A 128,232-nucleotide genomic window follows, 5' to 3' on the forward strand; every position below is an offset into this window, starting at 1 on the left:
GGTAAGTGAGTGTAGAGAGTTTAGAAACCCAGGGCAGAGAGGATTAACAACAGTCAAGACTTGGTGGTAGTTTGATTTGAACTTGGGTTCTTCTCATACAGTATGATCAGTGGCTGAGCCACCAGTTATCCTATGTATATCTTGTGTTGAAACTTCTTGATTTCTGTAAATATTTGATTGCATGATCTAATTATTTGAATGTATTCTTGTTTTTTTTTACTCATCTTATAGCTTTGTCATCTTATAGCCTTACTGTAAATACAATCACGTGTGTATTAGTAGATTTTTTTCCACTTGCCTGTAGGTGGCAGTGTTGGCTTTATTCCTTTGATTATTAGGCTGTTGTAAAGATAAAATATCACTGTGCTTTGTACCTACCTTTAGTGGAACTGATTCTCTTTCTCAAAAATAATTCTCTACAATCTGTTAGCTCACTAGATATGCTCTGATGTTTTGCTCATTTTCCTGTTTCATTTATCATCATGATCATTTACTAAACAATCTACTGGACTCATTTATGTTCCTTTTCCACTGCATGGTACTGGCTGGACACATCTATTCGCATTACTTTGCCTTCCACTGCAGATGAGACTCCCTCAGTGTAATCATCAAAGTGACGCGAAACAATGCTAAAGCTTATGCCAGCACTAATGCTGTCTGGAAACGTTGTCCATTTCACTGTACAGTCCGACAAACAGTTTCTGATCACATTTTAGGTGAGAAACAGGCCATGGTTGCTCAATATTGATTAATTTGGCTAGTTTAAGAGTATTCAGGAGCTTCCATGGAGTGTAGGGGAGTCCGTCTAAGATGTAATCACACTAGTGATGATTATTTTACTAATCAGTAGTCTGCAGTGTTTTCATGTCATCTTTTGGTATCGCCTGAGCTCACTTGGAACCTTGACTGAGGTCATACCAAAACAACTACCAGGTACTAGGTACTTTTCCCTAATAAAAAATCAAAAAAGGTGAGCCAGTAATATGGAGTGGAAAAGCTAAAGAACCGTGGCAGTGCTGGGGCAATGTTCTATGCTGGCAATGTTAACACTTAAACCATGCATTGACTGTCGACCATATTCATACTCGTAGAAAAATGGCAACCGTGTGAATATGTTAAACATGCAGAGTGCTCTAGCTCGACTTTGAAAAATAAACAATCTACCCCTTCTTCCTGGTGTGCTTGTGTCAGATCAAGACTGGAGTAAGACATAATTTAGAAGATGTGGTTCGTGCACTAGAAGTTCACAGGTTTGATCCCGACAACATCCTTGTATCCTGTTAAGAAAATTAGTCCCTAGCTGCTTTCATGCTTTGTCATTACATTGCTGTACGTAAGTGTGTCATCATCCTTGTGTAGCTTAAGTTAAATTCCCCATTAACCTAAAATGCCCCATTTTCAGTTCCCTACCTGCCCATGTCACTGCACCATTCAATTGGTGCACCATTTAAATAGCTCTATCTGATGTTGTTTGTTCAGTAACGGGTCTCTCCAGCTCTTTAGTAAACAGAAAATATATTTTCAGGTCAATATACCAATTTGATCTAATCAGGGGGGTGAACTCATACAGGATGAGCAAAAACATGACTTGCATGCCCATTCAATGTGTGTGGATTGTTGGGCTCGCTAGAAGCAGGGCTCCAATGTAGGCCAGTCCCTATATTAGTCTGTCTGTCCAACGCCTAGTCCCAAACAAACGTCTTCAAATGGCTAGATTGCCATGGAATTTGCTGAGCACCATTGTGCTCTCCAGAGAATCGACCATACTAATTGTGGCATTTCCTCTTTTAACCACCCTTGCATCATAATTTCCACTGGTTTTAAATGCTCTTTAAATTTTCATTTTATGATAATATGGCCCCTGTACCCATAACCCCCAAATCTGGTTTAAATATTTATATTTTCACCACTTTGGTCCAACTCGGTGTAAAGAATAGTCACAGCCTCCAAGGGCCGGCTAGTGAGGCTTTTAGATTTGTGTTTGCATTTCCACTAGTTAAAGAACAGCAGTCTCAATGTCTGACAACCTGCCAGTTCAAGATCACATTTACAGGCCTTTATGTAACATTTTGGGGTGTGATTTTCAGAGCTGAATGATGAATTGTAAAACAGTCCGTCAGTAAAAGTCCATATCCTTAACCTTTTGCAAGAAAAACATTACACAAGAGGGCTTTAATTGGCTGGTGATAGCATACCTTACAAAGCCCTTTTGATCTGTCTGTGATTGGAGAGCATGAAAGGGCTGTGTAACACTAATAACATGAACTCTAGTTGAACCTCTAGCACTCCACTGAGGCTTGCAGTTGGTACATTAATGTGGAATGGAAAAAAAGGAACCCTATATTCAATCTTATCGGTGCTCTTGGCTTTTGTCTTGTTAGAAAACCCATTTGAGATAAGGCCGATAAGAGGTTAGGGTTCACAAACCGCTTGTTGGAATCAACCTCCTGCCAATTTATGCGCTAGGAGAAAGCCACACCCGTTAACTTAAGACAAACACTGGGAAAGATAAACTCTATCCTGTTAAAAGGCTATGTGTTTTGTGTCTTCTAAACCCACTAATAGTGAATAAGTAATCTTGGTGAAAAATCATTCACCACACATAGGCCTATGCTTAATTTGTTGATGACTATCCAGCACAATTAGCTCCAGAGGGCACTTTTTTCTTGAGTAAATGAATGCATAGTTTTCTTACCACTGGGACACATAATAGGATTTTTATTCTAATTATGTGGTTGCTACCTACTAGTAAATAAAATATTGAAGTGACATGGGGATTAGCTGACTCATACACCAGCAGCAAGACACTGAACGCTCAAGTGCTGCCTCAGAACTGTTGAACTCGGTAACCTCCACAGAGACGCTCAGCTGCTGTTTGCTTCAACTCTTAAAGTCTCTTTTAAAATATGATGGCTATGCATTTTTGCTCTGTTTCACAGCTCAGTGGCGAGAGAAAGGGGATGACTTGCAATGCCAGATCATGAACATTTTAACAAATGACTGGACTGTATTAACTTCGTTAAAAATAAATTAATAAAAAGAACTAGCATCATTTGTATTGTTGACCTATTTCTACCATATAGAGCAGGTTTCGTTCAATTTCGACACCTCTGTCACATGGTACTATTTTTTGTGTCATATATTTTGTGAGTGAGTAGGCTGCCGCGGCGCAGTGATTCTGGACACAAACAATAGTACCATGTGACAGAGGGGTCGAAATTGAACGAAACCTGCTCTATATGGTAGAAATAGGTCAACAATACAAATGATGCTAGTTTTTTTTATTCATTTATTTTTAATGAGCGGCCCCCACCAAATCTACTAATCTACCGGAACTACTTCATATTCATCAGAACCGGACCAGAACTCGGACCACGGGACTCTGGCAATCAATTAATACCTTTGCAACCACTACATTAATGGTAAGTATTTCCTACAGAAAATACTTTAAAAATCTGAACTAACCCTTTAACGCTCAGGACTAATGAGTCTTGTAAGAGTGCTGTACTAGAAAGTGTGTCTCCTCTGAGATATTTCCTCAATTTCCTTTTAGATACTGATTAACTCAAACTGTCCCTGACCCTATTAACCTCCACAACAGAGCTGAATAGCCATTTGTATCACTGATATACACTCCTTTATTCACTTTTGTGTGTCTAGTTTGCAGACAACATTTCTTTTTTAATTTCCAAAGCATAAATCACCAAAGGACACAGTACATTATCATCTGGGCAGGGTATCCAACTGACAGCTGGCAACGATGTAGCATTGCTCAGGGTTATTTGTTTATCACATACCTTATTTATCCACAAAGAATAAAATAAGACTTGATACAAACTTTGAATAGAATATTTAATACTTCTTTGTTATACTCTTTGTTATACTATTCTTTGTCAATTGTTTTTCTTTTGAAAACCCTAATAAAAATTGTATAACAAAAAGAGGCAAAGTAAAAAATAAAAATAAAGTTAAAGTGACTGTCAATGAACTGCCCCAGTGAATGAAATGATAGGCCCACTGGGATTTCCCAACAGTGTGGGTGGGGAGTGACCTTGCTGAAAACACAGCCAGACTTACAAAGCTATTCTGTGTACCAATCGAAGGTCACTGCTTTCCGCTCTGTTTTGGTTCCTTAGTGCTTATACAATTTCAAACCACAATTTTAACTACCTCATCATGACTATAATCGTTTGATGATGAAAAGATGTTACTTTTTCAAATGGCGGCTGTGTCCTCTCTAGACACCCCAATCCCCACTCCCTCCAAGTTGTCTGCATGTGTGTGTTGAGATCAGAATGAGGATGCCTACTACTAATGTTCTCATGTGGGATGTTTTGGTGAGTCATTATTAGACTGTTGAGTAAACGTCAGTGGTGAGATTACTGTACTGGGACCTGTGCTGTGTGACATTAGCCTGGCATGGCCAGACTAATATCACTGCGAAGATATTGGTCTGGAACCTGCATTTCCAAGGGACGGATAAAAAAAAATGCCTCAGGTGATAAACCCGCCCCATATTTGCATACCGGGCCTTGATTGGTCCCTCACTACTTCGGAGGGAGTGAAATCCAATCACAACTGAGTGGTGCCAGACCAAATCTGCTGAGGGCATTTTTTTTTTGCAATGGCACATTCGTCTGGTTTCCAGGATTGTGTGACATTCCCTCCTCTGTGCCTTCCTACATGAATCCATAGGAAATGGCATAAAAAATGTAAACAAATAAAATGTCCTTATGTACGCCTAGCACAGTGGGAATCATCTGATTCATTGCAGATGCCTTCCCTAGGCCGACTGGACTCCTTTGTGGTATTGTAAACGTCTACAGTAATTGTCACAATGAGAAATTGACCTTCCCTTTAATCTAGACAGAGGCCCCCATAACAAGTTAAACTAGCACAAACCCAATTAGGGAATTGATTGCTTGCTTTCATTTACCTCATTTGCATCAGGGTCATATTGGGGAAGATAAATGAATGTCTGGTCTTTTGTCCACACTGTCATTTCTGTTTGTGGAATATCTATTGCTGAACAATTGGCAGGGAATGGGAACAAAGTCTTTTGTCTCCCCCTGAAGAACAAGAGTGTATTATTCTATGCTCAAAATACAGAAATCTGCTGAGAATTTGAAGGCAAAGATCATTTATTATTGTCCTTCTACATGGCTACATTCAATTTGTTTCTTTTTTTAGCTCATTTGACAGATTATTTCAGTGTGCTCATTTTCAAGGCTTTATTAAGCCCGATTCATACTTCAGTGTGTGACACTCCTGTACGATAAGCATTAACCCATATGCCAAGTTCAGACATTCCGTGCTACTGAATCTGGCAGTCCTGTTTTTAATGATGTTTTTATGTTCTGTCTGATTTCTCTTGCTTTATATATACATAGAGTAGGCCATACTGTTTGATAACAAATAATACATATAATTGATTGATTAAAGATGTGTGTCTGTGTACACAGTGAAATCCTGTGTTAATGTATCCATTGTTAAAATGTACAAATCTAACCAAATGGACCTGTAATTGTGCAAATCTAACCAAATGGACCTGTAATTAACATTACTGCATGTATGGGTATTTGTATGACTGTATGCGCCCGTGTTAATGTGTGTTATTTGTGCAGGTCTGTAGCATACAAGCACCTGTTTGTGTTAAGGAGCACGGTAGGGTGCATTAATTTGCTGCAGGGTGATGGCAGTAGGCGGAGGAGAATGACATTGACTGTCTTTGTTGTCTTCCCTGATAAATGATGGGTTAAAAGTTGAATCCTGCGTCTCTTTCATCTCCCTCATACTTTCTGCGAGGCACAGTTTCTGAGCGCTGTCAAAACACACCGTCTCTGGAGTGTGATAGATTGAGAGATGCATGGGAAGCATGTCATTTACATGATTAGGAGATGGTAAACAAAAGGCCTTTGGGGTTAAGAACTACCTCATGCACACAACGTGATGTAAAGCTGGGCATGCTTCAACTTGCTAGAGTATTTATGTGACTCTATGGGGAAGAAATATGTGGCCGGCTTGGATTGTAATCATTAAAGTCTGTAGTCGGGTTGTATTTCATCTGGCTATCGACCTACATTCCCAGAGGCAACATGTTCAAGGGCACCAAAAATGTTAGAGCTTATAAATCCTCCCATTGTTGCCCTAAGCAGTTTGACTTCCAATAATTGATGCCCGTTTCTATGTGTCAGTAATCTTCATTTCCTCTTTATGAAGAATCTCTCACACATTCTTGCAGCCCCTTATCAGCCCTTGTTCCTTCTGGTGTCGTTCATTTTACAAAAAGCATAGATTAACCTTTTGCGGAACTGGGCAAAAAATGTCACCATTAATCTCCAGCTTTATGCTGTCGACAATGATTTACAACAGGAGACACTTGTAATAAAACTATGCCCTCCAGGCAGCACCAACCAAACTGCTCACTTCCTGTAGGAATGGAACCTGCTTCCTTTGAAACTTCTTGTGGCCAATCAATGATGGGATGTCAGGTGTGGTAGTCATCTTATCAAAAACTTGTATAATTTAGCAAAGACTGCTGTATATGGATAAAAGAGGGCATGTTTCACTAGAGTTAGGCAATTAGACTCAAACATATTATAAACCAAATGTCAATATTCAAAATGTTTACATTCAAATTTTACTTCATGACAGTTATGAGCTATTTGCCTTAACACTCTTATTGGATACACTTAGTGCCCATTTTCATATCATGTTCTGATATTGAATATAAAGAATACATTTTAATCATATTTGAGAATATGATCAAATACCCAGCCTTATCATTCATTTCTTTAGAGCAGATTACACTGTTTCAGTTTCACGTTTCTTCATTACTTACCAATTAGCAGCATGCCATGTGATGTGTTGTTTAGGGACTGTGTACAAATAAGGCGGTGCAAATGAGACAGTTCGCATTGTGATGTTTACTGCCCGTTGGAGAGGTACGGGCTGTTTATCTCTGCTTGTTAGAGCGGCAGTATAGCAACCAAGATGATGTCTGAGGATTACAGGCCTCCCTTCTGCTCTCTCCTTCGCTTTTCCATGTTGGAAAAAAGGCTGCATAGGATCCATCCATTTCTGCTGTTGTAATGAACCTCCCAGGGGCCCCACGTACACCACACGAAGACGCCTTTGTACCAGAGCGATTCATTACCTCGGAAATGTGAGCTTTTGTTCTGTTTTCAGCAGAGCCCCATTAATCTTGGGCTGCCTCCTGGCATGCAGTCCAGGTACAGCTTAGGTAATTACAGTTAATCATCATTCAGACCGTGCACATGGACTGCGGGCTCCTGAGCAGCTCCCGTACCACGTATGGGCACATCTACTCCTATAAAGCCACTCTAGCCAAATCCCTTCTAACCAGAGTCCCAGTTGTCCATAATGAAGTTTTTTTTTGTGTTAGCAGTATACCTGGCAACCAAACTCAATGGTCACATTTTTAATAAATTGTTTATCGCAAGACTTGCCTCCGGTTCTAGGAATATAATCCCAAACCAGCCTTACACCCGACACATCCACTCCCAAGCATTTACACTATCCAGATGTCACTGCCTCACTGTCACACAGTTATTGGAGCCTACTGCTCACCTGCTGTATATTATTGTGATTAATGGACGGATTATGCAGAGGATGATTTCCGTGAGCAACAAGCAGAAAGAGGCCATCTGTATCTCATCCCCTTAGTGGAGGAACATGTTGGGGGAGAGAACTTCATCAGCCTTGTATGGTCCCTACAGTACAGACATAATATCTTGGAAGGTGGTGGGAATCTGTTTTTTTTTTTTTTTTTCCAGGTCTGGAGAAGTTGAATGAATAGGATGGGAATGGGAAAAGTATTGCACGTTAATATTTGTATATATTTTTTGATAAATGTGTTATTTTATCAGGCTTAGGTGGAAGTAGGGCTGGGCAATTAAATGAAAATAATATGTATAACCTCTAACCGACTTAATCTTGCTCATGCAGGTTAATCTAGTAATCAGGAAGCAGTTTTATTCATTTATATATATATATATATATATATTTTTCTTATGCGTTAATATGTATATCAACAAAGTGGCACAAATAATTCTAATAATTTTTCATAATGATTTGTCTGATTAACCACTTCAACCCTGTATTATACTTGTGTTGTACAATGGTGCCATGCAAAAAGAGCAAGCATGTAATATTTACAGTACATACCTTTTCAGAGATCTATGAAGGCTGTTAAAAAGTGTATAAAATAATCGTGTAATAAAATAGGCAAAAGAGTGAAATAATCGTGATATTGATTTGAAGTCATATCTCCCAGCCCTAGGTGGAAGATCACAAGCCTGATCCCTGTAACAGTCAATAAGTACATTAACAGAGGTGTCCTGTTGAAATATTATTGGACAAACACTGGAACTCTCAGTCTACCTGTTCATTTGTTTTCAATCCCTCTGAATGAGAGCTTATCTTCATGCCTTAATGTGAAAATATTTGTTGTAGAAATACTGCAATAATGTTATTCAGTATTGACGGGGAAGAAATCTAGTTGCCACGCTTTCGCAGAACAGCAACCACAGGGGAAACCTGTAGGTGTATTGAGTAACATTTTAGATTTGAGCAAAGACGTGTCTGCTTGTTTTTTCTTTTCTTTTCTATTACAGCACAGTGCCTTTGGGTGCTTTGTTCTCCCCAGTTTGAATGAAGATAAAACCCTGATGCTCCTGGGCGACAACAACAAATGAGTTACCCATCTTCGGTTTGTCTTTCCTCAAGGATAACGAAACAGCTTAAACAAGATCCAAGTCTTGTATACTTTTTAGTAAAATAAGATGTGATCACAATAACGGTAAAAGAATGTTGGGAGATGTTTGGGTCCCGTCTGTTGAGACTGGAAAAAAATGGATGAGGACACATGACCTCCTAACATCTGATGTTATGAAAGAGATGAAAGCTGTCTGAAATTGTCTCCCTCCTGCTGGGATTGGTGTTGCATGACATGTCGCTGTCGGGCAGAAACCTTGTCCAAAACCGTTACTTTTCAGGAAATGGAAAGAAGAACCGGTGTTCCAGTGGATCCAATGTAGTTATTATTTAGTCACAAGCTCTTACTCAATCATTTTTTTATTGGTTGAATATTTATAAAACCCAGAGACAGACTTAACCACTTTCAACCTGGAGTCCCATTTTTTGGGCATGTCAGTCAAGTTGAAGAGATCCAGTGGGGGGAAATGGGCAGACCTAACGGTGTCAACATCTTGTGATGCACACACACTGATTGTTCATGTGATTCATGATTATGTAATTGTTATTTCTTTGCAAAGAAAAAATACCCCCCTCCCCCATAATGTTTATGTGCATGGAATGAAGAGTTTGGTTCTAAAATGATATAGTAGGCTATGCTTTTGACCTTTTTTCAGTCACATATTACACTGCTCTGCACAGTGTGTTAATTTATCTCAAGTGTACAAATGGACCGAATGTGCAAAGCCAAATAGGAAATGTGAAAGAAGTGAAACATGAGCGTATCCCGAAAATAAAAACAAAAATTTCTTTTGGAAAAAAAGGATCATGTTTACTTTTGAGAGTTTAATGGTACACTTTTGTGGCTAAGCTTTCTAAACCCAAGCCATGGCTGTTGACCTTTTAAAGCACACAAAAAAGTAGTTAGTGCTGTTTGCCTTTGTAAGGCTGAATGGGCGGAAGCCATTGAAAGGCACACTGTTATCAGCAGGTCCTCTCAGCTCTACATTCTATGCCTTGTACTTCCCTGTCCTTCACATATAAACCACAAGACACCTGTCCCTTTGTGTGACACTTTCCACCCGCACCACTTTTGAAAAATCTCTGAGGGTTTCTTCCCCAGTCATCTGCTACATTTTGATGTTGAATAAAAAAAACAAGACCAGATGAGAGACAGCGCGAGAGAGAAAGAGAGAAGGGAAGGGAGAGGAACCAATCTAGCCTTTCCAGTCCAGTGAAAGGCATTCTTTGTTGAGTGCTCCTGAGAAGCACCCCCCTCCCCTCCACCACCATCCTCCCACTGCCCTCTCTCCCTCTTCCTCCTCCTTGTCCTCCCTGAAGCCCGGATGGATTTTTCATTAAATGCTATCAGAAATGTGACTGGTCCTATTCATGGGCAGATGGAGGGCCGGCTGAGCGGCTGCCTTGGAGAGCAAGAGACCGTGCCTTCACTGGAGAATGGCAGGAATCTGGGGCCTCTGCGCCGTGTGGATAGACGGGAGGGAGAGGCAGAGGTCTCTTGGGAACACAAAAGTGAAAGCTTCACTGGTTATTATGTTATTTCTCACATCAAACTATTCAGCTGGAGATGTAGGTGTTCATCCTCTATGCCAGTGGTTTTCAAACTTTTCCCCCCCAAAGCACACCGATGGGCAAGTCACAATCTCTAGGCACACCTGTATTGGAAGAAAGAATAGCAGATCTATTTACGCTATTTTTGAAAATGTATGGAAAATAAATTCATTTAATTGAAATGAGTACTGATATTTACATTTGAAAACAATGAACTATCTGTAAAATCTGTATAGTTGTTGTAACAATGCAGTTGTCACAAAATTCCAAGGCACACCTGGTCTCACAGCACACCAGTGTGCCTCGGCACACCATTTAGGAACCATGCACTGCTCTATATGCTCTATATATCTTAGAGTCCAAGTATGATACCTACTGTAGTAATCCCCATCTCCTATTTCACTTATTCAAGTGGAGTTTAATAGCTTCTTATAAAAAATGCCCAGAGACGACTTTGTTTACTCACTTTTCTAGTACAATAATTTCGAGCTGGGTTTTCAGACTCGCCTTCCCAATTATATCGCTGAAAATCTTGCTCGTGTGTTCACTGCAAGCTTGACATTTTCTTTCTTTGCCCCAAGGTTCCAAGATGGCTGTATACAAATGTAAAGTCATTAACTGCTCAGCAAAGAAGCTCTCCTAGCCTTAAACTATTTAACAATATAAACAATATATAAATAAATATACAATTTAAAAAGGTGGTGGTGGTGGCATGGAGGGTCTTTTTGGCTGGGAGGAGCCAAACCCTACAGATGAGATAGTCGGTGAGCGATGACCTTGCTTGGAAACAGAGTTTGGACCAAAGTTACCGGATTGGTTCATTTACAAAGGACTAAGTTAAAGGATTGGTTAAACTGCTTGGCTTAGCAACAGAGTAGACTAGACAAGCATAGAGCACTCGTCCCTCCAGTCTGTGTTACTCTTCTTCTTCGCCCCTCCAGGCTATGGGATTGTAGGTGTAATTAGATTTCGCCCCAAACGTGAAACTTCTCTGATTTCTGGAGAAAAATAGTTACAACGCTCTTTGATACTCACATTTATGTGGCCGTTTCTGAGTAACCTCGCATCACCAGTCTTTCCACCTCGGAGGAAAGCCTGGTGTCTGTTACTAAAGACCCATATGATCCTGTCTAGGCCACGCCTACTGAAAAAGAAAAAAGAAAAAAGAATCCTCTTTCCGGATTGTCGCGATCCGGTTTTGCGGTGCCGCTTTGTTTTGGTTCCCCAATCCCTATTTAAATGGAATAGAATTTCCCCGTGGGATAATACGGATAATACAGACGCTAAGTAGTCTCCGGAAAGTACACTCACATTTATATTTAAAAAATAAGCTAAACTACGCGCATCAAGGATTTTATAGGACGGACCTATTTTGGGGTGAGACGTCTTTCCGGTTTGTCGCGATCCGGTCGCTGATGACGCGGATGACGTAAAGCTCCCGACCGGATCATATACCCGAAAAGGAATGGTGCCCAGGCTAGTTTCTGAGTAGTTCCGTTGTGACCTGGCCTTCTGTTTATCCATATGCCTTAGGTTGACCTACGTCTTGAATTTCTTCTCGCCCTCACGTTTTTTTCGGGCCCACTTCTCAGTCATTTAATGCGTACACGCCCAGATCTAGGAGTTGCCTACTGACGTCTCTTCTGTCCTACACAACATGCATACAATGTAAGACCAGCCTTAATGCTTATACTGGGGTTTTAACCCTAAACCCAGTCTTGTTTCTTCTCTTCTTGTTATTCACAAATACAGGTACATTAGGTGTAGGAGCCTCAAAGGGCTCAAATAACAAAGAACTATTCTATCATTTACACATTTTCTTTCCTAAGATTTTTCTCAAATACGTTTTTAAATGATAGTGCTCCGTAATACCCCCTTGTCCCCCATTCTAAATGGTTACGGGACTAAAGGAAACCAAGAACAAAAAAACATTCTGCCGCTGTTTCCTTGAACAAATATAAGGTGACCAAATGTATTTGTTTTCCACTTGTTTCCACAAGACGAGATAAACATCTCTGCTCGTTTTGTTAGAGAGCAATCGATTATGGACAAGGTTGAGCAAACAATGGCGGGGCAGTGGGCTGGAATAAAAATACAAACAACGATTTCCGCAACACCAATTTAATCCACTGGTGTTAATACGTTACACAAAGTGGACAAAGGCAAGGAGGTTGGCACACACAAAAAAAACTCTAGAGATTAAGTAAAAAAAAGGAGAATCCTTTGTCTCGAGGCCCTTTATCTCCTTTTGAAGTCGGTGAGACCTGCCAGCCGTCCTCAGCCTCGCCTTAACCAGCCTCCACGTCCCACGGCAACCCGCTACTTCCCCTTTCATCTGCCCGTCATCTTAGGGGGCAATTAATGCCATTCAGTTCTGCACTGACTGCCCACCACACACACACACACACACACACACACAGTGGTTGGAAGAAAGCTTGTCTAATGGAAAACAGTCTAGTGCCATTTGGTGGTCAGTGACATCTCATGATCTAACAGAAATTCCTGTGTTCTTTTCATTCTCATTGCATTTTCTTTTTTCTCCCTTTGATATCTGTTTACGTAGTAGGAGAGGCAGTATGTGAAAAAACAACAGGCAGGCAGTTGCTTAATGAATATTTCACTGCCTTCACACAATAAGCCTCCCATCATAGCCCTTGTGAATTGCAGGTCTGCTCAGAGCAGCAATTTCACTGTGCTGCAATAACTCAGCGCTCACTCGTACTTTATAAACCAGCGTGTGAGGTGCAGCCCAGGGTTTATCACTGACCTTTTCCCTCCACCGTGGTTACTTCATACTCTGGGGAATCCCACTGTTTCTTCTCGACTGCTATAATACAGTGCCCTGCCTGGGCCCAGCGCCTGCGAATAGACAGAGGGGGAATAAAGCCACCATTTGCATTACGTAATTTCATGCATTATTCAAGACTTTGAGCGAATCATTTCACCTAGACAACTCCTCTGAGGGCAGCGACGAGATAACTGTTAGTGACAGGGCCTGGCTCATGAAATGCAGAGTGACTTAAACACCCAATCTGCAGATATTACCCCCTGACTGACGATTTGAAATAGACACGTATACTCTTCTACCTCCACACAGAGCACACAGACACACTCCTGCAAAGTATACGCATTCAACTGATATTTTCATCTTCACGCCAAGAAGGGAAAGACTGTGTGTGTGTGTGTGTGTGTGTGTGTGTGTGGGGGGGGGGGGGGGGTGATAAGCCCTATCAGAGAGAAAGTCTCCTTTCTATACCCGTTTTATTACAGCTCATTGTTGCAACTACGATTTTGATGACAGTGGGGAATAATCGCAAGGGTGGGTAGTTATCTACGGGAAATAGTGTAGGTTATAGTTCCTGTTTATTTGTTTGATACAGGCTATAATGAAGAAAAGACATGTGATGTTCCATTGCCATATTTGAGACGGAGACATGTAATTATAATAATAAGATTTTATGTAGTGGTGTTTCGGTTGTGCTTGCCTAGTCTTTCTTTATGGGCAGCTTTGCTTTTGAAGAAAAACTGGTTGCTGCTGCATTTTCCATTATGAGAAAGCTTGTGCACATGCACAGAGAGAGAGAGAGAGAGAGAGAGGCCAATTAGTGCAATCAAACTGTCACTGGTACACATTTAGCTGTAGCTGCGCCTAGCCGTTCACAAATAGACAGGGCATTGTTGCTTTTATTGTCCATGGCTTCGCACTAGAATGGAGCTTGAAAAGTGCTCACAGCTTCACGGAACATTTGTTATCATGGCCCTGGAACATCCTAGCACACAAGACCGCTGAGAAATAAAGCATTCTCTCCATAATCATAGACAATGGAGTGTATTTCATTAAGCCTGATAATGGTGTGTGCATTTCATTACCATAGATAACTAGGGATATTTAGATGAGGGATGAGGTGCTCATAAAGCGCCCGTTGGTAGCCATGGTAACCGACCTTGGCAAACAAAAGAGTCTGAGAGAATGTTTGCAAGCGGATAGAAAGGAACGGGAAAGAGAGAAATGCAGGAAGGGAATTACGCTGTGTGGCTTTGAACGCTTCGGAGGACTCAGGTGATCGAGGGACCCCCCTCCTTTTGTTCTCACAGAGAAATTTGCCTCCTCTCCATAGGACACCAGACATAATCACATGCTAATGTAGCCTTGGGCTAAATAATAAACTTAATCACCCAAATGTGGAAATCAATGTGCGGTAGGGAAACCTATCCAGTCATCTCTAAACTCCTGCTCTTATGAATATTACAGCCCCCTCACCGCCCACCCATGCTGTCAATCAACCCTGAGTTTGTGTTGTGTGAATTTCAATTTCAAATTTGTTTGATAATAAGAAGCAGCCTTGTGCCCCAAATCAGCCCAATAGAATGACCTTGACCTTGGTAGATGCTTCTATCAGTTGACGTGAATATATGCCATCCATGATAGCAATGGAAATTCTTAATCTTTGGGGAATGTGTGGCATTTAGCTGTGTTACAGACTGAAAACCAGCCCAATCAACTTTACTGTCAAGTTTACAGGTGTAAAACAGTGGGTGAAATTAGTTTTTGCACAAACACCCAAGGTTTTGCAGTTTCCAAGTAAAGAGTTATAAGGGTTTAGAATAGAGAAAGAAACAAGGGAACCAAAGTCAGATAACAAGGCACAGGGTCAAATATACATAAGGTGCATTGTCAAAATAAAAGCCACATTACTATGACTGGCTACTGCTAATATTTGATATTTGTTTCTGCCAAATACATATTAGATAGATGGTATGTACAACAACAGATGCCAATGAAAACTGAAAATAGCTGTGAATGACCTGGACCTGGAGTTCAGCCATTAAGTGAAAGCAGATAGCACTCCATATGGGCAGCTCTGACCAGAAAACAACATTACTGCTGATACCCGTGGTGCCCCAGAATTTCAGGAATGTAACTGCTCATTAGACAAAAACGTGTATCTCCAGAAGAACACTTTTTAAGTCTTAAGTATCCAGGAAGTCCAGAAACCTTTTGCTGAGAATGTATGCTCGTTTTATACACGCATGCGCGCGTGTGCGAACAAAACGCACACACACACACACACACACACACACACACACACACACACACACACACACACACACACACACACACACACACACACACACACACACACACACACACACACTCATACAGCTTCACATACATACAGGTACACATTCCCACATGGGAGCTGTCCAGTACAACCACAGCCTTCTACTGTAGGAAGGTCGAGCAGCAACAGGAATTTGAGCGGGCACCTTAGAAAAACTTCTCTGGGATTGATCAAAGCTGCCTGCATTTCCCTCTGACATTGATTTTATACAGACAGTCACAGACAGACAGACAGACAGACAGATATCTCCATATACGTTGTCATTCATAAGGGTTTTGATAATAAAATGAACAATATCAAAGTTGACGTTGTGAGCAGCAAACGCCAGCAGGTTGCATACTGAATTTTCTCTCATGCTGGGAGACGGATTTTACACTGTATGGCTTAAATAAGATCTCAGACTGTTCATTTCTTTTACACTACACAAAACAGATTTTTTTCATTTGTTGCTGTCTAAACACAACCACGGAGAGCCTTATTTTTTCAGCTCTTGACAGTGATGAAACCATCTGATCTGCGGCACACGGGTGAAAGAAAGCAACACAAAGAAAAAATCTAATTGAGTTGCTTTTTTTTCCTGAGCCAGCAGTGGAATCTCAGGCTAGAGACTCAGGCATGATAATGTGGACTCTCTCGACACTGTGTGTGTGTGTGTGTGTGTGTGTGTGTGTGTGCGTGTGCGTGTGCGTGTGCGTGTGCGTGTGCGTGTGTGTGTGTGTGTGTGTGTGTGTGTGTGTGCGTGCGTGCGTGCGTGCGTGCGTGCGTGCGTGCGTGCGTGCGTGCGTGCGTGCGTGAGTGCGCGGGCGTGTGCGTGTCTGCCATTGGCCTAGACTCCTGGTCTTGGCCAATGGTAATAAGATCATCCTCCGAGGGCCTGTGACAGCCTGAGCGCCTCTCTCTGTCTCTCTCAGGGGTGGCCCATCTGGCCAGAGCCCAGGCTCCATGCAGCCTTTGACTCTGCTGTGCAGAGTGGAGGAAGACCCATCTGTGGTCCTGTGTGTTCTGTGAGGTATCGACCATTATACCGCCAAGCCTGTCCCGACTTGCACATGGGTCCACTGGGCTCAGTCTGCTGTGTGTGTGTGTGTGTGTGTGTGTGTGTGTGTGTGTGTGTGTGTGTGTGTGTGTGTGTGTGTGTGTGTGTGTGTGTGTGTGTGTGTGTGTGTGAGTGAGTGAGTGTAGTTGCATATGGTCTTGAGTGCAGGCCTTGGTCAGATAATTATTGTGAATAATTGTGAGGGGTTTTAGTGCTTTAGGACATTATCTATTGCAGTGATTCTCAAACATTTTCATTAAGAGAAGACTTGTGCTGTTAAAATGTTTCCAAATTAACTAGTTCATACCGCCGACCCGACTGATATGTCTGAGTCAGTGTCGGGGGCTTTGTCAGAGTACTCATTGTACCCGTTTGTCTGTCTCCCTTTTATGCCCATATATAGTAGGAGCTCCCCGATGTCATCAGTATATGCCCGTATATTGGCATGCCCATATATGGACATATCGGTTTGATCGGCAACAACTGGATATCTATATGCAAAGTATCCAAAATATAAAATAGGGTTAAAGTGGTTGAACTGATTTTGATGCTATGTTAACACGTGTAGCTGGGGACCCGCTGGAACCCACTCAGACCCCTGACCTGGTGATCCCCTCCCCAGAACCACTGATCTATTTATGATGCCAGGTGAGTTGTCAATCAGAGTTTTATTATATAAAGAATAATGTCTTGATAACTTTCTGCCACTGATTACATTTTACTTTATGAGAAACCACTCTGACATCTAAGTAGGCTAAAGTAACCCATGCCTGTGCATGTCACTGGCCTATTTGGTTTAACAACAGCATTAACCAAATAACCCTATATACTTTGCTGACCCCCAGGGCTCTACACTTGTCCCCTTAATTTTTTCCTCTACACCAAGTCTCTTTGCTGAAAATAGCCAATCTACAGTACAAGCTGATCTACTAAATCACAATGCATTGCAATGCGTTATTTCCGTCAAATGTTTGCCTATTAAGACAGGTCCATGTGGTTAACAACTGACAGTGGGCTCTTAAATTATTTTTGATTAGAACATTTATACATTTTTATCTCTTTTAATCTCTCTGGTACAAACTGAAAATGCCACTGTCACAACAGCTTATTATTCCCATGGTGAGTAGAAAACTCATCAAAGTATGATTTAACAGTTGCCCAGCGTACAGTTTCCCTTTAATTCAGTTTCTGAGTGCATGTGAGCTCGAGATGAGAGAATGTTGTGAAGATGGCAGCTGCACAGCTGAAAGATCACAGGAGACAGCCAGGCATGAGCTAATATGAGACGAGGTACTCACATCTGCTTCAGAGAGCCTCTGCTCAGTGGTAGAATTACACCAAGCCCAGACCAAAAGCACAGACCCACATGAGAGAAGTGAAGAGAATGCAAAGTACAACGGAAATACATGACGGATACAATAAATGTGCAGGTCTTTGTCTACGTAATGATGGCGCAAAAAGAGACGTGTTTGAATTTTCTACATGCTGACACAGAACGAGGACCGTAGGACCTCACACAGTGGGACCTGGAAGAAGAGATACGATGGACAGTAGACACATCATCATTATCAACAAATATTGATATACTATATGTTGACGTGTATGTCAATAGATGTATCCATGTAATTGCTTTTCTTTTCCTTTTTTCCTCCCAATTTAGTCGCCATGCCAATTCTCCCCACACACGTAATCTCTGTCACTGCTAACCCCTACAGTTGGTCTTTGGGAAGGTGTAGACAACCACGTGTCTCCTCCAACACACATGAAGTCGCCAGCCGCTTCTTTTCACCTGACAGTGAGTATAGTTTCACCTGGAGGGCGTAACGCATTTGGAGGAGCACGCTATGCCTAGTTTCTCACCCCGTTGAACAGGTGCCCGACCAACGTGTAGGAGTCGCTAACACAGCGCCGTCCCCACCCGCCTGACCAAGCTGGATGCACCATGGAAGATGCGAACCCCTTGTCTCCATGGTGGTGGACAGTATCCACATCATTTCTGATTATTATTTCTGTGTCCTGTGGGCTATAATGCTTGAGGAGACCTGCCAAAACTCCTGTTATCCACTTGCCTAGGTGCACATTTTAAAAGCTGAACATGGTGTGTGGGACAATGGCCCTCCTCGGAAGCACAGTGGTAATCGGGGCCAAAGGAATTTTCCCTGCATCATTAAAAAGGGATTGGTCCGTTCACTCCACTCATGGGAAGTGCCGTTAGTTAACCCAACAAAAGGCTGCTCTTGCTGTGGACCCCCAGAGATGAAGGGCATTGCAGGGGCTCATAGAATCCCGCCCCCATTCCCCTTTAATCCCCTCTGCCTCATTGTACCAATACACTCTGAAGCCTTTGACCGCATCCTGTTTTAATCCCCCTCAGATCTTGGGGACGTTAAACAAGTTTCAGACCCCTGTGCTTAAGATCATTCTCCTCCTCCCTGAACTCCTCTTTTCGCCACCTCACTGTGACGATCAATTCTGTTCTGTGCACTGTCACACGCACACACCATAAAACTGCTATTCATATTTACTTGAATATTTGGAGAGGGGGAATGGTTCACTTTCCACCGTGGATGTGTTCAGCCTATAAAAAGCGTTCTTGCTCAGATTTGGTTTTCATGTCCAGCCTATCTGGGCCAAATAGATATGCAAAGATTATGTACAGTTTTACTTCTGCCCGAGTCCCAGTGGGTGAGGTTTGTTACATGGAATCCAGAAAGTTTAGACAATCTCAAGCAAATATTTAAAAGTCAATATACTGTACTTTTCTGTGAATGACAACTTATACCACTGACACTATCTGAACATTCTTCATGTGATTAAACCCCACCCTTCTGGTGCAGCTTACACAAACACCAGTAATTCTTCACACTTTCACTTTGGCCTAGGACTGATACTGATCGCACAACATAGTAGATTGTGACGTATTTAAAAAATCATATTACAACCGAAATATTGTACAAGACAGTTTATTTTCTGTGTAGGATACATCAACATACCAGTTTGTGCAAGCTGAAAGACTAAGCATGCAGGTTGGCACGAGAAAATAGGAGCCACAAAAGCAGTGTGAAGCCTTCGTACAAGGTTGTTTCCTTATATTCAAGGGGGCTTGTGAAGGGGGCCATAATGCATACTTCATCGTATGGCCGTGTGACTTACCAAAAGTAACAGATTTTCACTGAGCAACGTGGTCATTCAATAGAACGAACTATAAATACAAGTCTGCTGGAGGGCTCACTTGTTGGAGCTAATCATGGAGTGTTCAAGTTCTATGAGCATTGCATTCTTTTCCAACTAACATCTTAGAGAGTCTTTGTGTGTGTGTGTGTGTGTGTGTGTGTGTGTGCGTGCGTGCGTGCGTGCGTGCGTGCGTGCGTGCGTGCGTGCGTGCGTGCGTGCGTGCGTGCGTGCGTGCATGCCCGCATGCCCATATGTGAGAGAGCCTGGTTTTGCAGGCTTTCCAGAGAAGTAATTGCGGATGGCATTCAGGGCAGTGTGGTCATGACAGAGCTCTTGACAGGCCCAACAGACACCCCTTAATTTCAGCTTGACCTTGGATTGTTTAGCATTCTTCACTGCTGCTGGTGACAATGACACGTGTCTGGGTTGACTCTGGGTGCTTGGGGGTGGGGTTGTGTTTGTGTGTGAGTGCGTGTGTGTGTGCGTGCATGCGTGGTTGGGTGTATGTGTCTTTGTGACCATGTGAATGATTGAATAAAAAAATGTTTGCGTCCATATATATGCGTGTGTGTGCCTGTATATGCGATGTTGGAGGTGGGCTGGGGGTTGGAAGAGAGGATAGTACAGATGGAGTGACCGTTAGGGATGCGGTCCTACTCCCAGGAGAGCATGGTTGGAGGTCGGGGATCAAACCCCCAACTGACACTACCCACACCCCCTCCAGCTCTGTATCTGGGGGGAGCAGTGATCCAGAATGAACAGGCGGGGCTCCTCCGACCAGCCACATTATGCAGTTTATGCAATTAATGCAGCAATGGAGATGGCAGTGGTCTTTGCTGAAGAGAGGGGGGGCAAGGGTTGTGTGGAGGTGTTGGGTTGTTCTTGTTCTGCCAGGCTGTTGTAGATAGCACAGCTGGCACGTGCTGCTACACACACACACGCGCACGTGCGCGCGCACATGCATGGACAGTTGACACACACACACACACACACACACACACACACACACACACACACACACACACACACACACACACACACACACACACACACACACACACACACACACACACACACACACACACACACACACGAGTATGGAGAGGTCTTTTAATTAAGGGATTTGTTCATTTTCCATTGAACTTGACAATGATGAATGGGGAGAGCATTGTCTGACCATCTCAGCCTGAGCTGTTGTGCAATTAGGCAAAGACAAAAACATAGTTGTAACATTATAAAGATGCAGGATAATATAATAATAATGTTTGTTATTTACGTTGGTGTTGTAGCCTCCTTACACCTACCAATTGGTGAAGCCTGATTTATACTTTGTTGCCTACGGTGTCACTCGCCAAAAAAAGCTGATCTACAAGCTCACAGCATGTTGCAGTGCAAGGTGTTGTGAGCTTGTGGATCTGCTATTTTCAGCACACAAATCCGGACACAACAATGTATAAATCATGTTGTAATGTTATGTAGCCTAGTTGAGCTTATTCTACTGTTGCGCTTACTGTTGTTACTCTAGCCTAGATAAGGGTGTTTGCTAAATGCCAAAAATTGTCTTTTTAATTTTCAATGTCCATAGTTTTATTTATTTTTTGGCTAGTGAAATATATGTTGTATGAGAGCAATACATGCAAAGCAGTTACCAAGGAGCCACATGTCATATTGCCCCCTGTGAAATTTATCTATTGTGATATAGCAGCCATTCATCTTTTAAATGCTCTCTCATGATTTCCTTTGTGCATGCAAAGCCAGAGGTGACCTTGAAATTGGCCATGTGGCGTGTTCTGGTGATAATGTATTCTCACACACAAGATACTGTCCCCTATATGCTTTTATTCATGCTTTGACTTTACTATCTTTACTATATCATCAGCAAGGCAGCAACTCTTATAACTTTGACTCATGTGTAGCTCTGTTTGGATGTCCAATTCAAACTCTATCCATTGAAATGTAGAATACACATTTAGGCAGATTCTTGAACATGTAGATATGGAAACAACATTGTTAAGTATAAAGCATCATAAATACAAGCCTGTTTGACTTCATGTTTACAAAAATATAAGCGTAAAAGAAACATACATAATAGTTATGCACATTACATAATGTGCATAACATTTTATTTTAGCTATCACATAGGCTACACTTAAAATACATTGGACGTGTAATATGGAATCATATGGTAAACAAACCCTGCAGTGTGTTTCAACAGAGGACCCTACAATTATAATTGTTGCTTCAAGCTATACTTTTATTAATTTAATTTCATAACATGAAATCCTGAAAACATTTCTAATGCAGATGGTGATACTTTTACTAAAGATTACGAAAAATATTACTTACAAAGCACCAAAGCACATACAGTAGGCAGTAGCCTATATTAACAATAAAGAATAATTTCTGGGATTCTATGTCAATGAGTATGAGATAGATAACATACAATTCTTCTCATTACAGTAACTCTTGTTGGTAATAATATCCTAGTAATGTGTTGTGATTGTTGTGCCAGGCAGGCCTAATAGCCTATCTTTCTCTCGCACATGAACTCACACGCACACACAGCGCGCACACTCGCGCACGTGCCTGTTTTATTGGGCCTTGACTTACACACACATCCATGCACACCACACACACACACACAGGGCACACTCCGTTTTAATGCATATTAATGAAGTTAAACGTCTCGCTGTGGCGTGGAGACAATGGAACGGAGGACAGGCTGGTTCTGAACACAAAGCCCCTGCGGGCCCGAGGGACGGAGAACAGGTGCAAAGAGGACATGTCATATCTATGCCAAACGGCTCGCTATAGGTCTATTAATATAGAAAAGTGATGCCTTCAACATAAAATAAAAAAAAATGCCTTCCATTGAAAAACCACACTACCACAAGCATCAAATAGAAATCTTACTGCAAATGAGTGTCATTGCTGTAATAGTACAGCAGATTAATGGCAATTTTTGTTTACTTTGTGTTGTGAGTGACGCAAGCATGAGATTTGGCACAAATACTCTGTCACTCTTACGGAAAAAGGCAATGGCCACTCAAAAATCCAAGATGGCGACCATTTTTTGAAGATGGCTTCCAGGAGTTGATTAATGTTGGTGTTAACTATTTTACGGGTGTCACATTTCATTATTATGTGTCAGGACTGTAATGTGAAATAATTTAGCAAAGATAGCAAAGTGGTAAGATTGCGGCTGGAAACCTAGTTGCGATGATGATCTATAGCATAGAAATAAAGTTTTTGTGTCTACTGTTGTTCGGGTTGCATATTTCAATAGACGTATTCATTTTCTTGTCGGAGCACAATTTAGTAGGTGGAGGAAAGCTTATTATAATAGAGTGAATGTCATTGCACAACCAGGGCACAATGGTGACATCACAGCTGTGTAACTCAGCATGGGGTTCATTGTCAGCTGATCTAGTTTTACTAATACTGTAGTAATAATATTACTTATCAGTGTCCCAAATGCTTTCTAACAGCCCCGATCAATAAGCTAGTAATAGTTAGTAGATGTAGTTAGATAGCCGTGCCTGAATTGACAGAGTGTGCCAGCGCGGGAGAGCCGAGCCTAAGGTATAGCGGGGCTATTCATGACTTGTTCATGTATACTTACCCGGAACGTGTACAGATCACACAGGACTTAAATGGCACTGAATGAATGATCGGGCTAGCTGAAGGTCAACCGAACCTAGTTGTATCCCATACCTGAATGTGCGGTATCAATTTGATTAAATTGGTAAAAGGATAGCCCCTCGGCCTTAATCAGAAATCAATTGCCCCAAAAATGGCAAACGCAAATCCAGTGTTTGTCAACAGGTAAACTGATTGGAAGAATTGTTGTCTTTGTCAGAAAGACAAAAATAATGATGCCCTAGTATCACCTCCAACCTATCTTGTTCCTCAACATGATGGCTACACCATGCTTGCTACCAATGTTCCACTCTTTCATGAGATCAATCAAATGCCAATGATCCTGGACACAGCAAGGCTGGATGAGGGTGGCGGTATAGAAGCTACTTTGAGAAGAAACCAGGCCAAGTATCAACACCAAATTAGATTGTGCAAGAAAGCAACAGTCAGATGCTCAAGATGCTTGTATGACCAACCAAATGCTGACATAACTTAACTGGTCCTCTAAGGTGGCGGCCATCTTGGAAAATGGTCGCCATCTTGAAAATCAAAGTGTCTGAGAGCGCTTTCTTATCAAGTGACTCAGGAACACTGCTCCAGCCATTTTGCATGCTTGTATCACGACCTGAAAGATTATAAGGTGGCGGCCATCTTGATAAAATGGTCGTCATCTTGGATTTTTGAGTGGCCAGGGCCTTTTTCCATAAGAGTGGCCCTTACAGAGTATTTGTGCCACATTTTGTCTTTGTATCACAACCTGAAAGATTATATCACTATCTGCTCCGCTAAGGTGGTGGCCATCTTGAAAAAATGGTCACCATCTTGGATTTTTGAGTGGCCAGCACTTTTTTCTATAAGAGTGTCCCTTACAGAGTATTTGTGCCAAATGTCATCCTTGTATCACAACCTCAAATATTATATCACTATCTGCTCTGCTAAGGTGGCAGACATCTTGAAAAATGTGGTCGCGACGACGACGCCATCTTGGATTTTTGAACGGCCAGCACCTTTTTCCATAAGAGTGGCCCTTAGAGAGTATTTGTGCCAAATTTCATACTTGCATCACAAAGTGAACGATTATGTCATTAATCTGCATGCACTAAAACCTCATAAAACTCCTTTCATCAATGAGACGTATTTTTGGAGGGGCAAAATAATTTCCCCAGCTCAATAATTCCCTGCACTGGATGGATCTCTCACTGGATAATCAACTGGAACCAAGCCACGCCCCCTCCCCTTTTATCCTAGGAACCTCTCAGCCTCAGTCTGTTGAGCTGCTCTGCACACTGGAGAGAGAGCATCACTTTCTCACCCATGCTTCAAACCCACGTTGTGCAAAACACCACTTCACCTTTGTGTACAATAGCCTGTCCAGCAGTGTGGAAGAATGGATTATTTAGATCACGGGTACTTGGAAGCGCGCTCCCCATACGATTACACGTTCAACTTTTGGAACGATTACCTTGGTCTATCGACCCTCGTTGCTAAAAACAAGATCAGCAACTCGTCGCTCGGTCCCAACTCCATAACGGAGTCCCTCAAAGCGACTCTCGGTTTGGACGATTCTCCGATCTGCTCCTGCGTAATCGGGCACGGCGGGGACGGCGATGGACACTTGGACTGTCCAAACTCTCCCCCGATGTCCATCCTCGATCTGAAGGAACGACTGTCGCTTCTCAGACCGTTTGAACACCTTTCAAGTGACGCGCCGCTGACGGACAGGGGGGACCCCGCCGCCTACGGAGGGAGCTTCGGTGGTGGGCTCGACCTGCTCGCCATGGACAGAAGGCGCAAACAGACTCAGAGGAGTAAGCCGGAGCCGAAGATCTGCGTGTTCTGTCGGAATAACGGGGCGCCAGAAGAGGTGTACGGTTCTCACATTTTAAAGACGGTCGATGGCAGAGTCCTGTGCCCCATTCTGCGGGCATACACGTGCCCTCTCTGCAGTGCCAACGGAGACAACGCGCACACGATCAAGTACTGCCCTCTGTCAAAGGAGCAGCCCAGTCAGCGAGTCATGGCGAAGGGGGGCAGAGCGATTGGCAAAAGGATGAAAATATTCTAAAGCAACGACGTTTATTACGTTTAGTTTTTTTTTTACTTGATTTTAGATTGCACTCTCTGAAATTACTTATTGTTGTATTTTTGCAGTAATTTTGCCCCAATTCATGCACATGACAAGTCTGGAGAAGAGTCTTAAAGATGTTAAGAACATAGCATTTTAATGCGTTGTTTTTTGTATGTTTCACTAGACTATTTTATTTTTTAATTGTATAATGTTTTGTTATCTCTTCTTATTGGCACATTACACTTGGACGCTCTGCGTGCAACAGGATTCCCCATGGCATAGCACACTCTTAAGAACTCGATGATCACAAATGCTGTTCCATTTCTTTATGAATGAACCAAAGTACTGTAGGCTATTAGATCGACATGTGAATGATGACGACTTTTCATACTGTAATAATCAAACGTCGTGGCGTTCAGTTCAAAACAGGCCAGGCTGTGCATGTCAGTAGACTGGTTTGTGAGATGCATTGCCAACGCGAATGAATATGCATTCCCAATATGAAATATGAATGTTTGTCCCATAGTTCATTGGCTTTGATACACTAAGTTTGATAGGCCATGCAAGATTTCAGCACATTTTTTTCTGAGACAAATGTTTTCTACCAAAGGAGTTCATTTTTGTATTGAAAAGCTTAGCTTAAAAGTAATTTCTGTATTGTTTGTGTGTTGGATGTATATGTTCAATGTCTTTTCCTTCACAATAGTATTTTACAGAAATGTACAGATTTCATCTGAATGTAAAAGATTGTGAAAGATGGTTGGCCTACCTTGCTTTTTTAAATGTAGGTCCAGACTATACTTGCAGAGAATGTTCTGAATTGTATTTGTATTTACCGTAAATACTTCAATAACACAGTTGCCTACCTAAATAAAACCAGTTGATTCTCAACATGCTTACATTTTCATGTCGCCATGTGTAGCCTAAATAGGCTGCAATTTCTTATGTAGGCTAAAGGGGTGAATCATTTTAGCTAGGCTTTATGAAAAACCTGACATTCCAAAGTCGTACAATTTGTCATAATTGTTTTCTGTAATATTTTTCTATGTATCATTTGAAAATATATTTAGCCTAGTCTCTAAATAAACATTTTACTTGCATTCTATTTCACTGTATAGGACAACAAAACACGTTTTATTTTACTGTCTGAGAACATTTTCAATCAGCGAGCTGAGCTACAGTAACTTTAGGCTGGCTATACTGTAGACTGCATTGGCACTTGCCGTGGCTACTAATGTAGCCTACACATTCCATCCAGGTATACCGATATAGGTAACTTACAAGAACACAACATGAAGATGCATTGTTAACCAGTGGTGGAAAAAGTACTCCATTTAAGTAAAAGTATCAATACTGCAATATAGAAATATTCAGTTACAAGTGAAAGTCTAGAATTGATCATTTACTTGAGTAAAAGTAAAGTAAAGTATTGGTATCAAAATGGACTTAAAAAAGTAGAAAGTACTGATTGTGCAGAATGTCCCATTTCACAAGTTTTGAAATGTATAACATTATTTTAAAAATAGCAGATCGCATTGTGAGCTTAGATGGCTATTTTCAAATGGCCGAAATGTATATAGGGCTTAAGTGGTTAATGTGTGTTTTGTGATAGTAATCAAAATCTGCAAGATAACTAACTAAAGTTTTCAAATAATTGTGGTGGCGTAAAAGTACAATATTTGCCTCTGAGATGTAATAGTGGAGTAGACGTAAAAGTATTGCAAATTGTAAATACTCCAGTTAAGTAAAAGTACCTCAAAATTGTACTCAAGTACAATACTTGAGTAAATGTACTCAGTTACTTTCCACCACTGTTGTTAACGCCGAACTAGTTTGAGCAATTTCACGTGGAAATTGATCAAATATCAATTCTGGTGCGATGCAATGGCGCCACCCCGTGCACAAATCTCTTCATGACAATGTGAGCTATATTCAATGGGAATGTAGGCTATACTCAATGCGGGTTCTTTGACCGATTATTGTATTCACCTGGGTTGAGCCTGATTTGTACTTCCTCGTACAGTCGTTGTGAGCTTGTTGATCTATTTTCAGTGCGCGTGCGCGGCACCGTCGTACGACGGGGAAGGTATCTATACATCAACCATTGACAATCCAAACTCTCAACAAATCACACTGTTAGACATTTGTACATGCTATTTGCTTACATTTGATTTTTTTTTGGGGGGGGGGGCATGTTTATTGTAGCATGTTCTGGGGAGATGGGTGTGGTCTTTCATTAATGGACAATACAATACAATAAATGAGAAGTCTAGTAGGCTACTGTGATTGACAGTAAAAGGACCCCAATTGAAACAAAGCCATTGGCTTTCTTGGGCTTTCTAATCCTATTTAGTTGACCTTGTATTTGAACTGTACTTTCATGTGTTTTTATTCAATCAATCAATCAATTAATCAATCAGTTCAGCTGACACAATTTTTAAATCATCCTCATCGGGACAGCTACCATCTGGTAGGCAAGCAGGATAAAGCACATGATGTCAGTGACCTAGCAGTTCAAAAGACTGGTCTTTTAAGTATGAATATCCATCAGCAGCCACATTCCATCAAAGCCTCATAGAGCAAGACACTGACTACCTGCTCCTGTTGAGCAGATTGGTGCATTGCATTGGTTTCCTCTGCCATCGGTGTGTGAATGTAATGCACATTGTAAAGCGCCTTGGATAAAAGGCGCTATATAAATACATGACGCTAGTGGGATTTAACACTCTAACACAAGGCCACTGAGCTGCTAGTGTTGGAACACTAAGTACATTTACTTATTAGAGGTATACTTTTACTTTGCTTGAGTATTACATTTTTTTATACTTAATACTTCTACTACACTATTTCAGAGGCAAATAGTGTACTTTTTACTCTACAATTATTTGACAGATTTATAGTTATTTTGAAGAATTGTATTATTAGCCCAATACTACAAATTAAACATACATTAACTCTCTGGTGTCCACATTTAGTTAAAACAAAATTACTATCCTTTTAGTCAGGGCTGGTATGGTAGACTGTAATGGTTTAACTGATCGATTATGATTGTATTATATGATAAGCAATGCAGCAGTAGGCCTACATCAAGTAATTAAATCAGCCCCACCTTTACCAGCAGCTACATGAACACATTAAGGCATTACAAATGACAATCCAATAATATGATTGTGAAGTACTTCATTATGAGTAGCCTACTTTTACACTTGTTACTGTAAGTAGGCCTATAGCTATTTTTTATGCAGTTACGTTTTGCATGCAGCCCTTTTTACGGGTAACAGAGTATTTCTACATTGTATTTCTACATAACTTCTTAAACCTTATATACTTAGTTGACTGGAGTCCCACAGGGGTCTATACTAGGCGCCCTCCTTTTTTTTCTCACACCAAATATCTGCTATTTTCACTGAATGTTCACCCCAGAATAGGGATGCTATAGTTCAATTGGTTGAGTATTTTTTCTAAATGAGTGAAAATAGCAGAAATACAAGCTCACATTGAAATGGGACTTAAATGATGAATTAAGAATGAATTTGGGTTGTGTTTGGGTCCTGGGGAGTGAGACACACCAACATGTCTCTTTTTGGTCTCAAGATGAAAACATTTGGGGTTCAGGGTGAGTGTCTCCCACTCACTGCCAGCGCAGCTGAAGAAGAACATCTGTGACTCATCACTTTGTGATTTAAATAGAAACAATCACGGTTATGTAGTGCACTGTAGGCATGTGGATCTATCAAGGGACCTCAAGTTGCAGTTAAGATAGGAGATCATGCAAAATGAGGTCCTCAAAGGGGGAATTGATGTACATACCGTATTGGGGAAAACATAAGAATGTCTACCTGTAAGGGTCCAATTCATTACAGTCACAAATGGATAAATGAACACTGAGGATTTTACTGTATAGTAAAAGATAAAAGTACTGGCACACAAGCATGTATCTGGGTCAGAAAGAAATATTTTGTACAACACGTCCGTATCAAAACCTTAAAACAAAACCATTATTGTCAACTCAATACATGCGTTACTTCATAGCTTGTTTAAACTATTAACCTCGTCTTAAGTGACCGCGTACTGTATATACAGTATATTGCTACCTCTCTCTCTTTTCCTTGCATCCTTCATCAATTTGTCTCATTGGGTTGTGAAGAAATACCTTGTTTCAAGTCACCTGTCACCAGCTTTGGCTTTTTTCTCACTCTCATCATGGGAATGGTGATTTAAAAAAAGTAAATAAATCAGGGCTTATTCGACTATCATATCCAAACACATATAGTGGATTGTAGGCTCTTAGACATGTACATCATAATTGTAAGAGTTATTTGTTGTATTGTTTTCCAGAGCAATTTGATTTTATTCTTTTCTTCTTTTTTTTTTGCCCTACTGCATGCACTATGCTGGCGATGTTGGACAGTTTGTCTTAAAACTAACCATTCCTCACTACACTGCAGCAGTGTGTGCTATTGGCTTAGCACATGCTGACAGCACTGATGCTACTCTCTGGCTGAGGACAGGGATGGCTGGAAAATGCTTGGCTTATACTCCGTCGTATGGCAGTGTTGCGCGCTGAAAATAGACGATATACAAGCTCACAGTGCAACGTATCTGCAACGAGTTGTGAGCTTGTAGACAGGTTATTTCAGGCTAAAGGAGGAGGAGAGGAGGGGAAGGGAGGAGGAGGAGGAGGAGGAGGGGAGGGAGGCATCCTGACTCTATAAAAGGCAAGGTTCTGCAGTATCACCGAGCTGGTGCAGTGCAAAAACGCCGCTCACCCTCACCGATGGTGTGCAGAACAAGGGGGACTTTAAAAAAAAACAAAAAAAACTTCTGAAACAAAACACATTCATTACATTTCCTTAAACCAACCCGAACAAAATCCATCAACGGTAAAAGAAAACAAACTTCCATCATGAGCTACGATTCCTACATCTACCGGCGTCCCTGGGACGGCTACAGAGGCTCCCGCGGTCCCAGTGGGAAATCCTCCTCCATCATGTCTTCATCCGTCTTCTCCTCTTCCCGAGCCCCGCCGACAAAGAGGCATATCACAAGGTTTGCCTCTTCTTCTCCCTCTTCTCTCAGCTTCCTGCCGGACGGGTCAGAGCGGATGGACATGGCCCAGGTCAGCTCCCTGAACACGGAGTTGCTGGGCCTGCGGTGTCAGGAGAGGGAGCAGCTGGTGGACCTCAACGATCGCTTCGCCACCTACATAGAGAAGGTCAGACACCTGGAGCTGCAGAACCGGGCCCTGCTCGCCGAGCTGGATGCGTTGAGGAGGAGGCAGAATGACCCGTCCCGGCTCCAATCTCTCTACGAGGATGAGGCCCGGACCCTGAGGACCGCAATCGACCAGGAGAGCGGGGAGAAGGCTCGCATGGAGTCTGAGAGGGACTACCTGCGTGACGGGTACGAGCAGATGAAGGAGAGGTACGATGAGGAGGCCAGGATGCGAGCGGATGCTGAGGATGCCCTGCAGAGGGCCAGGGATGAGGCCGCCAGGGCTGTGCTCTCCAACTGTGATGCGGAGGCCAATGTGGTCTCGCTCGCTGAGGAGATCACATTCTTGAAGAAGGTGTATTCGGAGGAGCAGTTGGAGCTGCAGGGCCAGTTGCAGATGGCGAACATCAGCGTGGATGCAGTGGAGGTGTCCCGCCCGGACCTGTCCTCGGCCCTCCGTGACATCCGGGCGCAGTACGAGAGGTTGGCCAACAAGAACATGCAGTCCGCTGAGGACTGGTACAGGAACAAGTTTGCAAGCGTGGCGGAGATGGCCACCAAGAACAACGAGGCGGTGCACGCCATCCGCGAGGAGACGGTGGAGTACCGCCGGCAGCTCCAGTCCCGCTCCTCAGAGATCGAGACCCTCCGGAGTGTCATCGACTCCCTGCACAAACAACTGGAGGAGCTGGAGGAGAACCAGGGGAATGATGTGGAAAAGTATCAGGTGAAGATTAAGTGTTTGGATCCTAGGCTTTTCTACTGTGTCACAGTCAATTTAACCCGTGACAGTATACATTGCAGAGTTAAATTTGCACTCAGGGTTTTACAGTGTACCTGCAGGGGAATTAGTATAGATTGGAGTCTTTGGTGCCTTTAAAGTGGCATTGCACAAAATGTCACCTTTTGAAATACTAGTTGCTCATCAGATAAGTCTACTGCCACACAAGAGGAGTGGTTGGAAATTTGTAGAGCAGAATAGCACTGCTATATAATGTACATCAGTAATATTCAAAATGCTCAAAATGCTGTTATGAGTTCAAGGCACACAATATAGTGTAGTTTTCCCATCTCTATAATCTTTGCCTTCTGGGTAAAGCCCCAAACAGTAAGAAAAAACATTGTGTTCAATTATCGCCGGACAGGTAACTGACTGTCCATTATGCGATTTGTTCTCAGCCCGGAAATCCTATTCTTTTTTTTATTGTCTTCTTTATTTTTTTTACAGTGTTTCTGCTTTAGATATTTTACTATAAAAATATGATATAACAATAAGTGACCTGAAGAACATGACATCACAAGTGAAGGACATTTGAGTCAGTCTCCTGGGCCACGAGACGACATGTTCTTCTTAATGATGTCATTGCTATGTCAGTGTATAAACTTTAGTAACAAGACCATTCCCTGCTATTACATTCAAGCTTGGGGAAGAGGGAAGTGATGTGCTGGTGAGATAGTGCATGTCATTGTGGTTATCAAGTGGAGGCATTAGCCAAGGTGCCTTTTTTGCTGTGACATGACAGGCATAATATCCAACACAGCTGCAGCCCCCCCCTGCACCTGTGTGTGTGTGTGTGTGTGTGTGTGTGTGTGTGTGTGTGTGTGCACACACACACACACACACACACACACACACACATACACACACACACACGCACGCACGCACGCACGCACGCACGCACGCACGCACGCACACGCGCACGCGCACGCGCGCGCACACACACACACACACACACACACACACACACACACACACACACACACACACACACACACACACACACACGAACACTCTCAACAAAGCAGGACGAGGAGGGAGGCTCATAGAACAGAATGACAAGGTGACCGTCTGGGCAAGAACTGAAAACCACAGCTACAATGACACAGCTACAAAAATGAAGGAGTTCATTTCTGAAATGCTATCCATTTTTGGGAGGAAAAAGCTTCTCAACATTTTTTATATAGCATTGAGCCTGTCAAATTGTTCTTATTTTATCAACCAAGGTCTTAAGTTTTCATTTCAGCCTTTAATTATACCATAATTTGAATGTAATCAAATGTAATGTAATTTCACACTGTCCAATATGTTGTAAATGGGATGCTTTTTTCAAATGATAGATTTGAACAACACTTTAAATACGAAAATATAAATCTATTTTAAGGCTGCAGAGGGCTCTGAGTGACCCTCACAGTTTTACACAACAACAACTGATACGGTATAATGCCAGTAACTGTTATACATGCAAAATAATCATGCTTCTTTTTTCATAGATACGAATACATGATTTGGAAAGGGATATTGGTGATGCCAAGCAGGAGATGGCACGATATCTGAGAGAGTACCAAGACCTACTAAATGTGAAGATGGCCCTTGACATTGAGATAGCCGCATACAGGTAAGACTAGACACACTTCTCAATATAATGTATCCAAAGGGGGTGCCCGCTGGCCTAGCGGTACAGGCGCATACCACATACGCTGGTAATCCAGTTTGACAGCATGTCGCGAGTTCGACTCCTTATCCCGACGACCTTTGCTGTGTGGCACCCCCCCATCTCTCTCCCCATTTCCTGTCAGCCTACTGTCCTGTCAAATAAAAGTCCCAAAAATATATTTTAAAAAAATAATAATAATAATAATGTATCCAAAGTGATATACCGGTATATCCCTTTTATCAGGGGATAGAAGATTTCTGGTAGCAAAGAAATGAATGGGCTGATGAGTGAATTCACCTCTATCATACCAGCAATCAGTACCTGGGTTTACATTTCTCTAAAATGGATGCCTCATTTTGTGATGAAATCCTGCCATGACCTCCAGCATATAACTTGATCTCTACTTGTCTTTGCTCTACAGGAAACTCCTGGAGGGAGAGGAGATCCGTTTGTCCTACCCTGCTCTGCCTGGGTACAACTAACTTTTCGAATCGGACGCCACAACTAAGGCATCGACCCAATTAATTCATCCCCTCCGTCCTTGAACTGACATTAACTCCTTCCTCATCCCTCCTCCCCCTTTTTACAGTCATCCTCAACTTACCTCATCTCATCTCATCCCATACAGTACCTTGGTACTTTCCAGAAACCCCCCCCCCCCCCTCCACCGAACAAAACCGACTCATACCAGCTCATTCGTCCCAAGACAGATGTGCCCTTGTTCTATACAAGAGGTCCTCCCTGGAAGTCCCCCTTCTTCTACACACGTTCTGATAAACCTGTAGACTTACAGAGAGGCTGCACCACTTTAGTCACATAGCAAAATGCCAGACAACAATACTTCTGTTGGTAGAGTTCCTCCCCAATTACGTTCAAGCACTGGGGTTTGCTATTCCACTCTATCTAAACCTTCCCATTGTGCAAACATTTAAGCAAGTGTTTGTAAAGAAGGAATACAATTACCCTTAATCTTTGGATGCTTGGGCTTTAGTTAGGCAAGAAACTTGTAGCATTATTGATCAGGAACTATACCAATTGATTATGTATTGCCCTGCACCCCTGGTTCTATAGTGATAGTAAGAGAACCAGTAACCTTAAATGTTTTATTTCCTTTCTCTTAGAAAGCCATTTTGTTATCTATGTTTGCATTTTCTTCCTTGGTATTTGCATACACACACAACACAATGTTCAGTTTGTTTAAAATTGAGAGCTTGTGTTGGTATTTCTGTCTTCTGGCTGGTTATTCATTCATCTAAATCTCTAATCAACCAGTTTGTTACTTGCAAAACCTCCTGGGTATGGACATACCATGGAAGACTAATTGTTACTGGTTTATCCTTAAACATGCAACGTATCTGTCAGCCTGTCCGCATTAGACTTTTGTTTTCTGTTCTGTAAGCCCATTCAGCCTACAAGCTAAAAGCAGTGAAACTCAACAGTAACTGAAGCTAGCCTGTCTGGTGCCAGAAGCTTTTTGTGGTTTTTATGCTTATCTTAGATTGAAATGGTGCTTTTAAACCTATGAAACTATACAAAGTCTGCACCTCTACGCTTGGTGTACCTGTAAGAGCCAGCAACATGCTGAATAAAACACATAACTGAACTGCAAATCAAGTTCAAGTCTATTCCTTTTGTTGACTCATTATTGGATGGTATATAATGATTTATAATGTTAAATTGATTCAGAAGTGATGATAATATATAATCTGTTTCTTTAAACGTTTACCTTTTAAAAGTGCATTACAAATGGTCTAATACGCTTCAACTCATACTGCAGTGCTAGTGTTTGCTGCTCCACTATCTGCCATCACTGTACAATAATCATAATAATAATGATAATTTGTCTATTGGAGTGAATGGAGTGGTTGCAACACTCTCTTTACATGGCTCTGGTGTAAGGCACCTAACCCCAAGTCACTAAAGTAATAGTGTGGTTTCAGTACCCAGCAATAGAAGATTGAAGTTGAAGCCTCCAAGACATCATGCAGGTGCGAATGTGTGTAAATGTGTGACTGTAAGACAAGGGGGAAAAGAACCAGTGTGCTCTGCAAACGTATCCTGCATTAAAAATCATTATAACCTGACAGGCTATCTCATACCTTCGATTTACGGTCACTTATTGACTTTTTGACTGATTTGCTAGATTTTAACAAATTGCGTGCATAGAAATATGCCACTTCCCTTATTCCACCAGTGTATTATTAAAAACACAGGCATGTAATCATGTGATCTCACAAGGGGAATAAAATAAACCATCCCTGAATTATACATGTATGCACACTCTTACAAGTTTAGAATCTCTAGTGTTAGTCCTCATTGTCAGAGGCATTGAATTCAATCCTGCAGTCTTACACTGACACAAAATAAAAAAAAACACCATTAACATACATGATTATACAGTCATTGAGAAAGAACATACACATAAGAAAGAAATAAGAATATAACATGTTTTTGCAGAAACCAATAAAAAGCCTGTCTAATATGCAAAATAGGCAAAGCAGCCCCGATCCATGATTAAATAAATGTCAAATGGCACGTTAAAATATTCCATGATTTTCTGTAAAAGAAAAGTTTGCAGGCAAGAGCTTGTATATATTGTGTACGTTTGCGTAGTGTATCTTCGACACTGGAACATTCTAAAATCTCTCGAGCTCCCAAAGTCAGATGAACGACACAGAGCAGCATTGCACCATATCCCACAATTCCTTCCTGCTGGCAAGCTGGCTGAAAATGTAATGTGTTTGTGTCTTGCCTCAGCATGGTTGTATTGAGTCTGAGAACTGAAGCCACACATCCCACTGAACACTACACTCACCCTGAAGTGAATACATGTAGGCTGCAGTGCAGACCATGAGTGTGTAAGTGTGATGTGTAAGCGATATTTTAGAACATGCTGAGAACAAAATTCGATATTGGGTTATAGAGCATGACGCGTGTGTGTGTGTGTGTGTGTGTGTGTGTGTGTGTGTGTGTGTGTGTGTGTGTGTGTGTGTGTGTGTGTGTGTGTGCGTGCGTGCGTGTGTGCGTGCGTGCGTGCGTGCGTGCGTGCGTGCGTGGTGCGTGCGTGCGTGCGTGCGTGCGTGCGTGCGTGCGTGTGTGTGTGTTTGTGTGTAGAATTTGAGAAATAGACATTGTGAGGACAATTTCCTCATAAGGGAGATGTTTGCTGTTATGGTTATAACAGTTTAACAGACTAATATTTAGAGTTAGGCTACAATTAGGAAAAGATTCAGGTTGGGGTTAGGGTTATAATTAAGCATTTAGAGGTCAAGTTTAGAGGTTAGGGTTATAATTAGGCATTTAGAGGTTAGGTTCATAATACCTCAAGAAAGACCATTGACCAACTCAACTCCCATCAGGAGAGAGTTCTGTACCTCCTGTACGAACCAGGGTATTTGGCCGTACAACCCAAATATTTCTGCATTGCATTGTGCAATGTGCATGCTTCATAGCCCTACTCCATTCCTTGGCTTGATTCACTAGACTAGTGAGACAAAGAGAAAGAGGGTGAGAGGGTGAGGCGGTAGAGGGATTAATCATGCGTATGCAATACTCTCCTGTAACGATAGATGGCGACAATCACTGAACTAGAAGTCAGTTGAAACATTTCCTTCCCTTCGGTCAAAGGGCACAAATATGGCCGCGGCCGTCTAGCGATCTTATAACTCTGTAGCGATCGCATGATTCCAAACTACGACCGTGAGTTCGCCTCTTTGTCAACTCCTGTTTCTCAACAACCATGTTGAGCGTGTTTTGTGGGAGAAGTGTCCCCGCGGTGCGTGTCCTCGCCCCCCGGTGCAGCGTGCTGCTGGAGACGGTCCGCGGCAGAAAGAGCCGTAATGATCCCAAGGCCAAGTCAAAAGAAGGACGTATAAAGTACCCTCCACCCATCGACCCCGTGGAGATGCTGGTCATCAAGGAACGATACACGGAGTATGACTTGATCATGAAGGCGCTGCGGTATGTCAATCAACATTCAACATTCAAGTCAATCTGTCAACGTGAATGCCTTGATGATCGGACACAGAATCGTTGATATGAATTAAAAGCTACAATTTGTAAGGTTTAGGCCAATGGTTCTCAAACTTTTAAATGTGAAGGACTCCCCTTAAAGGTAGGGTATGTGATATTTTTTGTTAAAAAGGTTAAAGTACTATATTCTGATTGTAATCATTGCTACAGAGCTAGCTGTAGAATACGACCTAACGTCAGAATCATAAATACGTCTACGAGAGTTGTATTCTACAGCTACTACAGAGCGTCTGTTCGGGTCACAGAGGTCTCTCCAGCTCTTTAGTAAACAGAATATAGTACATTTTCAGGTAGGTGACCAAATTTAAGCCAATCAGGAGAGGGCACTGAAAATGCATATTTTCTGTTTAATAAAGAACTGGAGAGACATGTATGGGAGACTCCCTTTTACTGAACAAACACTATAGCAATGAGTACTATCAGAATATGGAGCTATTTAACACTTATTTTAACCAAAGTAAATCACTTTCCCTATCTTTAACTCTGACATTATACAAAGGGTCCATTTGGTTCCATTTGGATAATGTCAGAGTTAGAGACCTGTTCAGATCCATTTAGAACCCCCTCAAGGAACCATGAGACTCTCAGTCCCTGGACTACACTGTGTGTTTGAGAACCACTGGTTTAGTCTATGTGTGCCTAAAATGCAAGTTATACCCTAGACTCTCGATTTGTAAATATATAAAACACAACTTAATTTGTAGTGACATAAAAACAGGTAGGTAGTTTGACATAGAGAAAGTACACATAGCCTAAATGGAAGAAAAACAAATTATTTTAGAATATCAATATATATAGAACCACTGCTTACAATACTGTGCGTTTCTCAGTCTGGAGTTCAAGGAGGAGATGCTCAGAAAGAGGTACGAGGAAGAGACGGGCTCCATGGCGGAGGAGAGGGCTAGACAGGACGATGAGGATCACCGTGCACTGATGGCCTTCAATGATGCAGAGAACCAGCGCATGCTCAAATTGAGGTGAGATGAAATGTCCCCAAACTGTAAACACCACATTAACCACTTAAACCCCAAATGGGTAACCGCCGGAGTCCCTCTGGGCTCAATCTTTTGTGTTATTGTGCGGTAAGCTTTAGCTGAAAATAGCCGATCGACTGCGTCGCATTGTGAGTTTGTCGATCTGCTGTTTTCAGCTAAAGCCTTCCCCACAATACCGATGCTGGGGTTAAAGTGGTTACGTTATTTCGATTACACAGCAGTTTCTGCAATAAGAGAAAATAGTTTTCTTTAAATTTCAATATATTAGCAGATTCAATGTCAATGCAAATATTTAGAATAGCTATATCAGCCAAATGATCTCGTTTTGCAAAAGTACATACTACCCTTGCTGTACTCTCTTTTGTTTTTTGTGTGTATTTTAGACAAGAGAGGGTCCAAAAGGAAAGGGAAGCAGAAGGAGTCCAGAAGGAAGAGGCAGCCATTTGTCGGGAACAAGAATTGCAAGACTTCATCAAAGAAAAAGAAAAGGAAATCTTGCAGTTGCAGGTATGTTTTCAGAAGAGTCATATTTAGTTTTCTTCTATGTAATCTCATATGGTTATTTATTTATAAAGTAAAACTGACACTCTAGTAGTGCTAGTCTCTCACACATACATTTATGCCAGTTGGTGTTAGTACAATGATACATTCTTAGGATTTTTTATATTTGACAGTCAAATATGTTGAAGTGGGAATGGTTAACATCATGACAAGCTAACTAGTAGAAACATGAGAAAGTTGGATGATGTAAAAATATGAGAAAGTAGGGAAGCTACCCTGCTAGCATGTTTTACTGCTTAGGTCCACCTGTGTGTCTTTATGAAGGATTCTTAGATGCCAGTGATTTTACAGCTGGATCACTGATCCTCTCACAAGTGTTTGAAAAATAAATTATATATATAGAGCCTGACTGATATATTGGCCATTATTTGACTTTTTTAATCACTCATCCTGTTGTCCCTATTTTGGGCATTTCATTAAATGGCCTATAGGTTGAACATTTTGAAAAGTTTCAAGAATAGCAGATCCACAAGTCCACAATGAGTGACATCGCAATGGGTCGTGAGCTTATAGATCGTCTATGTTTGAAAATGTTTTAATATGACTTAAAGGGATATTTCACTTTCAAATAAAATAAACATTAAAAATAAATATTTTTAAAAAATGAAAAAAGTTATGGCAAAATCACGGCCCCCTCACACATTAGTAGGACACTCTAATGCGTGAGGGGGCCGTGATTTTTCCATTACTTTTTTCATTTATTTTTAATATATTTTTTAAATGTTTATTTTATTTGAAAGTGAAATATCCCTTTAAGTGGTTTACTTTTTTTGAAATATATACTTAATTTCTTCTTATTTATGAAAAAAGTTGTTTATTTTTTTTTTTGCTTCTAAGTTATTCTCAAATAGAAACTTTAATCAACTAAGTTTTTCAAATTGATTTCAAGATTTTGCATTTTTATTGGTCAACTATCGGTAATTGGTAGTGTAGGACTATCAAGAATCGGAATCGGCATCGAACCTAAAAATATGTCAATGATCGGTCCACATTTACAACCTTTTAAAATATATTACAGGAGGCGGCTAAGAGCTTCATCACCCTGGAGAACTTGGATCAGCGCATTGAAGAGGCCCTGGACAATCCTAAGAATTATAATTTTGCCATTGACAAAGAGGGCAGAGTAGTCAAGCAGACGGTACTGAAGTGATGCCTCATCAAACGGACTATTTCCTGAACTTTCTTTAGTTTTTTATGCTTTCACCCATCCATTCTGTTTGACTTATGGAACATGTTTTTTCTTTTTTTCTAATGACATGTAACAGTATGTAAAATAAATAATGTATATTATTTGTCTAAGTATGTACAATGGATTTCAATTTACTAAGGAGGCTTTTAGACTCAAATACTATGACATTTCTTAGAATGTGCAGTTCCACTTTTTGTGTGAATTGTTTTACCATTTTGGATGATCAATAACACTGTGGAAATTCTAATAGTTATAGTGCATAACAATGTGAGACTCCTGTTTAAAAATCTAGTTGCAAACTTCCAAGATTGGTAAATGCAGTGAAAAATCTATAGAAAAAGTGGAACATTGATTGATTGTTCCTAGTCTATCCTCTTGGGGGCGCCAAGTGTACTGTGTCACACTTTTGACATTCCATTTACCATGCATGGGTATTTATTTAGTGTCATGTATGACAGCATGCTGCACTACTGCTAATCCGTCTCTGTGAAGATGGGCATTCTGCCAGCCAGGCGATATGTTGAGGAGATCAGCAATGCTGAGGTGAATAGGTCAATGAAGAAGATCTACCAGGTAGGTGGAGGATGGCACAATTCTAGAACTCATGAACTTAAAGTTGTTTTAAAACCATATCAATGCTGGTTTGAGAATAACTTTGTTTCATAGGTTGATAAAAGTGATTGAAGTAAACTGACATCCTCCCAATCCTGGTCAGTGTCAACAGAAAACCAATAAAACTGTTCAAATGGTTCAACTTGGTGGCAGACTAGGCACTATTGAAGCACACTTCCATTAATGAAATGTTTTGTCCAGAAAACCACACAATACTATACTGTCTGTGATGTCTGCATTACATTTTTGTGGAATACAGTTTGGAGCGTTCTGTAAATGTGATGTGCGGGGTAAATGCTTAATGGGATTGTTTAACTGTAGCAGGAAAAGGATTATCACTAAGACCTGAGCAATTAAAGATTATGTGCTCTCAGCACTGTCTGTAGGTCAACAACAGACCAATAGCAAAAGGCCTTCACTCTAGTCTAAACACTTTGTTGGCCTTTTGTAATTGATACGATCCCAATCCACAGACTAATATAGTGTTGTTTAATAAGTGAGATCCAGCAAGTGTCTCATGCCCAACCTGTGATTTTATGTGAAAGGTAAGTACCATAGGTCTATGTGCTGCTGTCGGCACCAAGGGATGAACAGTTATCCATGGGTACTCACTGTTTGTGCCAACTTAGTGGACAATAACTTGCTCTAGAAAATTCAGTTTGTTTTGTGAGATAGTAAAGGGTGGAGATGATAAAACATGGTTCACATGACCCTCGTCGGACAGACTGTTCATGACTTTGTGACATGGAGGACCAGTGAATTCTAACAAAAATATTTATAGCCATGGTGAATGATTGTTGTTGATTAGATCATTCTGGGAACCCATTTGGTAAAAAAGGGGGAAAAAAGAAATGTTTCGATTATTGATTTTTCAGTACGAGTACTTATTTAAAACAGTCTACATGTTTATCCATGTATTGCACTTATTACTTCAAGTTCATCATTAGTTTTGTCCACAAAGCCTGTCCTTTGATTGGCTTTGTTTGGTGGTAGATTGTTCCATAATGAAATCCCTGTATAAAAAAAGGAATTTCTAGCCATTTTACTCATGTGATGTAATGTCAATGTACAGAGGTCAGTGTGCTTGGTTAGCTCTGTTGGAAGAGCTCTTGACTTCAGACCATAAGGTCATGGGATCAAATCCCAGCACAGAATTCTTGGCATCTGAGCAATCTGGCTCCTACGGGTCTACTATCTTTTTTCGCCTTTATCATAAAGGTTGCTGGACAATATATAGAGGATGAAATGCATAATTTATTCCCTGCCACTGACGTAATAAACGTAATTATTCCCGTTTACCAATGCTGCCACTGACGTAAACAACGTATTTTTATTTTTTATTTTCAAATTTGACCCAAAGACCAAGGAGATATGATTTTTCGAAGATCTAGACTCCCATACACTTCCTTGTTAACTTAAAACTTAAAAATTCTGTATCTCGGCTCCTGAGTACTTTTTTTTTTCGATGAAAATGTTCTGGCAGTGGGCAAACGCGGCCAGCAATAATTGTGGCAGTGAATGAGTTAAATAATATAAAGGTAATATCAAATACATTGTAGAAAATGAGAGACATGACGCTTTATTAGCAAGACAGTCTTTTATTATATTATTCCTCATTTTGCTGGTTTCCCCTGAAACCCCTTTACTGTTACAGAGTACAACTGCCTTAGAATCACTGTTGATGGTGTGGCCATAGCTGAATGGTTAGAGAGCCTGCCTGTCAAGCCATAAATCCCAGGTTCGATTCCAGGCTTCAGCAATGTGTCAAAGTGTCCCTGAACAAGACACTTAAAAGAATAGTTCACCCAAGAATAAGAAAGCCTTGAATTCATGGAGATTTTTTTGTTTTTGACACATTCCTGAGCACAGACTCAGACATATTGGTTGGATGCATGGTGCATATAATAGGCTATCGCATTGTAGATTAGTAGGCGATAATTCCAATATTCACTATACATTCCTCATGTTTAAGCCTAACTGAATTATATATTTATGAACTTGCATATAAATTGTATATATTTTTGAACGACTTGTGCATTTAATTTGTCGGCAATACTTTGCCACGCTTTCTCCCTGGATCCATTTATTGCGGCCATGTTTCCTTTCTAGCTTATTATACATTTTACTTCCTCCTATGATTCCGGGGAGACATCAAATTTCTCTTTTGGGTCTTGAGTCGAACCAATTACTCCCACGGAGACATCAAATTTCTCTTTTGGGCCTTGAGTCCCAAGACTCAAAGCCCAAAAGAGAAATTTGATGTCTCCGCGGGAGTAATTGGTTCGACTCAAGACTCTTTTGGGTCTTGAGTCTTGGGACTCAAATCCTGGAAATCAAATCCTGGAAATGGCAAATCAGCACGCGTCTGTCTCCCTGGGGTCTAGTACTGTAATAGGGATAGACTCCTGTGTTATTGGCTGTTGCTGACAATAAGCCCACTTGTAAAGTGCATGAGCGAAATGCCTTTAATTAATTTGGTGGAATGACCCATCACGTTCATGTAATGTCAATGTACAGAGGTCAGTGTGCTTGGTTAGCTCTGTTGGAAGAGCTCTTGACTTCAAGGTCACCACAAGGTCATGGGATCAAATCTCAGCACAGGATTCTTGGCATCTGAGCAATCTGCTCCCATGGGTCTACTATCTTTTTTCGCCTTTATCATAAAGGTTGCTGGACAATATGTAGAGGATGAAATGCATAATTTATTAAATAATATAAAGGTAATATCAAATACATTGTAAAAAATTTGAGACATTATGCTTTATTAGCAAGACAGTCTTTTATTATATTATTCCTAATTTTGCTGGTTTCCCCTGAAACCCCTTTACAGTTACAGAGTAGAACTGGTTAGAATCTCTGCTGATGATGTGGTCATAGCTGAATGGTTAGAGAGCCTGAAGCCATAAATCCCAGGCCTCAGCAATGTGTCAAAGTGTCCCCGAACAAGACACTTAAAAGAATAGTTCACCCCAAAATTACTTATTTTCTATCAATTACACACTCCATGAAGCCTTGAATTCATGGAGATTTTTTTGTTTTTGACACATTCCTGAGCACAGACTCAGACATATTGGTTGGATCGGCAGTGCCACGTAGGTGTGAGGGTAGCGTAGCACGCACACACACACACACGCACGCACGCACGCACGCACGCACGCACGCACGCACGCACGCACGCACGCACGCACGCACACACGCACACGCACACGCGCACACGCACACACACGTTTTCTGGGGTTGGAATTGAACCTGTGTCCTCAGTCGTCGTGAGGTATTTGCCAAAGACCACAGAGTTGTCCATCAACTATCCACTGCCCTATGGCACCTCCACACATTTACACTTGTTTCTTTTAGTGCTTTAAGTGTCATTTCTGAAAAACATGCTTCACAGGAAAGAAGCAGGAGGATTTGAACCCACAATCTTTGGCTCATATAGACAGTGTCTTAACACAGTAACCTACCATGCTGCCTGCACCCAAACTCGTTTTCCTCCTGTTTTAACTAACAACAAACAACAACAATACAAACAAAATATAGATATGCAGTTGAATTTATTTTTGTTTTTAGATATATTGTTGTTTGTTGTGCACAGAAAGCCAGACGGCGACCAGGGCCACATGTTCAATTCCCTTCTCTGCAAGCAAGGCGCACAGGGTTGTCCAGCCTCAAGGCACCGAAGCCAATAGTCATCGATGTACTCAGTACAGTGGGGGTGGTGGAGCAGTGTTGCTCCCTGCTGTTTCCAGACAGTAAAGTTGGGGGGTTATGGCACACAAAAAAACACCCACCTGAACTTTCATGTAACAAACCACACACACACACACACACAAACACACCTTTGAACAGCGTGGGCGTGACGTCACATGTAGTTCCTTACGTTAATTGAAAGCAGCAGACTGGGATCAATTCACTGCAGGTTGATTGATACGGAAACTGTGTGTGTGTGTGTGTGTGTGTGTGTGTGTGTGTGTGTGTGTGTGTGTGTGTGTGTGTGTGTGTGTGTGTGTGTGTGTGTGTGTGTGTGTGTGTGTGTGTGTGTGAGAGAGAGAGAGAGAGAGAGGGGGGGGTTGAAAGGGATAGAGATAGTACCTAAAATGAGTGGCCCGAATCCTATCATTACACATCCTTCAAAAGTCAAAATGTCAACATATATAACAATAGATTCCCCTCAGTCAACTGGTCCTGATGCTCAACAGACCCTCCTAACACTACTAATAATTAGGACATTGACATTATATCTTGACAAGTCCAACCCAACCAAATTATCAATAAACAAAAACAAATGACCAACCAAATGAAACCAACACAAAAAGTACATTTTAACTAACCTGATACATGCCTTTAAAATACGTTTTTTTAAATGACTCAATCACTGAGCCATTTATATTTACAAATTGAGGACAGAACCTTCTTTGAAACTAGACAATCCTGAAGAGTGCAAACTATTCCATAATGGTTTTATGAACATGAAGACTGTAACCAGCAAAAATCAAAATTTGTTGATCTTATACAGTGCGAGGATGGTACTGAGTGAATTAACATTTTTACAATTGTTGCTGACTGGTAAGTCAAACTTTGTCTTGTGTCCAAATGTGTTGTTTGTTGTTGCAACTAACCGGTGTAGATTGTGGATGTTCAACCTTACTCGTGTTGTAGGCTTCTTAGAATTATATTGATTAAAGTATTGTTGAACTATTGTCAAATTAAAAGTGGGGTGGACACTGGCTAATAGGCCAAATTTTGTCCTACTTTGGCCACATTTTATAACTTGACAGAAGTTCATATAAAACTCTTTCCTATGTAACAAGTCTTTTAGACACATCATACCCATTCTTTCTTTGACCGTTTTATTTGGTGGCACGGATTTAATTAATTTGGCATAAATATAGCATTTGTAATGTTTTATTATTGCCCAATAATTCCTTATTTCCTTCCCCAAATGGAGTGTTAATAAGGATAGGGACTACACTACAGATGGTTTAAGATAGTCTTCAAAACACAAAACTTACTGACACAATAATGCTACTGTGCAAACACCATCTTCGGTGTGGGTATTATCCTTAGCACCTTGACATTGGCAATAAATACATTCAAACATACATACATGTGAGTGGAGGTCAAATTAGGTCAAAACCATCAGCATGAACAAGATGGTAGACAAAAAATCTATCTCTGCGAAACACTGAATGCATTCTCTTGAGTTGCATGGTCATGTGCATTTTAGGCTTCTAAACTCCAGAGTGAACTGTTGGGGGTTGTGTATTCATAAAAGTCACAGGTGACAGGACGGACACATTGCTTTTGATTAAGTATTGTAGTCAAGTCACTTAAAGTCCAAGTCAAATTTCCAGTTCCCAAGTCCACCTCACCAGTCACCATAGACCTCAAGTCAAAGTTGAGTCCAAAGTCTCCAGCCCTCAAGACTGAGTCCAAGTCACCCAATTGCTAGTCCAAACTCTTGGTTGAGTCCAAGTCACCCAATTGCTAGTCCAAACTCTTGGTTGAGTCCAAGTCACCTAATTGCTAGTCCAAACTCTTGGTTGAGTCCAAGTCAACCAATTGCTAGTCCAAACAATAGTTTAGGGTAGATGAGAAAAAGCAATCATGCATCATTCCAAACAACAAATGCATATGGCATTTCCCCTTCGCTCGTGCCCAATTCATACCATTAGCTTAAGTGAACTATAGTAGTAGCCTACACAATACTAAAAGTATACACTAGATACTTTTTTTTCTTACAATTTATGAATGTATAATGTATCTATCACAGATAGTTCAGTCCATGTCAAGTCACAAGTCATGGTTCACATCCTGGACCTTGACTGTTGGGGGATCAAACATGGCATTTAATTCACAGGACAGCCCTAAGTCTATGATGCCACACATAATGCCCAGTATGAACTTTCATACAGCTGGATCAGAAGACAATGGTTGTTCCCATTAATGCCACAGATTTCTCATAGTTTATGTAATAGAAACTATTGTACAGATCAGGAAGGTCTAACCCTGGCTGCTCCCAAGTAGAAATTAATAGGTTATAAAAAAATACTTCATTCACAACAATAAAAGTCTGCACATAAGACAGCAGTCATACAAAAAGACACGTATGACATAATTTTCATTCTCCTGTAACACAATAGTGTATGCTTGCTTACATTTGACAGTACTGACAGGAAAACAAGTATAAAAACTTGCATACAACATCTTCACCATAATGACGATGATAATAATACTGGGACGCCTGTGATAGCTGATTGGCTCTTTCCATGGAAATTGTTACCAACGCAGAACATCAAATGAGTTGCATCAGATGTGATAGGTGGGGATGTAGATCGGTAAAGGCAAGTGTCTCAAGTTAGAGACGTTTTTGTTTACACATAATGATGACCCCAACTTCTTTGTTGTCATTGTTGGTGTGACAGGACTGGATGCAGATGCGGCCATTAGGAGATCTGGTTATTAAGCTGTCCAGGGTATTTCTCAAACCTCTTCTCTGCCTCCTCACTGAGGGCATCACCTACAATGGAGGAAGGAAAGTATAGTTAGGGAAGGGATTCTTTAACCTTCTTATTCTGCTTTGACACCCTGATTTTCCCCCTTGGAAGATTACTAAAGTGTAAAGGTGAGAACAGAGACACTAAGTACGCAGTAAACACACAGATCTGACGAGGAAGGGCGTTATTCGTTCATTCATACAAGCAGAAATGGAGGCTGTGTTCAAACCTAAGTGAGAAACAACCTTGCATTTGCGTTTAGCTGCTTACCAGTGTGGCAGTTGTGAAGCCATATGCGATGACCATCATACTTGCAGTTGCATTTCATGGCGTTGTTGGTGAAATCACTCTCAGCCACTTCAAAATTAGGATTTATCACAACCTGAAGGGGCAGGACAGACAAAAGTCACAAAATACAGTTAAGTTGTAATCTCTAATCGGACTGATTTCAATTTGATTGAAGAATAGTGTACCGTGGTGGTACCAGAATTAGCTTGTGTGTCATTACTGTCATAGTTTGTATTTGGCATAATTATAGTTCTACACATCTGTCCAGAATGTTACATAAAGAGGCTGAAAGTGCTGGTGCCATGCTTTAACAGTGATTCTCAAAGTGGGGTCCTGGGAGGACCCCCCTTGTGGGGGTTCCATGGGGTCCCCAGTAAAATGAGGAACAGTTTAAACACGTAAGCCCTGTTTTATATTTCGGCTACCGCTTACCTGTAGAATGTAATTTCCAGGCTTAATGTCTGTGATGTCTATCCACTGACAGTCAATGTCGTGACGGTACAGATCCCAGCAGCCCACAGTGATGCCTTGCTCACCAAAGTTGGCACACTCGTACCGCTTAGAAACACCTGGAAAAATGTTTGGTTACCAGAATTTAAGGCAAACTCACAAAACAATCAAGAGTAGCCTAATTACTGTTACATTCACAAACTACGGTGAAATATACATCATTCCGTGTGTTTGTTTTACCCTGCTTGGAGTGCCAGGTGTTTGCCCAGTCAAGGAATTTGACTGGGCACATTCCTCCATTGTTGGACACAACAGTCACGCACAAGTGTGTTATATCCACTATACCATATACATGTTCATGGGACCAGTACATAGTAATACACACTAGTTACACATTTGCAATTACAGTGCCTGTGTGCAGGTGCTAATTTTATAAATGTTGCCATGGTTGTCTAAACTTCGTAGCACTTCTTGGATGTTTATTGGATGTCTCATGGTAAAGTAGAATAGTCCGTCAGAATCACCTTCAAAGCATTCTGAATCCTCCAGACAGAAACTAGCTTTATGTCCCTCAGCCACCTTGCTTCCGTTGGTATTCAGCAGATCATAGTGGGTGAAAATATCCATGCTGTGATAATGCCTGTAATAAAAAATATTTCAAGTCAGCTCAAATGTGTTTGAGCTGACTCAAACACTCAAAAATATGGATTAGATGTAGGTTCAGGAGCACTGAGTAGATTTAGCACACTGGTAGCCAAGGTAAAGGAAACATCTCAATAAATGGGGGATTAAATATCTACTAAAAGCAGGGCTTTTATGGGTCTCTAAAATGTGAAGTGCACTGTCATGGCATATTTAGGTCAAACCATCCTCTCTAGAGCTTAATGTTCTCTGTAACGCAAAATGATTCTTAGTGACATGACACTGGTACCTGTGCATGAAATGAAGGGAAATGTGGTTGAATGCTGGAATACGAGGACATTACTGTATTCTAATAAAGTATCCTGTTCCTCAGAATCAGAATCAGAATCAGAATCAGTTTTATTGTCACATCACAGGTTTACAAGGTAAAAAAGTGGGTGAAATTCTTTTTTGTACATCGTTCCCATCGCAACGTTAGTTTCCATAGAAAGAAGAGGGGGGGGGGGGAGAAGAAGAGGGTGGGGGGCAGGTGGGAAGGAGATCAAAACAAGAGAGCAACAGAAGGCCAGACAAGTTATCTACATATTTACAAATTACCTGAGATAATAAAAAAAACTAAAAAAACTAAACTAAGGTGCCTGAGCATAGCAGCAATGTATTGTATACTGTGCATGTTATACTTATACTGTGCATGATAGACAATGGACGTTAAGGTGCTTAGAGGAAAAGGAGCACAATAAAAAAAGACCAAAAAAAAGTCAGTGCGTTATACAAGGGATTAAGGTGCAAAAGGTCAGTGCGTGTCCACCTAGAGTGGACTGACCCTAGTATAATCCGCAAGTAGCTCCATGAGGGAGTGCAACAAAAGTCATTTTGTCCTGCTGGGGTCACTGAGGACAGAGCAGTTATCCTCAGTTATCCTCCAGATCTGTCACTCATCATATCCTACATTACAAGCTCCCAAAACCCTATCTTAAAACTTACTTTTTTCAGACTGGTACAAGTTCTAATTAAACTCTGAGAGTGTAAAAATGTATCCATAAGGGGTTTTACTATGTAGTACTATAAAATAGTCTTTCAGATTCTAGCTTCAGATACTAGCTTCCCTCAAAAAGGCTTATTCGGTGAATGTGGTGGCTCAACCAGGTCTTGAATCTGGCCCATCACATTGGTTAGGTTAGGTTAGGTACCACTTATTATTTCTAGCCCCTCTCTACTGTAATGTCTAATGAAACAGACAAGAAAGGGAACATATTCTTAAAAGGCAAGAAACAGATCTTAATTAAGCAAGCTCCTGTTACCCATGGCATGCGTGCCAGACCCAAGAGTGGCGGCCGGCCTTGGGTCTGAAGTCGGCTCGTCCGATGTTGTGTATCTGAGAGGAGAAGCGGAGCAGGCGTCTGTGGCCATAAGGCCAGTTGGCCTTGGCAGCCGACTTGCTCAGGCAGTCCTCCTCGGCGGCACAGTAGAGCATGTGCAGAGGCCGGTCCTCAATGTAAACAGACGACTGGACCAGGGGGGCATTCAGAACCAGGTCAGACGCCGCTGTGCATAGAATCAGAGTTGGAGTAATTACTTATTTACATGTAGAGACTTTTATAGAGTGACTTATAAGTGCAACCATAGCATAGGCTAATCTCTAATTTATACTTGGTTGTGTCTGGTGTCGCGCACCGGAAAGATATCTATAACGTGACAGAGATCTGGATCTGATTTCTTCTACAGTATGTGACAGATCTGGAAGAGATTTCTTCTATGTGACAGATGTTGATATTTGTGTAAAACCACACAACCAAATATCTGCTCTCAGCCACTTTTTTTCTTTTTCTTTTTCTTTTAGACAGTAGGGAAGCTGAGATGGAGACAGAGCAAACGGGAAGCATGAGAAAAAAATCCAGATCTGACATGAGTCAGTCTTAGAATAGGAGTTTGTAGTGTGAACTCCGCCATCCACTTGAGTTAGAATGATTTTTAAAAACAACATATTTATACAGTAGCTGTTGTTATAGTTATCGTTCTTGGTTTGGACGGCCCTTTAGTGTTGTTATCACGTACTTTCAGAGCAGATGACTCCAGCCGCGAACTTGGCTGCAGCTTTCTGACAGCTCACGGTTTTGCTCCGCTGACAATGGTTCAGAGTCATCTCACTGCCAGTACATTTCACCCCACTCATCACCATCTCTGTCACATTGCTGCTGTCCCAGTACCACGTTTCCTTAGAGACAGACACAAACAAAAAACCAAACAAACATACAAACAAACAAACAAATAAAACAATGCATCTATTAGGGATTTGAGTCATTTTCAGTACACAACACACTAAAATCCTCAATCTGAGATCAGAGTGTACAAACCAAATGGGCCATTTGTTACCTTTGTACACTCTCTGAGTTACAAATTGACTGTGCATGTATGTTACATTTAGCTGGTACTGCTTTACTCAGTGTCACAAATCACAATACAGAATATGCAACTGATGTGCTTCAATACTGTTGTTATTACATGCTAATGTAAGTGGGGAATGCACCTTTAAAATCACAGGGACAAAAGGCCATTGAAAGATGTTCTGTGGAGATTATTATTAGCAAATGCAGCTTCAAGGAGTTCCATGTTTTCTTTTCTTTTCTTTTCTTTTAACCTCCATTCAAATAAACCAGATGTGTGTGAGTCATTTTGGCCCGTCATTGAGAACACAATGTGTTCACTGGAGGGCATTCAACTTGTTCACTAAGTGGGCCGTTTGTGTTTCATGCTAAACCGCTCAGAACAGTTCACTATTGCGTACTGTTACCATGCTTTTTAATTTCACCAACATGAGATTTCCACATTTGAAGAAACACTGAGTGGAAATGTTAACACAATAAAATAAATGTTATTATAAAATATTTTATTATAAACATTTTATTGAGTACTTGATGTTAATTGAACTCAAACGAGCGTACAAATGGAGCCTCACTCTTCTGAGTTAAATTAACATTGAGGATTTGACTGTGAATCATTGCATTTCACAAACATTTGATTGGTGAAGTGAATGATTTGCCCTAATGTACTTACAGTGATGGCATGCATGGAGTATCCCAGCCCTAGCTGCCTGCACACCACCATGGCTTCCTTGGTGGTCCAGTTTGTACTGCACACTGTGCCCCACCTGGACCCCACCTGAACCTCAACCCGGCCCTCATACGTGGTCCGACCTCCCACTATCCGGACCTGCACAGAGGCCCCTGCTGGAGGTCAGTAGAGGGACAGGGGCTTCCTGTTCTGTCTGTGAGCCCTGGCTGCCTGGGGCTCATGTACTGTCTGGAGACTTTGTTGTTAGTCTATCTATGTTATATTCTGTGCTGTTTGATTGTATCTTGCCTTGTTTTTATTAATCGCATGACTTGATGCCACAGGCACATTTCTGTTTTTGGATTATGTTTCTATTCTATTATTTATTGTATAGTTCAGTGGGGCAGGTAGCAGTTTATTACTGAAGCAGCGGTGAGGTTAGTTATTATTAGAAAAGTAGTTTTTATGGTTTCCAAACCAATGTGAAGTCACTCTTAGGCTTGGGTTTGAGTGGCTCAGCAAAGAGGTTTATTAGCTGGTTGGAGATTCTTCACATTAAGGCTGGAATGAGAATTTGTTATGGATGTTGTCCCTGTTGTAGTGGTGTCAAGTCAGCCCTTGTTTGTGGGTTTTTTACTTTGACTTTGAAGTCAAGGTTGTAGTGAAATGCTAGTTAGGGAAATCAATCTTTAAATTGCCATCAAAATGAGAATATCACTTGGTGAGGAGAATGGAGAGGTGGTGATTGGAAAGTACATGGGAAGTGTGTGGTACCAATTAAGGAAAGCAAACTACGGTGGAGAACAATTGAAATATCCAAATAGGGAGTGCTGTGGTTGGAGGATGAAAGTGGATTTTCGTGATCTGGGGTGACTTAAATAGCACACCACTAAAGTAGGGTAGTAGATCAGAAGGATATACTGTAAGAATCTTCTCCAAGATTTGCGTCACAAACTCCAAATATATGGTTACATGACTTTGCAGACTAAATTAGAATCTGGGCCTTCCTTGTGGGAAACCAAACATCTACCATACAGCCAAGAAGGAATCCCTCTGAACAACAGGGGGATGATCCTGCTTGCAGTAAAGGTCCAGGCTACTCTGGTAGACAACTCTGAACAAATGTCCATTTTAATAAGTCGGTTAATCTTCGATTCAGTCTTAAAATCTTATTTTTCTTTAATGAAAAGTGGATAAATGGCAGAAACTGGAGGAGGATAATTATAACATTTATTTACGATGCACCTTATTTGAGCTTGTTTGAAAATAATTCTTGAAACACGTCTCAATCTCATGAAATGTGGTGGGTCACCTGCTTCAAGAGAATGCCACTTGAATCAACAAAGACATTCTTGCGGGCTACATTACATTGGAAATAAACAAAATGACCCTCACCCAATTAGAAGATTCTTCCACTTATTTTCATTAAAGCAGCTTTTAAAAACTGAATTCAAGTTGGAAAGGGCCATGACTAAGCTTAAACTCGCTCTTTATTTTGCAGCATAGCGCGGGTTAATAACCTACTTTCAAGCCGTGGTTAGCATAGCCCAAGCCCAGCTGCCTGCAGGCCACCATGGCCTCTTTGGTAGTCCAGCTCTCTCCACAGATCAGACCCCAGCCCACGGTCCCATTTGAGTCTTTCTCCATCACTTCCACACGGCCCTCGTACCGCGTGCGTCCTCCAGTGAGACGTATCTGTGTGAGCCAAAAGGGTTAAGCACAAAGCACGCGAAGCCAAAATACTGTACACATGGGTACTGGCAGCAGTACAGCTAACTTGCTAGCATTGGTAGAAGCCAGCTTGTTATTGTTAGAAAGGTTTTAATTCCTCCGTTTTTATTGTCTGTCCGCAACAGAGACAGACGGTTATCTGAAAGGTGACACAAGCTGGGAAAAATACAATATAGAAAAATACAATATAAAAAACACCAATTAAAAACGAATGCTTGTATGACAGATGGAACAATAATATTGTATCACATTATGATGTGGCAACAGTCTGTTAAAGGCATACCACTGTTGTTGGACAAACAACACATTTGCAAAGACTTGCAAAGAAAACCATGCTGGCTCAATGATAACCATGTATGGCTAAACTTTTACAATAGAATTAACAAGGATGCTAGGACCCTAGGATAGGTCCTGAGATTCACCCAATGTATGGAACCTCGTAAATGACAGTGTTTGTTCTACAACATCAGTGATATGAAGCTGTTTGCTTTGCTTGGGAGGTACTGTGAAGATGACAGTGAAGATGTAAAATTGCACAACTTATTGTACAATGATACTTGTTAGCTCTTCATCTCTCATCTCACTACAACCCAGTTTCATGAAGTAAAAGGATCAACAGGTGAAGTATGGATATGTAATGCACTGAATACAACACAAAACAATAAAGTCCTTTCGGTGCCTACATTTATAAGCTGTTTTCAATACCAAAAAATGTAGTTACTGTACCAAAACTATTCAGCCATATTCTCATAAATAAAAATAAATCAATAGTTAAACGGCGTTGTATTAAAAACTGTTACATTCCTCAGTTTATCTACAATACCTCACAAAACTGCTTTTTTTAACTTCTATTTTACTATTATTAAATCAAACCAGAAACACAAATTCATAAATTAAATGAAAACACGTTTAGCAAGCGAGGTGGAGTTAGATGAATATTAAGGAATAAGGTGAAGCTCTGACCGTGTTCTCCAGTCCCAAGTAAGGTATGTTGCAGCGGACCGCAGCGTCCTCCATATGGCCACAGTCCTCTGATGTGACGTTCTTAAAGGGACAGTTCCAAATGGTCTTCTCCTGCCCAAGACACTTCACTTCATTCATGTGAATGGGTCCCATTCCTATACAGACAAACAGAAGGAAGGAAAGACAGAGGCACATGGGGAGAGGCAGTCAGACAGATGAACTGAGGGTCAGACTAGAAAAGTGCGCTCCTTGGAGCGCCAGTCTCCGCCAAGCCGGGTTGCCTACCCAGGGCCTTCATGAAGGCAAAATTTATAGGAGTAGTAGCATCAACTATGTTTTGAAGAAAATGCGAAACGGGGGAAACTTTAGTCTGGCACGAATGGCTGGGGCCTATATGGGGAGTTTTGTCATGATTGAAGGACTCCAGGGAAAAAGTATTTTGATTGTACAACTTGAGGTTGAAGAGTTATAGGCCAAAACGTAAGTGGGCTGTTATGGCACCACCAAGATGATTTGAAAATGTTGGAGTAGAGGTTCTTCAATTGCCTACTGGGATTGGGCGTGTAAAGTTTCACGCCAATCGGACGCTGCGTTAATGAATTGTGGAATTTCGTGCAAAACAGGCCCCTGTATTTTGTGCAGGTCGATCAGTCAAATGGTGCCAGAGATTGTCTGTTAACAGACGGACGGACAGACGGACGGACGGACGGACGGACGGACGGACGGACGGACGGACGGACGGACGGACGGACGGACGGACGGACGGACGGACGGACGGACGGACGGACGGACGGACGGACGGACGGACGGACGGACGGACGGACGGACGGACGGACGGACGGACGGACGGACGGACGGACGGACGGACGGACGGACGGACGGACGGATGGACAGATGGCAGGGGCAAAAACATAGTCTGCGGCCAAACAGACAGACAGACAGACAGACAGACAGACAGACAGACAGACAGACAGACAGACAGACAGACAGACAGACAGACAGACAGACAGACAGACAGACAGACAGACAGACAGACAGACAGACAGACAGACAGACAGACAGACAGACAGACAGACAGACAGACAGACGGAGGTAGCCTAAAGTTTAGAGATGTAGGTAGCCTAAAGTTTAGAGATGTAGGTTTGAGACTGGGAGCTTGCTAGTGCAAATCCCTAGACAGTCTGGCATTGGAGTGTATAATCTTCAATTGTTGACTTAAAGCAAACTGAATTTTGCTGAATACTTTAGCCTAATTCCATAAAAACATTCCTCTTATGATGCACATTTCCAGAGTCAGTGACGTGCAGGAATGTTTCCGAGCCTTAAAATGTGTACAAATGCAGAGAGAGGTGTGGTGATGATGATCAAGCATCCGTTTGAGGGGCACAGCAGGTATGCTGTTCCCTCAAAGACATTCACTGATGAGCCCCCTCACTTCCTCTGTGGTAACACACAGACTCTGTACACACACACACACACACGCACGCACGCAAGCACACACGCACGCACGCACACACACATTTATGGACTAGCCCTTAGTCCAGTTCCTGAGTACATCTCCATGTTCGTGAGACGAAACGTAATGAAGGTCACATTTTTGCACAGACATTTATGCACAGACATTTATGCACAGACATTTATGCAAGTGTTAAACATTAACACACACACACACACACACACACACACACACACACACACACACACACACACACACACACACACACACACACACACACACACACACACACACACACACACACACACACACACACATCACACATCACACACACACCAATCTGGGAAATCTCAGTTGGCTCTGGGAGGAAGAAAACGTAGCACCCGTGCGCAAGGAAACCGGGGTTTTGGTCTGCCTTCAGCGCATCACTTCCGGTGGTGCGACTATGTTTTCATTCCCACTAACAATATTTCTACACCGAACACTAACACCACTTCTCCCAGAGAACATGGATCGTTTTGGTTATAAGCCCACTTGTTTCTATGATGAAAGAGCAAGTTAAAATGTGAATATCTTTCCGTGGTTTTGTCTGCTCCACGGACGCTATTGTTAAATGAATGTCGGTTTGTTTCGAGTGGGGAAGGATCGACGGACACGTGAATCCCGCCCACTACATTTGATTGGGTAAAGCGCGGCCTGCTTCCTGATCTGAAGGCACGCCCACTTGTAGGCTACTGCGTACATGTTATGACGAACCTCCCCGACAGATTCAAACGCAGAGCAGAATCTGTTCTTGAGAGATTACACACACACACACACACACACACACACACACACACACACACACACACACACACACACACACACACACACACACACACACACACACACACACACACACACACACACACACACACACACACACACACACACACACACACACACACACACACACACACACACACACATTCATTCAGCTTTAGGTTCCTTTCCTGGTTAGTTTTCGCTGCTCAGTCTGCAAGTCGATAATTTGAACCTTACACTATTAACTTAAAATCTACATTTCTCAACCACTAAATGATTTGACTTCCTGCTGAAATGGAATACATGCAGAGGCCTGTGTGACTGCACATAACATCAGATAGACGATAAAAGAAGAATTCAATTTTATCTTCAAACTAAATACCTGTGACTTGTGTGGGAGCCAGATGGCTCTTTGATGCTACTGCATGAAACACAGTGTACCATTTTCAGATGAAATGATCCATATCTTAACCTGAATAACACAGATGGCGCTCCAGCAGGCCTGACTGGTGCTCAGTCAGTTACACAGTAAAATCCTCAGTCCTTTGGTAACTCAAGTGGTCCCTTACGTGTCCATTTGGTTAGATTTTTCACTCTCTGAGGTACAAATGAACACTGGGGATACTATATATTTCCTTGATCTGCTATTTTTGCTAAATGTTTGCCTATTATGACATGCTCAGTCAGAATAGGGATGCAAGGGTTCATGTGGTCGAGGCGTTTAACTGATGCTGTGTTACTCAGTGTCACAATACAATAAATGCATTCTCTATGTGTTTTTCTGTGTAATGTGTACTTGGAGATCAAAGGACAATTATCTCCCTGTCTAATGAGTGCAAACCCAGCTAGACTAAGTTATGTATACATGCATGACTGCATGAAAACTTGTAACAAAGAGCGGCTGTCCATCACTGCATTCCAATTTGACTTAAAACATGCTACAAAGGGGGGAACCCTTCCTGGAATGTCTCCTTTGCTTGAGATCACATCATCAGGGCTGAGCTGGAGATGACCTGTGAGATTGGCCTGCTAGCGTTATATAGACAGCTGATGACTGATAACGGTGCTTTTAAAATACACTCTGTCTCAGTCTCTCCTTGCTTTTAACCACTTACTCTATATCTATATATATACTATATATACTTCCTTGACCAGGGTCTACAAGTTATCAATGGCAGAGTAGGGTGACCATCTCCAAAAACTGTAGATGCGCTAGTTACGTATATTGTATTAACATATTCTATCATACACATTGGTTAAAATAAAAATGTATTAATTAAAATAAATGTTGGATTGCAACTTTAAAACTTGTACTGTGTACTAGTGTTCTACTCTTGACAAAGATACCGCCACCCCTGATGCTCCAGCAGCTAAAAGTTCACAGGGTGAATATACTGAACATTCCAGACCTTGCCCCAAACGTGCTCCAGTGAGGGCCTCCTTGGCGCTGCCAAAGCCCAGCTCCCTGCAGACCACACTGGCTGACTGGAGGGTCCAGCGGTCATCACACACTGTCCCCCACTCGTTGTTCTTCAGGACCTCCACGCGGCCCTCCCCCAGCTTGGCACCTCCCTTCAGCCTGACGTTGTTCTAAATGACATGGATAAACATGCATTTATTATCAGCATCTTAATTTCTGGCCTTCTGAGAGTCAACTTAGATGTTACCTTAATGTAAAGCTGCAATCCATAACTTTCATGTCCTACCTGGGACTCAAACCCAGGTCCCAAAATTTCTACCACTGAGCTAAAACTGAAAGCTTGTTTGGGCGAAGGATATATTGCAACCAGTAGTGGTCCTACCCAACAACAGGATTGACACAAGCAGGTAGACCAACTACAACCACCACAGTTGTGCTAGTTATATTGCATTAAATACTCAACTGTACAAATTGGATCTTCATTAACTCTGAGTTAAATCAATACTGACCATGTATAAACTCCCATTTACATTCTAGCTAACCCAGTACAACCACTTTTCTACTGTGGTAAAAATAAATAGAATTAGTTGAGAATTAAATGCCTTGCTAAAAGGTATTTGTTTACAGAACATGAAAGCATTGTTCATTCACTTCCAGCCAACATTCAAACCTTTAGGCTACAGTTATACCACAAGTCACTAGGTGTTGACCTGGGTGGGGGTCAGACTGTGAATTCTTTACTAATTGTCAGGATTAACCCCTTCATCTCTGTATACTTCATTGGATAACGAATAGAGACAATAGCCAATCTACAACCTTCTGCATCTGCTATTTCACTATTTCTGAGAAAATCGGACTATTTGACAATATGACATGCCCAAAATAGTGACGCCAGGTTGAAAGCGGATAAGATTAGCAATGAGGCCAGGGATACCAACTCCTAGTCAATGCTCAAAGGCAACTCAGAAATACCATTAGGCCAACTTAAGAAAGGGAAAAAGTTGTAGAAAGCCAACCCCCTTATTGGTGCTGTGAGGTGACATAACGTAGTGGTTCTCAAACTTTTTCTTCTAAAAGACCCCCAGATTAATACGTCTTTGGCTGAAATTTCTTAATGCATGATATTATACAGTATGTCCGAAACTGTGACAGAAAATTATGGTATGATCTTTTTAAAGTGAAAGCCCATTTTGCTATTTCCTTGGTTACTTAGATAGACGCTTTTACCGAAGTCTTCATCTTTTTCTTCAAGCCGATGTTTTGGGTGAACTGTGGCCCTGGCACGCAGCTAACGACGGCTGGCATGCCGCCATCACAGGTTGTAGTTGTGTTGGGTTTGGTGAACTCCAGTGGGCAGGCTGCCAGGTGGACCTCTGTTCCCGTGCAGGCCACTGAGTGGATGTGGTAGAGGTTTTTCTGACGCTCTAGGTACAGCCTGTAGGGGAGAGGAGCAAAGACAATAGTGAATAAACAAACAAAAAATGTCAATGAATGAATTCACAAGAAATATTTTATTTTAAAATATACATTTTCATTGGACTGGCTCAGAATGAATGGATGAATGAATTCTTTAATGTATACAACAACAATGGGCTGAAATGCAAAAGATAAAGATGAAAAGGACACATTTAAATATTAGTCTGCCTATGAATGAATTAATAAAGTGAGTTTGAATGAATGAATTAGCCACACCAAAAATCCTACAAAGGAAACTGAAAATGGCCCCTAGCTTATAAAAATACTTTTTGAGCTTGTTTTAGTAGTTTATCACAATACAGACCGATCAGTTCACATTATTAAATGAGTGTCACCTCAGTTCAACCACATTATCACAACGTTTTACAAAGGTTCCATAATCATATCTGGGGCACCAAAACCACTGTCCTGGATACCACCTATATAAACATTGAATTACCCTTGTCGGTAACACTTTACTTAAAGGTTGGGTCTATTAGGCATTATAATTGCATTTATAATGCTTTCTAATGCACTTAGAATGTGTCTATAAAGTGTCTTTTAAGACTTTATAACTGACTACGTATGGTAGTTACAATGTGCTGTTCCGCTGAACTTATAATGCACTATGACCAGCACTTATACTTCATAAACCTTGTTAGAAGTTGTTACTGTATGCATAATTATAAACATTTATAACAAGTGTTCTGAAGCCTTATGAGTGCATTATAATGCAATATAAATGTGATTATAATGCATTATAGACCTGACCTTTAAGTTAAGTGTTACCAAATTGTCTAGCAATAATAATGTCTCTTAGCAAATCAATCAGTATGCTGGTATCTTGTTTTCACCAAAAGCAGAATACTGTATATCCATTTAAAAATAATTATATCCAACTGTAAATGACAGCATTTCACTAATACTTACTGCATAGTAATAATCGATACAGATGCCGGTTTTATTGAATGGACAAAGGGTTTGATCTCCCTTGAAATACTCCTGAAATTTGGATAACAATATGTATGCCAAAATGAAGGGACGAAGGATCCTAACAGGAGCTACAACATGTGCAGGACAGCCATTTGACTATGGAAAGAATTAAGGGCTGAAGGAAATGCCTTTTTGTTTCTGCCAACAACCTTTTTGGCTCATCCATTACAGTTGTCAGCTGTTTGTGAAGCCCATGTAGCATGTGTGTGATCCTTCTCAGACCTATTTTAGCCATATGAATGTACCCATGAAGTAGTTCTTCCTTGGTTTACCTTTTGCCAGAGTCGTTCTGTTTAGACTTAGAGTTAGCTTTAGCTTTGGGTGCCTGCCTGCAATGTAAACAGTGGTTAGATGCGGTTAGGGGAGGATGATCTGACAGACATTATTGCCTTAGTGACAATGGTTATGTGATGTACAATCAAAGACAATGGAAAACTGTAGCTTCATGTGCATCATGAGCAACGCATCATTTTCAGCACTTTGGTGGGTCTAGTTAAGGACACCATAATGGTTTTACTTTTCAATGCAACATACGTGATGTTGCGTGACAAAATATATGTTAGCAATTACAAGTTATATTAATGAGTTTGCGTCGTTATTACTGTATTTTGTTACACCAATATGTTACAGTGGATGTTACAAAATAAGCACAAATATTATGTGTTTAGATACAGTACAAAAATGTGCTGAAAGTGACACTTTTTTAAAGAATGCCAAGAACACAAACACGTCTGAGAATCACGTTACATGATATGAATGACTTATTTAGTCTTGAGTTATCAACAGAGCATCATATGCAGCGTACAAACACCAATATTTTGATTAGTAATTATCATAAATAATTAAATTCCTACTGTACTGTTATATGCAAGCCAGTCAATGTGTTATCACATTGACTTTATTCCCTTATGGCATTTCATTTTGTGGGGGGTTAGGATGAAGACATTGACCGTTTTCGTATGGTGGCCATTTTGCTCTTCATACTCAGGGGTGGGAAACCCCTATAAGAGCAAAATGGTCTCTGTGTGATTATGGTCAACAGAGATGTCAGATCCCTATGTATGTAGACCTAATGAAGGCATAATGTGAAGTTGCACAAAATGTCAAGCTGTATAACATGAATCGAGATTCTTAAACATTTGCAAATACAGGTCCCAAATAAGAAATGTATTAGATTAAAAAAGAAAAAACTCAGCAGAAGTAAGGGTCTGTAACTCATTTCAGTTTAAGAACCATGGTTGTTAAATTATTGGTGTACTCCAAATAGAATGCCATAGTGAGGAATACATTTTCCAGTTGTAAACCCGTGGAAAATGAAACTGCGGTCACTCAAACACAGCACAGATTGACGCCATTTGCCACATCAAGGCAGCATTAGCAAAAGAGCCACATCATTTGAGCACCAAATATATTTAATCTGCCTTGTTAAACCATGGTGCCAAAGTCAAATACCTGATGTATTATACTTAGTAATTGTATTGATTGAGATTGGCTTGTGCAGCATGAATGCTTAGCTAAAGCCTTAGAAAATATATGCTGATAGTTTGCTGACCATCAATTGTGCAAGTGTGTATAATCTGTGCCATGTCTATACAATAAAATCTTCTGTGTTAATTTATCCAATATAACACTTACGGTCCATTTGGTTACATTTGTACGGAGTAAAATTAACACTCAGGATTTTACAGTGTGAAAAGGGCATAAAGCAACAAAACAAACACATATCCCAGAGAAACCCTGGACATACTGTATCAGTTATAATTTATAACTGGACAAAGGACAAAAATACACTCACAGACAAACTATTCACATGCTGGACAAACACCAACACTCCAATGAGAAAGACAGAACACTTGCTTACAGACAGCAGCTACATGGTTATTTACTACTGGTACAGGAAACCCACGTCATTAACAGCATACACAGTATGGTCAGCAGGCTGACGGTGGGTTGTCCCTCTACAATAATACCTTCCAGCAGCTGAAACTAGAACCTTTGGTTTGGTGACTTTCTCCGCTGCTCTTTTTTTCAGACGTCTGCAATAGTGAAACAACCCAGCGCCATCATATGCAGTGTACAGACTGTGATGTACATGTTAAATATGGATGTGTACAATGTACATGTAAATTATGGACTTGTATAATGTCCATGCTGGCATCCACATGCATGTTTGATTGCATATTTCCTCTCTCGTTGACACACACAAATGCATGCTCGCTCTCTCTCTCGCTCGCTCGCTCGCTCGCTCGCTCGCTCGCTCGCTCGCTCGCACGCACGCACGCACGCACGCACGCACGCACGCACGCACGCACACACACACACACACACACACACACACACACACACACACACACACACACACACACACACACACACACACACACACACACACACACACACACACACACACACACACACAGAGAGAGAGAGAGAGAGAGTAGGTTCAGGAGGGCTTCAGTGAAAAACATTTCAAGAATTCCTGGAGTGCCAGAAATCATATTACATACTGTAGGTGCTTAAGGTAGCCCTTGCATGAGTTATATCACAATTCATATTTTAGCTGTCCAAAACCAAATACCATGTTAGGAACTAGCCAACCATTCTCATTAAAGAGCTATCATGCGACACAGCTCACTGCACCTGTAATTGCAAAGGTACGTGGATCTAATCAGCAAAATACTATGAGGGATTGATCAGAAGTAAGCACTTATATACTGCAATCTGCATCTGAATTTGTGGGGAAAAAATCCCTTCAAAATATATATAAAGACGCAAAAATGTGGTTGGATTAAAGTAAATTCAATGGCCAAACAAACTCAACGAATCAAACAAAAGAATGCAAATATGGACTTTTAAAATACTGCAGTCACTGCAGTTTCTCCTCTGTGACTCAAACTAGCATGAATGGTGTAGCAGACAGGAAGGCAGACAGCTAAGCAAACAGAATTATAGAAAACATACAGTATATTCTATATACAGTACTACTTCACACTGGCCTGACAAGCTGTCTCTGTGTCTGCGAGAACTTTGCTATAGTCTGGAATAGTCATGTAACACTGCAACTCTTGAGCCTTTCTGATAAAGTGGTCTGAAGGGCGGTGGGTGTCAAGCCTTCATTTTTCTTTTCTTTTGAACATAGTAGCAACAAGCATGTTAATTTTCATCATACAATATTATGAAAATGTTTTTTTTAGGCAAGGCTGGAAAAATATCAAATCAATATACAGGATACAATCACCACAGGCAATCTTTTATCCATAAAACCAAATTGGAGTACTTTTTTTTATAAGAATGCTACTTTAAATTGATTGATGTTGGTCTTGAGAAACGTATGAATATGTAAACAATGACATGTTTTACATTTGTCTGCGTGGTCTTGTGTAGTTTGTCAGCACTCAAGTAAAATTATAGCTACATTCGGAGTTAAGAGGGCAGCAATAAATTGTGAAATGGCTTAAGCAGCTCCCCATCTGCAAGTATTAATCTTCCTTAATCTGCACATAAATCCACACTGGTAGTATAGTAAAATAAAAAAAAGTTTTTTTCATATAATGGTGAACCCCCATATTGATACATATTAGGCCACTGGCCCCCATTTTAATTGATTTTGTGACAGGGACCCCCATAAGAGAACATTCTTGTTAGATTAACTCAATTTAGTACAGAATTCTACAGTATACTGTAGGTGGAGAGATAAGTAGTGAACCTATAGTAGTAAACCTATAATTGAATAGTCATTCTCATACACATTCACTCTAGTTGGTGAGATAATACTGAAATTAAACTGTCCCTAATTCTACTGGGGACGCCCTGAATCGGTTTATTCTACAGTATGTTACAGCACATGAGTTAACACTGAACAATTTACTGATGCTTACAGTTTGGTAATACACTCCTGTCACTATAAGGAAACCCTGCCCCCCACCCCCCCACCCCCCACCGCTCCTCCCCCTGAACCCGCTGTTCCTCAGTGACCTGCGCCTTCACACACGTTTGAGAGAAAACACACATTTCCCCTCGTACTACTGTGAACCATCTGCACGAGATGAAGTGTGCTTGTGTGTTGTGTGTGTGTGTGTGAGTTGGAGGAAGGCCTGGAATGTGTGATGTGTGCTGTCATATTGGCTGGCTGATTTAAGAGAGGAAACCTGTTATAGAACCCCAATGATAGAATCACTTTCACTCTACAGCAGTGATTCTTAACCTTTTTTCATTTCATGGAGCCCTAGTTTGATATGCATTAGGCCACAGATCCCCATTGGATATGATTTTTTAAATCTCAGTAACGCCAATTTACACAGTAAATCCTCAGTGCTAATTTAACTCTAACAATGAGGGACAGAAAGGTTCCATTGGGTTCCATTTGTACACTCTCTGGACCCACTGTCTGGACCCATTTGCATTCTAACTATCAATCATTTAGCTGGGGACCCCTGGAACCCCCTCAAACATCCCTGGGAGACCCTGAACCCCACGTTGAGAACCAGTGATCTGCAGTATACCATAGCAAAGTCATATTTCATAACATGCTTTTACAGTACCAGTCCATAAAATCCTGAGTGTTAATTTAACTTTGAGAGTGTACAAATGGACCCCCATTTGGAAAGAATATATATTCTCTCTCTCTCTTGCTCTCTCTCTCGCACACACACACACTAGGGAGATAATCTATCTCCCTAGCTGTCACACAGGCACACGCACGCATGCAGTTTTCCATCACTGCAGACAGTTAACAAAATGCTCCTCAGTCTCCTCTACAAAGTAACAAACAAGAACACAAAACGTTACTTGATTGGGAAACAGAAACCCCCCATCTCTTTTCTGTCCCTAGAAAAACACAAACATCCTCCCAAGTTGAATAAACTAAGACAAACAAACAGAGGCTCGTCTTCTTCTTTTGTCACGTGTGCTGGACAGCCCCGCTGCTGTTGGCAGACAGTGAGGAATGTCTGCTTAGCCTGTCCCTATCATGTCCATAGTAAGTAACACTGGTCTTTATCTGACAAAGCCTGAGAAGTCTGCTTGTGGTTTGGTCAAAGCACCGTTACTTCCCCTCGCCAGGTTAAGGAAATGTCATCGTTCCATGGGAAAGGTTCACTTACTTGTAGAAGTTCTTGTTGACCTTCCTCTCGTGCGGGAACCCCAGCATGCCGCAGACCACGCGGCTGCTTTTGGGTGTCCATCCCACATCGCAGATCTGAGCCCAGCCATCCTTGTACTTCACCTCCACCACACCCTCAGTGGTGAGCTTCTTCTTCTTGGCCATGGCGACCACTGGCCTCAGCCGCACTTCCTCTATCTTGTTCTCATCAACATGCGCCTGTTGGGAATCAAACAGGTTTGAGGAGGTCAGGTAATTTTGGGTTCATTCGATTCAGGGATTTAATTCTTCCCTTCAAATATCTTCAAACATTTGTTGTGAAATGTTGCTGAAATCAGCCATATTGATTGATTGATAATCCACCAAAAGAGTATTTCACTTGATTGGATTGAAAGAAACCCCAACTTTGTAGTGGACTCTGAGCTACAGTCACACTTACACAAACGAACATCAAATAGACACAAACGCACATGCATGCATGCATGCATGCATGTGCATGAGCAGTGCCAACACATGCAGGGAGAGATATAATAGACATGTAGTCTTCTATGAAGATGCTATAATGAATAAAGGTTTAAAGTTAAGCATACCTCTTGACTGATTCACTGAGTACATATCATTGTCTGTAATGGTTGTGACTCCCCGCCCAGAGTCATAATAACAATTACAGACTATAATCTTGGATTGAGGCTTCTTATCTCCTCACTAACGTCTTGTAAATGGTTCATGTGAGTCACACTCACAGCCATTACACACCATAATCTTGGATGGGGGGTTCCAATCTCCTCCTCGCTAACACCTTGTAAATGGTTAAAGTGATGTGGTGGCGCTGCTTGCCAGCTTTTCACTGAGTCACTGCGATGTTGAGTAAGTGGAAAAGAAGCTGGCTGCACTCCTAAATTGTTGTCTGGACGCCACAGTTGACAGAGTCTGACTCATAACAACAGGATGGACGTAAAGAAGGAAGCAAAAACTCGGCTTTTGAGAAAGCAATATCTGTTAGGAAAACCATCTTCTTTTTTAAATACTGCACATCAGAGTGCCTTGGCAAGGGATGCCATGTCAAATCAAAAGGCAGTGATTCAAGCCATTTCAATGGATCTGCTGTCCAGTTAGAATGCAGAGTTCCTGCTGTTTCCAGGGAACCGTGGTGACGAGCTCCCCAGTCTAACCTTGTTCACCTCAGACCTTTCGTTCATGAACATGGACTGCAAAAAAGAGGCAAGCAGACAGCTGGAAATGAATATGCTGGTGTTGAAGCAAATGGTGCTTAATTGTAGCCCTCAATTTATTATCCTGTTATCCTATTTTATCTATGGAGAGGTTGCTGACCACGCATGCTCTTCTTTTGGGGTCCGAGAGGTGCACATTAGAAACCACAGCCTTTTGCTATTGGCCATGGTGGCCACTATGGAGCCATTGCAGGTTAAGTGACTTGCTCAGGTACGCCACAGTTGTGGGAAGAAAGGAGTGTTACTCACCGACTTTCCCAGTTCCAGGGATAAAACCTGTGATCTCCCAGTCACTATCTCCTTCAATGAATTTAACCACTTTCACCATGCCATATGCAGAAATGCTCAATAATAAGCTCACAACACAACGCAATGTGATGTATTTTGAGCTTGTAGATCAGCTAGCTAGTGAATAGCCAAAGTATAAAATAGGGCTTATAGTTAAAGCAACGGCCTACACCCATCATTATTCTCAGCAGTGCTTTTTACGAATAAAAAAATGTCCTTATCATTTCAGAATAGTCCACCAAAAAAAATGCATCACAGGCTATTGGGCAAGCAAATGGGGGACTAGCAGGTTTAGCTGGAAAACCTTTCCATTGACTATACCACTCTAGTCATAGAGTTGGACAACCTGCTGCCTTTTTAATGATTGCACACACATGGTATAGACTATAGGCTAATTACCACCATATGTTCACTAGGGGTGAACATATGGAAACAGGTGGAGTTGTACTGATGCATAAAATGTGAGTTAAAAACCTACAGTATATTGGCAAGGTAAAGTGAGGGCAAAGTGGTAGCATTTTTTTTACAGGCTTCTTACAAGCTCTCAGCCTCACTAACCCAGAATGTTTACGATCATTGTCACTGCAATTGTGGGCTTACAGCAGCAGAGTTTAGCTATAGTGTTAAGCAGGCTCACACAGACCAGACCAGGCAAATTATGGCATAATCTAAAAGAAAAGTATTTTTGGAGGCTTACGTCAATGATGTTGGAGTCCACAAAGCCAGGTATCCTTTCGTCTTTGCACACCGCCCCAGCGTCCTCATCGTGGGTACAGTCGCTGTTGCCCCAGCCCCGAGATTTACAATGCTCGATGCTCTTCTCGCCTCCATTGCACTGTACATTGTCCAGCCAGATCTTCCCTGCACACGGGCAACATACAGTTAACCGATTAAGACCTGAGGCCGATTCTACCAATGCCTTCTAAACCAGTATAGTTCTCTTTTTTTGTTCCAAGGACCCCCAAATGGATATATATTTGGCCGCGGACCCCCATCTGAAAATGTTTTGTGCCAGGGGACCCCCAGAAGACAAGATTTGTGTTAAAAAAATCAAATATTATTCAACATTTTTCAAACCCTTTCAAAATGTTTCAAAAATGTTCAAAAATAGCAGATGTACTGTACAAGCTCGCGGCATGAAGTGACGCGCTGTGAGCTTGTATATCTACTATTTTTGAATAGCCAATGCAAAAATCTAAAATGATACAGCTCCTTTCCCGGTTTTAACAGGTTAATATACAGTAGCAGCTCCAAAATAATCCTAGGAATATTTGGTTCAACATGCTTTAAATGTTAAAACCACAAAATGTTCTTGTTTCGCTACTGTATATTTTTGGAAGACTGTATATTTTTGAGGCGAGCCTGGGAATGCAGCAATTCAAGAAACTCCAATATTTTAAGACCTGCCAAAAGTAATATGAGTTTTAGCTACCATTTGCACGACTACACAGCTCCACCAAAAATATTAATCTTTTCAATACTAATCTATCCAGCTATCCAGCAGTGCCTTTAAACCTGTAAAATAATCTACGACAATGAAAAAAAAAATCATAATAATTCATCAATCATTTTGATCTTGATTTGGGGAAACAAATAGAAAATATAGATAAAAATATCTGATCTTAAAGCGGCACTATGTAAAATGCAATTTTGTCCAATCTGTATGGTAGTAGAGTATATGTTAATACAAAATGTTATTTTTTCTCCCTGCTCTTCTTGAGACATTTAGATCGTGTCAAAGGTCATGTCTCACCTAGACAAAGGATCTGACATGAATTTTGACCTGAAGGTCCAGATTCAATTTATAACCTGAGCAAGAAGGCAGGCTCTATTAGCTCAATGGTAAAAATGTCTGCACTTGTGCAAAACCGGGTTCAAATCCGGGGTAGAAAAGGAAAAGGAAAGGAAAGTAACATAGTGCTACTTCTGCTATGTTTCAAACAAACATGAAGGAAATTGAGATTTAGGTTCCATGTGCACAAATCCTATTTTTTCCCCCCAAATCAGAAACATTAAGGTATTGAATAGCAACAAAATAACTAATGCATGCCAATGCTTCCTACCTTGGCCTTTTCCATATTTGGCGCTGTGTGTCCAGCCCGTAGCAGAGACGAAACCCATCTGGCGGCAGAGCACGTTGGCATTGGCTAGGGAGAAATCGTCATCACAGATGGTACCCCACTCTCCTTTGTAGAAAATCTCAATGCGGCCCTCGTTGTGTTTGCGGGGGTATCCGACCATCCTGATCTTCAGACGCTCGGGGGCCGGGGTGGTGCGGAGCTGGGGGGAGGTTGTGGTCACGACAGAGGCTGTGGCTGAGGGCGTGGTCTGGGCGAGGCAGGAAGGAAACCACAACCCAAATAGAAGGCTGATGGCTAAATGTTGCCGCCGTCTCGAATTCTCCATCGTTGCACCTGCAGATATGGAAATTCAAATTCAAGTCAGGTTAAAGGTTTAAAGGTCAGTATGTTGTCACCTGAATGTTTGGGTGGAAACGTGTAATTGTATTATGATAAAGATGATGTATGTATGTATGTACAGTATACAGTTTCGATAATGCATTTACTGTATAGCAATATTCAATTAACTGAGTTGTAGGTCAAATGTAGAAAGTCAGTAACAGACTGGTTTAAGTGAAGTCAAATGATGCAATCTAAAACAATTGTTTGAATATGTCCATAATTAAAGTCAGCTTTTGCTTTGATAAGCAATACTTTTATGAGGTGAGTACAAGGCCAATACATACCTGACACTCCATGTGTTTTAAATAGACTGAGTGTACAAAATATTAAAAACACATGTTCTTTCCTAGAAAAAAGAAAAAACTGGCAAAAGCTTTGATCTGTATTTTAATTGACTTATAGAATCTATTTAAATGATAAATGGGATAATGTAGATAAAGGGGAAGCGAGAGGATAAGAAGAGATTATAAAGCCATGAGACAACTGAGATGCAGCTGGTAATGGAAGTGTAACAACACCTGTGACAGTATTTTAGACATGAATTAGTCTTGCGTAGCCAGACAATCAGAAATGTCTGCCTACTGATATGTCTGGGGAAATCTAAATTCAATATGGGCTAGAAGCAGAGAAAGCCAATGCTAACAAACCTACGCCCACTGCCTTGAAAACCAAATGATTCTACCATGCTGTTATTTTTTTTATCTCGGAATTCCACACAGTTTTAGGCCATTCATTGAATTTAGATGTCACCAGACATATTCAGTAGACGGAGGTCCCTGATCGACTGGCTACGTGAGACTAGACATCGATATATACACAATATAAAAGTATAGATAGGTCTAAGCTCCCTACTTCCTTATTTATTTACGTACACACCTGCATTTTACACAAAAATTGTCTGGAAGAGGACTCTATCTAACAAGCCACGGTCGTGAAGTACAAGCTATTGGCTGGCTTCATTTTCGCGCACCCTGAACAAGAGTACCACATTATTACAGATATATAAACACTTCAGTGGTTCAATATATCTTGCAGAGAGCTTGAGCTCAAGTCTGAGATGGCATGAAACAAAGGAGCTGAAGGTATGCAGAGCACATGGATGAGTGACTTCTCCTAGAAGTGGGATGGATGTAAGAGTGTAGAGTTGCTCCAGCTGCTTGAGTTAAAACATCTGGTCAGTGTTTACTTGACTCTAATGGAGAACGGAATAGCAGCAGACATTTAAACATGCATGAGCCTCAAATGACAATCAAGTTAACATGTAGGCTATCACAAAATAGATTAATTGTTTGTGGGGTTTATTCAATTTAATTTAAGAATGGTTCTGCCTTAACTGACATGGCTGATCACGGGTGGCCTACTGTGACCTGCGGTGGTCATAGTCACCTCTGAAAGGTTGTTATAATCCCAGATGCCATGCTAGAAATGCAGGGTTGGCTAACTGCTGAGGAAATAAATGTACTCTTAAAGTGCAACGTTTTGCAATGTCCCAGTCATTTCTGAAGATTTAGGATTATGCTACAGTGAGAAAAGCTGCTTTGAGGAGATAATAAAAATATGTTCAGCATAATTTTGGCAGCATGACCATTTTTTTAAATGACGATAAGCCTCTATAGTGTCTAGTCTGTTCACAAACATGCAAAGGGCAGCAGCCCTAAATGAGCTTGTACACAGTAGCCATAGTGTTGTGGGAAAGGAAACATGTCTTGAGACAGACAAGCACGTAATGTCATACATTAAGAAAATTGAAAACTTATGTCATAAGAGCAACATGGATGACACATGAATATGGCCAATTCAAACCATCCTGGCCAACCAGCTAGATAATATGTATGGTATGACCAATCCAGGCACCCTTACTGTGAAATTCATAAATAAATTCCTGTAGGCTACCACTCGATTACCTACTGAGTTGTGCATAAGACTGCTATTGATAAGTTGACAGTTACACTGCAGTGGTTGAGAGTGGAACATTCAATGGGGGGGTTGCTCCACTAGAGACACACATACAGTAGTGTGGTGTGTGTGTTTGTCCAGAGACCACAAACTAAAGCTACCCTTTCCAGCACATGTCTGAGACTCGCTGAGACATCTGAGTCCAATTTCACAGTGTATGGCATGGATACGCATATTTAATACTAACTTGTCTCACATACGCACGCATGTATGCACGCATGCACACACACACACACACACACACACACACACACACACACACACACACACACACACACACACACACACACACACACACACACACACACACACAGACCACCTATTCCCTCTGTATCTGTCAAACTATCGCCTTGTCATTTCTCTCTCACACACTCAGTTATTTTTCTCTTCCACTCTTTATCTCACTCCATCTTCTTTCTCTCAGTCCATTCATATTGACTTTTACAGATATTTCCTCTCATCCTCATTCTGCATCTTCATTCTGTCTCTCATCAATTACACATTTCTGCCTTGACAGAGGTACTGAGAGATAAACAGGGCAACCTTCCTGTGTTGTTATAACTTGAGACCTGTTTTTTAATGAAATCAGAGTGTCTCACTGTTTATACTTTGGTAGATTCAAAAGAACTCCATCAGCAGCACAGTGAAACTTCCTTTAGTGACACAAAACCTTTGGTTGCTGCCGGTTTCTGAAATCTCTCCCAGACTCAATGTAGCCTACAATCTAGATAAGCTATAGAGTTATTTTCCCTTTTTTTGGAGTGTGAGAAGTCAGCCAACGTCAACTCAAATAAGCATCTAGTGGTTGTTATTGTTTTTTTCCCCCAGAGCCAACAGTGACATAAGGACATAGTCTAGTTCTGGAAGTCTTTCTTTCTTTTATGGTTTGACTGTCTGGTTGAACACATTTGGGAAGATATGCACCACATATGGACAGAATTATAGACTACACCAGACGTTAGAGTCAGTGGTGTAAAGTAACTTGTAGTCAAGTACTGTACTTAAGTACAATTTTGAGGTATTTTTACTTTACTGGAGTATTTCCAGTTTTGACTTCTACTCCACTACATCTCAGAGGCAAATATTGTACTTTTACTCCACAAAAAATATTTGAAAACTTTAGTTACTAGTTACTTTGTAGATTTGGATTATAACAAAACATACATTAACCACTTCAGCCCTATAAGCTCACAACCCCTGGCATTTATGCATTTGAAAACTTGAAATTATGCATAATGAGTACTTTCTACTTTTGGTACTTTAAGTACATTTTTTATGTCAATACTTTTGTACTTATACTCAAGTCAATTTAGAATTCCAGACTTTATTGTATTAGTATTTCTATATTATAGTATGGATACTTCTACTTAAGTAAAACATTTGACTACTTTTTCCACCACTGGTTAGAGTACACCACTGTAAAAGAAATTCAGGAGTCTGTTTAGGTCATTGTTTGGCACTGGATAGACATTTCTTTCCGATTGTAACATTCCAGATAGGATATCGCTCTGCTCGTCTATACTGGCTGTAGAAAGAAATGGAAGCTGAAATAGGACATTAATTGGCAACTGCTCCAGATAGACTCTGAAGTTATTCGAAGAATATGCCTTTTGACACATTAAACAAAAAAAGGATTTTAATATGTGTATTTGGTAATAATTAGCATGAATAATTTTCGTAGTCATTTAATAACTCAACCGTCTTCTCTGCGAATCGCATCTTTTATGCTCCAAATAAGTAGGCCTATAGTTTAGATTTCTGGTCATACCAGTCGCGTGATTTTTCTTTTTTTTTCCCGATTATTAATTAAACACCGAAATTCCGAGCTCGTCCAGAAGTCTGATCGCGGTCGCCACTAAGGAATCAGATCACTTTCACTTTCTTACCTGAAGAGGGTTATAACGGTCCTTCTAATTCCAGGATTAGCCTTTCTTTTATGATCCAGGAGTTCGCAAACTTTAAAAACCGTAATAAAACTGTAAAATGAACATCCCAAACTTGCACTAATTCATCTCCCAATAAAAAGGCACCAATTTGCGGAGGCAAGAGGTTCCACCTAACAGCCAATTATGCCTTTCAGTCTTTTTGTCTGTAAATTGCCAGCTGTACAACCCTCACTGAGGATGGGAGGGGATGGGGAGGGGAGGGGGGACAGCGTTGCCAGATTGTGTGAGAGAAATAAGCAACCAGGTCTATAAAAACAAGCCCAAAAGAAGCAACTTAGGCCACATGAGCATTTTTAAACCTATATGCATATATATATACACTTTTTATTTATTTAAACTATAGCAATAAAATGTGGAATATTTGGCATATGTTTTTAAACAGTCTAACAACACAAATGCTCCCTGGCACAAAACATTTTCATGAAAATATTTGAGACCACTAGTCTAAATCTTTTTTTTTTTGAAGCAAGCCTAATAAGTACAATTTAGGAACAAGCCCAAACAATAGCAACCCGAAAATACCAATTTGTACAGAGCAACTTTTTTTTTTCTACAGAAAAAGAAGCCCTAAGTCGCTTATAGTAAGCCGACATGGCAACACTGTCGTGGACTTTTACACAACTTTGAAGGGGGCTGGATTTTTCCTCTGGAAAAGACACTATCCTCTTTCATGAATGGTTATAGAACCGCCTTTACTCATTATTGCGTAACGTAAAGAGACTGACTTATTTCAGACCTGTATATATATATATATATATATATAAGCTATACAAAAAACAGCACCTGGAAAAAATCCACCAAAACAAGTGAAAATAGTTTGATCTGAATTGGCTTCTGGAAAGAGAAAAATATATATTTTTCTGCTGTGACAAACTGTTGTAAGGGAAATAAGACGCCCACGTTATCACGTCGATATGAAAATAATGAGCATTTATTACATTTCAGTAAGAACATGTACAGTATTCTGTAATAAAAATATCTATTTTATTTTGCCATGTCATTCACCAACAGAGGGAAACCTTAGTATACAAATCCACGATGTGATCGTATGATTGTCCATAATTGTATTCAATACAAAAAACACCATAGGCACTTTAATAAGAAACCTAAATACAAACAGTAGGACCTTGATCCTGAAGAACTAAAATGCATGCTTTGATAACACAAAGCAACTAGGCTATTACAAGTCCCAAATCAATTCAAACCTCTTTGGACGGCAGTGTATGAATAACCAGCTTAAATTTGTACATGGTCCCTTTGCTTTTTTCCACAGAATACTGATGTGAAAAGTTATGTTATAAAAACAAAAGTGCTTCTGTTTATAGGCTATTGAACAAACATGACGCTTCAGGTCTCATTTATTCTCAATGGGGCAAAAGGGGACTGGTTGATTTTACTAGACCTTTGTCTAGTCCTGTAGGCTCAGTCAATGCACATTAAAAATGTCTAGTCTTTTCAAACTAAGTACGCTTCATCTCCCCCTTTTCACTTTTTGCCATCTTGTGTACATCTATTGCCAAAGAGGATGCAACAATGGGTGTTCTCCAGTCTAAGAATGAGGACAACTCTATTCAGTATTGACTCATACTGTGTACCGCAGTTATTTTTTTTACTTGACAATGTAATGTCAAGTAGACCATTTGTTTCAATATGTAGAAATGGCTGGGTGTACCCTTAACATCTTTGTGAGAATAGGATATTATTCCTGAGAGGTTCACGGCTTGTATCGACTTTTGATACAGAAGAAAATCTGACATTCTTTGTTTCTGTCTAGCAGTGGTCTGGTTTCTCAGTGCATCCCTGCTAATTGCACAAAACCGCAACAACTTCCTCTGCGAGGCAGTGAATGGAAAACTGAAATAAACAGCGTAAAGTGAAAAGGGTTTAAAACGGTGTCTCTGAACAATTTGGTAAATAAGCATTAATTAACTCTTTACCTGCAGGCATGGAGTTCTCAACAAAAGACATGTCCTCAGGTAAGAAGTATTCAAATAGACAAGGTGCTGTAACACTAACAGTGTGGAGATTGGCTTCCAGAACGGACGTGCTGCCATGTTGGAAGGAGTGACAGCCAAAGGAAAAATCACCTCTGCATCCTAATCCTTGCTCCTTTTCATTGCATTATTTCAATACCCAGCCTGTGTGCAGACTTTAGGTATATTCCTATGTCGCTCAGTCCTCCCTCCAATATGGTATTGTGTCCAAAATGCCACTCTTAATTAATGCAGCTCTGAAAATTCTACAATATGCCTCTATTCACGTGTACACAATCAGCCGCACAAAAAAATGTAACAGTCAGTGTCTCAGTTAACGCACAAACCCAATGTAACAGTCATTTTAGGGGAGTACTGAAATTAAAAGTGACTATACAATTGGTCAAAGCTGCCAAAGTTTAGGGGGAAAACGAGATAACAAAAGCAGTGTTATTTTCATCAGCTTTTCTAAATGTCAATGTGGAACATAAAGTTATAGCCATTTTCAATTTAGTCAGAGTTGGTATTTGTACTCACATGAAAACATGCAACGGTCAGAGCAGTTGAAAACCATTCTGATTGTTTTGCGAGGAGAACCACATGGGTGGGGCTTACTCCAGTGACATCTATTGTGTTGGGTTAAGATAGTCATAAGTCATTTAATATGTTTTACTGTTCTATGCTCTGGTAATCTGTGCACTGTCATAGGAAACAAATGCCAACTATCTGACAACCATGGAGCAACATTTTTTACTACAGTAATGATTTACAAATACTGTTTAACCAGGTCTCAAAACTCTGTCAAGAGTACAGTAAGTGTTGAGACTAGTCTATGCAGTCACAGATGGTTTTTAACCAAATTATAGGCAACCGTGGTGATTTTTTTAAAGGACTTTTGGAAAAGAACTTAGAAAGACAGTTGGCTACATGGCTTCATTTATACGTTTTGGGCGGTGGCTTCCTAATGGATAAATGGTCCTTGGACCAACGGCGTTGACCTTTGGGATACAGTGTTCGATTTGGACAGATTCTAAAGTGCTAATGGTCAGTGCTTCAGGTAAGAAGTGCTGCATGGCTTAGGATGGATTGAGCAGCTCCAGCAAAGCCCCAACTGCTCCAAAGTAGCCCTAAAAAGACAAAAATAAAGTTGTTTTATTCCATGGTAAATCATTATTTTAAGTAATGCTTTGTTTTGTTTATTAGTTTTCCCATTTTGGTGGAGTCTCACGAGCTGTTTGTATCTACTGTTGATAAATGATTAAGTAATTATAATTACGGCACACAGATTATTAATGGTACATACCAACAACCATGGCCATTCTAAATTAAAAAGTTCAATATAACTGATATACATAGTGTTCTACAATTACTTGAAGAAATTAAGTCTGTGCCATGTGATAAGATTCATTCAGCAGCCCCATTAACCACAGAATGTGAATTGTCTTGCTTGCTTTCCTACTGGGACAGGAGAGCTTACCTCATGCCTAAGGAAGAGTGCTTTGAGCTGGCCTTTGGACCAGTAGTCCATGGCATAGGCTAGGAGCTTCATGGAGAGCGTGTTCACCCTGAGGAAGTTACCCACAAACACCACCCTCTCGATGTTCTTCACCGAAGAAAGACACAGAAGGGAGCAACTAATTAGGACATCATTTTAATTTTGTGAAAACTTAAGTTACTCCCTGTTCACAGACTTTTGCAATGACAAATATGATCTCGGATCACTTTACACTTTTCACAAAAGCTAAGTAAAGGATTAGACAGAGGAAAAATAATGATGGAGGATAAACAGTGACACAGCAGATATCCGTCTGCGCCTTCATAGCCCTGTACAATGCTGCTTGATCAAGATTCCACAAGGCAGCACCGTAAAGAGGCTGAAAGCACAGAGAAAATAAGATATAATGTCTTGTTTTATTCTTTTATTGGATCTTGTTTATTCGATACACTTATTTGTTGTAGCTCTTGCTCATTTGATTTTCCTATTTGTCTCATCTGTTTAAGAAAGTAGGTAGCTGATATACTGCACTTTTACCTTAGCGTTAGGTATACTCTTAGTTGCTTGTTTTAGAATAGAATGCACTGAAGACTTCTGGTGATTAGTAGTTTCGTTCCCTACCTATGTTGAATGCACTTATTGTAAGTCGCTTTGGATAAAAGCGTCTGCTAAATGACTGTAATGTATGTGAATGATAATGTAATGTCAAGGCATATTTCATACTTGTGATGCCAGTTTACTCTAAGGCTTTATTGGTGGTTTAGAGGGACTGCAGTGTGCTCGACAGTGGAGGCAGATCATACGTATACTGTGATATGGGCAATAATATTGCCTCACAGATCTTTGAATAAAATTCAACTAGCCTATGTGCAATTTACAATTGAAAAGCATGGACATAATTCAGCATGTACAATGTCAAAGTAAATAAATACATGCAATTAAAATCTGTGATCGCATTGGGCACAAACATTCTGTTCGGATCATCCCTAAATGTGATTGCAGGGATTCAAATCCCAGCTAAAGCTGAGAAGTCATTTTCCTTCTCTTCTCTGTATATGCCTTCTCAATGTATAATTTGAGTAATGATCATAATACTTAAAACCTAGTTGAGGAGGTTGTATCCACTGTGTCCAACTAACCTCATTAAGAGCACACATTCTGGTGATGGATCCGATGTTATTGGTGATGGTGACCAGCGTGGCCCTGGCCAGGTCCTCTTTGGAAACAGACTCCCGCTTTTCTTTGGACATCATGTTGCCAAAACTGCCCACACATTTAAAAAAAAGAAGATTAACAGGAACATTATGCTTTAGACTGTACCCAATAGTTTAGAAGTTTTTTCATATATTCAATACTACACAAGTTTTGGATAATAGGAGCGTTTGCAGGCCATGAGACGTACTTAGTCTAGTGCTTTCCATCATCTATTTATCCATTCCAAGTTATAGTTACTTGAGAGGATCTTCAAACATTCAACCTTTCAGTGAAAGGATTAATGAGTGAATTAGTTCTGCGCGAATCATACAATTGCAAGCAGCCATCATGGCTGCCATTAGGGCTTGGCTCAAATAACATTTTGATGCTCATTCATCAGGTTGCTATTCAAACATAATTTCAATATTCAGATGCTTCATTGTTTAATATTTGTATTGCACAGACATGCCACATGTGCACGCGGAGCTGACAAAGAGTGTATCCGCTTTCAATATGCTCCAATATTGATCTGTCACTCAATGGCTGCTTGTGGGTGTATTGGCTAGTGTTGTGTTGGGAGTGATTGACTGTAGTTGTTGCCCCCTTTGCTAAATGGCCAATAATTAAAACATCTCAATAGAATCTTTTAAATGTAAAAACATTTATAATAATAATAAGTTAAGTACATAATACGTTCAGAGCATTATCGTGAGAGTCTTAGATCTCATCATAAACTAGAAACCTCCCCGTCTGCACTAGAAACAGTCAAATGTAATTTAAACACTATTGTAGTGGATACCTGGAGGCCACAGCCCAGCCTGGCAGTCCAAACCTCTCATAGTCCCCGCCGTAGATATCGCGCACCAGCTTGTCCACACGGGTGCTCTCACCCTGAGAGGCCATCTCCAAGGCCTCTTCAAAGCTAGAGCATCCAGTCAGCAGGGAACACAGACCCAGAAACGTCCCACCACCAAGGCTGGGAAGAGACACAGAAACATACACACTTAGTTTCTGACACAACATCTGTAACATTACTGTACTTGATTTCATGTGACTGCATAGCAAGTAGTACTTAATAGTGTAAAATACAGGTCAATCACAAATCCTAATTTCAACAAGATTAGATTAAAATCTCTAAATTGTTAATTAAAACTGGCCATATTGTACATCCTCTTCTAACAGAAAACACAGGGGGCATCGTGTTCAGGGGAGAACTAAGCAGTTATGTGCCAGACAAACTAAATCAAACAGTCACTAGACAGAAACCCTGTACCTAGGATCCCCTCTAAAACGAGATGCTACATCTCAAGGGGCTATTCCTAATAAAGAATTTCAATAAAAAAACCCACTAGTGGAAACAAACCCGTGAAGTGTGTGTGTGTGTGTGTGTGTGTGTGTGTGTGTGTGTGTGTGTGTGTGTGTGTGTAGCCAAACAACAAAGAGTAACTAGACCTACAGTACAACTGACTTAATTTGATATCCTACCTACAAAATAAAATAAAAAGTTCATGAGCAAATGGCTAGTAAAGGAAATGGCCTCATCTGGGAACTTCAAAAATCTTGTTAGTTTTAACACCAGGGCTCCAGGGAGTCACGGGGGCAGCCGACACCAAACATTGACCATTGCATGCATTGTCCAGCATCAACTGGAAAGGTGATTGTATGTTTTACTGGGTTTGAGGTTTATCTCTTGTATGTGACGGTGCTGCTCCTGCTAGTTGACAGGGAAATACTTTGTTGTTTGTCTGTTAAACTATCATTTGTGCAAAACACGCTTTTATTCAGTGAAAAGACATGTGTGAGAAAATCCCACTGCAGTCACAGCATGTAGATAGATGCTGATCTTCCTACTTCCTTAAGTGCTCAAGGTTCTTTATATCCCAGAGTCATGTCTTTAAGACAGAATTCAGGGTAAAGCAAATTTAAGTTGAACCATTTGGATTTCAGATGAGAAATTAAACCAGTTCAAAAACAACACATTTCTTCAGATATAAATTTTGTAGGATAACCATGAGTATAATCCACGGACAAGGCATTTAAAATAAGATCTTATTTGAATATTATATATTAAGTATTTCAAATGGCTTTTCTCTTTTCTCTGCTGAGGTTTGGCCTTATAGATCTAAATGTGGCCAGTTTTGGCTGTTTTCTGAGTGTTCCCTTAATTGTAGACTGGTCATGTAGTCGGCTACATCCCTAGTTTGAGTTCCATTTAATTATCAATTATAATTACCATTATGGTTATTATTACCTGGTCCCAGTGACTCGTTTGTAGTTGTTTTCAGAGTAGACAGCCAGGATGCTGACTCCTGACCCTATGTTGACCAGCAGCAGAGGGTAAGGGTTCTCCAAAGTGTAGTCCAACTGGATGCAGTGCTCCGGGTCTGTTGGGTTCTCAAAGTAGTAACACTCTGACGGGCCACTGGACATCACAGAGTCAATGTACAGGACCCCTCGAACTAGGCAGTCCAACTCATCCAATTTATGGAGCTGTAGGTCAGCCATCTTTAAAATAGTAAGAATACAATTATTGCTGAACGATTATAATAACTCGTGTTTATGTATATGCTAATCTATCGGCTGTTAAGAACTGTTTCACACATCCTACATTACAACAAGGAATTATAAGGTTGGCAGAGAGAGAGAGAAAACAGAAAGCATGACTGGTGTCAGCATAGACACACAAACAGAATAGCAGGAAACAGGGTGTGTGTGTGTGTGTGTGTGTGTGTGTGTGTGTGAAACAGGAAACTTTTATTTCAGAAGAATTGGAAATTGTGAACCAAATAAATAATCAATCCCCAGCAGTTATATTTTTTACCACTCCTTTACTTTTTTACAGGGCCAAAGTAATATTAAACACTGAAGCAGGAAAACTAGATTACTCATCTGTATGTTGTATAGTTTCCTATATCCATGTTGAATGTTCAATAGAAACAAGCCTTTGGCTTTTTGTGATTAATCCATTCAGCTTTTGTATCGTACTGCTGTACTTTTATATTGTCAATAAAATATTCAATCAATCAAAACGTATGTTTCTGACATGTTGGGAGTCCTAACCTTCTGTTGGCCTTGTATCTGTACAAGTGATGTATCCATAATTTTAGAATTGTGTTCTTCAGTGTTACCCAGTGTTGCATTTGGGATGTGCTTGCACTGTATTTTAATGACGTGACGCACATGTCGCTTAACACCTAGAGTACAGGTCAAACAATGGACAATTGACATGCATCTAGGCTCATTCCTATGTTAATGTACCTGCTGTGAGTCGGGAGCCTTTGTAAACTTTGTTGAGGTGTGAATTTCAAGTCGTTTTAAATCTATGCGTGTGCCTGCGCATGCTCCTGGTCAAATAGGTTCCTGCACGCTGTGCAAGGCCGTCCCATGGGCATTGCACCCCTGGTGTTACCAGAATGACTGCTTCAGCAAGCCTCATACTATAATATGCTGTCACCCTTCTCTCTCTTCTTTTTGCCAATGCCCATCACAATTGTGCACTTTAAAACAGTGGCTCTCAGCATGGGGTCCATTGGTTCTATCTATACTCTCAGATCTGAATGAACACAGGCGATTTTACACTGTAGATTGGGGTCCGAGAGATAAAAAGAAAAATCATATAAAATGGGTGTCAGTGGCCTGTGCATTTCAAACTGGGAATCCTTGAAATTGTAAAGGCTGAGAATTACTGGTCTAGAACATCAAAACAAAACTAAGGTCATTATCCGTGGACCCACCGTGCGGAAATCAGACTCAAACTTGTACGCCCCACCTCCAGTGGCACAGAGTGTGGTGTGCAGGCTGGAGAAGTGCTTGTTCCTGCCCATCTGGAGGAAGGCTGGCAGGTCGTGCGTGGGGAACCGAATGAAGTGCAGGTTCCCCGTCCGGCCGCATATTGTCAGGTCCTGCAGCTCCAAGTGCACATCCCTGATGCCCGTCTTACCATAGGCGGTGTTCGAGGTCAGGTACCGACGGATGCTCTTTAGGTTCTCCACCTCCTCCTGCTCCTCCTCTGCTGTGATGTCTTTGGGCTCGAAGTAGACCAGCTTCACCAGTGTGCCACCAATGTCCATGCCAAACCATGGGAACGCTGCAGTGTGGAATGATACACAAACAACACAATGGAGTGGACATAATTACAGAACTGCAGTATGGAATGATACACAAATAACAACACAATGGAGTGGACATGATTACAGAACTGCAGTATGGAATGATACACAAATAACAACACAATGGAGTGGACATGATTACAGAACTGCAGTATGTTATACTATGGAATGATACACAAATAACACAATGGAGTGGACATGATTACAGAACTGCAGTATGGAATGATACACAAATAACACAATGGAGTGGACATAATTACAGAAGCCATGTCTACCTAAAACAGGCTTTAATATCAACTTAAATGTGTGTTTTCTTGGGTATTTAAATGCTCATTGACAACGAGGAAAAGTAGGATCGATTGTTCAGTGTGTATCCCCTGATCGTTGCAAGCAACCATTCTCAGGAGCAATAGTACAATGTGTACAGTACAAACGCCATCTTGTTGGAAATCAGGTCCTGTCTATATAGCGTTCATTAGCTGTACGTCGTGTAACACCGATGCCAACATTTTCATATTATAAATGGTCATTGTATCGCCTTTTTTAAAAGCCAACATTTGAATGCAACATGGGGCTTTTGTTTGGACTAAGGCACGTTCGCAGCATTCATTGTTTTTCCAACCACTATATCCTTCATCACGGGAACGCCTTCCGTTTTTGTAAACATACATACAACGATCCCGTTCCAGTGAATACACGGAGCCCGACACCAGTGTTGCCATGTTCGCATATTACAAGCGACAATGGCCTTATTTTTTTGTTAAGTCGCTTGTAAATATTGGTGGTTGCGTTTTTATTTATTTATTATTTAAAACCGTGGTTCTTACATATTTTCATGTCATAGACCCCCAAATTAATATGTATTTGTCCCTATAACCTCTCCATCTTAGGGTTAGGGACGCATTGTGAGCTTTTATTTCCAAATAAATAGCTAATGTTAGTGCTCATATGGAATACCAAAACGCTCGTCCCAAAACACAGTCGCCCCGGGGAAATCCTGCGGTATTCACCTGGTATTCCTAAACGTAACCTCAGTAAAATATCTCTAAACCTGAGCTTATTATTCCTAAACGTAACCTCAGTAAAATATCTCTAAACCTGAGCTTATTATTCCTAAACGTAACCTCAGTAAAATATGTCTAAACCTGACCTTATTCCTAAACGTAACCTCAGTAAAACGGTGCCTAAACCTGATTGATTGATGTAGTTTATTTAGTAAGACATGAGAATAGTACATGACAGTACATAACAGACATGGTAGTACAAATTCACAATACAAGGTCTACTGGAACTCTCATTAAGCACGCAGCTTGTTTAAGATGAGAACCCCATGCACACAAATCATGATGACATATGAGACAGAGAGATATACACACTACTATACAGAATGTCATACAATCAACTTTCAGGTTACTGGTATGAAGAGAGAGAAAAAAATATATATATACACACAAAAGAGGAAAATGAAGGAGGGGGGGGGGTAGGGGGGGTAGCTAACCTTATATATTACTAAACTTAACCTCAGTAAAACTATGCCTAACTCTAAACTTATTTCTAACCTTATCCTCAGTAAAAAACAAATACAGAAATACAAGAACCGTACTGCATGGTCTCGGTCCAAGAAAAAATGGGGGTGAGCGTGTTTTGGGGCGAGCCTCCCGTGTTTACTCCTAGACCTGGTTGCTTATTTCTCTCGAAGAATATGGCAACACTGGGCCCGACATGTTCACACACTTACGCGGCCTGTTCTTCCCCAGCAGCTCCATCCTCTGCCTCGCCGTGGTGGAGCTGGACGAGCGGCGGTCGGACGAGGCGCTTCCAGCGGCCGCGGCGGCGGTGCTGTCATCGTTGTCCGGCTCGTTCAGGCGGATCAGACGCTTCGGCATCTCCTTCATCGTGGCCCGCATCTGCTTCGTGGGCGTTTCATCTCCGTCGGTGGCTTCATCATTGTCGCGCTGATAGCCATTGAACGCCATTAAAAAAAAACAATAATTATTAGCGGCATATATATATGTCGCAATTTTGTGATCTGTTAATAGTTAACGTCGGCGGCCCCTTTCTTTTGGATTGCGCTGGCTTGTTGTTGTTGATGCCAAGCAGCTCGAGTTGCTTGGCTTGATGATCAGCTACCAAGCGGTGTCATTTGAACGTCCATATAGGTTCATGACAGTCTGGGTCTGGAGCAGTGTTGCCAGTTTTTGAGAGAGAAACAAGCAACCAGATCTATGAAAACAAGCCCAAAAGAAGCGACTAGGCCGATATTTGAAAATAGCAGATCTACAAGCTCGCGTGCTGTGAGCTTGTAGATCTGCCATTTTCAAAAGAAAAATTGAAAAAACATTTTGTATATTTTTAAAAACATTTTAACACAAATCTGACAAAATAATTTCAGATGGGGGGGGGGTTCCGGGACCGTGGCCAAATACTAATTGGGGGGGGCTTGATTTGAAAATGTTTGAGAACTAGCTGTAGTATACAACCCTCGTAGACGTATTTATGATTCTGACGTTTTCAATCTACGAGAGTTGTAGGGTGCACTTCCTATAGTGCTTTGGACTTTCTGCACTATGCCCCGTAGACACTCCAAACATTGTACAAAATTAAAATAAAGGTGCTTACCGCCGAGCCCCAAATGTTAACTGGGTCTACGGGGTAGTAGTGTAATGTAATAATCCATATCTTTCAATAAAGAAGTGTTTTAATGCCGTCTGTGGCCGATTCTGCCGGAAGTTCCCAATGGGAGGTAGTGACGGGTAGTGACGGGGCGCATCCGGTGAAACCCGGAATTACATTAAATGTAAACAGGAAGTAAACGAGGGTGAAAAAATGGCGTTCGGCCACAGACGGCATTAAAACACTTCTTTATTGAAAGATATGGATTATTACATTACACTACTACCCCGTAGACCCAGTTAACATTTGGGGCTCGGCGGTAAGCACCTTTATTTTAATTTTGTACAATGTTTGGAGTGTCTACGGGGCATAGTGCAGAAAGTCCAAAGCACTATAGGAAGTGCACCCTACAACTCTCGTAGATTGAAAACGTCAGAATCATAAATACGTCTACGAGGGTTGTATACTACAGCTATTTGAGAACCACTGGTTTAAGCAACACAAGAAAGAAAGCCCAAATAAGCAACTACACTTTAGAAACAAGACAAAAAAACGCAGCCCGCAACTGCCAATATTTTCAAGCAACTTTACAGAAAAACAAGCCCATAGTCGCTTATAATAAGCGGACATGGCAACACTGGTCTGAAGAGGACGGAGTGGATGCACAGAGTGGATGATGGAAGGCTCAGCCAATCACAGTGCAACTAGGCCACTCAAACCCGGTTTTAAACTCCATCGTACGACGGTATCGCGTGGCCAAAATAGCCGACATACAAGCTCACATCGGTCGCATCCGTGACACGACGTGAGCTTGTAGATCGGTCATTTTCGCAGCGCGACACCGCCGTACTATGGCGCATAAATGAGGCATCAGTCAAATGCTATGCTTGTACGCGTGCACTGCTCACGCACGCGAATACCTTGTAATGTTTTATGGAACACAAAACTATCCATTGGTTCTCAAAGTGGGGTCCGGGGACCCCCAGGTGTCCTCGGGGGATAGGGGGTCCCCAGCAAACTTGTTAACAATCGCAAAACGTCACAATCATATACTTTGGCCATATCTTATGGCCAAACTTTAACCATATCTTGGCTATTAAAAATAGATCTACAAGCTCATAGCGCGTCACTTAGTGCCGCTCTATGAGCTTGTACATCTGGGGAAAAAAAAAATAATCTCGCAAATTTGTGCAAAATCTTTTTTGTTCGTTTATTTTTTTTCCTTTTTGGGATGGAGGGTCCGCAGCCAAATACATATAATTTTGGGGGTCCTTGACATGAAAAAGTTTGAGAACCACTGCTATAGGAGACACGAGACGGTGACACTTTATACAGTAGCCAACAGTATCTAGTGACTAGATACTGTTGGCTACTGTATAAAATACTTGCAAAGCATGAGTGATTAAGTGCATTTTTGGTGGGAGAGAAATACATAATACAACTTATGCACAATAATGTATGTGCTTTCTCTGTGGGAAATAAAACAAAGATGGCAGAAAAATATTAAAATTTTATTGGTTTAATCGTCAGTGCATAGGCAGTGCATACGGATTTAGATAATTCTAGTTGAGATAAAACATATTTTATTATTACTGTAATGATAAGGCATCGACTCCTTTTACATTTACTGCCCAGTGCCCTTGTACCTGTACAGTATGAGTGAGTGACAAACAGGGATGCAGGAGGGGGGGGGGCGGATGAAGAAAAAGTTAAAATAAAAAACCTCTGACATCTACACTTCATGGAGTACATTTTTTGTACCGAATTAACCAAATTAACCGAATTAAGGTAACAAAACCCCCCCAAAAAGTAACAAACCCGGAAAAAAACGCAGCGTGCGAAAATTCCCCTTCAGTTCTAAAATGCCCTCTGCGTCCCTGGTGTTAAATAAAACTGTCTTCTCCTACTGCCTATTCATGTGCAAAACAATTATCTAAATATACCAAATCAATATAAACTCTATAAGCATCTTTTCACCCAACAAGACATGACACATTCAATTACTTTACAGGTAAAGAAAGTGAAAAGAAAATGGCGTACTCATATTTTCACGGGATAAATAATCCATTGACATCACAGTCTCAAGACAATATATTTGTGCATATTGTTGGTCACTTACTGAAGCAGTATTGCTGTATATAACCCATTTGTAAACAGCATGTCACACATGGCTGTTTTTTTGTTTGGAAATTCACATATCAGAAGACTTTAAAACCCATACAGAAAATATATATTTGCATGCATCTTTCAAAAATATACAATTGTGCAAACATCCTTTTAAAATAGATTTTGGAATACATTTTCAAAAATATGTTATATATTTATTTCACCCACATACGAGAGTTCATGTTTAATTTAATTGTCAAGGACATGTATATATTTATTTATACACACAAATAAATACAGTGCATAAGCTACCACTAGGCCCAATACTAACTAAATTACTACACAGGAGAAGCAAGAACGATGGAATGTGATGACACTAATATCTTTATACAGTATATTTAACATTATAATCTGCAGTTAAGAGTGCTTATCTGGAAGACACTCATTCGAGGGCATTAACAAGAAAGTGCTCATCAGACAAGCGACTACATAATCGCTATATCATGATATGATATCACAAGGTATACCTTTACAAACCACATATTTATACTCAGTACACAAATAACTCAGTTAACTCAGTTTTAGTCAATTCATCAAGAGAGAAAAATAAAATAATAATAAACAGGGTACGCCAATAGTATTTGGTCCTTTTTGTTTGGTCTAAAACTATTCAACATGTTTGGAGGAAAAAAACACACGAATAAAACATAATCCAACTTAGCAAAAGTCTGATGATTATAAGCGATCAAAGTTATGAAAATAGATAGATATTACTGAGTAAAGATTAAACCATGACCTCACCCTGTGGAAAAGCCTTGAGCCTTCATGGTCCAGTGTGATTTCAATAAGGCACCATACCGTCTTTCAAAAGACTTAAAACATTACCTTCCTTTCCATCACAAGATTTAAATCCCTTTAATGCTTCAGCTTCCATGCCATGAGCAGGGCACAGGCGCCCACTCCTGCAGCTGTCATTAAGTACTTTGTGCTGCTAGAGGGTTTCTTGTCCATTGGATCCTGTGGTTTCAGCTCCAGTGCAGCTCCAGCTGCCCCAGACTCTGAGGGGTGGCAGTTGTCATTGGAGGCGGCATTAAATGATACTGTGACAGCAGTGGCAGGCAGTTCTGGTGCAGAATTGAACTCCTTGGTAAGAGCGCTGGTTGCTTGACCATTGCGAATGTGAAGCTGTGGTCCCTCCGACATGCTGGCTCCATTCCCCACCACCTTCTCGTCTTGGTTGTCCTCACAACTGTGAGAAGACAACTCTGGGGACACAGAGGACTGAGAGGAGGGACTTTCAATCGCAATCTCAGGCTCGCTGTTGTTAGTTTGAACAGGTTGGGTTTCAGACACATTCGCATTTCCCAGCATGCTTGGGGTCTGGCCATCTTGATTTTGGATCGACGGCGGCTCAGACACATGAACCACATTGACCACTACACCGTGGTCTCCCCGGGAGCTCTGACAGGGGGACTCATATTGATTCTCCTCAGGCTCATTGTGGGGCAAAAGCTCCTCGACCACACCGTTCTCCTGACATGGTGGTGGGGAGGGTGCTGGGGTTGCTTGGTGAACCAGGATAGCACCTGAACAGGCCACAGCAGGAGCAGTAACTTGGGTTGTCAGTTCAGAGTCTGCTGCTGCTTCGCTGAACTCCAGACAAGCGGTATTACCCGAACAGGGTTCCTCGTTTGAGAGCAGCAGCCCAGGCTTACTCACATGAACATCATCCTCGTCACTTAACGAAGCATTCTGACCATCAGCTGGGAGTGTGGTAGTACCTGTGGTGTCTGTGTGCAGACAGTTTTGAGTGACCTGGAATTAAGATGAAATGTCATGCGTTAGTAGACTGCAGGGGTCAGCAAGTAAGTTTGGCCTCGGGCCAATTTATTTCTAAGTCATTAGATGATGGGCCAGAACACAATCAAAGGTTTATTTACGATCTGGAACTTTATACAATAATGAATATATTAATTGCTATAGAAGTTACTAAAGAAAGATTTGTGTGTTTTTAACTGCATACTGATAGAACTGTGTGTGTAATCAAATGTCACAGGTGCAGATATATAATCATTTTGTGAAGGATACATTCTTGAATGAGGACGTTTTGTTTAAAAAAAACACTTGCAGATAGACAGACATACTCCCTTTTGAACAGAGATAAACAAGCTCTTTCATTGAATAGGAGCCCAAGGTCTCTTCTTAGATATGGAGAGAAACTTTATGAAACACATGCCTGTGATTCACTCCAAACATGGATAAAAGTGCATGATAAGAGCTTCTCAAAGCTTCTCAAACCTTTGAATTAAAAGGATCTCCAGTTTGGTATGAAACAGACCCCCATAACTCCTAGAGTGTACAAATGCCATTTGTACACTCTCAGAGTTACAGACCTTTTAAAGGTCTATTTAGTTCCAAATGACAATTTAGCTGGGGACCCCCTGGAAGCCACTCAAGGACCCCTGGACCCCACTTTGAGAATCACCTATTTGTAGGACTGTCAGATATTGTAAATTATTTACAAAATCATTTGCCGGGCCAGATGTCACCACTGGCCCACGGGCCACCAGTTGCCTAACACTGGTACTGTATTTACCGAAACCCAAGTTTAAAGGTTCCGCTCCAGTGAAGTTGTCCATGGTTTGTTCCTCCGCTAAAGGATCATTTGTGCATCTCCCGCCTTTAGAGACCAAATCTGTCGAGACGTCACCACTTGTGAAGTTCTTATCACATACTTTAAAACTTATATTTAAAACATAGTTATCATGTATAATTGATTGAAATGTGACTGGGTTAAACAAAACTCAACATCTTTGTATTCTTGAGTCTTGACATAGCAATTTATGATTTAAATGCATTTTATCACCCTCAGGCTCATAAACACTGTTGAATGCCCATTTTATAATGAAAGAAATATGACAAAAGATTTGCGGATTTCCGCAAAAACACGCTCCATTGAAAAGCATTGGCAGAATCCGCCGCATTGGCAGAATCAAAGTTCGGTGTGACTGCACCCTCAAGCCTGATTCATGCTTCAGCGACGTGTCATGCATGTCATGCAACATGTCAATTTCTCAACTGAAACTCTTTTCAGTAGAAGACACGTTATTTTAAGGTGATATTTTCTATTTACCTGTGCTGCAATGGGGTCAGACTGTTCTTCAGGCTCCAGAACAGTGGGAGCCACTTTGTCCTCTGGCAGGGTGGTGTCTTGAACCGGACATTTCTCTGGTGTCATTATAGTGGATGTAGACTCATCTGTCTCATCTAAGTCCGTCTGAGGAGGAGAAGGACTCTGTGGTGGGCTGACCTCTGGGGTTGCTGTTTGGACAGGATGAGGCTGTAATGTAGAAGCAACTGCATGGATTTCGACAGGAGGTTCTGGTTCAAGGGTTTCTTCAACAGTAGGTTCTGGGTCAGAGGTCACCTCAGGGGTCTCTTCAACAGGAGGGTCAGAGGTCACCTCAACAGGAGCCTTTGGTTCAGGGGTCTCTTCAACAGGAGGCTCGGGGTCAGGGGTCTCCTCAACAGAAGGGTCAGAGGTCACCTCAACAGGAGCCTTTGGTTCAGGGGTCTCTTCAACAGGAGGCTCGGGGTCAGGGGTCTCCTCAACAGAAGGGTCAGAGGTCACCTCAACAGGAGCCTTTGGTTCAGGGGTCTCTTCAACAGGAGGCTCGGGGTCAGGGGTCTCATCAACACCAGGTTCAGGGGTCACCTCAACAGGAAGCTCATCTGTCTCATCTAAGTTTGTCTGAGGAGGCAAAGGTTGTAATGCAGCAGCAACAGCGGGGACTTCGACAGGAGGCTTAACAGGAGGTTCTGGGTCAGGGGTCTCCTCAACAGGAGGCTCTGGGTCAGGGGTTACCTCAAAGCTGACCCCAGAAACCTCACTATCACCATCAATTCCTTCATCAGGAAATGGACCCTTATCACCAGAAACAACCTGAAGGTCTACATCAGAACTTTCTTCTGGCTCCTGGTGAACAGGTGGTGGTGACGGTGAAGTAGTCGTGGTCGGATGGTGAGGGGTTTCAGGAGAAGCAGGAGGTGTTGCTTGAGGATGTACCGCTTGCATCGGGGGAGACTGTGGGGCCTGGGGAGCAGGATCTGATGATGATGCAGCCTTGGCAGAAGCTTCAGCGGCCAGGCTTGGTGGTGTCTCACTCTCTGACTGTGCAGGGGTTTCTGGCTGGGCAGAGGCTGCTGGAGGTGGTGAGACCTGGACAGCTGGCTCTGGAGGAGCCAGAGGTGGGAGCACTACAGCCGCTTGATTGTTGCTAACACTCTCTGGAATGGACACCGATTGGTTGGCAGATGGTGGTGGTGGATGGACATGTGCTGTGACAACATGTGCTGCAGGGGCGGGTGGGTTGGGATCTAGAGCAAAGGAGATAAAGAAATGCCAAAGTTACTCTTCACGCCGTTTAAAAAACATGTGATTTTCAAATCTTACAGTGTGCCATATCTGATGTACTACTTACTGTATGTAGATAAAAAGGGGACTTGAAGAATACTATTCATTCTACATTATATACTTATCACGAGGTGACACACAGGTAAAAACACAGAAATAGAGAAATGGTAAACTGTTGATGACAAGGTATACTTTATAGTAAGCTCTAAACTGATAATGGCAAGGTATACTTTAAGGCTGTGATTTCAACCTGGCCTTGAACAACAAACCAGTCTGTGCCTCAATACATTAACTTGAAGTAAAAAAGGACTCCAACGTTACAGCATCAAAAAACTAAAAAGCACACAATAATCGAAATCTCCACACAAACACAAGGATCTGCTTACTGCCTTGGGCCCTCAGTGAGTCATACTCCTGTCTCATCTCAGCGGCCATAGTAGTGTGTTCACATGCTTCCAGCGCCGAGATGAACTCCGCAGGCCAGTTCGCTCTCGTCTTCAGACAGGCAAGAAGAAGCTGCATGGCATTATAATTTCCACTGGTATCTCTTTTTGCCTCTATTTCTTCCTAAAGGTTATAGTTTTAAAAGGGACATGCAACAAAAAAATCAGTCAATAAAGGCAGCAATTGTGAAGACTAAAAACTTAAAAAGATGCAAACCTTTGATAAACTGGATCAATTTTCTGTTACCATCCATCCAAACAAAATGATACACATCCAAGTGTCAAAGGTAGGCAACATACAGTACTATATGATTAGTGTTAGATTAAAGAAATTAACACCAAGTAATGTTAATGGGTGAATATTTATTTATTTAGTTTTCTGGTTAAATGACTAGATTATCTATGTAATGTTCCTTTTTTTATTATGATTATTATTTCAACATCATGGGCTGTTTTCAACCCATTAAATTCTGTCAGGCTAACCAATTAGACCCCACCCCCATATCTCTCCTCAACTCACATCTTTACATCAAGAAATACCCTGCTACCTCTTCAACAAAGCTCTTGGCCTACCGGCACACGGTGCCATTTCATAATTCTGTTCTGAACTAATAATTCTCTGAGATCACAGGAGGATCACAGATCCTCAAACATTATGACTTGGCCCTTATTACTGTTGGTTACTTGTAGGTGATCTATCTATGGTAACAAAGCGTGCCATGCAGTTGCACTAAGATAATCTGGATAAGAATGGCAGCTAAATACCTACAATGTAAATGCTAAACTTACTGAGTACTTAAAACTACACATTTACTACTAGTTACTAGTTATTTTAAAGTGCCTTTAATCTGACTAGAGTCAATTTTAACATACAGTAAGTAACACTACTTCTACTTGCATCATTTCAACCTCAGCTTCATTTAACAACTTAAACCCTATATACTAAGTTGTACGTCAAATAGTGAAAATAGCCGATCTACAAGCTCACAATGCGTTGCTTGTAGATATGCCATTTTTGCTGAATGTTTGTCTATTTTTGCCAAATATTCACCTATGAGTCAAGGACATGCCCAGAATAGGGACATTAGGGTTCATGTGGTTGAACTCACTCTGTCATGGGTGGTCAAGCATGGCAGGTGAGGGATGATCTGTCTCACTTTCACCGCGGAGGCAATACACGCCATCTTCTTCCGCAAGTAGCCATTGTATAGTTTCTCATTCATTTCATCATTCACAGACATCTGAAATATGAGACAGAAGTGAGGATACAAAGCAAAACATCATCACAACTGCATGTGCATATATACCACCTTTAATAGCATAATATGGTAGGATATAGGTTTTTAGGAGAGCAAGCAGTCCACTCACCACATAGGGCCTATAAGCTATTTTCTGATTATTGTTTAACTAGTAACGTTATGGACCTTAGGAAAGCACTCTATCCGGAGCATCTGAAAGTTTCAGTGGCTGGCAGTTTGATCTAATATAATAAGTATTGGATCACAGAATATTATCTGGGAACAGCTGGCAGTTTGTTCTAATATCATTACTCTTGGATCACAGGAATACTGTCCGGGCACTATAGCTTTAAGGGGTATTTCACTTTAAAACACTTCTGGGGTCAATTTACATCTACTCTGGCTTTTGTGTGCACCGCACCCCAGTTTTTACGTTGCTTGATTTGGTATTCATTTTATCAGACCCCCCCCCCCCTCTATATATAAGCCCATTGAACTACAAACTAAATTTTAACCCTGTTAGACTAATTGAAAACACACGTCTCTGCTTCTGGTGACTGATGTTGTCCTAATGCAAGAGGGGGCTGTATTTTTTCAATTACTTGTCTCATTCATTTTCTTTTTTCATTTGAATGAAAAAGGTACTTGAAAAAACAGGACTCCCTCACAAATTAGAAGCACAGTATGTGTTGTGTCATGTATGTGTTTTCATTAGGTCTAACTAACATGGTTAAAATGGAGTCTGAAGTTCAATGGGCACAAAAAAGCTTGAGTAGACGTTAAAATGTGTAGTTTTAGGAAGTGAGTAGGCCTATCATGGCGTAATAGACCTGTCATTCCATGGAAAACACCTTGGTTCACACACAATCATTGAGTTAAATTAAAAGACACTATGACGCAAATGCTGGGAGCTTTTACAGTATTTCTTATTTTGGAAAACTGAAAGTGAAACTGAAAATATGCTTGGATATGCACAACTAGCGAACCGAAATAAAACGTTTTTCCTTTTCTCTGCAGTGTAGTAGGCTACAGCTTGTGACTTGCCCTTATTAAATTAAGTCTGAAGCCAACTGACACAACTGATCTCCTTTACCCCTTGCCCCCCCCCTCTTCTTCCCTTTCTTTTTTTCTATAGAAATAACGATACGATGGGAACTATGCACTTCTGTAAACCTGTGACAATAAAGCTGATTCTGATTCTGAGGCAGGCTACAGGGTAACTAAATGCCAGTATTTCTCTTGGAGGAAAATAAAACATTTCAAAGAGTGTTTCTCAATAGGGAGAGGTTTGATAGGCCCTGACTGACTAGTAACTCATTTAATGACCTCTAGACTCTAATATGACTGGTGGGTAGGGCAATTTTCAACATGTCAAAAAATACATGTCTCTTCTCACACCAAACACGCCCCCTCATGACATTCCAATGGCCTTTCAGGGTTGAGTGGAGACCCAGCACATGTCGTTTTGTATATTGAATACACTCTAAACCCTAGACTCTGTTTATACCCATACAGTCATCTGAAATAATCTGTTGTCAAGTTAAGTCGGGGTGGCGGTGTCCTGTCAACACCAGCCTGCGTCAAAGAGCATGTTAACGTTTATAGTCTTTTAATCTATTGGTTAGTCCAGCTAGGTGAAGGATAGCTGACATGCAATGTGTGGACACTGGACACTAAAGACAGACAGGAAACAAGGAGCAAAGTCTTCTGCCTGGACTCCAAGCAATCTTGTATTATTACCCACAGAAGCCAAGCCTTACAATCTCTATATGTAGAGATTAGGCTACTATTATAATTTATAGGCTACTATGTGGAATAATGTGACACGTTATAGGTATACTGTTAATCCATTAGCAACTAATTCGTTTCCTGACGATTGATTGCAAATTAACTAGACAGGTGGAAGGCCATGGAGGGAAAAAGCACCTTGAGGCAAGGACATTAGCCTATGCAGGACTGTGCCAAAAGAATGTCCTCTAACTATCAGGTCATGATAGTTCTTTCTTGGCAGACTCCTTGTTTTTTCAGATAGGTCAGATTTCAAGCATACAGTAGACCTATCACTAAAGCCATTGTTAGTCAAATCTTAAGTCCTCATTAGGCTATTGCTTTGCAAAAAAAAGGGCCAGTGTACGACACAGTAAAATGCATCTGGACCAGTTGAGTAGTAGACCAGTTATGATGAACTTGTATGAAATGAGAGGAAATAAAGACGTTCCCAAACTTTTACTCAGACAGCTTGACATGCCTGTCTGCCTGAAGGCTGCACAAACACCATTTTAGCGACAGGAGGCTGCAGGCTCTTTCATAGTAACTGTGCGCAGCGAAAGTTCAGAGCTTTAAATCATTATTCTGACTAAACATACATGATGTCTGCATGGTGTGAGATTAGCATATTAATACAGGCTATGTCACTATTAAAGTAGCCTACTATAGTTCGCCGTCCAATGTAGGGATATATAAATACAAGTAGTTATCATATTTGTATTGATGTCATATGCATAGACACCCACCTTTCCGTGTTGAGAGGATCACAAGTCGGTGAATCTCTTTGAATAGAAAGGCTCTTCTTGCTGTCAGAGCAGAGCAGCCTGGTGACTGACTGACTGGAACGGTTTGCTTCTCAAAGAGATCTTTTGTCAATGCTTCTTATTGGACGAAAAAGCTGCGCGTAAAAAGAGGGAACCAATGGCAAAGTGGCGCAGGCGCTGGAGGTGTAGCTCTAGCCCAGGTGCATAGCGTTAGTGAGTTCTCTCCAACGCTCTGCCAGCCGCGTTGCTCTGCTCATACACCGAAAACTCCACTGCCGTGCGAGGTCTCCGTCTTAGTAAAAAATAAACAAAAGTGCTTCGCTACTTACCGAAAAAAAGGCCGTTTTGTGTTGTTGAAAGTCTATTCTCCAGAGTGGGAAGCCTCTCAGGACCCCACCTTCTCTGTGTAATATACACTTTTTGGGCAGAAAATAAAATATGTCCACCAGATGGAAAGTATTTTATTTACTCCACTGCGCCCTCTACAGATCTGGTCAATATAAATTGACCATCGACCAGATTTGTAGAGAGCGCAGTGGAGTAAATAAAATAATTTCCGTCTGGCGGATATATTTTATTTTCTGCCCAAAAAGTGTATTATACAGAGTAGGTGGGGTCCTGGGGGGCTTCCCACCCTGGAGAATAGACTTTCAACACAAACAGGCTTTGTTTCGGTGAGTGGCGAAGTAATTTTGTTTATTTTTTACTAAAGACGGAGACCTCGCACGGCAATAGCATTTTCGGTGCATGAGCAGAGCACAGCGCCTGGCAGGGCGTTAGAGAGAACTCCCTAACGCTCTGGACCTGGGCTAGTGGCTCGTCAAAAATAACAGATCTGCTATCAACGCGTGGCGTTGTTATTTTTTTTTAGCGAGTGACACCGATATATTATAACTCTATGAGTGACACCCGCTTCGTGCGATGGAACTGCGTTTATAATCCCACGATGACCTTCTCTCTCTGTCCACCGCCGATGTGATGCCAACTGAGCTCCGAGATTGGATCTCGATTTGAGGGTTTACATCTGTCCTTAATCCCCGGGGCAGTCTAATCCTTTCACATGCACAGCAGAGAAAATGACCAGCAGGGAACAATAAGCCGTGTATTCACAGCGCATAGATAGAGAGCATGAACAGGAATAGATTGACCACAACAAAGTTTAGTTTTGAATAATTTGTTCTCTGGGGCAACAATACATTTAGTCCTCAAAGAAAACAGAACTTTTTTTATGATCAGTAGTAGCCTAGGCTATAGTTTACAAACAGACTATTATCATTATTATCGTTATTTTAGTCGTTTCCACATGGTAGCTATCCCATCCATTGAGTAATACACAAGTGTTTCGACCTAGCCTGGCTCCAGCAGCCCCTGAATCGCTAGCCTCGCATTCAGTGAAACGAAATGAAAATTCAGGCTGAGTGTCAGGCTAGTTTCGACCTATACTTATGTTTTACCAGAAGATGGCACTATATATTCATTCAGGGAGTCACTCACCATGTCCCAGAGGACTTCAGAGTCATACCGCATACTCTGTTCTGTGGTCCCCACTGTCCCCTTAAATGTGATGCCTTGTGAGTCTGACTGGCTGCACATTTTTAAGAATGGACTTTATCACTACTTAAGTGTTAACTATCAGCGAATAAAGGATTGTTTATCATGTGATCTCTTTAGGTAGGATCAACCCGTATTAAATACATGTGCAAACCTTACAACACTGCTTCCACTACATCACAATGATTGGCATTCATCAAAGATCAACAGCTGATGTACAACTGATGAAATGAGCATGACTCTAGGGACTGTTATTCAATGAGGATTATGGAGGGATGATGCCATTAAGCGGAATCAGAGTGTAGGTCTTTATAATAGGCTACTGTTAAATGCATTAGGATGATAACCCAATAGTGTCTCTTCTATAATGGTAAAGTATGGATAATTAATAATAATTAATCATATACTGTGTGTGTGTGTGTGTGTGTGTGTGTGTGTGTGTGTGTGCGCGCACACACTCGCGTGTGTGTGTGTGTGTGTGTGTGTGTGTGTGTGTGTGTGTGTGTGTGTGTGTGTGTATAAATGTATAATAAAATGTAAATAGTAATATAAGTAGTAAAGGGTCAGACCAGCTGTGAGCAGTATGAGCAATGGGAACAGTATTAGACATGTTTATGCTGTGATGAGAAAAGTAAAGTGTCATCTATTGCCAATGGCATACCTGTTTCTACTCCAGTTCATCTTCCCATAGCTTGGTTTGATTGGCTCAGAAAGAATACAAAATTCATACGCACAGTGAATGGCCGTGACGCCCCTGCTGCCAGGCCATTCAAACAAAGTTATGGGAAACTGTCGGGAACAGGAAATTGGTATGCCATCTTCTGAAAACCTGGGACTACATTCGATTTGTGGGGGGGAAGCCAGGCAGGGAGGGCAGTCTTTGTCACTGTACTCTCTCTCACGTACCCAGTACTAAAGGGTATGTGAGAGAAAGTGGAAAATGGAAGAAAACATTTAACTTTTCTGCTTAATTACAAAAAGAAATGGACAAACGCTATGTATACCTGTAAATCATTGAAGTGGTAAACAAAATCAAAGCCTGGACTAGCACAACTGAATAGAAAGCAATAATGGTATATAATAATAATACATATTGACATGGATTTACTGAAATCTTATAGCCACAGTACAAAATAAATCTGTTCAGGAGGCACTTTGCAATTGCAACTCTTCCACTCTATTTATTAATTGTAATGTGATATTATTCAAAAGGTGAGTTATCATTCATTCATAGCATCATATGCTATGGTTTTCTCTTGCAGTTTTGGAATAAAAATGTTGTCGGGTAAAGGGGGGTACCTGGATTCAGAGATCAGGGAAAGTGGGTACTAAAGCCAAAAAAGTTTGAGAACCGCTGTTCTAGGTTCTTGTTCCTCTGCATTGGGAAGCAAACTGCAGCTGAAAGCTAGTGTTAATCATAGGCTTGTTCACCCTACTCCCACTGACTTCAATGCATTCCATCAAACCTTTTACTCCAGTTTGCCTCACCAGTGTGGAGGAAGAAGGCACAGAACGTGATTTATGTGTCCGTCCCTTCTTTACATACAGTATGCCTTACACAAAACAAGGAAGCAACATTCCCAAACACAGTTCAGTTCATATTTTAAAAAAATTAGGAAAATAGGAAAACTATACAAAAAGAGGTGATTTTACAGAAACATTATTAAGAACAGAGAAGTTTAAAATATGGGAGAATCCTGGGAAAACTGAAGGGTTGACAAGTATGCCTACTGCATGGACCAGAATTGAAATATAGCAATAATAGTGCAAATAGCAAAAGGAGTAATGTGTGCAGTGCTAGATACCAGCACTAAGGCACTAACAGTCTAATCAATGTTCTATGAACATTGATTAGCAATGAAAGCTGAGAGACAGTCTCTAGATGAGAGAAGCATTGTATACTTGTGAGTCTGCTGTCTGTCATTTTTGAAGAGATAGCGAGCTCAGCTCAGTCTAATGTAGTCTAATGTAGACATAGACCATAGCCTGGAAACAGGGGATGTACTTGAGCAAATTATCAAATAATGTATTATTTAGATTACCAATATTAACCTAATAATTAATAATTGGGGAGGGTAGTGTGCTTGCGTTGCCCAGTGAAAAATGGTGTAGGCTATAGTATTTGGTCTTTTTAGTTTAGGGATAAAACCATTCAACATTTAAAAAAGAAAACAGACAAAACATAATCAAACTTCGGAATAGACTGATGATGAAATAAGTGCTAAAAGTTCTGGGGAAATTACTACGGGTAACCTCTGGGAAAGCCTTGAGCATTCATGGTCCAGTGTGATTTCACTACGGCACTGACCATACCCTATAATATCCTCTTTCAAAATACTTAACATTCTCTTCCCTTCCATCACAAGATTTAAATACCTTTAACGCTTCAGCTTCCATGCCATGATGGCAAAGATGACCACTCCCGCAGCTGTCATAAAGTACTTTGTGTGAGACAATTTCACGCTGCTAGAGGGTTTCTCCTCCACTGGATCCTGTGGTTTCAGCTCCAGCACAACTTCAGCTGCCCTGGACTCGGAGGGGTGGCAGTTTTCATTGGAGGCAGCATTAAATGATACTCTGACAGCAGTGGCACTGGCAGGCAGTTCTGGTGCAGAATTGGGCTCCATGGCAAAAGCACTGGTTGCTTGACCTTTGAGGATGTGAAGCTGTGGTCCCTCCGACATGCTGGCTCCATTCCCCACCACCTTCTCACCTTGGTTGACCTCACAACTGTGAGAAGACAACTCTAGGGACACAGAGGAGGGACTTTCAATCGCAATCTCGGGCTCACTGTTGTTATTTTGAACAGGTTTGGTTTCACACAGATTCACATTTCCCAGCATGCTTGGGGTCTGGCCATCTTGATTTTGGATTGATGGCGGCTCAGACACATGAACCACATTGAACAGTACTTCGTGGTCTCCTAGGGAGCTCTGACAGGGGGACTCATATTGATTCTCCTCAGGCTCATTGTGTGGCAAAAGCTCCTCGACCACACCGTTCTCCTGACGTGGTGGTGGGGAGGGTACTGGGGTTGCGAGGTGAACTTGGGTAGTCAGTACAGACTCACTCATTTCTAGACGAGAGCTGGTACCTGAATAGGGTGCCTCTTTTATGCCAGGTTCAACCTGACAACCGTTTGAAACAGCTTGATAACTGAGGAGCTGCCCAGGCTTACTCAGTTCCCTATCATCATCCTCATCAATGAACGAAGCATTCTGACCATCCACTGGGAGTGTGGAAGTTCCTGTGGAGACTGTGTGCTGACAGTTTTCAGTGATCTGGAATTAAGATAGAATGTAATAATGTGTTATTTTATATAGCACCTAAGTTTAAAGGAATAGCTCCAGTGAAGCTATCCATGGTTTGCGCCACTATAAGATCCCATTCGTCCCTCTGTCTTAGTTCTTATCATAAGCAGGGAACAAACTTAAGTGTTTCTTTCCTTAATTGTCTAAAATTAAGTAAATACCCCATAAACAGCCACAATTTGATCTATTAAATTCAAAGGACAAACCTTGTCGGAAAAAAGACTGAGAGCATACAGCAGGGCTGCAACTATCAATTATTTATATATCGACAACAACTGGATTATCACAAGCTCTATTTTATACCACAGTGTTAAGATTTTTGCTTATAATGAAATGCCCAAAATAAGGATTTTGTATTAAATTATTGATTATTATTTGGTTTAAATCGATTAGTTCCATTAACTCTTACACCCCTGGCATACAGTAATATAAGTAATTTCAAATGCTAAATATTATTCAAATTTAGACCTAAACATTTTTTGTATCTTGTCACAGCCACAGAATTGCATTTGATCACCCTTCAGAAATATGACAAATGAGAAAATAAATAAATAAAACTAATTCTTAAAAAGCAACAGTATCTTTTTTAACTGAAAAAACAAAGCACTTTTTTTCGGCTGAATATATGTTAATTAAGGCTTAAGGTGACATTTTCTATTTACCTGTGTTGCAATCGGGTCAGAGTGTTCTTCAGGCTCCAGAACAGCGGAAGCCAGCGGAAGCCAGTGGAAGACTTGGTCCTTTGGTGGGACAGTTTCTTGAACTGGACAATTGTCTGGTGTCATAGTGGATGTAGATTCATCTGTCTCATCTGAGCCTGTCTGAGAAGGAGAAGGACTCTGTGGTGGGCTGACCTCTGAGGTTGCTGTTCGGACAGCATGAGGCTGTAATGTAGCAGCAACTGCATGGAGTTTGACAAGAGGCTTAACAGGAGGTTCTGGGTCAGGGGTCTCCTCAGAGCTGACCCCAGAAACCTCACTATCTCCATCACTTGCTTCATCAGTACCTGGACCCATATCACCAGAAACAACCTGAAGGTCTACATCAGAACTTTCTTCTGGCTCCTGGTGAACAGGCGGTGGTGACGGTGAGGTAGTGGTGGTCGGATGGTGAGGGGTTTCAGGAGAAGCAGGAGGTGTTGCTTGAGGATGTACCGCTTGCATCGGGGGAGACTGTGGGGCCTGGGGAGCAGGACCTGATGATGATGCAGCCTTGGCAGAAGCTTCAGCGGCCAGGCTTGGTGGTGTCTCACTCTCTGGCTGTGCAGGGGTTTCTGGCTGGGCAAAGGCTGCTGGAGGTGGTGAGACCTGGGCAGCTGGCTCTGGAGGAGCCAGAGGTGGGAGCACTACAGCCGCTTGACTGCTTGGTGGTGGTGGAGGTAGATGGACACGTGCTGCAGGAGCATTTGGTTTGGGTTCTAGAGCAAAGGAGGTAAATAAATGTGAAAGTTACTCTTTACACCATTTAAACACCATGACTTCCTAATCGCAGTGTACCGTACTGTATCTATTACTTATATAGATTAGAATAAGGTACTTGAAGAATGCTAGGGACATACTGTATGTACTGTTAATGACAATGTATACTTGATAGTAAACTGTTAATGACACGGTGTACTTTCAAGGCTTGGAATTCAACATGACCTTGAACAACAAAACAGCCTGAGCCTGTATAATAATTGCATTCATTTTAGAGTCATACAACAGTGTAACATGTATTTTTGTTTGGCAACATCTCTGCTCCAGAACTGCGATTCCCAGAGTTCTAGCGCAATGGATATTTTGGAAAGCAACAACTGCGTTGTTAGAAACGGTATGTATAACATTAACTTTAAAATACATAAATAAATACATTTCCTATGCCTGCATTATTTGGCAATAGTGTCGGGAGCAGACACTTGCGACTAAAAATTGTGTTTAGAGAACATAAATGTATGTGGAATGGTTATTGTGAAATATATGCCAGTGAAATATTATGTACAAAATATTGAATAGAAAAGGTTACACAGTATGACATACAACACTACTCCAACGTTAAATCATCAAAATCAAATCCACTGTTTTCTTGTATGTGATTGGCCATGGAAACAACAAAACATACACCATACCATACAATAATATAATAATGCAAATCTCCACACAAACACAAGAATATGCTTACTATACAGTGAGTCATACAGCCTTCTCAGGTCAGCAGCCAAATCCCATGCTTCACATGCTTCCAACGCAGAGATCAACTCCTCTGCCCAGTTCTCTCTCCTCGTCAGACATTTAAGAAGAAGAGGCACAGCAACAAGATTTCCTTTGTTTTGTTCCTTTGCCTCTATTTCTTCCTAAATGTAATAGTTTTGAAAGGAACATGCAACAAAAACATGCATTAGTCAATAAAGGCAGCAATTGTGAAGACTAAAAACAGAACAGATGGGATAAATGTATCCTTAAAATGGGATAAATCTTCTTTTACCATCTAAACAAAATAATAAACAAGTGTTTCAAAGTCCAAGGCAACATATTGTATAGTGTTAAATAAATGAACATCAAGGAATGGTAATGGCTGTATTTTAATAATAAGTAAAGAGTAGGCCTATCTCATTTCAAGTATTCTGGTTACATGACTCGATTTTCTGAGTAATGTTACGTACTTTTCAAGTAGCCTAATGATGCATTTAATTGCGTTCTTATGTCTGTGTCAACTTCAACTGTTTATTGTCACTTCACAACTTTACACGAGTAAAAGTGAAGTCCAGTTATTTGACTTAAGTCAAAGTAATATTACTTTTACTTGCAGCTTTTAACCTCCAGTTCATTTAAACTCACTCTGTCAGAGGGGGTCAAGCAAGGCAGGTGGTCAAGGATCTGTAACACTTTCACATGATCTGTAAACTTTGTTATCTTCTCTCGCAAGACGTAGCGTTTCAGTTTATCTCCGGCATAAGTAGACATCTGTGAAATGTGAGACAGCAGTTATGATACAAAGCAATACATCATTACAACTGCATATGTATAAAAAACCTAAAGCTTAGGGGCCCGGACTGCAAAAGCCCTGCCGCCCTTTTTGATGAGCTGGGGTGTGGGGGTCTACAGGAGGGCCTTATCTGCGGCTCTGAGGCTGCCTACAGGCTTGTAGGGTTCCAGCATGTCAGAAATATAACGGGGGGCCTGTCCATTCACAGCTTTGAAGGTCAAAAGTAAAATCTTAAAATCAATTCTAAAATTAACGGGCAACCAGTGAAGAGCAGCTCAAATGGGGCTGATATGGTCACGTTTTTTGGAGTTGGTTAAAAGTCTAGCAGCTGAGTTCTGTACCAATTGGAGATGGGATATTGCTTTTTTGCAGAGGCCGGAATGTGGGATTCTTAATAGGACTAGATCTTTAACAACTAGTCCTATTAAGAATCCCACAGCACAATAGTAAAGTTGTGGGAGATGAAGAAAGGAACCTTATGAAATCACTAAATTCTAGAGCTGCATGTGGTTTCAGAAGCAGACTATTTCAGTGGCTTGGATACATGAATATTGTCTGGGCACCATGACTTAATTGCTTGCTTGTACAATACTTAGCCAATTTTAAATACGAATAGGCTATTAATGTGTAAAATGTAAGGGTAGGCTACTATAGGCTACATGTCATGTGAGCAGTAATAAAAGTTCAATGTTCAATGGGAGTTGGCAAAGTGAGAGTAGGCTGCATGTAGTAGGCCAATACACCTGTTATTACATGTGAAACATCTTGTTTCAAGAAATCATTGGGTTGTATTAAAGACACATTAATGATGCAATAATAGCTGGGGCTTTTATTCCCTCTTTATAATATGGTAAACGCTGAAAGTGAAAGTGAAAATGTGCTAACATATGGAGCCACACACAGCAAACCGAAATACACCAAGAGATCCCCTTTCACTGACTGTATTGTATTGTGTCACAGCTTGTGATATAGGCCTACCCTTTAAAATCTACAGTCAGCTGCCACAGTTCTAGGCCATATGAACGAACACTCACCTTGACCTTTCTGTGTTAAGGAGATCAGAGGTTCAGAAGTCGGGAAATCTAGAACTGAAACTGCGTTTTCATTTGGAAGCGTCAGTCTGCGTCGCTGGTACGTCATAACCAGCTATGTTCCGTGAGCAGAAATAACGGAGCAGAAATAAGACTTCCAGTTGACGATCTCTTCAGAATAAGAGTACCCTCTAGAGTAAAAAGAAACCATTGAAAACCATTGAAAAACGGTTCATTTGCACATTAAAACTATACATTAAGCATTTAAACGAAGCTATACAACACATATTATGTTTCTGTGTAACAAAAACGTTTTTTAAAAGATAAAAAATGTATCTAAATGGATAAATGCTGTTCAAAGGAGTGCAAAGCCTATAGAAATTGGACACTGGACCAGAGACGGACACGTGTGCCAACACTTGTGACATACTCACGCGTTCGGGGAAACCCCCTCTACAACGCCACACTCTCCGCTAAGCGGCACAGGTGTAGAAAAAAGTGTGGCGGACCGTCCAGTGAGGTCAGAGGTCAGAAAAGTGCCGTTTTCAGACAATAGTGGACACTGGACCGGAGACAGACATGTGTGCCAACACTTGTGACATACGCACGCGTTTGGGGAGACCCCCTCTACAACACCACACTCTCCGCTAAGCGGCACAGGTGTAGAAAAAAGTGTGGCGGACCGTCCAGTGAGGTCAGAGGTCAGAAAAGTGCCGTTTTCAGACAATAGTGGACACTGGACCGGAGCAACTGTGGATGCCAACACTTGTGACATACGCACGCGTTCAGGGAGACCCCCTCTACAACGCCACACTCTCCGTTAAGAGGGAGAGGTGTAGAAAAAAGTGTGGCGGACCGTCCAGTGAGGTCAGAGGTCAGAAAAGTGCCGTTTTCTGCCATTTTCAGACAATAGTGGACACTGGACCGGAGACGGCTGGGGATGCCAGCACTTGTGACATACGCACGCGTTCGGGGAGACCCCCTCTACACTGCCACACTCTCCGCTAAGCGGGAGAGGTGTAAAAAAAAGTGTGGCGGACCGTCCAGTGAGGTCAGAGGTCAGAAAAGTGCCGTTTTCAGACACTAGTGTATGCAAATTGGACACTGGACAGGAGACGGTGCTTAGTGCCAGCACTTCTGAGGTACGCACGCGTTCGGGGAGACCCCCTCTACACCGCCACACTCTCCGCTAAGCGGGAGAGGTGTATTTTGAAAAGTGGCAGGCCGTCCACTGCGTCCAGTGAGGTCAGGGGTCAGAAAAGGGCCGTTTTCAGACAATAGTGTATGCAAATTGGACACTGGACAGGAGACGGTGCTTAGTGCCAGCACTTCTGAGGTACGCACGCGTTCGGGGAGGCCCCCTCTACACCGCCACACTCTCCGCTAAGCGGGAGAGGTGTATTTTGAAAAGTGGCGGGCCGTCCAGTGAGGTCCATTTTCAGAAAAGGGCCGTCCAGAAAAGGGCCATTTTGTCTTTTGTCAGACAGGGCTATGGACAAGCCTTGCTTCTATTTCAGTTTCCCAGTTTGACATCAGTATAAAATTTCAAGACCATTAATAAAGGCACACACCAACATCTCGTTCTGTGTCTCTCTCCGTTCCTGAGATATGACTGATGTAACATTGACTGTGACCATGATTGTGCCATTTTTCTAGGGCAGCCTGGAGATCATTTCTACCAAGTTCCATGAAAATCTGCCACTCTCTTCTGGAGTTATTTTCTTCTCAACAGACTCGCACACAGGAGTATTATTTTGTGTTATTGTGCTTGTCATAATTAGAAACAATTGCTGGCTGTAGGCTATTAAACGCTGACTCAAGTAACAGTCTTGCTCACTAAGAGTCAAATAAAGTCAAGGGACGGTGATAGGTATTTTGTATACACTATCCAATTTGTATACACTAGTGTCTGAAAACGGCCCTTTTCTGACCCCTGACCTCACTGGACGGCCCGCCACTTTTCAAAATACACCTCTCCCGCTTAGCGGAGAGTGTGGCGGTGTAGAGGGGGTCTCCCCGAACGCGTGCGTACCTCAGAAGTGCTGGCACCAAGAACCGTCTCCTGTCCAGTGTCCACTATTGTCTGAAAACTGCACTTTTCGGGCCTCTGACCTCACTGGACGGTCCGCCCCACTTTCTTCTACACCTGTGCCGCTTAGCGGAGAGTGTGGTGTTGTAGGGGAGGTGTCCCCGCACACGTGCGTATGTCAGAAGTGCTGGCATCGTCAGCTGGCGCCTGTCCAGTGTCCACTGTTGTCTGAATACGGCACTTTCTTTTCTTACCTCTGGCCGCACTGGACGGCCTGCCACTTTTTTTTTTTTTTTTTACAAATTGTCTCTCAATGTTCACCAACATTCTGTACTACTGGTCTGTATCAATTTTCTATCAAGTTCAGGGGTGCTCAGTTATGGAACTGTTCTCAAACACACACACACACACACACACACACACACACACACACACACACACACACACACACACACGCACACGCACACACGCACACGCACACGCACACGCACACACACACACATTTTTAATCTCACCTGCACTATCTACTATTATTATTTGTAGCATATTTTGTTGTTGCTTTTATCACTGTTTACTTGCTTCTGCAATAAACAATATTATATCATGATAATTTTCCTAGAGTGACCTGGCCTAGAGGCAGCATTATTACAATAATGGACAACCAATACAAAAACAATACACATGCAATATCCAGTTAAAGTGCAAAACAGTGCAATGCAGGATCAGAAACTGTGCACATTTAATGGGGATCAATAGCCAGTTTAAATCAGGAACAACCTAGCACTTGGAAGTGAGCTAGTATAAGCCATTTAAAAAGACATACATCATAAATATATTTTTTAAAATACATTTGTGTCTTTAAAAATAAAATTGACACTTAGAAGTGTTCTAGTATGCGCCATTTAAAAGACATACATCATAAATGTATTTTTAAAATAGATTTGTGTCTTTTAAAAAATATAAAAAATGTATGATCTTATTTTGAAGGCAACCGAAAACCTTATTTCTGCTAGCTCGAAAACTGGATGTCCTATTTCTGCTCATGGAACGGAGCTATAACCGCTATGAGCATGTCTGATCCGGCCTGAACGTTTCCGTATCCGCTCTACACGCAGACCGGATCAGGAAAGGTGCATTAAAGTGTTATTAATTTTCCTCTACCTTTTGTCTTTTTTCTGTATAATAAATGTTATAGGCAGTGGTGAAAAAAGTACTCACGACTCGCAACCAATTGTGAACTTGTAGATCAGCTATTTTCAAATGGCCGAAATGTATATAGGGCTAAAATGGGTAATGTATGTTTTGTAATAATAATCCAAATCTACAAAGTAACTAGTAATTCAAATAATTGTAGTGGAGTAAAAGTATAAACATATTTGCCTCTGAGATGTAGTGGAGTAGAAGTAAAAGTACTGAAAATAGAAATACTCAAGTAAAGATTTACACCACTGTTTATAATGCATAACTATATATTCTGATAGTAATCATAGAGTGTTTGTTCAGTAACAGTGGTCTCCCCATCTCTCAGGCTCTTTAATAAACATAAATTATTTTTTCAGGTGGTTGCCAATTGCAGCCAATCAGAGAGAGAACCCATTTATCAGCTTGGTGTTTCCAGATCCAATTTTGTCTTCTTTGTTCTTTTGTGTCACCACTTCCAATTTCACTTGAAGCTGGGGTCAGTTTTCAATTACGTTGTAAAAGCTTTTTAAGTCAATAACAGGTTTATTTTATTTGTAGTAGGCTTATTTGTAAAACAATAGAATAGAGAAAAATGTGAAATTGTGCACATCACACATTTGTATTGATGCCTATGTTTTACCAGTAGGTGGCACTATAAATTAATTCAGGGAGTCTGCATGTTCAAGAGGACTTCTCAGTTCTCTATGGCACTGTTTCCCAAACAGTGGGTCGGGACCCATGCATGGGTCGCAGACCCTCAGTGTTAATTTAACTCTGAGAGTGTACAAATGGAACCAAATGGAGCCTTAAGGGTCCATATACACTCTCTGAATTAAATGAACTCTCAGGATTTTACAGTGTATATTACAATTATTGTCTTTAAAGATCCCTGTTTTCCTATGAGGATTTATGGATGGATGATGCCATTAAGCAGGATCAGACTGTTATATAGTACTTATAAGGCTAATGTTAAATACATTAATATTGTGATAACACAATAGTGACTTATAATAGTGAATAGTAATATTCCAAGATGATTTTTTCACAATATAGTAGAATTAAAATATGCAGTGTGCATGTTCTCTGAAGTATGGATTAATAATTAATCATATATTTGTACCTGTGTATTCTCTATAGTCAATTCATTTTCATGTTAATCGTTTTAAAATGTAAACAGTGACTCATACAATTCCATTGTAGATAATCCCATCCCTTCATACAACATGTAGCCTGTAAGAACAAACATTTTGAATTGAACCTTAATTTGATTGAATTGTAGACTCTCGACTATTGTGTAACCTTCCTTACTCCATTAGGTTCCAAATGCGATTCAGTCCATGACTGAAAGTTGAGTTTGTGCATTATAACAACATAAATCTTAAAATATGTAGGCTTGGTGTATTCTGTCACAGTCATAATCATATATTTATAAGCAGAATCAATTGGCCAAATATGTTCACATATTAGAAAAGTGACTTTGTTACAGTAACATATAAGAGAAAGAGTTTTTATGATTACGATGCAAATAAAAATAGTAATACAAGGAGTATGGGGTCAGACCAGCAATGCAGTATGAGCAATGTGCTCATACTGCTCTGAGCAGTGTAAGACACCTTACGACCTGTACGACCCCAGTCAACTTGCACAGGTGAGGAATGAGAGAGGACCCGCTGTGCAGGTTGTGTGGCGGTAAAGGAACCATGGCGCACATTCCATCAGTGTGCAAAACAGCATTGACCCAGGGGGAGATATAGGTGGCGCCGCCGCCCGCCGCCATGACACAGTGTTGGCATTGCTCGCAGACATGTTGGAGCAGAGAGGAGAAAGAAGCATCCAGCCAAAACAAGACCACTGCTGAGCACCATCACCTTAGTAAAAGACGGTCATAGATCAGTCGTCCAAGGCCAAGCCAAGCAATATATCCTGCAGTCAGCCCAAGGATGGGAAATGGAGGTCGACCTGGGGAGGAAAATCCACTTCCCAGAGGCGGTACTGTCCACCACTCTGAGACCAGACATTATCATATGTTCTCCATGAGGGAAAGAAAATCATCCTGGTGGAACTAACGGCCCTGTAGGAGGAGGGCTGTGAGGAAGCGGTTTGGGACCACCTGATGACCTCTCTTCCAGGCCAAGGCTTCATCCTTTAGAAATGTATTTATAAAAGCATCTTTGATGTATTACAAAACAGCAAGGTTAACTGTACTGTATATGGGACATGTACTGAATAGGCTGTGATGAGAAAAGTCATGTATAAATAATCTATTGCACAGACCAGTATAGGCCTAGTAAACCAGAAATATAGTAATAATATTGCACAGGTTAGGTATTGAACATATTGTACATATAGACATTGCACTTCGTAAAAGCCTGATTGCAAATAACAAAAGCAAGGAGTGACATGTGCAGTGCTGCCTGCTGGATACCAGCACTTACAGTCTAAACAGTCTAATGTTCTATGCAGGAACTGGGAAGCACAGGGAAATGTGTGACTTGATTTTAAGGTTTTGGTCACTAGAGTCACTTCTCAGAGTGGAAAACTTCAAAGAGATTGTGGCCAGGATAAGAGGGGTCAGAGATTATCATGCCTGCTTGCTTCCTGGCCCTGGAAGTGTACAGATCATTCATGGGGGATTGGGGTTGTGTCATCCACAAACTTGAGAAGCTTGACAGAGGTGTCCGTTGAGCAGTGGTGTAAAGTAACTAAGTACATTTACTCAAGTACTGTACTTGAGATGGTTTTACTGTGCTTAGGGTATTTTTTACTTTACTGGAGTATTTCTAATTTGCAGTACTTTTACTTCTACTCCACTACATCTCAGAGGCAAATATTGCACTTTTACTCCGCTACAATTTGAAAACGTACTAGTTACTTTGTAGATTTTGATTATTATTACAAAACATACATTGATCACTTCAGCCCATATACATTCCGGCCATTTGAAAATAGCTGATCTACAAGCTCACAATGTGTTGCGATGCGACGCATGGTGAGCTTGTAGATCTGCTATTTTCAAAAGATGTATATACATAGCCGATCTGCAAGCTCACAATGCTGAGCTTGTAGATCTGCTATTTTCAAAAGATTTGTATACATTTGAAAACTTGTAAAGTGGGACAGTCTGGATAATGAGTACTGTCTACTTTTGGTACTTTAAGTACATTTTGATACCAATACTTTTGTACTTTTAGTCAAGTACATTTTTAATTCCAGACTTTTACTTGTAACAGAGTCATTCTATATCACAGTACTGATACTTTTACTTAAGTACAAAGTTTGAGTACTTTTTCCACCATTGCCGTTGAGGTGCAGTCACCGGGGGGGCGGGGGGCGGGGGGGGGGGGGGGGGGGGGGGTGTTCCGGTCAATTGCTAGAGTAGTCGTGTGCTCCACACTTTCCCAATAATCTGCTTAATTTGACTATTTCTAATCTTGCCATTTCCAATCATCATACAACTTTGTTCCTAAGTTACATGGACGTAACCGCATGTGCAATGATGTATGAAAATAAAAGGAAAACATGTGGACAAAGACAGCTATCGATACTCACAAACTAAGACTAGCATAACAATGGAGACCATGCTCTACTTGATCATTAACCTACAAAGAGGCTTTGAAACTGAAACTGTTTGAGACTATGACAAACCCTACCAATTATTCTGAATTTGGAGGCTAAATCAAGCCACTAGTGGCACTACTATCAACCCCCAGTCAATTAATGATCAGTTAAAGGATTTTTAAACTGCCTTTGAATTCCCCAGAGACTACAGAGGATGAATCACTGTTTGATACATTCTTTAGTTCAAGGTTTTTCGAAACTGTGAGACCAAGAGCATTGCAGGGGAGGTGCAGAAAGACATGAGGATGAAAGGGAATGTCTCAGACTTTGAAAATGTTTACTAAATAGCTGTTACTGAACACACACTCTATAGCAGTGATTGCTATGGGAATATAGAACAATTATTCTAACAAAATAAATATCACTTACAATACAGCACCTACTCCAAAATATTGAAGTCTCTGCTTTGGTTAAATCATTTACTGCAGGGAAATCAAGAACGCCCTGAAGCTGATGCAGATTGGGAGGTGCCCAGGCAAAAGAATAGGCCTATGTATTTCAAATATCGATATTTATGAGTTGATAATTCAAAATCAATCTTTACAAATGGAATGGAAAGTATTTTTTTTACCCAGCCCAAGTCTTATATGTGTTACATGGTTTTTATTTTATAAAATTCAATTAACAAAAGTACTGTAAGTTGGTGATCCACTGACAGAGGGGTGCAGGCACAGTCAACTGGGAGAGCTTTTTGTGTGTGGGAGCCTGGCACGATAGTGTTAAATGCAGAGCTGAAGGCCACGAACAAAATCTTTGCATGAAAGACCTGATTTATATTTATCAAAAATAGCAGATCTAAATTATAAGCTCACAACGTGTTACGGCGCATTGCATTGTGAACTTGTAGATCAGCTATTTTCACTGCGTCACAGCACATAGCACACACAACCAAGTATAAATCTGGCATAAGTCCCCATAGAGTCCACCTGCTGGAGAGTGACTGCATCAATCATGCATGACATTTTTGCCTGGTATGCAAACTGCAGGGAGCCCAGGAGGGTGGGTGCTGTGGTGTGCCTAATGGTTTTCATGGTTTATTATTTCAGACTATGTACTGTAGGTGTTAGGTAGCCTGGCATGGCCAGACTAATGCATAGGGCTATTGTTTTGTTTTTTGCACTGGCAGATTTGTCTGGTTTCCAGGCTAGGTGTAAGGTGGGTAGGGGCTTCCACATTGGATGATACCGTGAGCACAAAAAAGGTAAGATTGTAAGAAAGCTTTCAAAAGTAAAATTGGTATACTTCCCATTGAGGACAAATTCCCTGACATGATCTAAAATGTCATCTCTATTTCTATTGCTATTCATTACTTAAAATATATAAATATATTTATAATTAAGTAGGTTGGAGACTTGGAGAGGCATATTGTCGGTATCAGGCAAGAACGAGGCCGTCTATCCCATTTTCAATGTGCTATACCCCTGGGACATACTAACGTCATGTCCAGTTACCCAAGCCGTACTACTCAAATGCTGAGTTGGCAACCCAGGATCAAACCCAGAACTTTGTGGTCCAAAGGTAAGTGCTCTACCAACTGAACTGCCAATAATAATGATTATCTATCTATAAATTCACGAAGTGAAATGTCTGTCTGTCTGTCTGTCCCGAGCAAAACTCTGGCACCGTCTGAAAGACCAACTTCATACTTGGCGTGTGTTGCTGATAACCTGAGGATGTATTGTGGGAATGTGGTCGGACGGGCAGTTGTCCAGAACCAAAAATTCACAAATGTATGTATCTGTCTGTCTGTCTGTCAGCGGGTCTATCTGTCTCCTATTTATGCATATGGAGGTCCTTGGCGGACACACTGATAGTGATGGGGGGTCTCAACAACTAAACAACTAACCAAAACCACCACCACTGTGCACTACTTTCTATGCTTCCGCCGGCGGACAGCCGTGGCCAAAGCCCGGAGGCATTATGTGTTAGGGCTGTCCATCTGTTCGTCTGTAGGCCTACATACATCTGTCAATCCATCATCTGTATGTCTGTCCATCCGTCCATCCACCTGTACATGGTATCTCAGGATATCAAGGGAATTTCATGACATTTTGCACAAACGTTCACTTGGACTCAAGTATAACCTGATTAAAAGTAGGTCAGTGGTCAAAGGTCAAGGTCACTGTGACCTCAATTCTACATTTACTATACGAGTCTGGACAGACAGGGATGTAAACTAGATCTGGTTAGCGGATGCATACAACCGCAATGCATGTATTTCTAGTTAAACAAACTGCATATTGAGTTCAATCCTTCTCTGTCTGTGCTTATATGATACCACCCCTAACCCTAGAATCTAGATTGACATATTCAGAAAGAGATTATGAATGTCATGGCTGGCACATATACTGCTATGAACTGTGTGGGGACTCGCGGGAGTTCCTTGTGACATACAGTTTCTATAAAGCCTCTGCAGGATACAATATGATTGGAGATAAGACCTAATGGAATTTCTGCCCCAAGGCAACTCAATCATGCTGATGTCTGTGCTCTCTTTTATATGTCCAACTGAGGCAGATTGCATTAGCCAATGTTGCTGCGTTATACAACATTACGAGGTTACATTAAATGGTTCTTAGAAACAAAAAGACTAACATCAAGCATCTAATTATAAACTATGTTTCACACAACTTTTTCCATCTTGTTTTTTCACACCAGCCTCTCAACACTGTATTTTGCCGTGAGAGGAATGCAAACTCTCGAGATAAAAAGATGATATGGCTGACTGCTCACAGATTGCTCTGGGTAACAAGAGATTTGGGCTCAGTCCCTTGTTGACTTTTTGGAAAGTGTCTGCTGGAAATCGTAACAATGTATGCACATGGCCCACGGTAAACTCAGTGGTATAGAATGACCATACTATTCAAAATCTATTTAATAATAGATGATCTGACACAACTATTCGTGGTGCTATTTTGATACCAGTAGCCATGTATGTACAGGTCAGGGAGCCAAATAATGAATAGCCAAAGTGTAACCAAGCCAAGCGGTAAGCTTTTGAAGCTAGGAGTACAATTGCCACTGAATAAATCATGTGTAGAGGCACAATCATGCTGAAAATCTTAGATGCTTGCTTTTTTCTCTCAACCTATAACCTTTCTTTTCAATCTTGCAGACTAAAATGTCAAATTGGAGGTAGCATTGGAACCACAGGGGTTCGCTGCTTTGATGCTAAACAGAGACAAACTAAAAGTAGAAACGCTTTAAAAAAAACTGAAAGGTAACCGAGAACCTTCCATAAACTGAAACTTTTCCAGAACCCATGAAGTTCTGTGATGTTTTTTTGTTTACGTTTCATTATAATCAGAACCACACCTGAAGGGGAAGGTACACTACAGTTGTGTACCTTCTGCATGTTTTGCACCCTGTCCGTCCGTCCGTGTATCCGTCCTTCCGTCCGTGGTTCCATCTGTGACCAGCTAATCTCTGGCACCGTTGGCTTGATCGCAGTGAGACTGTGCACACACACTCCCTGGATGCCAGAGCAGAACTTCTGCCCCAAAGTTTTCACATGAGCCTGTAACAGCGCCACCAGGAGGCCGATTTTTGCAAAACATTATTTGACAGTACTCCTACACATTTTGTCCAAACATCATGCAAATCGGTACACAGTATCTCTATAGTCATTAAACAAAACTGGTCTGTCAGATTTTTCATATTCCATCCTGATTGGCTAAGATTGGCTTCCAAAGTTTGCAGGAGTGCTCCGTTTTGAACAAAATGCCTCAAATCATGAACAGCATGCGATTTCCGTGAAATTTTGCACACGCATTCCCACTAGGCCGACAAAGAAATGCCACTTGAAAATTTTCAAATCAGCCTCATGGTGGCGCAATAACAGGACGATTCAAGTATTTATTTATTTTTATTTTTTTTTACATCTTCCTTTTATAGCGCCACCAGGAGGCCGACTTATGTAAAACCTTTTTTTTTATATTACTCCTTCAGATTTTATCCAAATTTCACGCAAATCGGTACACATGATCTCTATAGTCATTGACTATAGAGAGAAAGTTTGCAGGAGTGGCCCGTTTTGAACAAAATGCCACAAATCATGAGTGCAGCGTCCGATTGCTGTAAAACTTTGCACACACATTCGCACGTTGTTGAGGAACAAATGCCACCCTTTTAACATTGCCCTATTATAGTGCCACAAGGAGGCCGATTGAAGTTTCTTTTTTATATTACTCCTACAAATTTTGTCCAAACATCACGCAAATCGGTACACATTATCTTAAGTAGTCAAATTGTCAAGTGATCAAGACGGATCCATCGGATTTTTCATATTCCATCCTGATTGGTGAATTCCGAACATTGCTGGCCCACAATAACCTACCTGACCTGGTTATGCCCTGGGAGCACTTTTTCTAGTTTAATTCTGAGTTTTGGGTTCGCAGAACCAAGGGTTAGTACTACCAACTGCGAAGGGATTTATAAAGGGACTTATAATCCATTCCACTGTTTTAGAAATAAGCATGGCACCACCCAAGAAAATGACTTGGAAACCCCTTAAATGTTACTTGGACACAATTAAGAGTGATCTTTAGCAGTTAATCTTTGGAGAGCTAGATTTTTGTATGTCTGTGTGTGTGTGCGCGTGCATGCGTGCGTTCTGCAACCGCAACTGTGGATCCAGGATCGGACAATTCAGCCACCAGAGGACTCACAAATAGGAGAAGATGGTCATCATCGGTCACGATGGACAACCACAAGCAAGCAAGTGTGTGTTTTGAAAGCTGCATCCTCAAACTGATTTTAATGAAACACATTTAGTAAAATAGATACTGTAACTTACTAAATAAAATTGTGTCCCCTTTAGTTGTTGTTGGGGATTGTATTTGCCAAGTGTACTTAAGTTACAGGAGCGCTACTGACCACTGATGCTTGTGGAAGGGAATATATTCAGGAGGAAAGATTATGTCCAAAAGGCATAGAAAATCCAGGTCCAGGCACTCAACCTGAGTGCCTGGACCCTGAGGGACTCAGGATGGATGGTACTTGCACTTACCTGTAATTTGTCCTATGCATTATTGTACCCATCCTAACTATTAGGAGCAGTGGATGCCATAAGGCACCTGGGGAGCAGTTTGCTCAGGGATATTTTGACATTTCAAATCGTGAGTAGGACATAAATATCGCTGCTTTAAATAGAATATCCTGAAGATAGGGGTGTGCCGATTTCACGATACGATACGATACACGATATTGGGCTCACGATATCGATACGATACGATATATGGCACTTTTTTATTATGAAAATATATGAGGGGGAAAAAAAAGCTTATGAAAATACATGAAGGGGAGCAAATGCAAACAAATACTTCTGTTTTTGCATTATTACTATTGCAACAAAAAGTGAAAAACGCCAAAACGATACATATCGTCACGAAAACGTACGATATATCGGCACACGCCTACCTGAAGATGATTTATTTATGACTACAAAACTCAAAAGAGAAGTCTGAAGTGAAGATTAATCTTGACCAGTTGACCACAGGAAGGTGTAAGATGTGTCAGTCATTCACTAATCTCTCAAGAACAGATTCAGAGCTAAAGGGGGGGGGGGGCGCTGCTTTTCCTTTTTTTTTTACCTAGGATCTCAGATTGGTCATTCACTGACACTGACACACTATTCTGAATTTTCAGTGTCACAGAATTATGACAATTCTCCAAATCTAATGGTTAAAATGATTTCAAATAACAAATCTGATTTACAGTGGATGCCATCTCACTAGTTTCTGAGAGCTTTGGGGGCTGGCTGACTTCCTGGGGAAAGGTTAAAGGGATACTTCACTTCCGGGCCGCCGACACATTTAAAAAAAATATTAAAAATAAATGAAAAAAGTTATGGAAAATTCATGGCCCCCTCACGCATTAGAGTGTCCTACTAATGTGTGAGGGGGCCATGAATTTTCCATAACTTTTTTCATTTATTTTTAATATTTTTTTTAAATGTGTCCCCGGCCCGAAAGTGAAGTATCCCTTTAAGTGGGCTGAGGTGAGCTTTTGAAAAAGAAGGGAAAGATCATATTTGTGAACATTTTAATATGCATGTTATTCATCACATAATGGAAACAATCATTTTGATCAAGTCTCAACAGATATAGGCCTACATTTACATTGACAAAAATATTACAAAGCATGTTCTGTAGCAGCTCACACTTTCTGTATGATGCCATAGCAGAACATGGCCTATACTTAAACAGTACAAAGCAGCTTCCAAATAATAGATATAGTGTATATCCAAAATGTCACATTTTAAATTACTGTAAAAATTGCTGTTTACTGACAGAGTATCAAGAAAACAAATAGGCTACGATCTTATTTAATACAGGACAGGTATCTAATCAACCTACAGTTTGTGATCACAACAGCAGAGCAGGCCTGTGCAACCCTTGATCAGCACAGAGATGGAGGGCCAGTAAACTAGAAACCAACTGAACACACACACATTCATGTCAAAGCATACACAATATCCACTATGACAGGGGTCTTCAACAGGGGGTCCGTGACCCCTAGGGGTCCTCAGAGTTACTACAGGGGGGCCGCCACATCTTTGCGTGATAGCAACTTTGTTTATTTACATTAACCACTTAAACCTGTAGCATCCCTTTTCTGAGGGGAAGTGAACATTAGTCAAACATAGCAGATCTACAAGCGATCGGCTATTTTCGGCAAAGAAGTTTGGTGTATGGAGAAAAAAAGAGCAGACCAAGTACAAGTTCTCCAAGTATTGAGGGTTTAAGTGGTTAACTGTCTCAAAAGACACATTAACATGAATCCAACACAATGCTACACAGAAATAAATGAAAAGGTTAAATTGATAGTGGGGGTCCCGGGTCCCTGCTTCATCTCTCTCTCAGCTAGGGGGTCCTTGGCCTGAAAAACGTTGAAGACCCCTGCACTATGACACTTCTTCCTCTCTTTCCCATGGGACCGGGTCTTGGTTGTTTTCCACCTCTGTGTTTCTGCGCCCGGTCCAAAAGTGCTCCACGTCTGGGAACGTCTCCGCTTCTTGCGAGTTGTTGGCATCGTCATCGGCGACGGCATTGGGGACGTTGCAGGTCGCGACCTCTGCTGCTCCGCTTCCCTCGCTTTTTGTACACTTGCTGCCGCCGGCGGTACCGTGCTTTGAATGTCCGCTGCATATCGCGATGAACCACAGATCAACCAGTCCCTGGCGCACGTCGTCATACATGGTCATTAGGATGACCGGGGAGAGAGAGCTGCACGCGTAAAGAAGCACCTGGGCGAATATGAGCAAGCCCACCGGAGGTTTGTTGTAACCCAGCCTGGTCCAGGTGAACGTGCCCCATTCCGGCAGCAGCATGAGCGCATTGGCGCCGCTCACGCACAGCAGAACCAGCGTGACTTTACTCTGTTGCTGCTGGGGACCACCTGGCGGTGCGGCGTGGTTGTTGACCGCAGAATGCAGGGTTTTGGTGTAGTAAGCAAGCGTGTAGACGATCGGAAGCACAAAAGTCGAGATCGGATACAACTTGTAGAACAAGTTCATGAAGTCGGCGGCGCAGGCGGGCGTTTCAGAGACGCACACGACAGTGGTGGTGGTGTGATGGCGGTCGTTGATCGGCTGCAAAGACGCAAACAGCATCTGGGGAATCGGAAACATCATCGACAGAATCCAAATGAACGCCAAGGCTCCGTGGATCCACGTCGGACTGAAAAGCGGTCGTTTGGCGGTGCTTGAAGCTAAGTGAGAAGAGGGAGGGAGGAATAATGTCAAAACAACAGTGGTGGAGGAAATAGCCTATAGCCTACTCTATATAGTCTTGTAAGTTGTACAATGTTGAGGTATTTTTTTCTTTACTGGAGTATTTCCAGTTTTCACTACTTTTACTTCTACTCCACTACATCTCAGAGGCAAATATTGTACTTTTTACTCCACTGCAATTATTTGAAAACTTTAGTTACTAGTTCCTACTTTGCAAAACATATTTAACCACATCAGACCTACGTATATACTTTGGCTATTTTCAAAGGATTTTATACATTTGGAAACTTGGACATTCTGCATAATGAGTACTTTTACTTTTAGCATATATATATATATATATATATATATATATATATATATATATATATATACACATGTATATTTTCATGCCAATACTTTTGTACTTTTACTCAAGTACATTTTTGAATACTGGCACGTTTAGCTACTTGTAACAGAGTATTTCTACATTGTGGTATTGCTACTTTTACTTAAGTACAAAATGTGAGTATACTTCTTACTTAAGTGAACTGAGTTGTGCGTCGCTCTGCTCGAGGCAGCGAGAATGAATGTTTTGGCAATTACGCACGAGTGCTGAAACCAGTCCGTGGTTCGGCAAACGAACCTCCCGAAGCTCCATGTCTGCTGGTAGTATGTGACGGCGCGCACCGGGGCGCACAGCAGCAAGATCACCAAGTCCGTCGAGGCAAGAGAGACAAGAAACGCTTTCACTTCAGAACCTCTTCCGATTCTAAAGTCACGAATGAAAATCAACAAAACGACCAAATTCCCAATGGCTCCAGAGACGCAAATTCCTATCAAAATGACAGGCAAGGCGGTTTTCGTCTCTTCTCCTTGGAGGAGTTGAATTCCACCGACAAAATCAAAAAAGGAGATATTTTTGGGTTGATCGATATCCATCTTTCCACACAAAACGTTCAAGCTAAAGTGTCTTAGGAAAAAAATACTATTGAATTGAACGGATCTATAATGAATGTATTTTGCACCCTGCATGTATTTTATCCCTCAGCAACAAGGTAGCTGTCCACAACACAGTGGTGCTGAAATCGCTGCGAATGGCGAAGTGACAGCCTCACCAAGTGGGGGAGCAGACTAGACTGGCAGGTACTGTACACTAGTACAGTGGTTCTCAACCTGTGGGTCGGGACCCCCAGAGGAATCCCCACATGATTTTTTTTTTGGGGGGGGGGTCTCCAGATGACAGTAAAGTGACCATTTAAGGACCTTCCTCAAAAGAAGAAAAAAGAAAAAGACCATTAATGAATCAAAAGTATCAACAAACTATACTACAAAAACTGGTCAAACATTGGCCAAATTGTCAAATAATATAAGAAAGAGGAAATCATTGTGGAAAGTAGCTGATCTACAAGCTTACAATGCCTTGCAGCACAAGGCTATGTTCTATGTTCTGTTCTTCATGTTCTTCTATTTGCACAATATTTATCTGTGAAGTCAAACAAAATGTAATGCCTCAACTCCTACATTCCAAGTGCTTGTCAGGGTGGGGGTCCCCAGTTCAAATATGATTTTTTGTTGGGGGGGGGGGGGGTCGATGCCTGAAAAGGTTGAGAACCACTGCGCTATAAAGTAGGGCTTCTGCCGTTTAGCATCGTCAACTCTCACGTCATTTGATCTCCATGCCTCTGGGCTAGAGCCAACCCAAATGTCAAAGCAGCATGATCATATGAATATTATTTTCTTTCTAAGTTCCTATCATTTTTGTTGTTATCATGTTACAATGCTGCTGCAATTTCTGAGGATCTGAACAAAAGTCATTTTTACTCTTTATGAATGTCTGTACACAAAACGTAAAAAATAACAAACCTTGATCTGGAAGCATTTGCTAAAACACAATACCACGTCAAAATACCCTTTTTGCTTGTTGTTTATCATGCATGCAGATGCAGGCTATAACCTAGATGAGCTGAGTAGCCCTAATGCCTCAGCTATTACTGTGGGGCATCCCATTACTATGTCACCTCACATTTCCATACATTATGTGATATTGTGAGTTGAAGTAGCCTATTTAATGACATTTGAGAGTGTGGTTAATTTGGGTTCCCAACCATAAAAGGAAATGGAAGTAACATACAAAGAACCCATTCTACTTCGGCCTTATTAAAAAAGAAAAAAACACCAAAAAGTCTGACACAGAGTGAGATGTATGTTTTAAGCATCTGGGAGGAAGGAGGAGAGAGTAGGAATTGTGTGTGTGTGTGTGTGTGTGTGTGTGTGTGTGTGTGTGTGTGTGTGTGTGTGTGTGTGTGTGTGTGTGTGTGTGTGTGTGTGTGTGTGTGTGTGTGTGTGTGTGTGTGTGTGTGAGTGAGAGTGTTGGGGGTATTTCAGTCACAGAGCGTGTGGAGAGGTGAGGGGTGCCCACTCAAATGCTGTCAACTCATCTGGGGCCTCGGTTGCTAGGAGACTGAGCCACCAACACAGCGTGGGGTGAGGGAAGGTGTGATGAACCATTAAAAAGTAAGGGACATCAACTGCTTAAGTGGAGTTTGAAACGACCCTTATAGCCTAGCTCTGATCCAATGAGAGAATGGTTGGTGAGCAGGTAGTTGTTTGACTGTGATAGAGAAGAGAAACAATGTGATGCATTCTGTGAGAATGCAAGGTCGCAGGAGAGCTATTTTCACTGAAGCATCCTAGCAGTAATTACCGATAATTGCCATGCCAGGGGCCGGGGGTTGTAGCCTACTGACTAATAAGAAGCACGATAGTGCATACAGTGTGCTACTTGACTTACAGTGCAAGGCAAGTGGCACAAGTGGGCTAAATTGCAATCAAAATCAGTGTCACTCAGAGTGCAGTGAGAACCAAACACAAAGCAGTTAACACTGATTCAACACATTTCAACAGGATACATTACAGTGACATACAGCATTCATATTGGGCTAAGAGGACATTGCAGGAGAGCACAGGCAGACACATCAATATGACATACACTCCAAAATCAGAAGTGTCAGTTTAACTCTGAATGTAAACATGGACCCTTATGGGTCAGACAGGTTATTTGGTCCAAAATGTAGAATGCAGAACGGTCTATAATGTAAAGTATACATGATTAAAACATGATTGAACATCATTTTGGGGATAAACAAGAAGTTGAAGGGTACGTTTAAGTCTGATAATGATGTACCGTGCATGTTCAAATCATGTACTACTATACTTAAGATCATTTTTCAAATATGTTATTTTTTAACATTTTGGACAAAATAGCACATTTTACATTGAGGTTGGCCACTCTTCCTTAGTGCCCACTCTTCTTGTATCTGTCAGACAGAGTTAAATGGATACTTGGTATTTTGCTGTGGAGGTTTTGAATGCATAACTGAACTATATGTGAGTAAGAAGCAGCTGTACAGTCCTGGGTCCATTGTACAAATGGTCAGTGGTGGACAGTTTTTTGAGTATCTGAGTATTTGGATTTTTTGATACTTATGTTATGACTTTGGATACTTGTGACATTTCAAAGATAAATATTGTACTTTTGACTACATTTCTAGGAAGGGAGAAAGTACATAATGAATCAATCACTTAAGCTCTATTTCAAATAGTGAAAATAGCTAATTGCAATTTGAATTTGTGGAAAATCTTTCAATTTTGTTGGAAAATGTCTGAATTTGAATACAGTAATGCATTGATATATAATATATAAAAAAATTACTTTGTAATTTGTGCTTTTGAATACTTAAGTATTTTTAAAAGCAGGTACTTTTGAATGCTTAAAGGACCACTTCACCAATTTTCAACCTACAGTATCTTCATATAATTGGTCCTCACTAATGCTCATTATAATATGGTACCATTTCTGTCTACTCTGTGTCTCAGAGGAGGGCTGTGGACATTTCAGAAACCCGCCTACCAGTGACATCATCGGTAGGCAGGTTTGGTCATTTCAAACATATTTTTAATTAATGTGAAAACATTGACTTCTATTATAGCAAGCTACCTTTCCAGGAATAGAAATCCTGAAGTTTCTATTAGCTTCGATTCCCCATTGATGATGTCACTGGTAGGCTGGTTTCTGAACTGTGCACAGCACAGCCCTCCTCTGAGACAGAGAGTGAATATTTAAATATAATATTTAATGTTGTCTTCTTATAAATGGTCCTCACTAATGCTCATAATAGGATGGCATAAATTCCATCTACTCAGTCTGTCTCATTGGTGGACTAGGTACAGTTGAGAAAACTTAAATTAACTTAAATTATTACTAAATTATTACTAAATTATTTGGTGTCAAGAGCAGAAGAGTGGCACAAAAAAAATATTTCCGAAGGAAATTGTACAGCTTTCACTTGTCTCCTACTACACTGCAAAATTCGGAATGTTTAACTCTGGACCCCATAAATGTACGTTTTTAGATACTCTGAGGTGAATTACTGTAACACCCAGGATTTTGTAGTGTGGGCTGAAAGAGTTGAGCCATCCCAGCCTTCTTTATGACTCCCATGCATCTATCTATGCGTCTGCTACTGGGACAGTTATTATATTTTCCCTTTAGAAATAATCAAAACCAGGCAGGTTCTGAGGCAAAAGAGCAAGTATATTTTTTATCCTTTTCTTTGCCTGCCAGTGTAGAGCAAAAAGGCTGAATCAGCCTTCTTTGTGTGAGAGACGCTGGCGAGCTCCATGATGATCCCTCAAGGCTAGACAGAAAGAGAGAAAGAAAGAAGAGAAAAAAAGAGAGATCACAGAAACAAAATGCCAGTACTCTTTAGAGTCTAAACTCTGGCAATATTCCCTTTGGAAATGTCCCTAAGAAAATAAATACATAAAAAAGGGGGATGTTTTTTTCTGAAAAAGAAGACCATAACACATTCCCGTCTCAACTCCCCTGATGCGGAAAGGCTCTTAAAAATTGATATGACATCGCCGTTGTCATGAATCAAGGCAGAACCCCAATACAGACACAGGCAAGGTTGGTGAAAACAAGGGATTATTCTATATAACCCTAACCCTATATATCTTTTTCAAACCAGGCAAGGGTTAAGAAGAGACTGGATATCCAGGCGATATGGCATGGCAGACTGGCGAGGCAAGCAGCAGGCGGGTAATCCTGAGGACAGGGAAAACAGGTATTAATTACACTATCTGACAAGCAGACAACAGACTGGTGAAAATGATTGGCACTTGACAAACCGTGAATGGCACAACAAACAGGCGCTGTATTATTTGGCACAGGGTATTTGTAGTGTTGTGGAGATAAGCCTGGTGTGCCACTGCTGATTACTGATGATGAGCAGCTGCAGGTGTGCACAGAGAGAGAGAGAGAAAGAAAGAAAGAGGGAGAGGGTGAGAGCAAGGGGGAAGGGCACAAATAGACAAGAACTAAAGCACACCCATACTGTATACGAAAAGTGGAAAAAGTAACAAAAAAACACACACAACAGGCCAATAGGTGTCACGGAGGAGGTCAGCTGCAAGAAAGGGTAACAAAGGTCTCTCTAAATAATCAAAAAGATAAGCGTGTTACAATTTAAGCCCTCTTTATTGGGGTTATTGTAAGTGATGGATGGAATGAGGCAGGCATCAATGTGCACTGTTGATATACAACCCAATTTGCATGAGAAGCGAATGATTCCTCTTAAGTTTTCCTCCATCAAATGGAGCGCAAGATGGGGGAAAGAATGATCACTATGGCTGCCTGGTGTCAATTCATTTTCAAGAGGCTAGCCTGACAGTTACCATGACAACATGTGTGTGGCACACACTTGACAGAAACAGTCTGAAACAGCAAACAGTCTATCCTTGTTGTTTTGCTATTTGAAACCTATTTCACTAGCAAAGACAACTCCTTTAAACACATCTAGATTCAAGTTGTTTATTTAGGTAAGTAAGAAAGGTTGTTGTGGTGATAGGCATGTTCAGTGTGGAGTGGGATGAGGGATGAAGGGATGAGGAGGCGAGGGGATGAAGGGATGTGGGGATGGAGGATGAGGGAATGAGGCGATGAAGGTGGAAGTATTGGATGGCAGATGAGCAGTGGTGGAGGACGTACTCAGATTTCTTTACTCAAGTAAAAGTAGCAATACCACAATATAAAAAGCGCTGTGAGCTTGTAGATCAACTGTTTTTGAATAGATAAAGTATAAAATAGGGCTTAATTGGTTATGTTTTGTAATAATGATCTAATCCCTATAAGTAACTAGTGACTAAAGTTTTCAAATAATTGTCTCTCAGATGTAGTGGAGTAGAAGTATAAAGTATTGAAACATGGTCATACTCAGGTAAAGTAAAAGTACGGTACATAAAAACTGTCCACTGAAGAAAACTGAAAAAGCCCCCAAAAAGGATTTGATCTGAGAGTATGATCACAGAATGAGGGAGATGAGTGTTTACGTATGTTAAAGTTAGAATGGTTGTATGTGACTGCGTGATATGCTTCATGAGCATGCCAGTGATATTTGTACCCTCTCAGAGTTAAATCAACTCTGATGATTTGACTGTGTACTGTTTTAAACACTAAATTGAAAAAGTGCTGTGAATGGGAGGACGAAGTCAAACAATCATCTCTCAATTCTCAAGAAGTGAGTGCAATGTAAGGTGTTAAAGGTGTTGTTGGTTACATTGTAACTCTGAGGTGTACAATGTAACCAATTACATTTATATACAAAATGTATCTGCGTTACAAATGGATAAATCATATTATTTTTCTGTGAGAATGCAAGAAGGAATGCAATCATTTTAATTTGACATTAATGGCGAGTGAAATGGTTCAAGGGTTTTATTGTCACACGTTTTACAATACAGCTGTCACAACATTGCAGACAGCGGAAATCTTGTACTTAGACTTTCCTTAACAATGTGTGTAAAACAGGGGTAATAGTGTATATATATATATATATATATATATATATATATATATATATATATATATACACACACACACCCACATACACATTTTTCTTTGACATCAAGGCAAAGGACTCACTCTAGGAAAAGGGCAGACTCCCTCCTGAAGAATAACAAATAATTAATAGTGTGTGTGTGTGTGTGTGTGTGTGTGTGTGTGTGTGTGTGTGTGTGTGTGTGTGTGTGTGTGTGTGTGTGTGTGTGTGTGTGTGTGTGTGAGAGAGAGAGAGAGAAAGAGTAAATCAAATGTCAGACAACAATAACTGTGGCAATTACTGCTTTGTAACTATAGAACATATTGTTGGGTTGTACACTTTACTGTCAGAACATCCTTTTGACAGTTTGTTTTTCTTCTTTTGCATGTTAATATTGACACAAGCAGTGATTGACTGTATCATCTAAAGTAAACTCATTACAAACAAAGTGGATTTGTTTGTAAATGTTTGGGCGATAGGTCAAACAGATTTTACTTTGTGCATTTAGCACTGTACGATCTTACCTGGAGTGACTTAAAATGAGTGTGGCAGAAGAATAAGCTTGAAATCTTGGGGTACCAGTATTACACGCAACCAACAAATAGGCTTGTAAGTACTATTCCAAATAGGGAAACTAATTAGTTGGGCTTGCTCCGCTGCCATCAGCCTGCGATAGTGCAGTATTACAGTCAACTGCAATATTAATGCTGTAACTACTATACCACAATAATAATGCATAATAATTACATTTTAGTTTTCAGACATTTACTGTAACTGATGTATTTATCAAAAATGACCAACAGAAGAGTCACCAGTCATCAGAGCCATGCTGCAGTGCATACATAGTTACTGTAATGTTAGAATGATCACAATTGTAGTGCAGTGGTTCTTAAAGGGTGCACTGAGGCACACTGGTGATGTGCTGTCCAGGAATTATTGCAATATACAACTCTACAAAAAGTTATGAATTATTTTTATAATGGGGATATCAATTTACTATATCAATGTGCGTGCACACATTTCCCAAAAAATATTGCTAAGGTTTTAATAAAGTTTTTTATTTGGCATTAGTAAGTGTAGAATGATGTGTTATAGAGGATATTTTGCACAGATATCACATGAATACAGATGTGCCTTGAGATCTTGACTTGCCCTTTGCCTTGGGCACAAAAAGTTTGAGTTGTGTGAGAATGATGAAACTGCTCAGTAACAGCTCACAGGCAAGGTGTGGTGATTCCACACTAGTCCTTCGGTGATCTCAAACTAGTTTTGATTCCCCAAAAGACATGAATGTACTATAAGGATCTTCTTACATCTGCTTCTACTCCACTACATCTGAGAGACAATGATTTGAAAACTTTAGTCACTAGTTACTTATAGGGATTAGATCATTATTACAAAACATACATTAACCAATTAAGCCCTATTTTATACTTTATACTTTATCTATTCAAAAACAGCTGATCTACAAGCTCACAGCGCTTTTTATATTGTGGTATTGCTACTTTTACTTGAGTAAAGAAATCTGAGTACGTCCTCCACCACTGCTCATACTGCCATCCCATACTTCCACCTTCATCGCCTCATTCCCTCATCCTCCATCCCCACATCCCTTCATCCCCTCGCCTCCTCATCCCTTCATCCCTCATCCCACTCCACACTGAACATGCCTATCAGCACAACAACCTTCCTTTCTTACTTACCTAAATAAACTTGAATCTAGATGTGTTTAAAGGAGTTGTCTTTGCTAGTGAAATAGGTTTCAAATAGCAAAACAACAAGGATAGACTGTTTGCTGTTTCAGACTGTTTCTGTCAAGTGCACAAAAAGTTTTAGTTGTGTGAGAATGATGAAACTGCTCAGTAACAGCTCACAGGCAAGGTGTGTTGATTCCACACTAGTCCTTCGGTGATCTCAAACTAGTTTTGATTCCCCAAAAGACATGAATGTACGATAAGGATCTTCTTACATCTGCTTACAGGGAGACCTCACAGTGGGCCTCCAGTCCCAAGGAAGGGACTGGAGGTTCCTTTGATTTGGCTTCCTGTCAATATTGAATATAGAGAAAGCTACTTCATCTAGCTTTATGCTTAATAAAAGACTACCATCTAGTGGTGCAAGAAGGAATAGATAGAGGGTCTCTCTCTCTGACAAGCTTAAATACCATGCTTAAATTCTCTCTGTCTCTCACAGACAAGCTTAAATACCATGCTTAAAATATAACAATCTAGATCTTTATCTTTAATTCCATATTTGACACTATAATCTCACAGTCTTTTCTCCAATATCACTCGTTTTGACCTATTATTACATGACGATCAAAAAGAGCAATTTGGCTAAATAGCTATTTTATGCTTTTTATACTATGTCGTACAACCCTTTTGACAAGTGTTGCATGAAAGGGTAGCTGACACTTTTTCATTTGTGTTGAGTGAAAGTGTTGGCATAAGATGCCATTTTAACTCATTATCATAAATACATGCCACTCACTCTGAAGAAATGCTGTTAAAGGGAACTAATATGTCAATGGCTGGAAGATTGTTGAACTGGTGAGAGATTTCTGAAAGGGGAGGGTTTGTTGGAGGCATTATTAACAGTAGATGGCATCTTACTTAAAAGTCTCAAATGCCTTGGTTAAGGTGATTTGTCAACTTATTACCGAAATAATGTTGAGTGTGGGGTTTACACAGAATATCATTATCAACAAATACAATTTGTATCAACGAATACAAAAAATATTC

The 128,232-nt window shown here is 41.0% G+C and overlaps 9 protein-coding genes across 13 annotated transcripts in view; 4 read left to right on the forward strand and 5 right to left on the reverse strand.

The window, feature by feature from the left end:
• LOC308074237 (uncharacterized protein) overlaps positions 1-373 on the forward strand; it is an 18,311-nt gene extending 17,938 nt beyond the window's left edge. The window contains exon 20 of the mRNA XM_080413604.1: positions 1-373. This exon is cut by the window's left edge and continues 718 nt beyond it. The gene's annotated coding sequence lies outside the window, so the exon portion shown is untranslated.
• A 24,222-nt stretch (positions 374-24,595) lies between these two features.
• On the forward strand, positions 24,596-25,973 carry LOC308074602 (nanos homolog 1-like). Its single transcript, XM_080414108.1, has one exon. It carries the CDS (start codon positions 24,647-24,649, stop codon positions 25,322-25,324), a length of 678 nt encoding a protein of 225 aa, XP_080270234.1. The 5' UTR covers positions 24,596-24,646; the 3' UTR covers positions 25,325-25,973.
• Positions 25,974-30,006: 4,033 nt separating this feature from the next.
• neff2 (neuronal intermediate filament family member 2) lies at positions 30,007-33,601 on the forward strand. Its single transcript, XM_080414386.1, has 3 exons — positions 30,007-31,268; positions 32,813-32,937; positions 33,398-33,601. Exons 1-3 carry the CDS (start codon positions 30,234-30,236, stop codon positions 33,456-33,458), a joined length of 1,221 nt encoding a protein of 406 aa, XP_080270512.1. The 5' UTR covers positions 30,007-30,233; the 3' UTR covers positions 33,459-33,601.
• Positions 33,602-36,605: 3,004 nt separating this feature from the next.
• On the forward strand, positions 36,606-40,084 carry mrps26 (mitochondrial ribosomal protein S26). Its single transcript, XM_080414570.1, has 4 exons — positions 36,606-36,936; positions 37,839-37,985; positions 38,387-38,510; positions 39,583-40,084. Exons 1-4 carry the CDS (start codon positions 36,716-36,718, stop codon positions 39,712-39,714), a joined length of 624 nt encoding a protein of 207 aa, XP_080270696.1. The 5' UTR covers positions 36,606-36,715; the 3' UTR covers positions 39,715-40,084.
• Positions 40,085-46,195: 6,111 nt separating this feature from the next.
• loxl3b (lysyl oxidase-like 3b) lies at positions 46,196-73,251 on the reverse strand. Of its 5 annotated transcripts, none has more exons than XM_080414983.1 (16): positions 73,038-73,251; positions 68,797-69,147; positions 67,431-67,594; positions 65,215-65,432; positions 62,083-62,148; positions 60,385-60,441; positions 58,892-59,099; positions 57,654-57,834; positions 53,985-54,139; positions 51,294-51,449; positions 50,295-50,454; positions 49,541-49,784; positions 48,122-48,237; positions 47,580-47,716; positions 47,130-47,241; positions 46,196-46,882 (listed from the first exon to the last, which is right to left on the reverse strand). In XM_080414983.1, the coding sequence occupies exons 2-16, from the start codon at positions 69,137-69,139 to the stop codon at positions 46,809-46,811; spliced, it is 2,391 nt and encodes a 796-aa protein (XP_080271109.1). In that variant the 5' UTR covers positions 69,140-69,147; positions 73,038-73,251; the 3' UTR covers positions 46,196-46,808. The 5 variants fall into 5 exon arrangements, with proteins under 5 accessions (XP_080271109.1, XP_080271108.1, XP_080271111.1 ...); XM_080414982.1 differs by lacking the exon at positions 51,294-51,449 and adding an exon at positions 52,815-52,985; XM_080414985.1 differs by lacking the exons at positions 51,294-51,449; positions 62,083-62,148 and adding an exon at positions 52,815-52,985.
• A 754-nt stretch (positions 73,252-74,005) lies between these two features.
• Positions 74,006-84,032, reverse strand: pank2 (pantothenate kinase 2). Its single transcript, XM_080415191.1, has 7 exons — positions 83,607-84,032; positions 81,494-81,846; positions 80,011-80,264; positions 78,559-78,735; positions 77,705-77,828; positions 76,548-76,673; positions 74,006-76,197 (listed from the first exon to the last, which is right to left on the reverse strand). Exons 1-7 carry the CDS (start codon positions 83,842-83,844, stop codon positions 76,147-76,149), a joined length of 1,323 nt encoding a protein of 440 aa, XP_080271317.1. The 5' UTR covers positions 83,845-84,032; the 3' UTR covers positions 74,006-76,146.
• A 1,939-nt stretch (positions 84,033-85,971) lies between these two features.
• LOC308074875 (uncharacterized protein) lies at positions 85,972-95,295 on the reverse strand. Its single transcript, XM_080414378.1, has 5 exons — positions 95,196-95,295; positions 92,554-92,685; positions 91,388-91,568; positions 89,721-90,964; positions 85,972-88,402 (listed from the first exon to the last, which is right to left on the reverse strand). The coding sequence occupies exons 2-5, from the start codon at positions 92,683-92,685 to the stop codon at positions 87,503-87,505; spliced, it is 2,457 nt and encodes an 818-aa protein (XP_080270504.1). The 5' UTR covers positions 95,196-95,295; the 3' UTR covers positions 85,972-87,502.
• Positions 95,296-97,649: 2,354 nt separating this feature from the next.
• Positions 97,650-104,168, reverse strand: LOC308074882 (uncharacterized protein). The gene is made up of 5 exons (XM_080414391.1): positions 104,074-104,168; positions 102,892-103,017; positions 102,236-102,407; positions 100,738-101,492; positions 97,650-100,045 (listed from the first exon to the last, which is right to left on the reverse strand). Exons 2-5 carry the CDS (start codon positions 103,015-103,017, stop codon positions 99,143-99,145), a joined length of 1,956 nt encoding a protein of 651 aa, XP_080270517.1. The 5' UTR covers positions 104,074-104,168; the 3' UTR covers positions 97,650-99,142.
• Positions 104,169-117,803: 13,635 nt separating this feature from the next.
• LOC308074774 (G-protein coupled receptor 151) lies at positions 117,804-119,552 on the reverse strand (the record flags this gene model as incomplete). The annotated part of the gene is made up of 2 exons (XM_080414282.1): positions 117,804-118,609; positions 119,153-119,552. 2 exons carry the CDS (start codon positions 119,550-119,552, stop codon positions 117,804-117,806), a joined length of 1,206 nt encoding a protein of 401 aa, XP_080270408.1.
• Positions 119,553-128,232: the final 8,680 nt, after the last annotated feature.

The sequence above is a fragment of the Gymnoscopelus braueri genome, assembly GCF_963280865.1.
Source record: "Gymnoscopelus braueri genome assembly, chromosome: 19".
Classification (NCBI taxonomy): domain Eukaryota; kingdom Metazoa; phylum Chordata; class Actinopteri; order Myctophiformes; family Myctophidae; genus Gymnoscopelus; species Gymnoscopelus braueri.

Bases quoted from the DNA above. Each gene is read 5' to 3' on its own strand.
- LOC308074602 (XM_080414108.1), top strand. From the start codon at position 24,647: ATGGATTATTTAGATCACGGGTACTTGGAAGCGCGCTCCCCATACGAT.
- neff2 (XM_080414386.1), top strand. From the start codon at position 30,234: ATGAGCTACGATTCCTACATCTACCGGCGTCCCTGGGACGGCTACAGA. The intron at 31,269-32,812 runs GTGAAGATTAAG...CTTTTTTCATAG, and splicing joins ATGATGTGGAAAAGTATCAG to ATACGAATACATGATTTGGA. The intron at 32,938-33,397 runs GTAAGACTAGAC...TTTGCTCTACAG, and splicing joins ATTGAGATAGCCGCATACAG to GAAACTCCTGGAGGGAGAGG.
- mrps26 (XM_080414570.1), top strand. From the start codon at position 36,716: ATGTTGAGCGTGTTTTGTGGGAGAAGTGTCCCCGCGGTGCGTGTCCTC. The intron at 36,937-37,838 runs GTATGTCAATCA...TGCGTTTCTCAG, and splicing joins TTGATCATGAAGGCGCTGCG to TCTGGAGTTCAAGGAGGAGA. The intron at 38,511-39,582 runs GTATGTTTTCAG...AATATATTACAG, and splicing joins AGGAAATCTTGCAGTTGCAG to GAGGCGGCTAAGAGCTTCAT.
- loxl3b (XM_080414982.1), bottom strand. From the start codon at position 69,139: ATGGAGAATTCGAGACGGCGGCAACATTTAGCCATCAGCCTTCTATTT. The intron at 50,455-52,814 runs GTAGGTTATTAA...TCTGTCTCTAAG, and splicing joins ATGCTAACCACGGCTTGAAA to GAAACGTGGTACTGGGACAG. The intron at 47,717-48,121 runs GTGATTCTGACG...ACATTTTTCCAG, and splicing joins GGATTCAGAATGCTTTGAAG to GTGTTTCTAAGCGGTACGAG.
- pank2 (XM_080415191.1), bottom strand. From the start codon at position 83,844: ATGGCGTTCAATGGCTATCAGCGCGACAATGATGAAGCCACCGACGGA. The intron at 78,736-80,010 runs GTAATAATAACC...GTCTCTTCCCAG, and splicing joins AAACGAGTCACTGGGACCAG to CCTTGGTGGTGGGACGTTTC. The intron at 77,829-78,558 runs GTATCCACTACA...ATGTGTGGGCAG, and splicing joins GGCTGGGCTGTGGCCTCCAG to TTTTGGCAACATGATGTCCA.
- LOC308074875 (XM_080414378.1), bottom strand. From the start codon at position 92,685: ATGTCTGTGAATGATGAAATGAATGAGAAACTATACAATGGCTACTTG. The intron at 90,965-91,387 runs GTAAGCAGATCC...CCTTTGCTCTAG, and splicing joins CTCACTGAGGGCCCAAGGCA to ATCCCAACCCACCCGCCCCT. The intron at 88,403-89,720 runs GTAAATAGAAAA...TCTTAATTCCAG, and splicing joins CTGACCCCATTGCAGCACAG to GTCACTCAAAACTGTCTGCA.
- LOC308074882 (XM_080414391.1), bottom strand. From the start codon at position 103,017: ATGTCTACTTATGCCGGAGATAAACTGAAACGCTACGTCTTGCGAGAG. The intron at 102,408-102,891 runs GTGAGTTTAAAT...TATTACATTTAG, and splicing joins GCTTGACCCCCTCTGACAGA to GAAGAAATAGAGGCAAAGGA. The intron at 101,493-102,235 runs GTAAGCATATTC...CCTTTGCTCTAG, and splicing joins GCTGTATGACTCACTGTATA to AACCCAAACCAAATGCTCCT.